This window comes from Pithys albifrons, chromosome 6, assembly GCF_047495875.1.
Source record: "Pithys albifrons albifrons isolate INPA30051 chromosome 6, PitAlb_v1, whole genome shotgun sequence".
NCBI lineage: Eukaryota > Metazoa > Chordata > Aves > Passeriformes > Thamnophilidae > Pithys > Pithys albifrons.
The window spans coordinates 41,193,855-41,308,381 of NC_092463.1; the positions used below are offsets into that span (position 1 = coordinate 41,193,855).

Below are 114,527 nucleotides of genomic sequence, written 5' to 3' on the forward strand. Positions count from 1 at the left end.
AAGGTGCTAATGTGCAGCTGCATGGATGGTAATCCCATCTGTCCAGTGCAAACTGCAGAAGAGGATCATGCTGAAATGTGCTTAAAACAAGCTTTAGCTGAGGCTGCTGCATGTTTCCACCAGGCATAGTGTTCTGGGGAGATAAGCAGTACCCAGCTCTGGGCAGCATTGTGGGAGATGTGCTGGGAAGGGCGTTTAGGCTGTGCTTGGTGTGGATGAGAGACCAGAAAGTGACAAGGGCAGGGGGGAGGATCTGAATCTGCTACGGCTGACCAGTAGCTCCTGGGAAAAAATTTAATGCACTTTTAACAAACAAAACTAAGGATTTCAAAACTAGTCAATTAATTTGTAATTTAGACATAGCATATCACTGGATCATTTTATCTGGAGGCCAGAATTAACAAAACAATGGCCTAACAACTGGCTTTGTTGTCTGGTCTGACTGATAGTGCTGGGGCTGGAGGAACAAGCGGGATCAAAAGGGATTTTGTGCCCTTGGAAATGCTGCATTTAACTAATGGCTTGGATTTAGCCTGCTACTCATTGCATAAAATAGATTGACATTTTTCAGCTTTTCAGGCCTTATTGTCAATTAACCGATAATGAGGAGTTGAGGAGAAATAATCCAAACGCCAGCAAATGCTGTTGGGGGTGGCGTTTGTACTTCGTCTACGTTTGAAAAAGTGCAGGTGCCGCGGCCTCTGGGTGCGAGCGGGGCCGATCTCTGCGCTCGGGGCCAGGCGGGTCGGGGAGGCCGCGGGAGGGGCTGGGGGCTCCGCTCACCTGGCAGCTGCTGGTGGCGCCCCCGCCCAGGGCGGGCTCTGGGGCCGCGGAGCAGGAGCCCGGCGCTGTGGGGGGGGGGGGGCGGTGTCCGGGGCTGCCCCGAGCCCGGCGGGGCTGCTCTGGCCCGAGGCGAGCTGTGCGCGGTATCGGGGCGCGGGGTCGCCGGCCCGGGGTCCCTTCCGGGGGCGGTGCCGCGGGCGGTGGCCCCAGCCGGGCTGCGGGGAAGCGCCCGCCCCTGCCGCCCCCGGCGCGGTAAGATGGCGGCCGCGGCTCAGGCGCTGAGCGGTACTGGGCTGCTGCTGGCCGCCGCCGCCCTCGCCCTGCTGGCCGTGGCCATCGGCACCGACTCCTGGTACGAGACGGACGCGCGGCGGCACCGCGAGCGCTGCCGCGGCTTCGGCCACAAGCGCAGCGACCCGCCCGGCTCCATGTCGGCGCCCAGCTCGCACCTGCCGCTCCGCGCCCGGCCCCCGCGGGCGCTGCTGCCCGGGCGGCCCCCGGCCCCCGCCCCGGCCGCCGCCGCCTCCGCCGCGCTGGACTCGCACTGCGGCCGCCGCTTCAACTCCACCGTCTCGGGGCTCTGGAGGCGCTGCCACCGCGCGGGCTACGAGCCGGACAGCGAGGAGCTCATCCGGAAAGGTGCGGGGCGTGGGGCGGCGGCGGCCCTGCCTCTGTCCGTGGTGCTGAGCGCGGCTGCCGGCGTGGACCCGCCGAGGTGCCCGCTCTGCGGGCGGGGCCGCCGCTGCCGCTGCGGGGGCAGGACGGGAGGATGGAGCCCCGGCGGGCCCCGTGGCTCCAGGTGTCCCTGGCGTGCGGGGTGCGGCGGGCATGGCCCTGACCCCATCCCGGGGTTCTGTGCGCCTCCCTCTCGGCTCAAAGTGCTGCAGTGCTGGGTGGGACCACGTCCTCGGTGAGTGCCTTGCGGGCCTACGGCAGGGCCTCACTCTCGAGCGTGGGCTCTGTGGGCATCCTCCTGATCCTGGCACTTCCTTCTGAATGAGTTCTGAGAAATGTGCAGTATTGGTTATAGCGCTGTGATTTTTGCAGCAAGGTGAAAGGGACCTGTTGTTCCTGTTCTATCATGGGGGAGTTCTCATTGCTGCAGTAGATTGCCAGGCTTTCATGGTGACGGATGTCACTCACTGCCCCTAGGGTGACAGAGGAGAAAGCTATGCATCTTCTTACTATTGTGGCATATGGTACAAAGCTAAGCAGGCCACAAAGTCTGAATAAAAATCATGCATTCAATGATACAAATAAATGCAGTGGACTGACCTATGAAGTCAACGGGTTAGCTATGGTTAATGGTAGATAACAGGACTTACTGTTCCAGCAGGTACATATTAACACAGAGAGAGTAGGAGCTGGGAGAAGTGCTTCCATTGAGGCACAGAATGGAAATGTTATCTTAAGAAAACAAGAGCAGTTCTTCAGCTTGGCTTCCAGCTGTGACACCAGTCCTGCACAGCAGAGGCTGGATAGACTGGCACTGTAAATCTCAGCTTGTCTTTGTCCCTTCTTTCCAGTGCACAGCAGTGACTCTTACTTCTTGCAACCGTAGTGCTGTGCGCTTAGCTTTCTCTATTTAATCTCCTAGAACCCTTTTTGTGCATTTTCGGTTTTGTTTCCATGTTGAACTCCTTTCACTAAAAGGGAACTCCTTAATTTCTATTAATTGTGGTTGCCATGTAAAATATTTATCTATTGTTTTGCTTCACATCAAGCAAAATGCTTTCCGCTCCCACTGAGATAGGCTAAAATGGGGTGAAGGGGTGGGAAGAATATTAGTTTAGTCCTCAGTACTTCTGTTTCTGAGGTATTTTTCCAACACTATAATAGCGAGACAGAGAGGTTAGAATTTGTATATTACATGCACAAGGGTGTTACAGGGTCTCATGTATAAAACTGTAAGAACTCTAAATCCAAAAGGTTTTCTTTTTCTTTTATTTCCTTTTTTTCAGCTGTTCTGAAAAAAGATCTTGCCTTTCCCTACAAGCCTTGCTTCCCTTAGATTCTTTTCTTATTATGTCTGCAGTTGCTACTGTATGTGAGATTTATGTGTCATCTTATACAGGGAAATTGTTAATAATAGTTCTTGTAGAATCAGATCTTTAAATAGATATGACTCTCTTATCCCTTCCTCTGACCTCCTTTACTAGCAGCCTTTCCTTATTCCCACCGTGTCTGTCTTTTCTCTGACAACTGTGATTAAGCAGCCTTTTCTGACTGATGGTCAGGTGTGGCTTTGCCTGAGCTGTTCTCTCAAGCATGATAATAAATCTGTGGCTTCCAAAAAGAAAAAAGAGGTGTTTTCTTCCCTGGTGTGAGGTGAAGATCTGTGCACCTCTGGAAGTCCTACTTCCTCTACGATTTGCATTAAGTTTTCAGCTAGCTCTTTGGTGGTGTGTGATGCCTTCTTATATTCATAGTATTCCTTAAGCTATAGATTTTTACAGGCTTTTAGTGACAGAGGAGTAAATTTTTTTCTCAGTCCTGTGGTAATTTTTGTTTGTGTTTGTTCTCTCCTTTTTTCTAGTCTCTCTGGAATAAGTTTTATTTCCTTTCTGTGTCCCTCTTGAATTCTGAATAAATTACTAGGTCCATAAATAACCTTATCCATTTAGATAATTGCATGGATTTCTAGTGCTGTATTTATCTACTGCTATTAATACAAAGCAATTCTGTGGAAACTTTTGTGCTTCAGCATTGTAGCTAATAATGCATGTGCATGCATCCACTTGCATATCTAAAATAGATACTTAAAAAAGTAAATTGCATTTACTTCATATATTTAAAAGGAAAAAGCGGGAGTCAAAAATGTAGCACAAAACTGAGAGGTGGGAAATGTCAAAATGTAAGACGGGAATGATGTGTGAGATTTTTCTTAAAAAGCAAAATCACCATTTTGGAACTGTGAAAAAATATCTAGTTTCATTTTAAAAATACAATTAAGAAGGCAAAAGAAGAAATAATGTACAAACCATAGGGGGAAAATGGAGATTAGCAATCAGTAAGAGACAGCAGCCAAAGAACTGAACCACTTGGTGGGGACATTACAGGGATCTGTGTGTGTGTAAGGAGGGACTCTGTGACTGTAAGAACTTGAGCAATACATTATCTTGTAGAGCCTGTGCTATGCCAATTGCACACTGAATAACTGATGCTACAACAAAAACCTTCTGCATGGAGAATTCTGAAGTAGTGAGGTCATGCAGAAATTTATTATATCCAGTTTAGGGGGCTTCTCTACCTATTAGTATGAGTAAAAAAGTGTTGCTAACAAAATGGTGACAGTAGGAAATTATTAATTAAGATCCATTTGAACAGGCTGTTTTGGATAACTTGGGGGGTCATTTGAACAACATGTGTTTTAACATCACTAAATTGAAGGAATTAAAAAAGAAAATGTTCATCACTCTTGATAAACTGGAAATTTTATTGCTTCTCTGAAGAGTCTCTGGTGTGGGATTGGTACATCTTTCATAGACCAGGCAGGAAAGATGATGTAGCTGAGAAAGTGAGGAAAACCTCTGCATACTTAGAGGAACACAACAGTTGTGGCAGTAATGAGGCCCATGAGAGAAAACTGCTCAGTCCTTGTGTCTATACTTCCCATTCTTTCCAACTGATGATAAATTGGAAGAGTTACAGGATTGACTGTGAGGTCTGTAGCGGATCTACTATAGTGGCATGTTTAATAAACTTGATCTGTTTGGTCACGGTGCTGGGTAAGTATGATCTGTTAGTAAGTGTGATCTGTGGAGTTATCGTGGTATTCTTAAATGAAAGTTGATTTATTTGATCTGGTGGCCCTTGGGTGACAATGTGGACAGAGTGAACCCGTAGCTGTGATGCTCCTCACAATCCTGGGAAGAAATGGTAGGAATATACCAGGGAGTTTAAGTGGCTACTTGGTCCTGGGGCATGAGGGAGGGGAGGGTCAGCCCTCACGTGGGAACAAATTGTTAAATGCTTGTGGCTGCCTGGGTTCAGGAGAGGATCTCTCCCAGCTGTGTGAGAGTCAAACTGCTCTAAGGCAGGACTGGACCAGATTGCAGAACTGAAAAGGAGAATCCCTCAATTTCCTCCCTATAACTGGCATCTAGGGAATGTAGAGAAGAAAATCACCTTTCAAAGTTGGAGAGACACAAAAACTAAACTGAGAGAAAGTCAGGGAGTGCTGAGCCCAGGATTACAAACTGCATGTATCACAGGAGCCCTGTGTCTGTGTTTCCAGGTTTCTGGCAGCTTAGGAACAAGGGGCCTGAGTATCTGGCTATTCTAGTCAGCATCCTCTGATCTTTCCCAGCCTTTTGTATTCAGTCGGGAGAAAGGACTAGTCCAGGGACATTCACATGTACTGTTTTGGGTTGTGTGAGTTCCAAGGGTTGTGGGAGGGGAAACCTGTCTGCAGTTGCAATCCAGAGGGGTAAAAACACCACATTGAGGACAAGGTGTTAGAAGCAATGTTGGCTGTGAGAAGGCATGGGCATGTGGCCTGGCCATGAAAGTGTCAGTGTAATGCTGCTGGATGCAGTGCATTGCACTTCGTGTTTATTTTTTAATCAAGAAAATTGCTCATGCAGCATGATTTTCACAGTGTTCTTTTAAGGCCCCTTAGAAATGCTGGGATCAGTCTGTCTGTCTAACCTTTTTCTTGTACGTGTGCTTTATGGTAAGCATCTGCCCCCCTTCTGTCCTGTGTTCCTTATTTACCGTGTGCCAAAAAAGACGATGCTCATTTACTTGTTTGCCACACAACTCTGCTCTATTCAAGCCCTTGCCTAAAGGCAAAGTTTTTAATTTTGGTAGGCTTTCTTATGCTTGTGCTTGTCTGACTGTGTTATAAACAAAAGGGAAATCACTTTGCTAGCAGGTTTCTGAAATGGAGGGCAGGATGCTGTCCTTATTGTATAGACTGCAATTTAAGGGTTCAGGTCAGAGGATTTGTTGGAGTACCTGTGAAATACCTTTGACTTCACAATAACTTTGAGACTGCAGACCTTATTTTGATTTTTACTTTTTCTTTTTTCTTGAGTACTTAGAGAACAAGGTGTTATATGATTTTAAATGCAGCCCTGTGGAGTACCTGGCCATATTTGAGTGCATGTTGTCTCTGCAAATGAGACCTAGAGATTCACTCAGAAAATCAGAAACATGAACTAGCGACTGCAGATGCAAAATCTGGCTACTGAAGATTGCCTGGGTGCATGTTGCAGTTTTCTGGGAGAAAGTGGGTGGGTATTCAGCTGAGAGATTCCCCCTACTGCTTCCCTGATCTCCTGACTCTCTTGCCTGCCTATTTCAGCTTTTCTAGCAGACCTGCAGAGAGAAGCCCTAGACTGTGTGAACTCCTGAGCTCTTTTGCAAACTTTCTGTTTTCATATAATTATATGTACTACCTACAATAAATTAGCATTTGGAATTACAGCGAAGAAAGATTAGGAGTATGGTTTTTAAACCAGAGGCAGAATGAATCAATATTTGAAAACTTCTAAATAACCAGGTTTATGTAGGAAGGTGGAGAGATTTTAGTTTTAGTTAAACTATTGGAATTATACAGAGCAAATATTTTTCTCAGTGATGTTTTGGCTGAGGAGTCCATAGCTTTGATCATAAGTGATGTATGTCTGTAGTCTTTGCTTTTTCTTTAATGAGCTATAAAAATAGTAATCTTTGCTTGTATAAAAAATACTGCTTCTTATATGCTACTTTTATAATCAGAATATGTAAGTGCATAGATCATACTTTTAATGAATCCGGTGCATTGTAGTCTGAAATCTGATGTCATTCGTTTGTTCCGTATACATATTTCTGTACAACACATGTAAATCATATCAATATTGAAATTTAATTCAGTCAGCAGTTACAGGTGAAATTTAATGAGATACTGTGATGTGCTGTTTATGGCCTAAATTCTTAGCTCAGATGTCTACAGCCTTTGCAAGTAAACTGGGATTCTCTGTCACTGGGTTGCCTTGCTGATCCTTTGCTCAGGTGGCTCTAGAGACTTGTCCTGAGATAAGCACAAAGGCCGAGGCTGCTCCACAGAGTGAGAGTGAATGGCTGAAGGTGAAGGGCAGCAGCTGCGTGTGTTGTGTCTCGCTTCCAGCGCTCTGTGGTGTCGGGGAAGCATCAGGGAGCCACAGCCGGGGAAGGGCGTGGTGGGAAGCACATGTGAGGATGGGGACCACTTGAAATGGGGAGGAATTCAGATCACTTTTCCCTCCCTTGGCCTGATAGCTGGAATTGCCTGGGCCTCTTGTAGTCTCATGAAACGGAGGCTTCTTCTTCGCAGGTCCTTGCAGAAATTGGGTCAGTACAGTCCCAGTAAACATCATTAAAGAACAAAATCGTGCTTCTTGTTGCTGTGGAAGCCGCACAAAGCCCATTGCTTCTCCTGGGTTTTCTAGTGTCTTTTGCAAAGCTGATCACTGAGTCTGCAGCTCCCTGCTAGTAATTGTTCACCAGCTAATTAATTAGCTACTGGTTCACATTGTTTTTGAATGGTTCTTCTGCCCCAGCATTCAAATAGCAGTAAGGACCCACTAACCATTGTTTAAGGGGAGCCTTTTGTACTATTTAGCTCTACTACCTTTCTGGCTATTCACTTCTACCCTACCATCCATGTTTATTCTCTATTTTTTAAACTAAGAATCTCTTTCAAGAAGACTGCACTTGTGGTTTCACATTTACATCTGGGGCACACTTTTCTTTAAGCTGTAATGGAAACAAGCCTACCGGGGTACTATTGTTCATTGAAAGTGAAGCAGAGAGTCAGTGACTATTGGAGTGAATCACAAAGATTCTCCCATGCAGTTCACTTCCCAGCATTCATTCAAAATTTTTGAAGTGGTTCAATTCTGTGTTCTTAGAGACAAAGCAGTCTTCTTGGTACTTGGTCATGTTCTTGTCTCCTCAGTCATCCCATAGCAGTTCCTCTAGGAAGATTCTGGAGTTGGTTTTGGTGACTATCCTTAATGTTTACCTTCAGCTGTTGCTTGGTGGAGGTTGCCTGGATCAGCATATCATTCTCTCTTTGCTGCAGTTTCTCTGTAGCAAGGCTCCCTCTGCTCCTAATCCCAAAGTCTTTGAAGTAAACAGCTCTTTTTTGGTTGCATTTGCTCTGTTACTGAACTAAGGCTTCCCCTGTGTGAGCTCTGCTGGGCCAGCCAACTCAACAGCAAGTGCAAGGCACAGGGCTTTCATGCTGTTTCACACCAACGTTTCTTTTACAGGAGTTATCCAGCGCTGCACTGCTGTGAAGTACCACTACACCTCCAGCTCTCTGCCTCGCAACTTACCCATCAACATCACAAACACCATCCGGCAGGACGAGTGGCATGCACTCCGTAAGTCACCCAAAGCAGGGTACAAGACTGTTTGCATTACTTAATGCCTTAATGCATTGCCAAGTGAGGGTTCTGAGTCACCCAGCTGTCACTGGGCTCTAGGCATAAATACACATTTATTAGTGAGGAAGTGCAAGCAGCCTGCAGTATAACTGAGAGTGGACATGAGGTTTGGAGGGCATTAAAGCTGTCAATTCAGGAATACAGGCATGTGTGTAGTGTTGCAAGGTGTAATCATATTCTGGATCTGGGGACAGACAGTTTTTAGCTGACTTACAGCAAAGGTGCTGCATTACTCTATAGAGCTTGTTGCATTTTTCTGTGTGCACACTGGTGACCTCGTGCAACCCATTGATGACCAAGTATTTTTGGGAACATCTCCATTTGTCTTTTAAACCTCTTGTTACCAGCACCTGGCCCACAAGCTGCCTTATGTCCAAGTCCTTCCCACACAGAAAACTGACCTGTAGCCTGTGACTGGGAGTAGTTTAATCAGTTTTTTCTGCTCCTGCTTTTCTGTTTGTTTTGTTTTTCTATTGCCTCACATAATTCAGCCTAGCCCCTCTCATGTGAGAGTCAGTTCCAAGAAAATCCTATTTCAGCTAGAGACTGAACTAGGAGGAGGCAAGAACAGCAATTTTACTATGGATGACAAAGTGCTGTTCATATCACTGGTACCTAAGCTTTCTCTTTTAGAGCTTGTTACTGGAGTTGTTCCCATAATACTGTGTTGATCTGCTGTCGGCTTCTGTCCTTCCACTATTTGCCTTTTCAGTTCACACTATCTGCCTTCTGTGTGCTAGTGCTTCAGTTCTCTTCAGTGTCCCTTGTCACTTCTTTTGTTTCTATTTTCAGTAGGCACTCATCCAACAAAATCTATCCCAAAGAAAGACATCACACCAAAAATAGCAAAAAAGCCCTTGCAGTACTAACATAGTGCTGAGTTCCTAATACACCTCTTCTGTCCCATGTTGGGAAGTATTTGGTTGGTGCTACTCTTGATCAGGACAGAAATGCTCTGCAGTTGCACAATCCTCAGCCTAATGGAGTCAAGTTAGCTGAATTCCCTTAGTTTAAGTGTAATGGGCAAACTATCTACCTCAAAGAAGCTACAGGAGGAGGAGTCCATGGATGAAATATAAACTTTAGAACCAGTAAATCTACGTCTGTCTGGATTCTCCCCGGCTGCCCTGTCTAGGTGCCACCATCTTCATGTCTTCTTTCTTGCTTTTCCTTTTTCTCTATCTTCAGATCTGCGGAGGATGACAGCTGGCTTCATTGGCATGGCAGTCTCCATTATCCTGTTTGGGTGGATCATTGGTGTGCTGGGCTGCTGCAAACAGCAGGAGCTTATGCAGTACGTGGCTGGGCTGCTCTTCCTAATGGGAGGTGAGAGCCTTTTGCTTCTGCTCCTCACAAGTTAACACATTCAATACTGCTGGCTTGGAAAAAAAGATCAGCCCACAGCAACCACACAAAGCAGCAAAATTATTTAGTGCAGCAAACTGTCAGCACAGTGCAGAGTTACCACTTCCAGCACTGGGCAGGACCTGTGATTGCATAGGTATTTACATGTTTCTGAGTAGGTCCCAATGTATGTATATGAACCTTCTGCTCTAGAAAGCTGGTGTGTAGCCACAGGGACCACGTGTACAATGAGTACAGTTCTTTATCATACTCCAAATGTACATGCAGCCTGTGGCTCCTGTCAGACAGCTCAGCTCAGTTTTCCTTAGGGGATCATAACAAACAAACAAACAAACAATTTGATGTAAAGCACCTTTCGGATACTCAAAGATGAAGTGTAATGATGAAGTCCAAATGCAGTCAAACCTGGGAGAACATTGGCCCAGTGATAAGGGCATGAGCTCAGTGCTTGCTGGGATGTTACATCTGTTTGTCCTGGCTGGGAGCAGACTTTCTGTGCGGCCAGAGGTTTTTCTGAACTTTGGTTGTTCAGCTGAAAAATTGTCAGTATTTCATCTTTATTTGAAAGGGACTCAGTAGCAACAACAAATGTACCAAAAGGATGAGCTACTGAGATGCTCCAAGGATGGGGAAAAAATTGCAAGCAGTAAATATGCAATTTTCAAGTATGAAAAATTGCAAATTACCTAAAAGCCAGAGCTGCTACCCTAGAGGCTGAGTGACAGCATCTATAATGGCTGCAAGCAAGGAACTTGTAGTTTAACAGCATCTCTATCATCTAAACATGCAGGTGTGACACTGGTTTGGTGCCGCTTTCGGGATGGGGTATGTAGGGAAATCTTCCTTTGCCATAAAGCCTTCTCAGGGACTGTGTTTGAGAAGCTTCACAAAAACCACCTTGCTGCCATAGTGTGATGCTGGAAAGGCTGGAAGTTATGCTTGTGCTGTCCTTGATCATCTTATATGCTGTTTAGCTGCAATTTCTTTTGGGAACATTTTGATTTCTTTATTGCATGGCAGGGAGTGAGTAAAGTATTTTAAGTGGAAGAGGTAGACTGGGTCCCCTTCAAGTGCTTCTGCACTTAGTGTGATGGGCATGCTGTCAGCAGTAAAAGCTGTCATTAGTATATAGACATAAATGCACAGCTGGAGAGAATAAAATGACCACCTCAAGTCTAGTGTACTAGTATATTCGATATACTAGAGTGCCTTGCATTATGTTTCTTAGGGTTTTTTCTCCTCTATTTAAGTGTTTAGTGAATGTGTAGCAGATGACAAAAGCCTAGACACTATGGGCCTAGGGTGCAGCTGGCAGAAGTCTGGGTGTCCCTATTAGAAACAAAGCAGTGCTGCACTTGCAGCCCTGGGATTCAGGATTTACCTTCCATAGGAAAAACTGCCCAAGTGCTGTTTGGAATGTGATGACATCAGTCATTGGAAATAGTCTCAGGAGAATCAAAGCATGATGAACTATACATGACAGTTCAAAATTGCAACAGAAGGAGCTAAGGCAATGTTGGTTATTTGTGAAGCAAGGTATCTTGCAGTCACACATATTTTCCCTTTTTTTTTCTATGCTATATAAGAAGAGTGACTAATAAGTAAGACTGCAGAAAAAAACCCCAAGGGTAATTCTTGATTTTGAAAATTCATGACTGAAAATATGTAGAGGAAAAAGGTCAGAGCATAAGTAACCAGTCTGAGGGCAGTGTAGAACCCTCTTGCTTTTCTCCTGCAGGTACATGCTGTATCATCTCACTCTGCACGTGTGTAGCTGGGATCAATTTTGAGTTATCTCGCTATCCTCGCTACGTCTATGGGCTGCCAGAGGACATCAGTCATGGCTATGGCTGGTCCATGTTCTGTGCCTGGGGAGGCCTGGGCCTCACCCTGCTGGCTGGGTTCCTCTGCACATTGGCCCCATCACTCAACACTTCCCGGGCATCCATACAAAAACCCAGACAAGAAAATGGGGCTGTGTGACCCCGGAGGGAGTGGGGAGAGACTCTGGAAAGCACAGCCTGGGCAGAGCTGTGGGTTAACACCAGGAAGAGGTGGCATGTAAGCGGATGGAGAGCAGTGCCATAGCTGTGGAAACACCAGCCCATGGGATGCTGCTACAGCCTCCAGTTGCAGACACGGACATTGCAAGTAACTCCAGGTTTGAATTATGGGCAACTTGATCATTGATGGTTTAAGGGGGTCAGCTCTTTCGATTTTTCTTCTGTTTGCAAGGGATTAAGTCCAAGGCTGTGTCTTTTTTTGTGCTGTTTTTTGAACTGTACCTCCATGGTCCTGTTATTGTCCAGTTGTAAGGGATGTTTACGCACCAACTCTATTGCTGCAGGTCTGTGTAATTCAGACCCAAATTAGGGCAAGGAGCTAAGTGAAGTTGGCTTGAACACTTTTGCAACAGGCGTGTCTAGTGTTGGCTCAGGCCATCCTTTCCCAAAAGAACCTTAATCTAAGCCGGGGTTTAGGCCAAAGAATTAGTCCATTCTTAGTATTAATTCATTTAAATCAGAAACCTGTGCTATTTTTTGCTGTGGTATCAGCTATTTACTACTAAAGCTATTTCCAAAAGGACCCAGCTGTAACTGAGCAGCAAGACTCCAAGAAAACTCTTACTGGCTTCAGGAAAGGAGGGGAAAGATTTTCTCATCTTACACAGGTAAGGTTACTCATTTGGCTAACTAGCATACCGTTGTTTTAATGGGAAGATGTATGCATCATGCAGTTTATAACTATTCTGCTAGAGGCCAGGGTATATTTCTCAAAATACGTTGTAGTTTGAGCTGCCAGGATCAACTTTCATTCCTAAACTAATTTGTGGGTGCAACTCCTGTTCTGTGAAAGGAGATGAATAGTTCTCCCCAAGCTCAAGTAACAGTACTGCTAAAATAGCAGATGTATGGCCCCTCCTCTAATATTAACATCCAAAGGAACCACAGTGTATTTTCCTCAGGAATGCGTGGCTTCTGCTCACTTCTCCACCCACCCCTTTCTAATGTCAAACGCCTCCTGAGCAGTGTGTCAAGAACATGCATGTTCTGCTGGAACAAGATCCCTCTCTAAAATGACACTAAAGGACCTTGATACCAGCACAAGTACTAGGGCTAACTCAGGAACATCAGCCAGAGTACTCTGGGGTGCATTCTTCTTTCATTCATCTATTCTTTTCTTCCCTCACATCCCTGCCCCTCTCCCAAGCGTCCAAAAACTGCACAGGTAAAGATGAGATGGCCAGCATTTGGAGATGTTTACATTGTATTTAAAATACAATACAGTGGCATGTAAGATACTTAATGCTAAAGTCAGTGTATTTATGAAAAGTGTAATTTTTAAATGGAAGTTGTAATTCTCAACTGGCATTAAAAGTACTGAAAGACTTGCTCAGTGGATGGAAACTTGAACTCTTTATGACGGATCACCAGACTGATTCACCAGAGAGCTCACATACATACCAGCAACGGTGTTAAAAGTTTCCAGAGTTATGTTCAAATAACAAAGTTAAAACATCATTCATGTGTGAATTGTGTTCACTTTTTCCTTGAAAAATGTTAGTTCAAAAGTTTCAAACTCTAACATAGCTGTAGAATGTTCACTGGCTGCACAGGTAGAACATGGGGATACTGTCTGAGCTGCAGCTCATCCATGTCAAAGTACACTTACTGCAGTAGAACCTGCTGGTCTTCATCCAGAAGTAGCAGAGCAGGATTTAATCCAGTTCTAGCAGGAGGAGGGTCCAAAAGCAGAAAAATGGGCACCATGGACACGAGGTTTACAACACCCCTTATACAAATGCAGAATCAGTGAGCAAGGGCAACAGCCTCAACACATCATGGATATGTTTTCAAAGGGAAAAAATGCTTTATTTTTTCCAGACAGAAAGTAAGTGATATAGTCCAGTCTAGTCCTGTCCTCTGCCAGGGCCACAACCTTGATTGGGCAGAGATCAGGCATAGTACTGCAGGTTGGCTTTTTTCTTTGCTTGAACCTCCAGGATTCCTTCCATGTAGTCCTCGTGGGTGAGCTCTGTAGCTCCACGGCGGAGAGCAATCATCCCCTGCCCAATGAGACAGTATTTAGAACAGGAATGTGAGCACCACATCAGTTCCATGTAATCACTCCATGCTAGCTTTCCCATTTCCCTCCCATCAGTGCTGGCTGCTGTAGAGGAATACTTACCGCTTCAACACACACAGCCTTGCACTGGGCTCCGTTGAAATCATCTGTGCAGCGAGCCAGTTCCTCATAGTTCACATCCGGGCTGATATGAGCAGAAAAGGGGAAAAAAGAAGTCTAAACATGTACCAAATAGAAAAAGCAGAGAGTTTCCTCAGCCCAACACTGAGCTCTCACCGAGTGATTGCCAACCACATCTCAGCCCTCAGTACCCCACCACTGTGAGTGACAAACATACCCCCAGGCAGCCATACCTGACATTCATTTTGCGTGAATGGATTTGCATAATTCTGGCTCTGGCCTCTTCATTAGGCATTGGGAACTCAATCTTCCGATCTAATCGTCCAGAGCGGAGCAAAGCTGGGTCCAAGATATCAACCCGGTTGGTTGCAGCAATCACCTAGGCAGAAGTAGGATCATCAGTGTGAGGCACCTGGAGGACAGGCCTTTCTCCCCAATGATCCACCAAGTTTCTTCCCTGAACATCGCTTTCTATTTCCTGCTAGAGCACCCTGGACCTCAGCAGCACTCCCTGCCAGATCCCAACCTTGACTTGTGTGTTGGGCTGGAAACCATCAAGTTGATTAAGCAGCTCCAGCATGGTCCTCTGCACCTCCCGGTCACCAGCCTTCTCACTATCAAACCTGAGGAGGAAACATGGGTAAAACTATGAGCATGAACCTGACCACCCTGTCCCTATGTTTTTAATTACATCAAAAGACACAATGTTGCAGTTCACACTCCTTGGCCAAGGTATTCTAAATTCTTCCTTGAAACTACAAGGAGTCCTACCATGATGAGGACTGAGACTAGAATAACTGTCAGCAGCACCTAAGTCTTATTAAGTCCTTCGAGCTGAATGGGGCTCATGTTGTTGAACATCTCCACGTGCCTGCAGCAGTGATCAGGAAAGAGTTTTATACAGCAAGAGACTATCAGATATCAAGTCTCATAAACTTCACTCACGAGCTCAAGGATTGTGGCAACTGCTATCTATGTGTGACTGTGTTTACACTCTTAGTAGGCCATGCTTTAAACAAGGTGAGGCTCACATACACAGACAAAGGGGGCTGTACCCAAGAGTTTTACAACATACACCTCACCTTTTAGTCCCAATGGCATCCAGTTCATCAATAAAGATGATGGAAGGAGCCTTTTCCTTTGCAAGAGCGAAAGCATCACGTACGAGCTTAGCTCCATCACCAATGAACATCTGCACAAGTTGTGGACCCGCAAGCTTCAGGAAGGTAGCCTGGGAAGAGAAAGAGAATCCAATGCCTCACTTCTCAATAGGGTCTGTTTGGAGTACTATAAGAAGCCCTTATTTAAAACAAGCAAGCAAGCAAACAGAAAAGAAAATCTCAGCCTTTGCAATACCCATTTTAATGACCCCTCTCTCCTTAGAGGTGTTCCTATTCTTTGTCAGGTACTATTCTAGAGCAGCACACACTTTCAAAGGTTCCTTCTACCTTGGTCTGGGCAGCACATGCTCGAGCCAAAAGTGTCTTCCCTGTTCCTGGAGGTCCGTACATAAGGACTCCTTTGGGTGGCTGTATACCCAAATTTTCAAATTTCTCCTTATGATTCATTGGCAGGACAATGGCCTCCACGAGCTATGGCAAAAGAAAAACATTAATACATCAACCCATTCTTCTCCACAGATCCAGGCTGCCTGCTTTTGAGCTGAAGTTCAAAAACTTAGTCTCTGTCACACCAAAAAATAAAGTATCACCTCTTGGATTTGTTTATCCAGCCCCCCGATGTCACTGTACTGCTCTGTGGGCCTCTCATCCACCTCCATGGCTTTCACCCGTGAATCATATTCAGTAGGCAGAGTCTCCAGGATCAAGTAAGAGTCTTTGTTCACCCCCTGTAAACACAAGTACTTTGCTTTTAACAGGTTCTTCATATAGCAATTAATAACATGCAATCAAAGATGATTTACTAGACCTCAAGGATGCAGGAATAACCAGCTTTGACACTGGTGCTCATCAAATCACCACAGCTTGACACAGTGGACAATGCCAGAGTTAACCTACCACACTTTAGAAGAGTGGTTCAAATTACTTACAATACAAAAGACTGGGTTTAGAAAACTTACTAGGTGATCTCTATATTTTCAGCACTTAATTTTATGTGAAAAGAACACATACCCTAAACTACTTTTCTACACTACGAACATGACTGAACCCATAATATCTTTCTATTAAAATTTTACTATAAGAAATTGGGGAAACATGGACAGATTTGTTTCCTTTCTAAAGGGCAAGACATACACAATTTTCTGGCCACCATCATATCTAACCACTGCAATGGCATCACTCACCACCAGGTCTCCAGGCTTCAACTTCTCAGCATCAACCAACCCAATAACAGGCAGGAAATATGTCTGTAGGAAAGAAATCAAAGTAAGCAAAACCAGATGTTTTTGCATCACTCTTCACACCTGGTTGGACACATGGGTCTTACCTGACGTGTGGAGGTCTTGATCACAGCACACTTGCCCTTTCTCTGGGAATCCAGGTCAATGTTTGCTCCGTCCTCCTCCTGGTCATTGGGGTCAACATCCAGCAGCTGAAAACCAGAGTGAAAGATTTCATGAAAATGTAACGAGGCTAGGAGGATGACCCCAGAATCAATGCTTCTAAATTACATGGAGTGGCAGAAATAAAACTTTCCATCATCTGTCAGCAGTAGACTCCTGAAAGCATTAAAGCCCTCCTGTAAAAATTAATTTCTTCCTTTCCTCATGAAACAGCAGACAACAGTGCATAGAAAGATGCTACAAAGTTCAGAAAAAACTAGTAGCCAATGGCAGTGATTTTTCCTCCCATAAAGCAGCTCACATTAAGTTCCTTAAGTTTTAAAACAGTAGTAGAAACCAATCCCGTTTTTAAACATCAAAACCTATCAGCACTTTTTTTCCTACCATCAAAATTACTGTTACAAAATGAATGTGTGATGTAGTAACAGAGCCACTGCCTTTCATTTCCTGTGTCACAAATTCCAGAGAGCATGTACAGAATTTCACATGCCCAAGTCTTCACTTATCAGGGCCATGTCACCCTATGATGGCTGTTACACACAGATGAACAGTAGCCAAAGCTTAAGAAATGACCCAGACACAAAGTGGGCAAGTGACCTGCACTTCCAAGTCACAAACAAAACCAACAGAAAAACCTGAAAGTCCTGGCTCTGGAAACATCAGTAGTTTGAGAATACTCCATGTCTTGAATCACTGCTGAGTTCCCCTGCCTCTCTTTCTGTCACTACATACTGCACACACATCTCACATCACTGCAGAGCAGTCCACCACTCTCACCTCAATAACATTGGAGACAAGGTATGGCAGGGTTTTGTTCACTTTGATCTTCTCACTGTTCTCTTTGATCTTGTCTTTCATGGCCTGAAGCTCATGGGTCACTCTCAGTACTTCACTCTTCATGATCTGGAATTGGTACACAGAATAAAGAAATAGGAATAGTAGCAGAAGATAAAATTAATATATTATTCCAAAAAATTAAAACAGTTTTAAAAACTAAAGTCTTAGGAAACAGTGAGTATAAAGGGAAATTAATATAAAAAGAGGAAAACTCAGCGAATTAGCCAAAATGAAGGCTACACAGTCCATTCTGGTCTCTAACTAATCAATAACCCCGAAGTAATTTCTTCCCAGTGTCACCTGGTAGCCATAGCCTAATCAATGCATCAGCTTACAGGGCTGCAAGGTGACCCAGATAAAGATATGACCCAGATAAGGCAACTGTGGTTTGGTTGTGGTTTTTTAATATATACAGATACACAGGTAACTACATATACACACATATGCATCCATATACACACACCTATTTTACAGTTAGGTTTTGCAGGGGGTTGGAACTAGATGATCTTTAAGGCCCCTTAGAATGCAAACCATTCCAAGATTCAGCCTGGAGAAGAGGAGGCTCCAGGGAGGCATCACGGTGGCCTTTTAGTATTTAAAAGGGTACTGTAAGAAAGATGGGGACAGACATTTTAGTAAGACCTGTTGCAATAGGACAAGGGGTAATATTTTAAACTTAAAGAGGGTAGATTTAAACTAGATATAAGGAAGTATTTTTTTTCCAGATGAAGTTAATTAAACACTGTAACAGGTTGCCCAGAGACATAGTGGATGCCCCCTTCCTGGAAACATTCATGGCCAGCTTGGGCAGGGCTCTGAGCAACCCCATCTTGTTGAAGGGGTCCCTGTTCATTGCAGGAGGGTTGGACTAGATGACCTTTAAGGTCCCTTCCAACCCAAACTATGATTCTACTAACTGTAAGGGGAAAAAACCCTAGAAGAAAAGAAGTTCTGTATTCACTATACAACAGTAAGTACATTTATACCCAAGACTAACATACTCAATACAGGTATTTGGTAGTGCTGTCTAGCTGATGCTGATGTATGTTTTCCTCCCTTTCCTGGTTAATCATACAGTTTGAAAACACAGAGTTTGTGATACCCACTGAAGTGACTGTAGCACCAGGAGGTCTTTGGAGAACTGGTCACACCTGAATTGATGCACATGGTTCCGTTTAATAGAGAGTTCCACTCTTCTCTATGATTTTAAAACCCTTGATGCTTAAGCATAATACTGTGCTGCAACATCTTTACAGGACAAAACTGTTACAAGAGCCAATAAAGAATTTGTTACATAAAAATCAAAAAAACTTAAAAATTTGTTTTAATAGAACACATTTTAGGAATATTCAAGGAAAACTGCACGAAGGGAGGCTGCCAATAAGCATTTTGCACTTATGCAGCTCTTACTATAAAATGAAGGATACTTTTGCTCCTTACTGTATTCTGCAATTTAAAAATGAGATGCACCTTTATCTTTACTATCTTTAAAGAATAAGAAAGTACATTAGTAAGTCACAATTACTTACGGAGCCTGAAGCAGTATAGGATGAAGTTGCTCCGCAGAATTTATAGAATATTTTACCTCAATACTGCTAACTTTGGGCAGCAGACAAACTTATACTGAAGTTTCAAGCGCTCTTTTATGCAAAATGGGTCTATTTTGACACAGGTCTATCTACTTGATACCTTCACGAACGAACAAGACCAGAGGATGGAGTGCATTCTCATCATGTTTGCAGTTAACACCAAATTGGTAGGCATAGTCTCTCTGCTCAAGGGCAGGGCTGTCACTCAAGCCTTGGGAGACTAGAAGAATAGGTACAGAGAAACCTTACAAAATTCACGGACAAATGCAAAGCCCAACATCTGGGAAGGAAGTGCACCTTGCAGTGGCACAAGCTGGTGACTGGCTAGGTAGAGACCAGCTCAGAGGAAATGGACCTTGGGGTGTTCATGGACAACAAAGTGAACAGCAGCCAGCCGCGTGCTCTGACAGCAAGGGTGGCAAGCAGCATCCTGGGCTGCACCAACAGGAGTGAAGGCAGTAGGTGCAGAAAAGCAATCAGTTCCCTTGACTCGACGCTTATTAGATCCCATCTAGAGCAGTCAGTCTAGAATGGCATCCCATACGGCAAAAACATTGATAAACTGGACTGAATTTGTAATAGACCCACCAAGATGGATGGGGCTGGAGCACAGTCCCTCTGAGAAACTGCTGAGGGCAGTGGGCTCGTTCAGCTGGAGAACTACTGGGGAAAGTATCAAGAAGACTGAACCAGACACTTCACAGACTACACAGTACATTGATGAGACAACAGACCACAATTGAAAAGAAGGGCTCAGCCTTTATGCAAAGCCAATCTTTATACTCACGAGGTCTGTCAAGCAGTGTCACTGAATATTCTGAGAAGTGGTGCGGTATTTGTCTTTAGAAGTGTTCAAGATCCAACCGCATAAAGCCCTGTGTAGCCTGGCATACGGCTGACTCTGCTTTAAAAACGAGCTAGGCCTGGAGATCTTCTCAAGTCCCTTCCAACCTGAATTACCCGATGATCCTACCTGTGTCTCTGGCCACAGAACACTTTCCCCTGCCTACGAGGCAGGGACGGCCGTCCAAGGCTGCGCAGCACAACCACCCCCTCAGCTTCCTTGGCTCCTTGCTCTTTCACTGTTTCTACCCTCGAGAATCGCTATTTCTCAATCTGCCGTTCTCGATCCAGTTAACCGCGTCTTACTTTTCGCTGCCTTTCCCGCTGCCCCCCCTGTCTGGGCTAAGTCCACCCCGAGCACGAGCAGCGCGGGGCTGCCAAGTGCGGAGGGCCGGGCCCGGCCCGGGCCGCTACCTTGATCTCGCTGTCGAGGAGGCGGGTGCGCTGCACGATCTCCTCCGTGGACATCTTCAGCACCTCCTCGCCGACGCCGTCCTGCGGGGGCACAACGGCAGCGTCACTCTCGGCCCGGCCTCACCCCAGCCCCGCCGCCCCGGTCCCAGCCGCGGCCCCCTCACCTCCGACTCATCCCACACCGACGCCATCTTCACGCGGGCCGCGGGCGCGGCGCGTTCGGGGCGGCAGATTCCGCACTTGCCCGCGCAGGGCGGGAGGCGGCGGCTTGGGCGGCTCGGGGGCCGCCGCGGCCCCTCCTGTCCCTCGGCGTTGCCGCCTCACGGACCGCGGCCCCCGCGGCCCCGCCGAACACGGCCGTGCCGAATCTGCCGGCGCGTCACGTTCCGCCCCTAAATCTGCTGAGTGATGGCGCCGTCCCCATCCGGGGCGGGGCCGGGGCGGTGCTGGAGGCAGGCGGGATAGGACGGGGCGGTGCTGCAGGGCAGGCGGGGCGGTGCTGGCGGCAGGCGGGGCGGGACCGAGGCGGTGCTGGCGGCAGGAGGGGCGGGGCGAGGGCGGTGCTAGAGGCAGGCGGGGCGCTTTCCCGGCGAAACCCTTTATTACAGCCGCGCCCGTACAGGGCAGCGAGGGGAGGGGAGGGGAGGGGAGGCGGGCCGGGCAGAACCCGAGGCGCACACGCGCAGCGGAGGCCGCGGGCGCAGGCACAGCCCGGCGGTCCCCGCGGGCCGTCAGACGTATCCAGGCTTCACCGACAGGCGGCGGCAGTTGGGGCAGCCGCGGGTCCCGTTGGTCTGGAGGCACCTGCAAAGGGAGGAGTCTGTTGGGGGCCGCTCCGCCGCCAGAGGCACCCCCAGCGCCGTTCCCACGGCTGTTCCACACCGCAGCTTTTCCATATGTTCCCTCCCGCCACGGGCAAAGGTTCGATGTCTCTCCCCTCCCTTCCACAGAAGCACTGCAGCACGTTTCTCTACAGCAGTACGTTTCTGTGCTGCTGGAGGTAAATCCAGAGCTCACTGAGCATCTCTCACTGCCCAGCAGTCTGATCCTAATTCTGGTGTTAATGTGAGGCTTTGTTTTAAAATCCTTAGTTTTCAGAACTAAGTGTTTTGCTACATTCATCTTTCTTCTGAAAATAAAATGATGGTACAGCTAACTTCTTTTGTAGCACAGTAACAGACTGAAAATCTTCTTGACCTCTGTATGCCACTAGCCAAGAAAGGGGAAACTCAGGAGGAAAATCCAAACTGCACCTGGGAGGGAAGAACTGATTCCCCAAGAGGAATCAAATAAGAATCTGTGAACTGGGCTGAACACCTACCAAGTGAGGACATCGGTGAACAACCACTTAGAGGACAGATGTGTGAGTGTGATGGATATTATGGCTAAATCTCACCCTTCAAGGCCATGATACTCACAGCAATGCAATGGGATCCTACAAGGCACAGGTAATCCAGACAAAGACCTGGGAAACAGCATGCATAGGGACTGTCCTACTGCGGGCATAAACAGCTTTTTCCTATGCCTAAAGCCATGATAAGAATCAGCTAATTACTTCAAGTGGAAGAAGTGAGAGCAAGGTAGTGCCTGGAGCTGGTTGTTCTTCTCCCCAATGGACTCTCCACACATGCCACAGTACAGCTCCATCTCCTCCACGCATTCATGGAACTTCACTACATGGTCACGCAATTCTCGCTGCTGCTCCTTTGTGCGATAGATCCTTTCACACAGGCAGTGGAGCTTCAGCAGGCCAAGCTGCACATGGACAGAAACATAAGCAAAGTGAATAACAAGGTGAAGACTGACCAGAAACAGAAGGAGCAGGAACCACTACAGCCCCATCAGCCAGCTGGAGAAACATCAGCAGAGAAAGCTGTCCAAGGGTTAGGATCAGTCATAAGGACATTTGATTGCTCAGCACTTCCTGCCAATAACCCTACTTCATCTCACAAAAGGTGACATCAGGTTTGAGGCACTCTGCATCTCTTTCATGAATGGTTTTCCTGAGCTACCCACAACATACAGCATATTTCATTTCTCTTTGCCTCCAGCCAGCACACAGTTCACTTGCTGCTCAGGGAAAAAATATTTTTTCAAGAAGAGATCCCTACTTCTCTAGCTTTCTGCTTGTTTCATATCTCATTCTTACTGCTTCCCATTCCCCTTTGCTTATCCCATTGTGACTCCTCACTCACTTTTCAGACTTGCACACTGATTATTATCTATGCAACAGCCTACAACCAAACAATGACAAAGCAAGTCCTAAGCACTGACTGGTTTATACAGACATGTTATTAAGCAATAGCAAGTCTAGAGACTTCATTGCTTGACTTCTTATGTTGCCTGATGGAAGACTATTAATAGTGCTGAAGAGAAGCTGTAGGATCCTACCTTGTTCCCTAGTCCCTCTGCCAGCTCCTGTGCCTTTTCAATGCTTTCCAGAGCCTGTGAATGGAGAGCATGGATGATCAGTTCTCAGTCTAATATATCAAAACCGGATTTGTATGAATGGCCTATGGGAATTATTAAAAGAGGTAAAAAGGTACAGAGTAAAATTTGAATAAACAAGCATCACTGCAACTCTGGAGATGCAGGATAGCTGCCTGGCACATTTCCCTCCCCTCCAAAAGTTAATCGATGAGAAAAGCTTAGTTTCGGAAAGACCACAAATAATTCAAGAGCTACGTTTCTGTTTCAGCCACACAGTGCAAATGTTGGGAGAGGCTGGTGTTTCCAAGATGAGACAATATAGACTTATTTAAACCCAGTGACGTGCTCATCAGAGCTGTGATGGAGCACAAGCAAAGTGACCCTCTTTCCCCATCCTGCCTTACAGGCTCAATAATCATTAAGCAACTCCAATTTCACTTGTACAAGAGGCAAGGAAAGGGATCAGCAGCACCAATACACCACACTCATCCATTTTTTCCCTGCTGTTCATATATCCATTTTACCTTACTTACACATGGTGTGATGTAGGAGTGTTCTGCTATCCAGTTTTTTTAAATCTGAAGGAAATATTTAGCATAGCAGCTGTCACACCAAATGAGTCCCTGCTTTCCTCTAGATGTCACAGTGTTCCTTGCTGTTCTGATCATTAGTCTCCTCTAGAACTATTGAGATCTGCTTTATATTTGTCCAAGAGGGAGAAGATGTCTCCCTTATGATGCAGTAGTTTTCAGGAGGAATATTGTAAAATTCCTACCCTATAATTTGGCATTACTGCCAGTCTAGGAGAAGAGGACTAGATGAAATGAAAAAAATGCACTGTGAATGCAGAGGAGATGGCATTAGACTTGTGGTGGCAGCAACTGCCTAGGATAAAGAACTTGTAGAAGAGAGAAACAGGAACTGAAGTGTAGAAGAGAGAACATAACTGACAACTGTGCCTAGGAAGAGTGAGTGCATACTGGAAACCCCTGAAATTAATGACTAAGAGTCAAAATGAAGCATGTGGGGGGTGGAGGGAAGAGATGTTGTCAAGTCCAAGAGACAGTTGGTCTTGGACAGGAATATGAGACTGCACAAGAATGAGGGCAAGCAAGCTGTGAGAGCAACCTGAGAGGATCTGCAACAGTACTGACTGCATGCAAATGAAATGGACTAACTGGCCAAGGAGACTGGGAAGATGGAGAAAGCTAGGACAAGAACAGGGACTCCACAAGTGGAAAGTTAGCAAATTGCTTTATTAGGTAACTGGGGTGAGTAACATGAGAAATGCTGAAGAACAGGCTTGGATGAGTATTCAAGGCTGTGACATCTAAAGAGGTCACATTTGGGCAATAGGCTTAAGGCCTCTGACCCAACCAAGGCAGACTTCCCTCTAATGCCTGTAAGAGAATACAAGATTCATCCATTCTTTTCTTCTTTGGGTTTTGGTGACATTAGGGTTCTGTGCAAAGCCGTCCCCATGCTCTCACAAGTGAGAGCAGCTTGTGATATCAGAGGGTGGATGTATGAGTTTGATGAGTGCTCTGAATATTATCTTCTGTAGAGGCCTACCTGCTGTGTCCTGTGCCATTCTTTTGACACTGAACAAACTCTTTAAGTCCATTGTTTCTTCTTCCATTGCAAACATAATGTTTACTCACTGAGATTGCATGGTGTGTCTTGCCCAGATTCCCTGTTGTGGGCAATTCAGATGCTGACTGCACCTTGAACTCGTCTTTTCAGACAGGCACATACTTGACATCTGGGATGCCTTGTTTGAGCTAAAATTCTTTGTGTCTCAATATGAGTGATAAGATTGAATTTTCATTGTATCTAGACCCAAACCAGCATCTTGATGTGACACTGTGCAGGTATTCCAGGTTGTTCAGCACTAGGTTCAGGGCTAACCTTTGAACATTTCATTCTGTGGCTGAACAATGTTCCTACGGTCCAATGTGCTGCACATAGTGCAATCTGGACTTTAATACACGTGTATACACTGCCTAAGCATTTTCAAAATAAGTAACTTCACCCCCTTGTTCTATATTGACTGGTTGTCTATTCCCAAATGACTTTCTGCTCTCATTTCTCTGTTTGACGTCAGAGTTTATAGGTTCAAAGTTTCTCCAGGAATTTGATGCCATGTTTTCCTACAAAGTACATGGTGGAGCTCAAGAGCTGTCTAAACATCATCACTAGCACATCAGTGAGCTCAGTCATATAACTAAAAAGTAGGCAGAAGAATCTATTTCAGACCATGAGTCTTCCTTCCCCCCAGTGCTGGTTGTTTATCAGTGTAGTGCTTAAAGTCAACATGATTGACTAATGAGGCAATTCTGTAATTTAGCAGTCTGTCTCAGAATGGATATTCCTATAATTAGTAATAAATTCCTGGCTGAGAGACACCATTCAGAGAAATGTAACTGTACAAGCAACAGCCCCTGTTGGTAGAACCAAGGGGTCCAGGTCTCTTCTGAACTGTACCCCCATCAAAGTGCAGAATGCATATTCTAGTCTTGTCTAACAAACTTTGGTAAGAACAAGTTTGTAACTGACCTTGTCCAGCTCCTTCTGAATCATCCAGCACTTAGTCACTCCTAGCAGCACCTGGATGAGGCCCAGGCGGTTTCCAATCTCTGTCATGATGCTCATGGAAGAATCATACCGAGGAAAGGCTGTCTGCAGAAACAGGGAAGAAAACACATGTTTTGCTATGGCCTGCTTTTCATACACTCTTGCTATTGCCTCTATTCTTCTTGGCAGGAAAGAGCTGTACCTGCACGTCTTTGCGACTGCGATGGATATCTGCAAAGCACAGCAGACATAGTGCTTGCAGTGGCCGGTCTCCATGCTGCAGGGCAATCTTCATGGACTCCTGAAAGACATTGTCTTTGGTCAGTAGAACAGCTTATTCCTGGTTCAAAACAGCAAGGTTAGGACTGTGCACTCTGGCCACTGAAAGAACAGCTTCAAAGAAGTGGCACAACCTTTAAAGGCATGGAAAGTCTTTTTCACATGTTCCTAACCAAGGGCCATTCATACACTCATAGTTTGAAGTCCCCAGGGAGGACTGAGGCTACTAAAGCCTCAGCTCTAAAACAGGGAGGCAGCAGGAACATCTAGAGGCAAGTGTGAATGCCATGGTATGTCTCTTCCTCCCAGTCCTTTAGGCAAGATGCCCTTGCAGAGAACTCCTCCAGCTCTGGGGCTGCCCACACCCTGTACCTCACAGCAGTCCATGGCATCAGCCAGGCGCCCCAGCTTCCTGTAGGCCACAGCCATGTGATACTGGCTCATTGCACGGTACTTCAAGCTCCAGCCCTTTCCATAATCATTCACCAGCTCAGCTGCTTTACATGGGAAGAACAAGGCTTTCTCATAGTCCTGTAAGGCAGACAAGCAGACAGACCGCAGTCACAGCAAGAATAAAGTGAAAAAAAAAGGAAGAAAAACCCCAACTTTATTAACAATGCAACATCTAGCAGATTTCTGTGCACCTTGAAACTCGTGCTGCTTCTCTCCCACAGGCTGTATTTCACTGGATATCAAACTCTGAAAAGTGGAATTGCCATATGCTGAAATCATATTATTCTCTGGGTTCAGGACACTTGGGTGATGACCCAGCAAATGAATTTTATGTAGTATGCCATCAGCTTTACTCTGCAGGAACCATCTATTCTCCTCTATAATCAAAGGCTGAAAACTTTCTCTGCTTTTAAATCTTCTCTGCTTTCAACATCTACTTGGAGCTTTCATGTTCTCCATACAGTGAGTTGGGATCTCCAAGAAGCTGGTTATCCATCATTGCAGGAAACAGGAACTAAGACTCACTAATGGCCTCACCAAATTCACAATAAGTAATAATACATTTCATTTTCAAGCATCTTTTTGCATTAAAATAATTTAGTAATAAATCTTATTTTGCAATAATTATGTAAAACTTATCTAAATATCTAAAACCATTCTCAAGTTATGTGAGACTGCAGAAGTGAAAAATTCCTCATTATTTTTTAATTTTCCACAACACACAAAGGAAATCTCAACTTTAAAAACTTTCTTTCTTCTCTCTTATTTCATACTTGAAAAGTATCCAGCACAATGTCATTTTCTTTACTTTTGGTATTATGAGGGAAGTTTACTTATAGTTTTTCACAATTCAGTTGCTAAGTTTTTCATTAGTGACAAAAATCAAGACTTTCTGAGAAAAAACCTATTTGTTGGTGTTTGTACTAGAAATTAGAACTGGCAAACCCCCCCTATGCTCAGTTCCTGCCTGGTTTTACCTACAGCTGCTTCCTGGCACTATCTGCCTACAATAGTGGTAGAAATAGAGAACCCCAAGTTCTGGCTGCCAGCCCTGTGTGCAGACAGCATCTTCTCTGATGTGGTATTCTTTGAAGCTGAGTTTGATCTTTTCAATGTACATATTCACAACTGCTTCTGCTGTGCTGCATAAACATGACATTGATCCTCCCATCCTTGCTGTGAACAAGAGTACTCCTGATGATTTTACAAAGGGATTTTAGCTTACAATGCTCTCTCAGTACTTCACTGCTCATAGAAAAGACATAAGCAGAAATTCTCACAATTTCCAATTCTTTCCTGAATCCATGAGACAGTCACTGGTCTGTCCCTTTGGATACTGCACCTTTATCTGGGTGTAGAAGTTCCCGAGGCTGCAGCAGACTCGACACTCCAGCATCTTGTCATCGTTGTTGTGTGCATAGCGCAAAGCTTTCTCAAAGCACTCCAAAGCCTTCTGGAAAATGCTGAGGCCCAAGAAGGCATTGCCCATGCTGAGGCTCACCTGGCCATTCAGCTGCAGGCTCACAGTGGTACCCTGCATGTTCAGGCATGTCTTACAGTAAGAGATTGTTTTCTGAAATTCACAGAGTTTCTCATTGCTGCGAGCCAGGTTTAGGTAGCTCTCTGTAAGGTAATCTGGGTCTTCCAGCTCCCGTGCTGTGTCAATCTGTACCACTGCAAACTTTAAGTAGAGAAAACAGTGTTTATACAAATGTGTAGTTTATTTAAATACAGCTGAAGCACCACAGAGTAGCACCCTGTACTGGAGAAGCAGCTCATCTCTAAGCAGGAAGTCCATCAGCACAGACTGAGAAACATCGTATGCACTCAGCAGTTATCTGGTGGATTAAATAGCCTCTGAACACTCTGAAGAAACCTCTCCCTCTCTTCATATAGTCTCTGGGGCAGGGAAGATGAACTCGGCTGGTGGTTAGTGGAAAAGAGCTGTGTAAATGGCCCTAAAGAGAAGCAGGAAACATCTGACACAATGCAGATCAGCTTCTTTCACTTGGTTTAATGTATTCCACTTTCTCTGAAATCTTAAGTTATTAAAGTACTCTATTAATGAAAGAAAGCAAGTAAACTACTTATTTCATATTTTTTTTCCTAATAAATTGCAGTCCTGACAGTTTTACTTCCATAACCTTCAGGATTCCTTGCATACTGTTCTCTTAAATTCGTTGCTCCCTGTTCTCTAAAAGTCTCCTTCTAGACTGCAAACTCTTCTAAGCAGTAACTTTTGTTTTCTGAACGAAGCACATTGCTGGCTTGAATTAGTCCCAGTAGCAAAGGTAAATATTTAGAATATTTAACAATTTTCATTAGAGATTATCAATTACATTTATGGATGACAATTACCAAGGGAATCAATGACTTCCTTTTTCTATATCTTCTCAGTTTCCTGAGAAAGCTGCTATGTGGATCCAGTGATGTGCCTTAGCTCATGCTTCCCTACACTCCCTTACCTTTGCACAAGATTTTCATTATTTGCTGATTGCCTCTTTTCTTGGTGTGAAGCAATTTTTCTCTCCAGAAGTGGTTGAGCATCACAATCGTGCTTAAATTACTATTTATTTCATGCCTTTAATTTTTACCCCTTTTCTCCTGTTATTTCCTCTCTCAATGGGTTATTGTCTAAGTTCTCCTTTCTCTATCTTTGGCCACTTGCTTTATAAAAATCTTTGGTTTGACTGAAGTAATTTTTCCTTCCTAATACTGGGCAGACCTAAATTCACCTACCCTGATCCCAACTTTCTTGTGTCATCTCAGGTAACAAATTGATGTTCAGCCATACTAAGCCCACTCCTTCGCCTTTTGGTTTTTTCCATGAACCCTTCAGGATCTCCTTCAGGCTACACCTTACCTTTTTTGCTTCTCCCCTAATCAGTCTATTGTTTCCGCCACCACTTAATTTCACACCACTTAGCACAATTGTCTTGAAATGTTTCCCAGGTGTATTAATATCCCTCTTTTCTTCTTCATCCCAAGTATTTGGTTTTAATGCAGGGCTTTGACATGGGTTTATTAGTAAGATATGCCTCCCTCCACTCTAATTCTAAACAGAGCTAACAAACACTTGAATGAGATGTAGACATCCCCTTCCCCTTTTATTCTAAATGCTGAATTATTACCCATCTGGTTAAGTGACAACCAAAAACATCAGGACAAGAATATCAAGGCCCTTTAGCGAGACCCTATTTCAAGCTGAGACAGTTTCTTAAGACTATTACAACATTCTCTTGCCTTGTGTCACAGATTTCTCAGTCACCCTCCCAAACAGACTGCTGCTCTCTATATCCATCCTGTTACTTCTCAGATCCATACATCAGCTTCTTTTTGTTGACTTAATTAAGCTGTTTATCCTCATGCCCTTGAAATGTAACTTCAGCTTCTTTTTACCACTCTTCCATCAAGCACCGTATCCCTCTTTCCTCTGTGTTCCTGACAACCAGGAGCTGCTCTCTGACCTCAACTGTCAGTAATCTCCTGGAATGTCTCTCAATTTCCCCACCAAAAAAGCATCCTCTTTTCCCTCCTAATCAGCCCCGCTGGAAACAAATAATTGTAATAAAAGGCCCCAATAAAAATCTATATTTGATACTAGACAGAAGCTGAACAAGATAACAGACACGTTTCCACAAAACGGTTGCTTATGCTACAGAATCCACTTGGAGATCACTTTTTACACTGACATACACAATACAAACAGCTGAAAGTGGAGCAAAACCCCTGTTTTCTTACCTTTTCCTGAAGCCTGATAATATGGTATGCCAGTATGTGGGAGATAAATCAAGAAAGATCTCCATGATTAACTGGAGAACCTAATAACCTGGGAATCCCAAGAGACCAGACCCAGTGAAAAGTAGTATTCTGTATATCTTGTGGGCTGGAGTTATTGGTCAGCATAGTGATTATGGCATCTCACAACATGCACTCAATAGCTGGTATTTTCTGTTACGTACAAAGTATGCCCCTGCCACCCAGCCCTGATTTCAGGTTCAAATATCCAGCCACGTTCCATAGTGGGTGTGGCACAATGGCATGAATTCATCTCCAGTTTGCCTTACCTTCAGCATGTCTTTGTATCTGCCCATCTCTGCATGAGCAGTGATGAGGCATCCCAAAACCCGAAACCTGCCAGCAGGATCCGCAGACTTCTCCAAAACCCTCATCCAGACTCGCAGGGCCTTTTCGGTCTGATTAGACTGGTAAAGATGGAGTCCTTTCTCTATCTGATGCTTTGTCTGGTCCTGACCCATCTCCCATGCGTTGAAAAGCCTCATACACAAACTTCTAAGGACAGCAAAAACGAAGTGCTTACAAGAGAACACAACATAAAATGCCCCACTACAGACAGGCAGGTTGTGTGCTCAGAAGGCCCGGAGCCATAAAAGCCCAACCATGTCAGGGGGCTGAAGCTGTGGTAGGCAATGGCAAGAAGAGGTTGCTCAGCACTGAAAGCAGAATCCCAAATCCACTAGGCAAAATCTTCCTTGCTAGGGCTCCATCAGTGCACTTGTCTGTCCGATCCCATAAACAAAGACAAAAAGCACAACAGGGAGAGAAAGAGAAAAATCTCAAACGACAGGAGTGAAACTCAATCTGAGCAGCCAGTGCTGGTCTCCTCCTCATTGGCTGCAGCTGCTTCTGCCAGTCCAGCTCACGTGGCTCCCAGGAATGCTAGTCAGGCTCCCCGACTCCCAAGGTCACAGTGTGCCAATTGCCCACCCCAGCCCACCAGTATGCAGATTATAAATACCCCAGGGAGAGACAATTGGCTGCAGGCACAGGGATGCCTCAGTTGTCTTTCTTCTCTCCCCGGCCATCCCCTTCGAGAAGCACTGCTGCTAGTGGGCTAGCCTGAGCAGTGGCAGACTCAGGTAGCACAGCAGCTTCAGGAAAAATACATGCCCTAAGAACTCAGGTGTGAACTAGATGATTGCACTTGCAACAATGTTCCTGATACTCTGCTAGGCACAAAATTCAGCCCCCCTTTTGAAGATGTCAGCTGTCAACACCGACTGTTTCTGTGGACATAGGTCAGTTCTTGTCACAGATTTGCTGCAAATACAGCAATGACTTCTCAGTTTCACAGACAATAAGCTAACCATCCTGAAAACCTTTATTCTTGACTGTTGCTCCCTGCCTTCAGATGCCTGTGGCAGTCCTCCAAGAGTTTCTAACAGAAGTTGTCAAAGGCACTGCTGAAATTCTGCATCCAGGAACTTGCTCATCTTTCACAATGAATGGACACTAAAGACAGAAAGCAATAAATTTCTGCACTTTCTGACTGCATGAGAGAATTGTTAGCCTAATTAGAGGATAGCTTTAACTCTCCTACCTTCTATTGAAAAAGTCAGACTGATTCTTCTAGGAGTCAAGTTTCATACCCTCATTGATGTACTGCATTTTTAATGGCCACAGCCTTGGTTGTCTATAGATTGCTAAGAAGATACATCAAATCTGGAGGTGGGAGGGTGAGAGGAGAATGCCTTAGGGATATCTAATATTTATTCAATACCGAAGTCCTAAGAGCCTGTTTTAGGATCCTTTTGCTAGGCAAAGAGAAGCAATTGCAATTTGGAGTTTTAACAACAGACCCACCAGGAAAAGCAGGCATGCCTCTCGCTGCCTCCCTGCTTCTATGTGAAACTGGTGGCAGTTCTGCCCCAAGCACAGGTAAATACCAGCAGAATCACAGGCCACCAATTGAACAATCCTGGCCTGTGTCAACACAAACCCAAGGGAGCCTTCCTGAGGTAATATCCCTAAGAAAAGCAGGACACAAAATAAGGAACCAGAGTCTACTCAGAGGCTTTACATCATGACAATTATGATCTTAAGAGATTACATCTGTACCTTTATCCAAAATTCCCTCAGAAAAATATTTTAAAAGAAAAGCATTTTAAATTGTAGAAGAGTTTTACTGCAATCGGACTGAATCTCTTTTGGGAGCTTATATATGCTGTATTTGCATTATTTAATTTAGCACTGTTTTTCAGAGAGGTAATGTGCTAGATGATGTTTCAGCATAGACTGTGTACTCTCAAACTCTGAAAGCAGAAATTGTAGAAAAATCAAAAGAAGCTGAAGAGTAACAGTGAGGCACAGCTGGTTAATGTGCAAAAATCACCTCAGCAGCACTGCTAAATTATCATCTAGGTGCTTTATAGATTTTAAGACTTCTGTAAAAGTCTGATCCAGAATTTTCAAAGTCTCTTCTCTCTAGGGGTGGGTGGTGGGATGGACACAAGATGCTGAAGATTAGTCCACATGGAAAGCATTGATAATGGTGAGGCCATTGGATTTCTAGACTTGGAGAAGTACAGAGACCAGGAAAACAACACTGGACCCTGCTACATAACAGAATCAAGCCAGGACTCAAGAAGGGGGAAAACAAAAATTGCATCTTCTTTGTTAGATCAGACTACTTTGCAAAATTAACCTTCCACAAGTGAGCTGCCTGTAACTCAAACTCATCGTGATGCTTTTGGACCACTCCTCAAAGCACTGTCTCCTTCCCCACACAGCACAGCCGAAGTGTAAAGAGGCTTTGCATCCTGACAAAACCCATCCAACAGGAAATGATCTGTCCTGCGCTTTGTTAATCACCCTGTACTTCCTTGCTTTTGAGTTCTCTTATGAAAGAGTCTCTTAGGAATCAACCCACAACTCACATGTTGAGATAAAAACTTATCCTTGCAAAATAAGGGCTGGATCCATCAAGTTCAAACCGGTCATTTTCAAAAAACCAGGAACATGCTCTGATATGGAACATACCACTCTTGAGTCCAGTGCAGCTACCTACATTAGGAAGGATAAAAGATGGACACTGCCTACCTGAGCTCCTTCAAAAAAAGTTATGGTACCAGTCTGTGGTTCAAGACAGCTCTAAGTCATACAAGATTCAGGTACAGCTGCTTCAGAAAATGATCCACAGTTTCTTCTCAGGAACTGCAAATAAATAAGCCTGAATGGTGCATGGAAACACCAAATTAAGGACTCTCACCTGTCACGCAGCAGAGCTATATGTGCAGTGTGGCTAATCATGCATTCACTTCCTCAGAGTGACCACACTGAGCTGCTTGTCCTCCTCCCCACTGCTCTTCACAACATGGCCCTGGTGACTCCTGGCTGTATGAAGACAGTGGAACATGGCTGGTAAAGTCAGGAAGATTGGAGACGGGAGTCAAAACAAGTAGTGAAAGGTGGAGGTGGATGTGAGAAGAAAAAAAAGTCTCCTAAACCATTCAGTATCAGGATTTCACCTACAACTTTGTGTATTTCCTACTGACGTTGATAAATATCTGATAATGCTGATTATTTTCAGGGATCAATACACTGGCTCTTATTTGTAGTTTAATGGTCTACTGATTAGTGATGGCCTTTAAAACTAAAGAAAAAGCCTGCAAAAATAAAAAAACCACCTACCCAGACGGATCTAGTGTCAGTTCTGTGAGATGCAAATGACAAAGCTCTGACTGTGTAAGATGAGCTTAGTGAACTTTTTGCACAAGCTGTTATCTTCCATTCTGCCTAAACCCCCCCCTTTTTCTGATCCAGTTGTTTCTCTCCATCCTTCATCTCAAGTCATGTCTGAACTGAAACCTCTCCAGCCTCTCTTCTCAACAGCTGCAAATTAACTGCAGGGATCCCAGCACTCTACATAACAGGTGGCTCAGCACCTCGCTTTGCAATTGGTGCGCTGCAGGGCAAGGAATGCAGCACTGAATCCTGATGCTTGAAAGTGCTCTCAGATTTACAATCATGTAGGAAGTAATGGCTGAAACAGAGTGTGGCAGATAACGGAGAAAAAAGACATGGAGGAGAAATATAGCTGCCCTGAAAATACTTGCAGTCTCTGAGACATGAGATAGCAGAAGGAAGGAGTAACATCACAGAATTTTAGGAGCTTTCAGAAATGTGACAAAATCATGGCCATTGTGGTACTTTCCTTCTGAAGGAGGCAATACTAACGTCAAACTCTTGGCAAGTTTCTAAATAAATTATGCTTTGGCAACACCAAATATTTTTTATTAATTTGAAATAAAATTAGTTGTAAATATATCCTAGTTCTAACCACAAAGCAGGTAGCTTTTGCTTATTACTAGTAAGTGATCCAAATCCATTTGGGGTTTTCCCTGTGTTGTATTTCCAGGACCAGGGGCACTGGTGGCTGCAGATACCTTTATGCTGAAAACCAGGACAGATTCAGCAAGCTTGGGCTTGTTCCTGGAAGGGGTAAGGAGGCAGTGGTGGGTGTGGGGCTCATGAGAGCAGTATCAGCTGGTGTCTAATCCCACACACCACCACGCACACATGCTGTTCCTGTACAGCTGAAGTCTGGTGTAAAGCCAAAGGCATTTAGCTCTTGAAACACTGTTAAGTACAGTGCACGGACAGGCAAGTGGCCACATGGCACCAATTCTCTGAGGCTGGATATGCCAAAACCTCACTCCCCAGTGTAGCATGTATTTGCATTATCCAAGATTCTCAGCTTTTCTGTTTCTAATATCTAAAGGGAACTTGACTGTCAAGTGATACAAAGTGGAGGTGTATCAACCAAAAAGTCTTTTCTGTTTCTACTCAAAGCAGCTCACCTACATGGCAGTTAAAATCCAGAGCTACACTGTACATCCAGAAGAAGCAGACTGGGCCATGAAAATTTCTGCGGCTCACAGGTAAGAAACCAGAAAACAGTTCTCTCTCCTCATCTTCTCACACTTGGACCCCAAAAGAACCTCAAGTTTAAGAGACAAATACAACACACAGGGACTCTTCTCAAACAGTTTAATAGCAAATAAACAAAGGAAGGTACCACACTTGGCATATACAAAATGACTTGTTGTTGGTGTGTCTGTGCAATTAAAACAGCTTTAAGTTGCCCTTTGGGACAAAAAGAAAAAAAACCCCACACACACGAAAGGAAGAGAATTCCTTTAACACATACTCGCTTGTTCCAAACTTGTAACAAATCTTTTCATTTTTAAATCCATTACACAAACTCTGTGATCAGATCAGAAAAGCAACATGCGCTCCTCTGCTTTTTAAACCATTAAAGTAAAATCCGTAATTCTCTACAGAGTACAACACAATTTCACACAAAAAGACATTTTGTTTTTCAAATCAAAACAAGAAAAAAAGGAACAGCTCAAACAAGGTAAAGAAAAGCATTTCTACAACTGAACCACGACTTTGAGTTGATTAAATCCCGTTACTGCAGAACAGACTCTACATTTGGTCATAGTGGCAATTTGTTTTCTCGTCACATTGTGAATCACTTTACATTGTTTTCTAGTAGAAAAGGCAAAAAACTGTACAAAACCCCTAGTGTTAAATACAATGTTTGTACCAATAAAAAAGCCCACAGGTTTGTCTCCAAAATGTAAATTTTCTTTTTAAATTATTCACAAAAAGCAGCCAAAAATCAGAAAGGCAGCTGCTGCTCCACTGTCTCAAATCCATTAAAACCACCACAGAACAATTAAAACAACCAAAGGAAGAAAAGGAAAGAAGAAGGGAAAGAAAAAACCAACATTTGGCATTTTGGTTTTCTTCAGATATTTCTCCACAGGTTTCCCCCAAGTTCCTTATGGAACCAAATGCGCATGTACAGAAACGTGTTGATAGTTACTCCATACACTGCAGGGTACCAGTGCCCCCCGGCACACAGCCCTGTGCATTCAGACTGTGTGACTAACAGCAGCAAGCCCACAACCCTACTTCCCAAATAAATGAGTTTCTACACTTTTTTCATCCAGCCTCACGTTTCACTCCCAGGTATATGTACCATATCCAAACATGTTCTGTTCTATATGCAGATTAAGGACTATCTACACAAGTCTGGTCAATACCTATTGAGAATGCAGTATCCTCAGCCAACTCAGGAGTAGGGTAGAAAAAAATCTTTACATCTTTGCATTATCCTGAACACTGGACAAAATTAAGATTTGTATCCAATCAAACTCTGTGTTTTCTCAGCAAAAACCCTTCTCCTGGGATTTCATTTCACATTATTTCTACTGTTAAGATACTTACACTAACTTGCTGCTGCTGACTGAAACTTCATCACAGCACACACTCCTCAGGTACCTTCATCTAGAAGCTACTTCCCAGTTTCTACCTGTGCAAATGGTATGTAGGGCAGGGGGAAGCCTGCTACCCAGAGAGCAGTAACCCCTTCTCATTTAGCCTGCAAGCCAGCAAAACTGCTCAGCTCATTACCCAATTAAAAACTAAACAAAAATTAAAAAATCTCCGCAGAGATTCCCCAGCTAAGGCCCTTCAGAAGAGAGCTGGGGATGGTACCCTGTTCAGGTAACAGCTTCAGAGGCTGTTGTATTGTGCTTGTCACTTGGGAAAAGAGCCAGCAGTTAAAGGATCAGGTTTATGAATGCTTTCTCTGGGATATTTAAAACAGTTTCATGAACTAACTTAGATTCTTCCAGAATCCTGCCACCAAGCTCTGACTGATGGTATTAAACTGGGGATGGACTTCACAGAAATGTGCCCTGACTTGTGCAAAATGCTCAGTGTTTCAAAGGAGCCTTAGCTTCAGATAGCTTTGGAAACAGAAATGCTGTGAAGTTCCCCCACCTTCCTGCTCCCAGCTATGCCCTTACACCAAAACTCCCAGGATGTGAACAGAGCAAACAAGCACCCTCAGAGCCTCTGACAGCACTGGAGATGGCACAAGGTCCAGGTGCTCTGTCAGGCAGACAGTCTAAGTGCACAGGTAGATGCCCTCAGGTGGCTTCTGATCAGATATTTGTCATACCAAACCCACCAATTTAAAGGATACCTTTGAAACCCATTAAATTGCTCAGTTTTTGCACAAACTATAGAAAACAGAGAGGTGAAGGTGATATATACGAGGGTGTGAAGAAACAGCAGGAAACATGCAAAACATTTCTGGGCACTATCTTAGTTTGAAAGATTAAAACGAAAACATCACATTTTGCTGAGAAGATTGTAGTTACAAAAAAATCAAGCATGCTGGAGCTTAACAAAATACAACATCAACTTTGATCAAATTTTCACTGCAGACTGATAATCACACAGGGAAGCGGGGAAAAATAATAATAATTAAAAAAAATCAGTAAATGCCAGGGCAAAAATGTAGCTACAATCAGAGGAAAATGTAGTTCAAGTGTTTTCTGTTGATGCCACTTCAAGTCACAAGTTTGAACTCATAAAAACACATGCTGTCTCCTCAAGCACAGAAACCAAATCAGCAAAATGTGACAAGGAAGTCTCCTGAAAGATTAAGTCACACCATATAACTGACTTTTTCTTCGAACTGTGTTTTTAAAACTAAGCACACAGAAAAAACTAAGCCTAGAAAGTGATTGGCTGTATGTTCACAGAAATACAAATACTCCACAAGGTATGCTAGCAAGGCTGCTCTGAAGACAATTACAAAGAATCAGATTCACAAAATCAAGTGGTTATCTTACGAAGGTCTAGAAAAATAGAAATTCTTTTATATTCAAATGCAGTTTAAATATTCCCCTTCAGCAGTCTTTCTAGCAAAACCAATTTGGCAGCACAAAAAAAAAAGAAAGAAACAAACGTAATAAAAATACACATCAGCATCAAAGGTCAACACAAGGTCAAAGGTGAGAGTTCAAGCATCAGAGAAGCTGAAGAGACAAGGATTTGGACGATGTACTTGAACGCCACATCGACATGCTTTAGGCACAACGATGAACAAACGGCAGGAATCTAGAAAAAAAAACAAACCAGAAAGAGGGAGACCCACTGAATTACACAGAGCAGTACATCCAAACACAGAGAGAGAGAACAAGAATGGGCACTGTACAATGAGATCTCCTGGGGAAGGGAGTTGACAGGGAAGGGCAGCACATGCCAACGATGGACAAGTAAAAGTCAAAGTACATGAAGGACACCAAGTAAACATCAAACTGCCAGAAACCAAATGGAAGCAGAGGCCTGGATTTCCCTCTCAACACCCAGTCTGTGGAGCATTCCACAACTTAGTGACACATTGATTAGCGTGCATTCATTCACCTTACCCTGTGCCCAGTGTCTCCACTACCTCTGTTTAGGAGAACAGAGCAAGCTCCCTCCTCAGGAAACTGATTAAAAAAATATGACTCCAGGGCTAACATTTGCCCACAGAGACTAGGACCATGAGAGACAAGACAGAGGACACAAGGATTCACAGGTGGTTTGACGGTTGAGACTTGCACTCTAACATGGGAAGTTCTTAGGCAGTACTAGCCCAACAAATCCATATTCTTTCTGTCAGCTACAGTCCCTGCTCCTTCCCTAAGAGCCCACAAAACTGGGGGTGGGTGATTCAGAAAAGGGGGGGGGGGGGGGGGGGGGAGGAAGAAAAGATTATACAAGACAAAAAGCCCACACATCAGACTTCCTTAAGACTTGACTGCAAGTTAAGACTTGTTCTAGCTGCACACTTTTCATACCACTAGACCTTCATAGGGATTTTTCATTCCCAACCTTTTGTGTAATAGCCCCCAGTTCCCTGACTTCGTGAGGAGGGGATTCTGGGCTCTGAGAAGCTCTACAGTCACTGTTGCCAGTTTGATGAAGAGAAAAAAATTAGTTTCCTGAAGTCTTCTTGAAGAGTTTATAAAAAAATAATTCTTATATTAAGTGATATAAATATCTCTGTTCCCTCTCCTCAGCTTATGAACTGCAAGTGACAAGGAATATTTTGGGCTGAGAGTGAATAGCAGAGGAGAGAGGAAGCAATTTGTTTTCTTTTCCTGCCTCTCCATCCCTCCACTTCCCCTTTAGCTTCTATTGGTGGCCTTAGTCTTCAGCACATCTCAAAGCTGCTGGTTAGAGACTTGAACAAGGTGAGATTTGCATATTATCTTACAGCATTTATAGCATATTTGAGAATAATAAGTGACAACACTTATTCTAGTTCCAAAGCAACAAGAAGCACACTGTCCACTAAACCGACAACACTCCTCTTATTAGAACTGCTGAGATTAATTTGCTCTTCGTGCTTTCCAGTAAAGGGAAAGGACTATGTAGAGAGTTTAAACCAACTCCAGCAAACAAAGTACAATGCAACTCTTGCAGTTTTTTCTGTATTTCGAGAAATACTCAAGATAGCTTGCAGATAGATGTATGGTGTACAGGCAAATTCATCATGAACTGAAGCATGAGAAACAACAATAAGCATGAAATCCAGTGACATCTATGCATGTACCATCAAAATCCTTTGTGTGATTTGTCTGGGGTTGGTTTATTTTTCTTGATAGAGACTTCATATATTTCACTCAGCAATGTTGAGGAGAAAGACTAAGTTTCATCAAAGTCCTACAGAAAGACCGATCTACAAGAACAGATCCATGAGATGCTGGACAAGAACTTTATGACTTCAAGAAAGTTATTCCAGTTTGTCCTTGCTTAATTTTCCCAACAGTGACAATTCTGCCTTTTGTGTTCTGTGGTAGGCATGCTCCGGGATATAAAACACCCGTAGGTTTAAATGTCTGCAACAAGAAGCTTTCAAAGGATTTTACATGCTCACAGTTGTACCCTTCATTTGCAATTTGCTTTATGCAAGTTGTTTTTAGATATTTCCAAATGAAATAGGAACAACTTCATTCTGCTTGGCTGTTCTTCCCTAACTCACAATCATTAACAAGAAGAAACAGTTCAGTTAGATTCAGCTTGCATGACAGAATTATCATGCTATGTGACTTTCAGAATTCAGGTGAAAAGCTTTTCCTTAATAGATGTATTTGACCCTGAAAATTTTTCTGAGGTGCCTATTTTCCAAATAGTAATGTCCACAATCAGGAAACTACCTCACCAACAAAATATAAATAGATATGTGCCATTATTGACTCAGATACTTTTGAAAAACTCTAATCCTCGTTCTGCTTAGGATTAAATTTTAATTACTATATATCAAAGACATTTTTTAATAATGCAAGCTTTGTACTACTGGAAGAAAAAACTAAACTACAAAGAGCTATCCTATTTTGGACTGTTGATTATCTAGGGGACTGAAAAAACTATGATTTCAATTACTGTAATACTGACACTAAATAGTATCAGAGTTAAGTTCATAATACTTTCACCTTCTTACAGCAGTAACACCAAATATCTCCTGAGGAAAAAAATAAACCTATGAAGCAGACCATTCCCACCTTGCAACTAAAAATATGTTAAGTACTTCATGGTGGCACACATAAAAAAAGAGTTCTATTTCATCAGAAGTCAGTCGAGTTTTTGTTATAGAAAATTCAGGTTCTTTGGTTTTGAGCATACAACATACTCTGTCTATGTGGCTACTTCAGCCAACCTTCTGTGGTTTATTTGAACTCAACCAATTTTTATCTTGCTATCCAAGAAAAACAGTATTTGACACTAATTTGATTTGCACTTGAATGAAAGCATGATATGAATTAATAATATAATAAAATTTGTAAGCCGCAAGTACCCAAAATCCCAGACTTTAGTGCCAATGAGTGAGGAAGAAAACTGGCTTAAGACTGAGAGGCAAGAGCAGCCTAAATCCCCACAATCAGCAGCAGCCACCAAACAGACACAGAAATGTTGACTTTATCAGATCAGTTCTGTTACCAGAAAAAAAATCTGGCCAAGTCACAAACTTGATACATTTATTAACTTTGGCAACATACACATTGATACACCAAGAAAGCGAAATCTGAAACAAATACACAAAAAAGGGCAACATCTTCAGCTGGTGAAAACTGATGCAGCTCTACTGAAGAGAGCTGAACTGCACTGATTCAAACCATCTGAGGATCACATCTTTTAAAATTTAACCTGCATAGATTTATTTTCCTTTTCTTTTTGGCAATACTTATAGTTATGCCAGTAAGGCACAAGAGCTAGCCCAAGTTAGGTGACTTAAGGTGATTATGTATGGAAGGAGTCACTGACCAAACTAAGCCCCAGTGTAGTCTGGAGAATCTCCTAAAGTCAAAAGAAGTCACACCTATTTGCCACAATGCCAGGATTGATCTGTCAGTTACAGCATTGAGGACACACTATAAGATGAAGTAGCTAAAATACCAACTTTGGGCAACTGAAATGACTAGTAAACAGGCCAGAGAATCAGGTTAAAAGAAAAAACAGGACAAAGGTCTTGGATAGTACAGTGGGGTAGGGTGCAAAGAAGGTAAGAGTGACTGTAGAGACCCCAGAGCACAGTGCTCTCCTCCACTGGTTCACAGCATTCATCTTCCTTATTTAGCAGTTGTTGGGCTGCAAATAGGCCACTGAAAATCAGTAGTTTCAATCATGCACATCATTATGTGTGTAAAACAATCACATTCAGGATTCTACAAAACCCTGGCCTTTTTTTCCAGTGAAATAATTTAGGTAATAAATATTCTCCACCCTGGAGCGGTATAAAACTTCTATAAAAATAGAAACAACATTCTTGGTTACAGCAGGTTGCACTTGGAGCAGCTGCTCCCAACTATGTTTTTTTTCCCGTTTTTTTCTTTTTTTTTTTTGAAAAGTATATTATTTATATATATATATAAAAATCCCATTATCACCCTGGAGGCCTTCACACTCCAACACTCTTTTCTCAGAAAACCAGGACACATCTTTCCCATGTGCAGAATTCAAGTGTACATGGTTCACTTCAGTGTATGTTTACGTTTCTAGAGAGTTTCAAATAATTAACATAGAAGAGTACCACATGCCAGCACAACTGGGAAATTTGGCAATCTGGCCTTTGAAACTTTGTCACCACAAAATTAGTTGAATAATACTAATAGATTTATCTGCCTCCATCAATATGGACAGACTGACATCAACTGTTTGATTTTCAGCCTAGGAATTGGAAAGGGTTCCCCTTGGATGTGACAGGTCAGGCCTTGTATTTTTGAGGTTTGAGATCCGAGGGGGCCCAGTTCCTGGAAATGCCCAACATTCATAGATCATGGCATACAAGTCCAGATTCTGACTGAGATCTCAAGTTTGATGGGTTTAGTGCTCCTCCTCCTGGTGGAGCAGAACACAAAGTCCTGAACCCCACCTCTGAACCATGCATTCATCATCTAGCAGCTGGCTCCCAGGCTGCAGTGTTAATTGGTGTCCTGAGAAACAGCCTCACAAACCCGGAATACAAAGAAAACAAGGAAAAGGAGAAAATATCAAGTAAATTGAACCTCTGTTATAGACATACAGAAATTGTAAACTTCATCTTGTGACAGAGGTGGTTATAAAATGGAACTCTACATGAATTTCTTAAAACAGCTCAGGCCAGAGTGTCAAAAGTCCTTTGAGCCCCCTTAAACTGGTGAATAACAGAGGCCTTTAGCAATGCATTAGCAATTTCACTAGTATGCAGAAAGTGTATGTTCACTTAAGGGGTGTGTTCAATTTTCCTTCAATATAGAAGATAACAGCTAGTACCAAAAGGCAGAAAAAGACTGAATGGCTCAATATTCTGGTTCCACAGCTCCTGTGTTAGCCTGTTCTGCACTGGTGCACACCACCTTAAAGGAAAACTGCAGTATAAAGATACACCAAATTACCAGACCAAGTCACTGCACAAATTATTTTGTTTGTTAAAAAAACCCCAAACCAACAAAACAAGAAAAAAAACAAACAAAAAAAACCCCAACAAAAAAAGAAGTTACTTCAATACACAATCAGCACTTACATAATGGTATCTCTGCAAAAAAGGACACTATTCCACAGGAATGGGGAATGTGATAAACTGTTAAGAGGAAAAATTGTCAAAAAATTCTCCAAGTCACCAGGGATCAAAAGCTTGTTTTGAGCTCCAGATGTATTCATCCAGACTAAGCTATATCTACTTTTCCACAAAATCTAGATCAAGTACATTGGGTAAGTTTTCTTACATACAGAGAAATTCACTGCATCTCATTAATATTCCACTATAAATGGACAGTGAAATTTTCTGGGCAGAGACATTATCTAGTAATTTTATAAAGTGCTGTGTACATTCACAATGCTATACAAACACTATTTTATATACAGGGGGGAAAAAAATCACTGCAGTTTTCCTCTGGCTTGTTAATGTGTTCACCCTTTTAGGTTGTCTCCTGCTTTAGAGACGATTTACTAAATCCCCACCACAGCATACAGTGAAGAAAATTTCCAAGAGCGGATGGGGCATGACAAAGGCTACGTGGAGTAGGTTCTTCTTCATCCAAGACTGTCCTCCTTCCCTATCTTTGTTTTCATCAGCTGTTCTGTGTTATTTCTGATTTCCCTTCTGCTTTCTACCCAAGGCAGCATGGTGTCAGTTTCTGCTGCTCCGTTTAACCTTCTCTCCCCACCCCCCAAGGAGCTGGCATTGGTCCTTCTCAACACACACTGGTTACAAACACAGCAAACTTCAAATAAGGGAGGAAAAAAAAACAAACCCCAAAACTAAACAAAAAACCTCAGTGATATGGCACCTAAACTCCAAAGTAAAACACTGGAAACAAAAGCACAAACTTGTCCTCCATCCGAAGCGGGATTCTCAGCAGAGGCTGCAGCAGTCTTCAAGGGAAGATGTGCCAGATAGAAGGCATGGATCAGCTTCCAGGACTGTAAAAACACAGCCTTAGGGCTTCGAATCACTTAAGTGCGCTCTTCTCCAACTTACCAGAAGATCCTTCTCACTCCAGTCCCGGAGGGGAGGGTGCTCAGTATGGCTTGCTGTCATTCTTAGAGCGCTTGAGCTGTACTTTCAGACGCTTCATGCCGATCTGAAAGCCGTTCATTGACTGAATGGCAGCCTGTGCAGAGACAGGATTGTCGTAACTTACAAAACCTGAAGAAAGGAAAACGCAATTACACCATGACAAAGGTGCCCAGAACAGCTACTCACAATTGCAAATGCAGGCACTCACACGGTCAGAGAGGCTTACATGAAATGCCACTTTCAGAAGCTCCTAACTGTTTTGGACTCTCCCTAGTAACTTCTTACTAAGGGTTCTCAAACAAAGCATTGTTTTCTTACATAAGGAACTTTGGCCAAAAGGTACACAAAGCTCAGGAAATTAAAATAACATATTCTAGTCCATCAACAAAAATAAGTACTGCTGTTTGTTTTACAAGAACTCAGATCTGGAAGAAAACAAAAACTGGAAAATGTTAATCTATATGCAAGAGCTCATTAAAGATACAAGACTGAAATCACTCTCATGGTATTATGGGAGCAGGTTTGTTTGGAGTGAAATAGCTGTCAAAGGAGTGTAACACTTGTACCACTATTATGTTTAAGTTTCTTTTGAATCATTCCTGGAAAAGATGATCCTCAAAATAAACTTCTCTAAGGTTTTGAAGGAGCCTATTTTAAATTATTCCAGTCAGTGGCTGGAGTGGAAATAACTCCCATTCCAGTCAGTTACCTGGAATCGGCTGCCAGGTGCTAACTGTCCATAATATGCAGGTGTTATAGCTGAAATAACTGTATATTTTTGTATTCTCACAAAACATCAGATTGTCCACATCTTTTGGATCAAATAAAAAAAAATTCAGGCTATTATGCAGACACAAAGCTACCAAAACAATAGAGAAAGGCTCACTTCTATTCAGTCACAAGAAATCTCCATCTATAAAAACAGTCACAAGAGCTTACAGCACTACAAAAATGCAATATGGTGGCCACAATAAGTACAGATTAAGATATTAATAGAAATAATTCATAATTATAATGAATAATGGCTGAAAAGACAGAAACAGGGAAGAACTATACCATGACTACAGTCTGCAAACACAAATCATAATCACAGAATTATTCAGAATTGAAAGGGATCCACAAGAAGTGCCAGGTCCAATTCTTAGGTGAACGGCCCACATGGAGTTTGAACCCATGACCCTGATGCTATTGGAGCACCATCTCTAACCCACTGAGCTAAACTTGGAATGAATCATCTAGGGCCAGAATAGTATAATGAGGCATAATACTAGGAAATTGGGAAAATTCAAAAAGTCACCATGAGAATCAGGAAAAAACAGGTTATTGCTGGAAGTACTTGGTTTATTTATTTTTAAGGAAGATAAAGATTCCCTCATTGACTTAAAAGCTAGTCTAGACAATATACTGTAAAGGAGACTACTAAAAAAAGCCACCTTTCTACAGATAACGGTTTTTAGAATGACAGAATATACCAAACTGGAAAGGATCCACAAGGATCATTGAAGTCCCTGCACAGGACAGCCGCAAGAATCACACCATGTGTCTCAGGGCATTGTTCAAACACTTATTGAACTGTCAGGCTTGGTACCACTTTCTTGGGGAGCCTCTTCCAGTGCTTAAGCACTCTCTGGGTAAAGAACCTTTTCCTACTATGCAACCTAAACCTCCCTGATACAGCCTCACGCCATTCCCTTAAGTCCTGTCATGAGTCATTAGAGAGAACAGATGAATGCCTGCCCCTCCACTTCCCCTTGTGAGGAAGCTGTAGATCCAACGTACCAAAACACTTGCTTAGATTGGTCTGCTTATCAATGAAAACCTTGGCAGAGACAACATTTCCAAATGGCATGAACATCTGCAGCAGATCCTGATCCCCAAACTCCTGGGGAAGATGGTAGATGAACAGATTGGCTCCCTCTGGACCTTCAAACAACAAGCAGGAATGTAAGTTCAGAAAAAGCACAGATAACACAGGCCCACTGCACAAAAAAGGGGTGAAGGAGTCACTCAAGACAAATTTTCTAGATAAAACAATGAAACTGCTGTTTATACTTCTGCAGAGCACTTGATTACAGAATAAATTCGCATGACTCTTTGTAGGAATTGATCATTGAAATAATTCTAGCTCTTCTTCACCATTTTTGTTTGTGATTTACACATTGTGCCAAAACTGGTTCAGAGATCTTTGCTGTAATGAAAGCTGAACAATAAGTTTGAATCCCAAATGTTGACTAAACCAGAAATGGCTACACAAAGCTTGCAGTCTCAAAGCACTTAAGTGAATCTCAATACAAAATACAAATAATTGCATTGCTTGTAATGACAGATTCTTTTCTAAACATCTTACATATTCCGCTGAAAACTTTCTCCTACAGTCTTCATTACTTTACACTACATATTAAATTGAACCTGAATCTGAAGATTGAAGAGATTGGCATAAGTATCTGTGGAAAAAGCTGAAGGACCAAGAAAACACCTTAACCAAACCACATCTGATTCTCTGACAGTAGGATATGTCAGGCTGCAGACTTGCACTCCTTCCCTCTGAGAAAACAGAGTATGATTGCGAAGTGTTTAAGACTAGAACAATCCTGTGAGAAACCTCCTGTACAAAAACTACTTTGGGCAGCCCTTTACAGAAAGATCTCACAGGTCTTCCTTCCTTACCTTCAGTAACCCCAGAATTCCAAAAAAAATGAAAGATCTGCAGATAAGGTAGCTGCAAAAGGGCTAAACTTGCCTTTTTGAAACCCCCTCTGAAGTTCTTCGTACAAATTTCTGCCTACCTTCTTTTTGGCTTCCTGCTGCACCAATACTCTGCTGTGTTAAGAGACTCTGGTTATAGAGTGTGGGCAGTGCAGCAGCAGCATATTGCTGGATTCCAGAATAAGCCTGTGTGAGGGCTTCCATTGTGCTACCTGTCCCATTTGAAAGACCACCACTGCCAAGTCCTCCATTTAAGGCTGCCATTCCTGTATAAGAAAGAGAAAATAAAAGATGAGTGAGTGCTTCCGCTGAGCCAGATGAATAGCCTTTCAAATACTCTGCACTATTACAAAAAGCAGGGGGCAGAAAAAATAACCCCACAGAACACTAGCACAGGCTGAGGAATGATAATCAGCTATGCCCCCAACCCACCACAACACATAACTCACCTGCTAAAGAGCTAACGTTAAGTCCTGCGGTAGCCCCTGCCAGCGTCTGCAATGCTCCAAGAGAAGCCATTGGATTAACAGAGGAGCTGCTACTGGAGCTAGGTGAGGAACCTGCTATTAAAATAAAATAATTAAACTTCAAGCAGTATTCTTTGGTCCTGATAATTCAGCTTCTTTGTTATTTCTGTAGAAAAGGCTAGGAAGGAACAGATGAAGGCGACACAGAATAATTCTTGTAAAAAATAATCCCATTTGACAGATGAGAACACCATTTGAAAAACCCCCAAACTTATCCCCAATAAAATAGTAGCAGTGAAGGAAAAAACAATTAGAGAGCAAAGTAAAAGACAGAATGGATGTCTTCCCTACTTTAAAAGGTTGTAATTTTAAATAAATTCTGTTAAACCACTATAAGAAGTTGGACACAGTTAATTTAGTTTAGCTGCCCTGATCCCAAAATTTCTTTAGGCAATGTAAGAAATGTAGTGAAGATACCAAGAAAATTTAAGACTTTGGTTTATTTTTATCTTTATTCTGTGTACATAGGAATTGTTATACAAAGTCATCACCCCTTTTATGGTGATGACTGAAGGCAGATAAGTAACAGCAGAGCAGAAATACAGGGCAATTACAAAGGAATGGTTCTTATGCATAGCCTATAGACAGCGCAGCCATTTGTGAATCTAGGACTTTTTCAGTGAAAGGCAATGTCTTTCTAAAAAAAGCCACAGTTTTCATTTACCAATTTCAGTGCCTTTTGAACACCTAATTGTTGGACTGTACTATGTTCTAAGGCACGTCTTCTGCAATTTAATCATGTACTATGGCAAAGAAGTATCTTTTTTTATTTTTGAACTGTCAGCTGACAACTTGGCCTGATATCCAGCAATTCTTTTCTTGAAATATCTAATGACTGTTCTTTCCCTATTCACCTTCATCACAACACTAATATATTTGGAGGCTTTAATCATGTCCTTCTCCCGTGTCAGTCCTCCATTTTTCAGGTTGTTGCTCCTAATCTGGAAGGAGTTCCACAGTTCTAGTCATCATTTCTGTTCTTCTGGGGTTTTGTGTTATATTTTAGATCAGCAAACAGTCCACAGCAGTGGGCATGGAAAACCAGTATCACTTTATACATGTCCTTTACTCCATCCCTAATTCTTAACATTGTTTCTGTGCAGTTTTTGGTGCATGTTTGGGGACTTTTTCTTGCTACTAAGGCTATGTTTTCTAAAATCTATCTATTGAGTTCTATCTAGTCAAAAAGATTACTTATGAAAGTAGCTCAAACTAGTTTAGAAAGTTTTCAGAAAATTTGAATATGTAATAAAGAACATCTAGGAAAGACAGTGAAACTTGGACATCAAGTAACAACTTGGGGAGGCAGGTAAACTGAGGGAACAGTAAGTCTGTCCTAATTCAGTCATCTAGCATCCAAGACATGAGCCAAGGAGAACTTAAATTCAGGCAATTAATCTGATTCAACTCTATCAGTCAGGTTGACTTAAAACAGAAATACTATGATATCTCTGAAAACAATTCTGCTGGAGACACCCTAAGGCCAGCAAAATCATCTAGGCTTTGCTGGACCTTTGATGGTTGCCTTCAGAAGGAGGAGGAATGGAAATATACCTCAGCATTTGCAACCAGTCTGTTTTGCTCTGGAGCAGACAATTCTTACTGGTGTCAGTCAGAAAGATGACAGACAAGACATTCCAATCCAGAGATACTTCTATAATATTTTCTGGAATGTTCCTTTCACAAGCTAGCAGTTTAGGTGAGTTTATCTAAGGCATGGTCTCTGCAAAATTAATTACAGCAGGCTACAGCAGAAGACCATTCAGTTCCAAAGAGCAGTCGATCTTCGGCAAGGTTCAAAGTTTTGCTTCATCCTATTCTACATCAAAATACACAATACTGCTTGGAACTACCTAAACAAAAGTGTCTGAAATGGTTAGAAAGACAGGACAACAACAATACTTAATACCACTGAGTTCAACAATTCTGATATTGAGCCTATCCATAGTCCACAGACTGCACTGTGTGGACTGCCAAGTTGCCCAGGCACAAACAGTATTACTGTAGATGAAAGAAAATCAAAAAGGTTTTTTGCATAAGGACTGCCTGGATTTTTCCACCAATTATGCAATTTGAGGAGAGATGTCCAAATAAGCATTAGGTAAACATTTGGATGAAAGATGGAGAGAAGTCGAGGTGGTCATCTCATCTGCACTTAGGTTTAAGAGGTTATCACAGTAGATGTAGCCTTATGTCCCACAGACAAGGCAGGTGTTTACAATACATGGTACTGAACTGCTGTATGTTGAGTTTCCACGAGGTCTAGTTGTCATTCAGGAAGGATAAATATTTTCTGTGTGGATTCCAACAGCCTTCTATGTGAACATATACAGAATGAATGCACATACAAATATTAATCATAAGAGAACTTCAAGTTTGCTTTTGTAAGAGATAACAGTAGCTCAGACTAAAGAGTTAAATAAAGCTTTATAATTACAGGAAATATGAGATTGACTGTGTGTGTATATATTGAGGCTTCCCCTCACCCCAATTTAAGTACAGTTTTAAAAGGTGAAGTATATTCATATCTCTAAGGAAAAGCACTGACACTGTTTAAGAGTTTGATGTCAGAGACTACTTATAGACCATATATCCTCTAATACTTTTTCTTTTGAACAAAGCTCATCTCAACTCTTTAAAATTATACTTGAAATTAAGTTTAAAGAGCAATAAATACTACCTGCTTCATGTTACAAACCTGTGAAGAGTGAACTGATACATCTGTATAGAACATTAACCCAAATGTCCTGTCATGATAACTTAATTGTTGACACACAATCATTTATTCATATGACAGTGATCAGGTTATTTGGATTCAGCACAGAAATACTTAGAAATGAGCTGCTCCCCTCTCCCTAACACCTCCATCAGCATGATCAAAAACAGAACACAGTCCTGAACTGTTTCTTATCAAGGGAAAACGAACTTGCAGAGTTCTGTGTAACAGCCAAAATTCACAGAGGGGAAACCAATTCTAAAGAGTCATACAACAGTAACATAACTTAAGTTGAAAGGGACCTCTGTGGATCATCCAGTCTAACAGTCTGCTCAGATTTGGTCTAACTTCTGAGTTGGGTCACCCTTTTTAGGGTCCTTTCCAACTGCACCCTCAGTCTCTTAAATGATGGAGATTCCACAGCCCCTCTGGCACCTCTGGTTCCTGAGCTTAATCATTCTTGCCATTAATTTTCTTTTTCTATCTAGTCAGAATTTTCCCTGTTGCAGCTTGTGTCCATTGCCCTTGTCCTTTACTGCACACTTCTGAGAAGAGGCTGTCTCTGCCTTTTCTAGCGCATCTGACATTTGAACTTCACAACCTGGCAGCCCCTTTCTCTACCTCAACAAAACAGACACCAAACTTGTTCCAGTCATTAGACAAGACAGCCAATGAGGAAATCTTAAGTTCTAAACACCACTCACAACAAATTGTAACCTGGCAATTTCAGCTCTGCACTGCATGAGGAAATATAGGATAAATTGCCAGATAAATTCGGCTTCATGCTTTCTTTACGATAAAGAAGCATTAGTGGGTTATAAATGCAGCTCTTCTGTAGTCTCAACTATTTGTTATTTTTTGTTGGTTTGTTTGTTTTTTTAATTATAAAATAAAATACATAGCCGGGAGTCAAGACAAATTTTAAAATTTTAATACTTTAAGTATGCAGACCACAAAATTTTTATGTAAAAAAATGTCCAGAAACAGAATACTCTGAACTAAATTCTTTCTTGGGAATTTCTCTTAAGTAGAAAACTGGGAGTTAATTTACGGATTTGCACAAACATGTGACAAAGTTTTCTAAACAGCTTTTCCTTGTAATCTCTTGGTCCAGCTCCTTGGTTCTACACAATTCAAAAAGGATTTAAAACCCCCTTCGACTCCCTTTGGTCTCTCACAATCACAGATGATGTCAACTTTATAGGCTGGATGACACAGATGGTGGAAAATTGACACCCTGGAAATACAGGGTCTCCCATTCCATGTCAGGATTTAGTAATAACTCAAAATAGGATAGAAAATAACTGAGTAGAATACTGATCCTCATTTGTGGTAAAAACGGGGCATGTCTGCTCTAAGCATAACTGATTTTTTTTTCTTGCTTGTTGCTTATAAGGAGCACGTTTTAACACTACAGTAGCAAAAGAACACTACTTGAACATTTTAGTATGTCTGCTTAATGTACATAATCCAAAGTTTAAAAGCCCAAACAAAACACAAAAAAGCCACAGAAGAGGAAGATATTGACTTATTTTTATGTGCAGCTCATACACTAAGTTCTTTCTAGACAACTACTTTTCAGTAAATGTGCTAGGTGTCTGTTTATTCCACTTCTATGAGGATGTTGATATAGTATCCTTTTCTTCATTTATGGAATATAAACTGTACTGTTCTAGTGCACAGAATGCATTACTTCATGCTTAAGGCATTTTCTGTTTCCATGTTGAGAGGAATGGAGTACATCTGCCACAGTGCCTGCCTAAGACCATAGATAAACCAAGTACGTGATGAGATTGTAAAAACATAATGGGAAGGAGGTCACCTACCCTTCTGCTTCACTATGACCTCAAAAATTCTTTTTACTCTAAATTAATCTGACCATTTGGAAGAAGGAACACAGCAGCCAAAAAAGTCTTTGCTGATGGCAAAGATATCTACCCTAAACAGAGGGCAGTGAATCTACTAGTAGAACTGTTTATGCATTAAAGAATCAACATGAAAGTGACAAAAAGGGATAGACAAAAGAGATGAGAGCTATCCCGAAACTGCTAAGGCAACCCATGTCATAACACACTACAGCACAGGCAGTCTCTTACCTGAGCTCGTGAGCACACTCAGGGGACTGCTGGAGGAAGTGAGGGCAGCGGTACCACTCGGTGTGTTCTGAGCTGCACTGGCTGCAGCTGCTAACGCAGCCAGGTTCTGTAACTGCATTGCATTCAGTCCTGCAACACATTGAAGAATGCAGAGTTTCTCCTGTAATAGTCACCATCAACCAAGCCTAACAGATCCAGCAAACTCAGGACATTACAAGGGAGTAACAGGAAGGTGCTTAAAAGCAAAAGGCTTAATACTAGTTACTGATCTTTCCTACATTGCGATTCCTTGCTTTTCTACATCATGATCCCTTTGCCCAGATAGATGTGATTTGGTAAAAGGCCAGGTATTCATTATCCCAGATGTAGACTACAGAGTACAGAAATTTTGAAGGTGTGTTCTCTCCAGTCACAAAAGCATAGCAGTTTTAAATGAGAGTTAAGTCAGGATCTGACAGCTCATGTGCAAGTTGGACAACTTGTCTTGACACCAGGCCAATACCCTCCTCCACTCTCGTGTCCCTCTACTCCCTTTGAATGGGAAGAACAGTAACTTCAAAATTCTTTCAAGAAGACCTCACACCACAGTGGCCACAAAGTCACACCTTTAACACACCACCAGCTGAGCATCAGCATGTTTTGTTTGCTCACCCTGTCAGTGAAGAAACAACACTCAATTGTGAGATAACTGTTAAGTGGCAACTCCAGATCACAAGATTAACCAATATATGAGTAGGCTAGTTAGCTGGTCACAGTGGTAAGGAAGACAGGAAACATCATGTTGTGGGTAGGCAGCAAGGAATACCGCAGGGGGAGGAAGGTACCTTTGTGTTCGTGAACTTTTACAGGTCAATTTACTCATTTCACTCATGTTCATTTTGAGTCACCATTTTTTAGTGAAATCATTTGGTCAGTACTGGCATCAAATTTTGCCCTATTTACCTGCCACAGGATTATCATTGCAATAGATGCCTTCCTGAACTCTTTATTTTAGCCAACCTTTAGTAGACTTGCTCCGTTCTTCCAATTCTGTCTCTCTTCCCTTTTTCCTTATTTTCCATTTTTTGTCTCTACCTTTGCTTATTTTAACAATTCCAAATATTCCCTAATATTTCTTCCCAATACAATTAAAACCAAAATTAAACTAATTGCGATTAATTTAACAACATCAAAATATCATAGGCAGAGGTGGCAACTCATCTTTTGAACACAGTAAGAGCTTGGTGGCAAAGCACATATCTCAAATTATTAAAAGCTTGGTTTTGTAATCTAAGCATGTAAACAGACAACATAAAAACATCAGTGACAATGCAGTATAAACTAATTATTTTCTAAAATACTTCCACTACCTTTAGTACAGTTTGTTTGGCTTTTAAACTATTTTTGAATTGTCTTCTCTTTGTGACAGGGTCTGTTTCCCTACCCAAGTTTAGTACCCAAAACAAAGTGATTCTGCCTTTATTTAGATTCAAGGTGCCATTGTAACATAAAAGAATGAAGTCAAAATAAAAAATTTTATTCTTTGCCTTTATTGTGCTACAGAGCGTTAAAAGTGCAAGTATTGGAGCTAATGAAGAAGAGAGCAGCTTGCTTCCTTACTGAAGCAGTCTGTTATGTGCATACTGCACCTGTCCTCTTGTCATCACACTGTTTTCCCATCTGCTTTCAAACAGGGTAGAGATTAAATTTTGTCTACAAAGTCTGATATAGTTCAGGATCTAATTACCTATTTAATTTCTCTTTCTATGAATTTCGAGAAAGGAGCTGAAGTATTAACAGGACTTTGAAATGACAACTTTTTCTGTAAGGAATCACAGACCTGGAATAATTTGTTCAAAACACCATGCAATATGCTATTTATATATCAGATTTCTCAATTTTTAAGTTTTTGTTTTGTTTTTTTCTTTTAAATAGAGAAGAGAGAATTACCCTAGAAACTTCAGGGGCAATCTCAGCTAGTTAGGTCCTTTCCTCTGACCCAGTCCTTATTGCTGTACTTTCTCCTTTATTACACCTTGCTTTTTAACAGACACAAGAGAGGGTAAAAGAGTATCACATGCATAACAAAATCCATTATAGATCACCACCACACAGGACACTAATGAAACTGATTCTAAAAAAAATTGCTTTTTGCAGGTGTCTTAGATCTAAGAGCTCTGAAGAGGTCTAACATGAAAGAAGTCAATATAGGAAGCTGACATTAGAATCAACTTCAAGTATAAAATCAAAGCTCTTACAATTAAAAACATAACACTGCAAAGCTTGTAATTGTTACTGATTGGTGCACCAACACAAGTCAGACGTACAAAGACCCTTATAGATCAACCTCTGCACAGACAGAGTGCCTGATATTGGGACCTACTATAAACTCCAGGAGGCAATTTTAAAGTTTGAAGTGTTCAGTATTAAATCAAAAACTATCGGTTTTTTTATGCTGCAGAAGAATTTAGAGAATGTGGTGAATGGATTTACTAACAGGTGTTTTACTATTCCCAATCCTGGGAAGACAGAAGGGACAATCAACTTATAGCCCCAGTACTGCTATACTTAGTGAATATTCTGGCTTGCAGTTCACAGCAAGGAATTTGGCTCACACCTATTAAACTGGTATTTCCCTAAAAGCATTGGCATAATTAATTGTAATTCAAATGAATGAATGAAAGAACCTGAATAAAGAACTAGCTCACATTCCTAACCACATTGTATTGTCAACTTAAATGATTTGTTCTCAAATACATCGCAAATAGAAAAACTAAGAATCTGTTATCACTGAAACATATGCCTTAGTGCCTATTTCAAAACACACTTCTTCACACACGTACCAGTGTGGATGAAAAAAAACATAGAGACCACTCTTTTTGTTATCCATAAGGGAAGGTAATTTTAAATGCCAGAGGTTAGAGAGATACCACCACTTACCTTGGGGGCAATAGTTTACTAAGATTAAGAAAAAACATCCACACTTGTAGCAGACGAGTCTTCATTCCAAAGGAGTGGGTAAACTCAGGACAACTTAAGTCCAATTACACTAATGTATCTACAGTCTTTTAGCTACTTTCTCTACCCCTGTCCTCTTTTGTTTGGCACCAAATTTGTCTTCTGGTGGAAAAACTCACCTCCCATTGGGTGGAGGCTGCTCAATGTGTTCAGGTTCCCAGATGAAGCAGCTGCTGTCTGCTGAAGGAGCTGCAAATAAAGCTAGACATTACACCAAAAAACAAAACAAGAGTGAGAGTGAGGGCTGGCTCTGCTTCTGGGAGAAACTGCATCACACCACAGCCAGAGCGCCGTCACAAATGAATTCCTGCTGCCCATGCACCACATCACAGCAAAGCGTTAAGAGAACTCCCCTTGCGCAACACAGCCAGAGCACCACCACAGTGAAAATCCATGTAGCCCATGCATCCCATGGCAGCCAAAGCAACAGCACAATGCTTTCCTCACTCAACATCATCAATGGTGAGGGAAAATTGTAGCTAATACACCGAGACAAAAACAGCAGAACCAGTAGTGTGAGAAAGAATTCCTGCTCAAAGCACCTAGGCAGGATTGCCACCCCTAAGGATATGCTACCTCATGGCAGACTTTACAGCTGACACTGCCAGCATGGGACAAATGGCAATGCCATATCAAAACAAAAAAAACCCCAACAAAATCATGAGAGAGAACCTCTTCTGCTTTCCTTATGCACACTGACATGAGAGACATTTTTCATGCCTCAGCTCAGAAGCTAGAGATTTCCAATTCCTTTCTCCATTAACCAGTTATTATAAAAAAATTCCAATCTATCACAACTAAAGCGGTAGTAAGAGAATTGCCCCATTTCAGCTACACAGCACACCAATAATGAAATGAATTTTTCTTTTTCTGCTCTTCAGATCTCATTTTACATGAATACAGTTCTCAGAGCTACTCTGGCAACCCATGTAAGAGTCAGAGCACATCAGTCTATGAAAAGTTCATCCTTTAAGGACCCAGCAAAATCAGAGACAAACAGCTAATCTACCAGTCTGTTGCATCACTTCTGCTAAAGAGAGTAGTTTCTCTCTACTTTCTGTATGTTTTTTTTGTTTATTTTTTGGGGTTTTGTTGTTTGGATTTTTCTACTCTGCTTTCACTCTGATCAGCTTTTCTACCTGGACAGTACTGAGTACTGCTCCAGGTTTCCTTGGAAGAGGATGAGAGAAATAAAGGCTGAAAAAGGAAAAGTTATAAAAGACCACAAGAACTATTTCATCAGACAGATGTGAAAAGGGCACTTATATGGGTAAACTTCAAGGTTATAACATATAAAGAAAAAGCAAAGTCATTCTACAGAATGCAGGAGAAAAACCCCAAGGTTTCAGTAATTAGGGCTACTGTGACTGGGGTTGAAATCCTCCCTTAAATGTATCCTGTCTAGATGTTAGAGCATAGCAATCTCAGCCCTCTCATCCACAAAATGGGCTCCCCTCTCTATCAGGAGCCTTCTAAAAATGAATACATTAAAAACTGCAAGACAGTCAGACACGGCAGTTCCTGAAGAGATGAAAAGAACCCAAATCAGGAACTCACTGCTAAGTACTGGGGTCCAAGTGTGTTGAGACCAGCCAGATTTCCCCATATTGAGGCAGCACTGATCTGTTGCATTTGTTGCTGGAGTTGCTGAGCAATTCGTTTCTGCTCTTTGTCCTTCTGTGTGTCTGCAAATTTTACCACAATGGGAGAAGAGCAACCCTGCAAACAGCAATTCAAACAATTACATACTTGCTATCCCCAGCAGTCATAAAAATACTGCATTAAGACCCAGTCATTGGCAGCATTTCTCTCCCCTCCATACACACATGTATATATTTTCAAAAAGTACATTTCATTAGAGGCTTAAAATCTTGTTTGCTTTTAATTCTATTTTGCATTTTATAATTTTCTCTGCAGGTGAAATTTCCATCTCAAACTCTTAAAATAGAAGCAGAACAAACACAAAGGTCCAGGAGCAGTATTTGTGAAGAAACACTCACTGCCCTTATCCTTCTCTATGCCCACTGGTCTCTTAAACTCCATAGTGACTGCCTGACAAATTACATCTGCTCCTGACCCCCACTAACATGGTTTACCTCCATGGTTTGTGCTTGGTGCATTGCTTTGATTGCTGTTTGTGCCATGGCTCTTGTTGTAAAAGTCACAAATGCACAACCTGGGGAAAGAATAAAAAGTAACCAAATTTTTCACTACATCCCCAATTACCAGGATGAATACAGAAATGAAAGTTTCTACTGGGGAGGGAGAGGGTATAGTTGGGAATCATAGAAAAAGCTGAAACACCAAATTAAGCTGCAAAAGGCAGTATCCTTGAACTGCCAAGAATGCTTCCTGCTTACCTCTGCTCAGACCATCTGGGCCCCGTAATATCCTGCATTCTTCAATCTGCCCAAAGGGGGAGAACATCACTCGGATATCATTTTCATTGCACTTCTTGGAAATCATTCCAATAAACAACTTCCTATCTTCTACTGCTAAGAAATCAAAAAATAAAGAGTATTACCAGCAAATATGTGCTTACTAGATCTTATTTTGTCAAGTCTTTTCTATTACCCTGTATTTAGGGTAGAAGCTTATCGCAACCAGATTCCCAATAATGGACTGTGTTTTTTCTCCTCTTCATCCTTGGCCTCTTCTATCTTCAGACTATCAACACATCTAACCACATACAAACAAGCAAGTGAACTGCAAAAAGCTGCTTTCTAGCCTCTTCAGCATACCAATCACTTAAATTTAGATGTATCTATTTCTTCATGCTCCCCTCTCAACAGTGCAAGCAATGGCAGTTGCTAAAACAGAACAGTTTTACTTCTGTTAGTGATATGTTCACTCTGATCTGCATCAAAGCACAAAAATAACACCCCAAATCGAACCATTCACTGTGTGGTGCTGCATCTTGTCTCTGAATGCTGATGCTATTAGGTATATTAGAGTTGAAGAATACCTATTAGTGTCCAGATTATTTTAAAAAAAATGGGTCAGAAAGACATTTCTCTAACTTTTCAGTTAGCAGTTACTAATGTCAGTTAAAAGTCATTTGAGGGAGTGGGATAAATTTGAATTCAGAGGAGAATTTTATACCTCTTGATTTACTTATTATGGAGGCCAATCACTGCTGAAGCACTTGTAGAGGATAAAGCATTTTATGCACAGTATCACTTGAAAATATAAAACAGTTTAGGAATACAACACTCATCACAATATAAAATACAGTATGATGAAGGCTATAGCACAATTTGAAGCTGCAAAAAAGTCTTCTATTCAGTGCCACGGTGAGGGGAAATAAGTTTACTGGTTGAGTCTGCTATGATGCTAGAAAGGAAAACTCCAGACTACTCCAGCTGACATCACTTTAATGGACTATTAAATCTTAATGTTTTACTCAGTTCTCTGCTCCTAGAGCAGAAAGCTGCTTTCCAATATTTTTCACAGCCCATTTTAGGTCAAGAGATCCAGAATCCCTTTCATTAATGGCAAGTTTAAATCCTCTCTTAACCAATGCTTTATTTATTGTTGTCACTTATGCTTCTTACTAAAACTCATATAATTATGCAATAGTCTCAGAATTATCACCCTAAAATACATTAAATACCATTTTCCTTTCCATTATTTTCCCAGGATATTTGTGTGTGTGTGTGTCTGTGTTCAAAGCAAGAGCTGTTTTAGTTTAGAGAACTTATTCTGTTCTCCTCCCAACAATACTTCAAAAGAATTGCTCCTTTCTAGATATATTTACACAGAAACTTATTCTGTATACACATGGAGGAATCTGCAGATGGAATTATTCCTACTATATGTTACCCATACATTCCATCTTCTCTTTTCAATTATCCTAAGATGTAAGCTTTCTGAAACAAGGATTCTCTTCATCATGATGCAACACTAATCTTATAGAAACTACTGCAAAATAAGAAAATCAAATTCAGCTAAGCCTAGAAAGGCTGAAGCTACAAAATGCTAACCACTTTCTTTTTTTATGTTGCAGCAATATATATAGATACACATATATTTGAACATGCACGTATGTATGTAAACTCAAAATGGAAATGTATCCATAAATGATCATCAATGGTGGATGCTAAATTCTTAATCCACTGGAAATGTCCAGTGTGCAGAAATAGTCAGTTTTGTTTCTCTACTGAACTATTGTTAATTCTCAACCTTTTGTGTATATTACAAGAAGTAGTTTTGACTCCCTAGCTGCAACAGGCCTTGCTTCAAATTGGACAAGAACCTGAAAAAGCACTTCTAGATTTCATAGAATAATAGGATCATTTGGGTGGAAACAACCTTAAAGATCATCTCGTTCCAAGTCCCTGACACAGGCAGGGACACCTTCCACTAGACCAGGCAGCTCAAAGCCCCATGCATCCACATCTTCATCACTTCCAGGCATGGGGCATCCACAGCTACTCTGGGCAACCTGTTCCAGTGTCTCATATCCTCACAGTAAATAACTTCTGCCTAATATTTAATTTAAATATCTTTCAGTTTAATACTGTTATCCCTTGTGCTATCGCTACACTCCCGGATAAACAATCCCTCCCTGTCTTTCTTGTAGGCCTCCTTTAGGTACTGTAAGGTCTCCCGGGAGCCTTCTCTTCTGCAGGCTGAACAACCTCAGCTCTGTCAGTCTGTCCTCATAGGGGAGGTGCTCCAGACCCCTGATCGTCTTCATGGCTGTCCCCTGGACATGCTTGATCAGGTCCATGACTTATGCTGAGGTTCCCAGGGCTGAATGCAGTACTACAGGTGGGGTCTCAGTGGAGTAGAGTGGGAGAATCACCCTCCTTGACCTGTTAGCCCTTCTACTGATGCAGCCCAGAATATGGCTGGCTTTCTGGGCTGCAACTGCATGTTGCCAGTTTATGTTCAGTGTTTCATCTATAAATATCCCCAAGTCCTCCTCTTCAGGGCTGCTCTCAATCCACTCCTCACTCAGTCTGTACCCATGTTTGCAGGACCTTGCACTTGGCCTGGCTGAACTTCATGAGGTAGGCACAGGCCCACCCCTCCAGCCTGTCAAGGCTCCTCTGGATGGCATCCCTTCCCTCCGGAGTATCAACCACAGCACTCAGCTTGACATCATCCATGACCTTGCTGAGGGTGCACTCAATCCCACTGTCCATGTACCCAACAAAGATTTAAACCACCTTAGTACAAAGAACTCACTGGATGTTTCCCTAATTGACAACATGGTTCTACCACAAGCAGCAGCAGTGGGAGATACTCTGAGTCATGGAATTTTAGAGACATCATTCACACTACCTACTATATCCAAAACACACCTTTCTCTTTTAATTTTTTTCTTTTAAAAAAATGAGGCTTCCAATTCAAGACTTCATCAAAAGCTGTTCAACAAAAGGAAAACCCTCAAGCTTCCCAATTAGCATAAATAATGGCACCAAACTTAGACTTTAGTAAAGCTTACCATTACTCTTTTCACTGTCAGCTGGTTTCATCTGGATAGGATGGTGCATCTAAAAGGTAAAAAAGATTATTTCATCCTAGATACATCCACTTCATATTATATGAAATACATCCCATAAGAATTGCAGAAGAAAATACAGCCTACATTGCCTCTAGAGAGGTGCATATGTAACATTACATAAATTCCTAGAAAGAAAGGCTTTTCTAATTATATGCCATCATTACTCCTCAGAGAGTATTATAAAAGTCATGCCCACCCACTTCACTACCATATTATTCTCTTAAATGCTCCAAAATTCCCTTAAGATCTGTTATCACATAGATCTCATAACATTGATCTTTTGAATAGTTCCTTTAAAACATTATTTGAGGGAAAGACAACACATGTTTGTACTTCAGTGGTGCCAAAGCTCAGAACAACAAGATGAGTCATGAAGAAAGCAAGGCTTTGCACTTACCCCTGGGAGGATCTTCATGTTGTGAAGAGCATTCTGTGCTTCTAGTGCAGCTTTACGGGTATAAAATGTAACAAAACAGCACCCTGCAATTAAAACAAAATGCTATCCAAGAAAGAACACTAAATCTTGACATGGCTGTATAGAAATAGCAAATCCCACTCCCATCCTTCCAATGCAAAATGCATTCCATTACAATGCTGTGGAGCAACAGAGTATTCTTTTGATGTTCTGCTCCATATTCCTCACGCATCCTCATCACTACTCAGCTTTAAATAAAAATATGATTTTCCTCAGCTCAGCTAATGACTGGATTCAAGTGTAATTAGACAAATACACTTAAGGACTATAAAGCCCAGGCTTGCATGCACATCTGGTCACACAGAGCTCCAACACACAGGGATCTCTGAATAAGCAAACAGCTAAGGCTGCAACTCTGCGAAGCTGGCTGAAACCCCAAGCGTCACATGAGAAGTACCGAAGTTCTCACCTTTGCTTTGAGGAGGGTTTTGGCTCCTGTCCCTCAAGACATTGATTTCATAGACAGCACCATACTGTTCAAAAAGTTCTCTTAGATCCTTCTCACACCAGCTCCGCGGGACTTGACCCACAAACATCTTGATAGCATCTAGATCAGGCTGGTCTGGGTGATCCAGTGTGCCATTCATTTTCTTTGACCTATGAAAAACATGAAGGAATTTTTGGTTTATGTCTTCCACAGATTCTAGACAAAAGCGTGCTTAGAGCAAGATAAAAAAATATGTCTACACATACATAAATGTAAACGATTAAAATATACACATAAAGAGAGACTTTTGCACATGCCCAGTACTGCACACAGGAGAATATTCACACTCATTGGCAATCTGTGTACTTGGAAATCAAACACACTCTACACAGCTGTTTAAAACTCTGTTCCTAGAACGTGGTCAACATCTGGGATTCAAGATAGAAAGCTGCTGAGATAATTGAAAAATGTCACTAGTTCAACCATGTAAAATTTTATAGATAAAGAAACTGGAACAGAAAGGAACCTACACTCAAGCCTACTCGCAAACTACTGAAGTTATCAGTAACCACTGAAAATGGTTATAAATGATTTTAAATGTTAGCAGCTGTAACTGTTTCCCAAGGTGAAGATCCATCTTGAAAGAGAGAAACAGATACAAATGACCAGATGAAAAGTTTCTTCAAAGGTGTACAAGGCAACACCTCTTCATGAAACTAGGGAGCTTTCAGCAAAAATTAGCAAAAAACCAGGCTTAGATTGTACACAAACAGGTTGGGATTGGACAAGCCAGTTAGTTACAAACTGAATGAGGTTGAGTAATGGCAGGATGTCAACAAAGAAAAAGGTCACTTCTTAGACTACCACACAGAAGTTTTCAGTATGGGAATCTTCAATAGGTTTCAAGGCATTATATCTAGCCATACCAACAGTTTACAACCTATTAATAAAGCTAGTGTTACACTCCACCCAGCTAGTTGACAGTCATACACTGCTCTCTGTATTGACTCTTCACTATTTGTTAAGTGCAATATGAGGTCTTGTTATCTCTCGGTAGTCAGAGCCTGGCATACCAGAGGACCTGTCTCTGTGGAATTCTGAATGTAACAACACCCTATTGTAGCCATAGTGATTAATAGGCTAAAATAGCTGACCAATCCCTGCATAATCTAGAAAGGACATGGGGAGTGGAACAGTAACTATACTATGATTCCCCCTGCCCCCAAACTCTTTGTTGAAGAATACAGGTACCCTTCTTCCAGAGTAGTCAGCTCACTACATCTCTGCTTTTTGACTTTGAAGATAGTTTGAACGGCTTATTAACTGCACACAACAGTAAACAGTATTCTTCTGTTAATCTGAAATCATATTCCCCCTGAATAAAATTTGAAAAAAATCCAAACCAGGTAATGTTTACTTAATTTTTCCCCTCAATATGCTGCTGTTCAGAGCCTAAGTAAAAACTGATGCCAGGGAAAGCTCATAATTTTATAGCTGTATGAACAGACCTCAGGAACAAAGCTTCTTACTAGAAGGGAAGGGCATCATCATAAATCCTTTCACTCCTCTCTACTTTTCTGCTCAGTGTCAGCACCTCTCCAAAGAGCCACAGTACCTTTTACAGAGATGTAAGCTACCTCTTTTTACTCCAATTGAAAACAACTGGAAATAATTTACCCTTTTCCAATAATAAATTTCAGCCCTGCCTTCTATGCCACAAGCAGCTTCAAGAGCACAGTGTGGCTCCTGTTAACTGGGCAACTCCAACTATGACTTCAATAGTATTCAAGGATTATTCCACTCCCAGTTAACAGGTTTAGTCTGGAGTCATTAATAGGGAAGACTAGATACTGTTCTCTCCAACAACTGATTTAAATAATCAATTTTACAATATCAGCACCCGTAGCACACTATAAATGATACTGCCAAACAGCTTATTTCTCTTTAGCTCTTATGCCTACAATTATCAGACCATTTTTCCCCTCAGGAATCAACACCAGTTGTCAATGACCACTCGGGTTTCTTCAAGAAAACAAACTGCGGGCTCTCCTATCTCTCCTTCCTGTCGCCCTTGCCCCAAGGGGAGCTCATTAGACAGCAAAGGCTTTAGAGACAACAATTCCAAATATCATTTTAGTTATAACTTAGGCATGAAGACAAAATACTTACACAGGGCTTGCATTCAAGGAGCAATGATCCACCATCATCTCTGGAAGGAAATCCAACTTGAACGCAGCCATCGCCTCAGTCTATGACAAACTACTAACACTAAATCAGTGTATTGCCTAACTCCCAAACAACACCACTTCCAAAAGTCCTGCAGGTCTTAACACTCAGCCACACAAAAAACACTCAAATTACAGAAACAGAAGCTCAGGGAGACCAGCAATAGACACCACAGAAACAGGCTGGACTGGGAAAGGGACATGGAATCCCAGATTAAAAAGGGGATGTGACCATGTGAAGGGAGGCTCAGCTTAATACACAATGAAAATGCTGATGCACTAGGCTTGTTTTGTGCAATTTTCCCTGTCGAAGCAGTACTGAGTGCACTGTCAGATAAACAGAGTGTCAGATCCATGAAGATAGCAATGGCTAACAGAGCAGAAAGAATACCAACTCCAGCCTTTCCATCCCCAGCTAACTCCTTGTCTCCCAAAATGGCAGTCCAGGGCCTTGAGGTTCAGACAGACACTTCCCATATCAGCGAGATTAAGCTGTGAAATCAAGAGGCTCCTTCACCACAAACATTTTCAATAGCTGATCTTAACTCTTTTCATCTTGTGCTCTACTACTGACACATTTAAAATCTGTGGCAAAAAATGCCAACTGTTTCTCTAAACCTGCCCAAAAAAATCAAGATATGATTACTCAAAAATTCTTTACCACCCACAGAACATCAAAACTGACTCCATTTATTGGAGTAAAACATACATTGTTCTGGAAACAATACTTTGTCCATCTCTAAATTCTGAGATATACAGAGCCTATAGATGATAAAATAACAGAATGATTTGTTTAAAACTCCTTTGTAATCTTTGATAACACTGATCAAAACAACTCAGCTGCTTGATCATTAAAATAAGAATAACATGTCAATCAAGGCACTGTGAGGTGTATTTATACATGCAATACAGACTTGTTAAGTCTCCAATACCCAAACTAATGGGGAGATAATGTGGATTAAAAGGGATGCACTGTGAGATGCAGAAATATTTGATTGTGGAGACTGAGTGCTGCAGAGGCAGCTGGGTGTGTCAGCGCACCCCAGGAGGAATGATTAATTAGAGTCCAACATGAATCCAGATAAGCCTTACATACAGTCGATATAACCACAAAATAACCCCTTAGGATTGCATGCTGGAGCAGCGGTGACCATGTCTTTCTTGTCTGCTAATGATGCAACATGAATTTGCGCTCCTTTTGACTGGCCAGTCAAAATATACAGCTATATTTATGCTTGCACAGCTACAGCGTGTCAATTATTTTTTCATAAATAACATTTCCAACCTCTGAAAAAACAAGAACATTGCTGATCTTTTGCCTACAATGAGGTTAATGAAAAGGTCAACAAAAACCGTTAGGTCTTATAATACAAAGAGGCACACGTGTTACTGTAAAATAAGAGAGGACAGGAATTTCTCACACATCAGATATTCAACAGTAACTACTTCACACATGCACTTACTATATGGTAAACGCAAGAAGGCTTATTCTTCAATGAAAAAGGTGTAAACTACCTGCTAAGCACCATTTTTAAGAGCATGTAAATAGGCACTAGGGAGCACAGGTCAATTTTTTAGCTTTCAGTAAATTACACTGTTCAATCTACCTTTAGATCACATTACAGGCTTCCCACTTGAAAAATGCCATGTTGTATAAAACACATCATATTCAAATGCTACACGGAGCCCAGAGCCCACTTCATGCATTCCTCTAAAATGAGCCTGAAGAGAAAAACACTTCATTTGTATATGATTAAAACAGCAGATGATAGGGTGGGGTTCTTGCCACTGATCACATAATCTACAGATCAACACTGTAAATTCGGGCCCTACCCCTGAAGATCAGAATTCATTCCTTCTGGTCTTCCAGTCATCTTTAGCTTTTTTCTGCAGCCAGTAAAGTGCCCCACCAGCCATGCTCACTGTAGGTTCAAGGAACGATAATGCTGGCAAACTCTAGAAAATGGGTTTCAAAAAAGTTACTAAGATTGATTAGTTTATTGAAGAAAAGCACTGTATCATTATGATTTGAACTTGTGCCCACCGCTTCCCACATCTCTCTGCTCCTCAAAATCAAAGTTCAATCTGCTTGTTCAATTAAGACAAAACTACAAAATGACAGACACAATTTGATGGAAAGGAAGAATCAATATCAGAATGCTGATTAAATATCTGTAGGTATGTTAGCCAAGACTCTCTGCCTCAGGGTGCTAGACTTCTGAAGCAATGATGGCAACTTCAATGACGAAACATTTAGTGTACAAACAGGTTTGTTTTAACATTATTTAGTTGAAGCCTTTGAGCTAGTGAAATTAAAAGACTTACAGACTTCACTTGTGAAAATGTCAGAAAAAAGTGGAAAAAGATTTTATTTCACTACTGCACAGAAAAAAGAATTAAATAAGGCTGCAGTGTTTCTTTAAAATTAAAGAAACCCGAAAGTCATCCTAATCATTGCACACAAAGAAAGAAAAATAAGAGCTAAACACACTAATTTTTTGCTCAGATGTCAAATTCCTGCTGGCTTCCAGATCCATTCTTTGACTGTTTCTATTCAAAGGATAACGGAAACAATGTCTGAAATTCCAAGCTCTATGGACTGTGGCTACACAAACGTGGCGCTCATCTGACACTACAAACACTAAAAAACATCTATGTATTACATGTAAGGTCTGTCTTTTTTACACTTCTGAAGGCCTAGATGATGCTGCAGAACATATCACTGTACCCGTATGTGCTCCTCAGAGATTGCGAAGTACAAATGCTGAGAGTTTGCTTTTTAAGTTTATATAATTACATGACATCCTGGGGCACAAAATCAAAAATCCATCACAAACCAAAAATCCTGAATCATATTTTCTTTCCTAAGAAAGCCTAGTTCTAATGAACAGTTAATTCTGATAGCTGAGGATAACACTGTCTTTTATTTTATGCTGTCTGAACCTCAGCATACACAAATCTAAAGCTGAGGGACTACCGGGATTGTGAGAGCAAACGATGGGAAAGGATGCAGCCTATGGAGAAATCAGACACTGTGAAGCTTTGAAGGAGACAGGTCCTAGAATAAACTTCCCCTTGTATTATCTGAGCACATTCAGATTCCTACAGTGCTGCTGAATTGCAGTTTTAAACGGATAACCCCCAGGTTATATGCATCAAAATGCACTAACTACTTGTCAATATTTTGTTGTTTCATTTTTGATCATGTAAGAGCGTGGCCAGACTGTTTTCTGCCTATATTGAAATCCGAACTGTCTCCCCATGCCTCGCTGGGTACAAAAAGCCCCTTCCTAGTTGCCAAAACTGTGGTTTCTTCCTCTGCCAATCTCTTTGACCATTATGCACCGTGGGTACACAAACCTGACACATTCAGAATGTTGAATTTACCATCAAAATACATGCAGTTTTTGGGCTGTCCTCAATTCAGATTAAATTAATTGAAAATATTTTTATTTATATGAACTTTTGTAGAAGTTTCCAGATGAAGAAAAGGGGTAGGAGGGAAAGACAATTGCCTTTATCTTGGAAATACTGCAGTTTCATGGCACTCTCTCTTATTCGTTTATCTGAGAGCAGATAAATGAGACACAGACCTAGATGAATTCTGACAAATTTTTACAAATCTGTAATGACAAATAACAGCAAATTATATAAAATCTCTTCTCTGAGGACACCCCCTTCTTGCGGGGGAGAAGCTTGCGTGCCCTCATGAGGTTGAGAGCTACGCTGGAGGTGGTTTGTGCCGCCGGTAGGGTCTCCCATGCCAGACAGGTCTCAGCTGAAGGGTCAGACAAAGTGTGTCCACGGGCAGGACGGGCTTGCTAGCCGTCTGGTAACCATCCTAGGAGAAGGACAACTCCAACCCCAAACCCGGGCAGATGGAGCTCATTTAGCCCTGTAAGGCCATCCATCTAAGAGAAGGATACTCTAACCAAACCTACGTCCTGAGGTATTCGCTGTCACCGTCCAAGCTCGCTAGGCCGTGGCAGATGAACCTCAGGAGTAAAGGGTGGGGCCAGTTCTGCGCACGCTGTGCCTCACCTAAAAAATCCATTGCGCAGGCTTGAAGGGTTCACCCACATTGCAAAGCCCTGTAGCGACAGGCGAGGGTCGAAAATGGCAAGTGATAGGAAGCAGCTGGAAGCCGCAGACCCAACCCTGCATGCAGGCGGTTCAGGCTATGGGTCATTAGAGACTTGACCCCGGAGATGACAGTCTCTTGCGGCAGCATCCTGAATGACCAAGCAGCCTTTTCTAGGGACAGGACTGCTTGCTCCACATGGAGAGGGGCCTAGCAGAGGTGGCCTAAACAAAGCTCATCTCCACACCCGGTTGGATAACCACGGCCAACCGGCATCTTCCATGTGGTCAAACAAAAACAAAGAGATTTCAAAGGCATACGCCTGCCTGCAAAGGTGTGCTAAAATTAACACTCGCATGTTGGAACATCAGAACCATGCTTGATACTGGGGATAGTGCACATCCTGAGCGTCGTTCTGCTCTAATTGCCCACGAACTGTCACGGCTCAACATTGACATTGCTGCTCTCAGTGAAGTTTGTCTTGATGAGGAAGGCAGCCTTAAAGAACATGGTGCTGGCTACACACTCTACTGGTCAGGCAAACCCAAAACCGAAAGACACCTTTCAGGAGTTGGCTTCAGGATTAAAACTCCATTGCCTCCAAACTTGAAAATCTGCCGACAGGTCATTCCGATCGCATTATGTCCTTACGCCTCCCTCTACACAACAAGCAACATGTTGTCCTTTTTAGCGTATATACCCCAACTCTCCAAGCTGACCCAGCAGAAAAAGACAAATTCTACACAGACCTGCGCTGCCTCACCCAAAATGTTCCTGCAGATGATAAGATCATAATCCTTGGTGACTTCAACGCCAGAGTAGGTAAGAATTCTGAAGCCTGGAAAGGAGTCCTGGGCAAGCATGGCATTGGAAACTGCAACGACAACGCACGCCTCCTGCTAGAGTTTTGCGCAGAATGGCAGCTCACCATCACCAACACTATCTTTCAACAGAAAGACAGCCTGAAGACAACCTGGATGCATCCTTGATCCAAGCATTGGCACCTCATTGACTATATCTTAGTACAACAGAGAAATGTCAGTGATGTCCGTCATACTCGAGTGATGCCGAGTGCAGAATGTCAAACAGACCACCGCCTTGTGCGCTGCAAACTTAACCTCCACTTCAAGCCCAAACCTAAGAGAGGCAGCATTCCAAGGAGGAGGCTCCAAGTCAGCAATCTTCAAACAGCCACAGTGAGAGACAGCTTCCAGGGAAACCTTCAAACTAGACTTAAAGATAATCCCATAGATCCCTCTCCTGAAGTGCTTTGGCAACATATTAAAAGTTGCATCCTGCAGTCCTCTGAAGAGTCCCTAGGGTTCTCCTCCAAGAAAAACAAAGACTGGTTTGATGAGAACAATCAAGAGACCCAGGAATTGCTGAAGAAGAAGAGAACTGCTCACCAAGCACACCCTGCTCAGCCATCTTGCCATATAAAAAAAGCAGCCTTTCGTCTTGCATGCAGTAAGCTCCAACAGAAACTTCGAGACATCCAGAACAAATGGTGGCTCGACCTAGCAGAAAAGACACAACTATGCGCAGATTTGGGTGACCAAAGACGATTCTATGAGGCCCTGAAAGCAGTGTACGGACCCACACACCAGGTTCAAAGCCCCCTATGCAGTGCAGATGGTCAACTGCTTCTAACAGATAAAAGCTCCATCCTGAACCAATGGTCTGAGCACTTTCAGACTCTCTTCAGTGCCAACCGTGTAGTCCAAGGCTCAGCAATTCAGCACATTACACAACAACCCGTGAAACATGAATTGGATGCAGCCCCTACTATGGGAGAGATACTCAAGGCCATACAACAGGTGAAAACTGGCAAGGCAGCTGGGGTTGATGGAATTCCACCTGAAATCTGGAAGCATGGAGGTCAAGCACTCCATGCCAAATTCCACGAGCTTGTTGTGCATTGCTGGGAACAAGGGGAACTACCACCAGATCTCCATGATGCAGTCATCATCACCCTGTACAAGAAGAAAGGAGAAAAATCAGACTGCTCAAATTACCGAGGTATTACTTTGCTCTCCATTGCTGGTAAAATCCTTGCAAGAATACTTCTGAACAGACTAGTACCCACTATTGCAGAAGATCTTCTACCTGAAAGCCAGTGTGGTTTCAGAGCCAATAGGAGCACCACAGACATGGTGTTTGTTCTCAGACAACTGCAAGAGAAGTGTAGGGAACAGAACAAAGGTCTCTATGTAACCTTCGTTGACCTCACCAAAGCTTTCAACACTGTGAGCAGAAAAGGCATGTGACAGATCCTGGAATGTTTAGGATGTCCCCCCAAGTTCCTCAAAATGATCATCCTGCTACATGAGGATCAGCGTGGACAAGTCAGATATGGCGATGCACTCTCTGAGCCCTTTCCAATAACCAGTGGTGTGAAACAAGGTTGCGTTCTTGCAGCAACTCTATTCACAATCTCCTTCAGCATGATGATCCAAAGAGCCACAGCAGACCTCGATGAAGAAAACGGCATCTACATCCGATATCGTACCGATGGAAGCCTATTCAACCTAAGGCGACTGAAGGCCCACACCAAGACCCTGAATGACCTTGTCCGCGAGCTGCTTTTTGCTGATGATGCTGCCCTCGTTGCTCACACAGAAGCAGCTCTGCAGCGCTTAACATCCTGCTTTGCAGAGGCTGCTGAGCTTTTTGGGCTGGAAGTCAGCCTGAAGAAGACGGAAGTTTTCTACCAACCTGCACCTCAAGAAGTCTTCCATCATTCTCACATCACCATAAGCAATTCAGAGCTTAAGTCAGTCCAGCAGTTCACCTATCTGGGAAGTATCATTTCCTCAGACGGTAAGATTGACAAAGAGATAGACAACAGGCTAGCAAAGGCATACAGAGCCTTTGGAAAACTCCATAAAAGAGTCTGGTCCAATAAACACCTGAAGAAAAGTACAAAGATTAGTGTCTACAGAGCCATTGTACTGTCTACTCTTTTATATGGGTCTGAATCCTGGGTCATCTACCGCCACCACCTGCGGCTTCTCGAACGCTTCCATCAGCGCTGCCTCTGTTCAATCCTAAACATCCACTGGTCTGATTACGTGACCAATGTGTCTGTTCTTGAACAGGCAGGGGTCAGCAGTATTGAGGCCATGCTGATGAGAACGCAGCTGCGCTGGGCAGGGCACATCTCCAGGATGGAGGATCACCGCCTTCCGAAGATTGTGCTCTATGGTGAACTTGCCACCGGCTGCCGCAAGAGAGGAGCCCCAAAGAAGAGATACAAGGACTCCCTGAAACAACACCTCAGCCTTGGCCATATTGACTGCCACCAATGGTCCACTCTGGCCTCCAATCGGGATTCATGGAGACACACCATTCACGACGCTGCTGCTTCCTTTGAGAATGCACGGAGAGTCAGTCTTGAGGAGAAAAGACAACGCAGAAAGAACCGTTCCTTGCCAATGTCACCTAGGGAGATGTTCCGCTGTGCCTTTTGTGACCGGACCTGCCTATCCCGTATCGGCCTTTTTAGCCATCAGCACGCTTGCAGCAAGCGTGGGTAGTGCCCTTCTCAAATCTTCATTCGCGAAGCCTGGCCATGATGATATAAAATCTATTTTGTAAAATTAGGAAATTATTTTTCTAGAAAAAGAAGATAAATCTTTGCACTGAATTGAACAAATTTTTTATTCAAATTGATTCCAAACAGTGGAATTTATAAAAAGATAGACAAGAAACATATACAGGTATATTTTCTTTTAAATTGTCTGTGGGCTTCATCAGATACATTCACTTCTTTTGGAACCTCTACTTCTGCTCTTCTTGCTTTGCAACATTTACTTCAAACAGAATCTACTGCCCCACAATTAACAAAGCAGTTGGGGTTTCCTATGTTCACATGAGTAAGGCAGACTGACAAAGGCAAATGGAAACTGTTAAGAGGGAACACCTGTAATTAAATTCATAGATAAATATTTAGTGGTGGGGACTTCTGTAATCCTGTCAAACCTTGACAAGGTTTGAACACAACTGGATGCTTCCAGGGATATAATTTTCCACTTCTATTTACTGCACATACATATAAATCCCAACTGTATTTTTACAACAGATAACCCATGGACCATCTGACTGAAAATACTGCACATAAGAACTAACATTAGGATAGGTAACATTAGGAAGAAAAACTAAGTAACCTCATCTTTAAACATAGACTAATCAACAATTATTAAGACTGTAGACTTATTTGCCTAATGCCCGTAGTACCAGGCACTAAGAGAAGGAAACCAAAAACCAGACTATGTCCACTGTGGCAGTTCTCAAGGTCCTTAGTCCTAACTTTTTAAATCAACACATCCAGTGCAAAATCTTCATGTGAAAATAGGTATGTAAGACACTTTGTATTAAACACACAAAAGTTACTGCTTCTCAGTAGCCATTCAGATCACAACTACATTGACCATAACATTACCTGTCTAAGTGTGTTGGATGAAGGGTTTCTGAACTCAGCTGGTCAGGAAAGACCTATTGCTTGAAAATGATTTTTCAGAGAGAAATCAAGGGATTGAAAGCTGTGGTAGAAAAGAATGGTCTGTTCCAAGCTCTGTAGCAACCCAATGCAAAAACCCAAGCACTTCCCTTAGCTCGTCCATTTCCAGATGTCACATAGACAAACTCAGAGGCTGTGATGCTTTCCTGGGACACGGAGAATACTGTTTGCTATACAATAATTCCATGAACTAGGGGTAACCCTTAACACAAGTATGCTAATACATACCAAAAGCAGAACTAAAAAGCTATTTCTGTGGATGTTTTTTACCTTCTTACAATAAAGCCAATAAGTCTCAAGATCCTTCCTGCTTAGCTGTGCACCCCATAGCCAACAATGCCCTCTGCTTTGGGCAGGGACACCTTTCACTAGACCAGGTTGCTCAGAGCCCCGGGCCTCGAACACTTCCAGGGATGGGGCATCCACAACTTCTCTGGGCAATCTGTTCCAGTGTCTCACCACCCTCACAGTAAAGAATTTCTTCCTAGCTTCTAATCTAAACTTACTCTCTTTCAGTTTGAGGCCATTCCCCCTTGTGCAGTCACTACATGTTCTTGGAAATAGTCTCTCCATCTTTCTTGTAGGCTCCTTTCTGGTACTGGAGTACTGGTGGTATTATCACCATGATGACAAACAGTTCTGCTTTTACTGCTGTACATTTATTATTTGTCTGTATAGTTTAGGTGTACCTCTTGCTTTTACTTCAAACAATAAGCAATGAAGTGAATGCACATAAAAATTGTAAAAGGTTGTGTGACTATTACCTTCCTAGGCAATTCGTAGCTCCAAACCAATTTTCAAATAACAGCTAAGGAAACAAAACCTTAATGACTATCAATAGCATTTCCCCTCTGAGGAGGAAAGTAGATGAACTTCACACACAAGAGTAGAAGATTCTTGAAACTCCTTGTCAGTATAGTGCAGATGCAGTAAACTCACATGAACAAATTGGACAAGTACTTAGAAGAGACCCATCAGAGGCTCCCAGACAAACCTCTCCTGAGCTAAAACCAGGGAGGGCTGAGAGACCACCCAGTCAGTTTTGTGGTGAAAACAAACACTACAAGTTATCAGCCTCTGCAAACGGTGAAGATAGATCTGGAACATGCTGAAGTTTGCCTTTGCATTTGTGTTGGGACAAAATAGAAAATGCTACGTAAAACAAAAAGGAAGAGTTGTCCTGTTAAAGCTACTCAAGAACTGAACTATAAACACTAATTAAAAGTGCTCAGCTATTATCCACACTATATTCAATTGCTTTAGTAACACTAAACTGTCCCCAACACCGCTGCGCCTCCACCCCCAAAACCACACAACAGACAAAACCCAAACCCCTGACCTCTGGACTTCAGAAATATGACAGCGCAGATAGGAACCATTGTGTACACTTTTCCTCCTTTTTAAAAGGCCTTGCCATTGCTTTCAGTAGGACACCATGTAACTGATGAAGAAATACAATCTATGTCATGCTTAATATCTGGCTCACTCCTGAGGACAACTTACACCAAATGGCAGACAGTACCTCTGCAATATGAGAGCTTATCTACCAGGAAACAGGTTACAACATCTGTTCAAATCTGAGAAACTAAAAACAAAACAGAACAAACAAACAAAACACAAACACCCCAAAACCCAAAAACAAACAAGGAAAAAAAAAACCAGCAAAAAACCAAACCAAACCAAACAAATCCCAAATCATCACCAAACTGCAACTAGGTCCTGTTCTGCCAGTAACTGCTACTAACAGGACACCTAAGAAGAAAACAGAAGCAGCCCAATTATCAGTCTTAAGACCCTCTTACAGTGTATTAATGAAATTCACAGTGGTCTGCAAATTTCTTCAGTTTTCCTCTCATCTCCTCTTGATATATTGTCTCTTCTCCTGCTTGTCTGAGAGGGGATGAAGGAGTGGTGCTGTGAATAACCTGACAGGGCTGGGGGTAGTGGAATTTTGTGATGTGAGCAACCCACAGCTCTGCAGACAATGATCTGCTTCTCTAGGGTGGAACAGCTGCATGATGCTGCCCTGAGTTTTACTTTCTCAGTGCCCAGCTGTCGGCCAACACAGAAGCACGAGGCTGCTCACCCAGTGCAGCTGGGTCTGCTACTTCAGTGAGGATCCTACAAAGGCTTGCACAGGCATTAACAAAAACAGACAAAATTAACAGACTGGCTATGAGACCACCTCCTGACAGGGACCTAACACATCCCATATCCAACACTAAAATTTCTCATTATCCTATTGTCAAGGAGGAATATGCAAGCTGACAGCCTTCAAAGCATTATTTTGAGGTGTAACACAACTATTATTTCAAGCACCTGTATCTATTAAATTTTTTTTTATGCAAAGACAGAACCTTCAAAGAACTTCAAATATGTCAGTCTGCAATAGTGCTATTAACGGAGTGAGGACAGCTTCAGCTGGTATACATGGACTTTTTCCAAAGACAGCCACTTTCTGCCCACTCTGCTGTCAAGGTGAGTACACTAGCATAGTAGTCTACATTAGCACAATCAATCAATAAATATACCCATATAAGTAAAAACCTTCAAATTCAGCCAGTTTCCTAGAAACTCCATCTTCCCTTTGATGTTTGCTTAGTTCCTTTTTTACCTGTTCCCCAACGATATATTACACACTTCCATTAATCTTCATAGAAATATAAGACAAGGTAGCTGCATTGGTTTTTCCCCCTTATACTATTTTCTTTTGCTAGCTTTGATTTTGTAATTTAGGTTCCCAATTATGACCTTCAGGATAGTGATATGAAATTTATATTTAATTTCTGTTTCTCACAGATAAATTTTGTTTCTTTCTCTTGCATATTTCCTTGCTTTTTTCAGACTAGGGAAATGGAGAGTGTGGACTTAAAACACACGACACAGTAAGATTTGCTGTGATGAAAGAAAACAACTAAGATCGGGCTGAGAAGATACTGCATGAAAGTTAGTGGATGTGAAGCAAAGAAGCAGACAAACAAACTGCCAAAAGACTAAATCTTGAGTCTGGAGCAATGAACACAGGGCATTAACAATTAACCTCTTGGAGCAACTGTACCTGTAGATAACAGATAACAACAAGCCTTAATGCAAGTTCCCTAGAACAATTAATTTTCACAAATCACAGACTAGGAGTAAACACCATGTTTAACCCTCTTTTAAAGACATTTTACAGTTAATAATTGATATCAGGAAGATGCATTGATGTATCCAGGGCAATTGCTTTTAAAGCAAACCTGTATACGTTTTGTCCCCTCATTCTAGTACATTAAAAACAACAATAACAAAAAAAACAATTTATCCTTACCTGTAGGTTGTGGTTTGCACTGTTTCAGGGATTTTTGTAAATATATGTGAAATGTCTAATTTCAGGTACTACTTAAGGCCTACAGAAAGGTATGCAAAAGAAAATTTCAATCTAAAACTGTGGGTTTTTTTAAAACATGTTCCAACATTCCACTAGACATAGTTTGAGAAGCATATTGAGTTTTTACAATCACAGCGCTAGAACGCAACTGAGCTCATACTCTGCAAGAGACAAACTATGGAAAGCAAAAGTACCAAAGAGATCTGAAAGACGTGTATTCACTTTGGCACTGTAGACAGAAAAAACTTCTTGAGAAAGTAGGAAAAGCAGCTTGGTCACAATAACAGTAAGAGGAAATAAAGGCAGCTGTATGACACAGAACAGCAGATAAGGCAGGAAATAAGTGCGAGAAGTCAGGACATGTATTTTACCCTGTGGAAGGCCAGAGAAGAACTAAAAGGAGACAGGATGGAACACTGACGGAAGTGGCAAGATTATAGAGTTTCCCCTTGCACTCATTCTTTTTGTTTATTGACTGCATTCAGACCCTGAGACACACAGAAACACAGATGGCAAATCACACTTGAACTACCACTTAAATCTACAGTAGAAAAGAATAAGAATATAATGCTTGCAAGGAATCCTGCCCTGAAGGCTGGGTACAGATCTCACTTACAGTGTCTTTTTCCTCTTTCTCTCAAATGTTGCTTCTGAGCTTACAGAAAGACATTTTATTTTCTAAGACTGGCCAGAAGTTTACCTTCAGCTATTTCATCTTTTTGTGCAACAAACAACCCTGCAAGCAATTCTATAGAATAGAAAACTTTAGATTATCTTTGAACTTTTTCACTTTGTAAATACAAAACACAACACCTAGAAATATGTTTTTCAGATAAGCCTGTATTTTGCTGTCCTTTCCTGGATTATAGGAATCTGCAGCTCTGTACTTAGTAAAAAAGATGCATTGGAAAAAAACATTCTGCCATTTTGCAATATTTAACAGATTTTTAAGGACTCAAGTACACATTTTAATATAGTTTTCTGCCATTGAATGACAGCTAGAAGTTATTCCTCTGGTAAGCAGCTGGAAATGTATTAGGTCTTGGAAAGCTCTGAAGCCAAAGGTGCTTGTCTTCAAGCCAAATGTGCCATAAAGCATTACAACGGGCAAAGCAACTACATTTACACAGAGAACTGCTGTGTGGTTGCATATTGGAACCAAGAGGGACCACAGAACCTGCTAAACAATTCCAGGACAATACCGCATGCAAAGATTGTTATATTAACCTACAGGAGAACCTCAGTGAATCAAAAATACCTTAAGTTTTTTACAAGCAACACATATTGTGCACACGTAAAGAAAAGCCTTAAAATAAGAACTGACCAGAGTTACTTTTTTTCCCTAAGACATATAATGTGGTATCTTGACTCAAAGGTACAAACGGCATATTATTACTCTCCTTCCTTCAATGTCATGGAATAGCAGTCAGATCGGTTTAAATTTTTTTCTGATAGGGTCTTTTCTTCTTCTCTTACGTTTCAAGAGACCTCTTGGACTAAAAGGAACAAGTTCTTTACAGCCACTGGAACAGGCACACAAGCATTTTGGGGAGTCCTTTAATCTCAAATTGTTTCTACTAACAGTACCAGATACAAACAAGAATCAGTTAGTATTATACTACAAAAAGGTCACTATTTCTCTCATTTCGTTTTATCCAAAGGAAAGCTGTTTGTTGCACATTACCTAAAGAAAGTTCAAATGCAGCCCAGACAAGGGCTCTCCAGGACAATCAATCATAGAATGAACTGGGTTGGAAAAGATCTCCAAGATCATCAAGTCCAACCTTTGATCCAACACCACTGTGATTACTGGATCATGGCATTAAGTGCCACATCCAGTCTCACTATGCAGTCAAAATAGTAATCACTGCAATAATAACCACTATGCAGAACACCAACTTGGAACAAAGTCAGTCAGGGCTCTTGGCATGAAGCTGCAAAGGCACAGCTCCAGTATTGTCCATGAGAAGAGTGGAGGTGGGAATGGGATGTGGTATCCCTGGGAAGGCATGCAAAGATGTGGAGATATGGTTTAGTGGCAGTTAAGTTAATGGCTGGACTATGATCTTTAGGGTCTTTTCCAGCCTTAAAGATTCCATGACTATCATTTGACAATCTATAGGCTTTTCCTGCCTGTTTTTATCGCCACGCAAAAGATGTACATTTTGTAAGGGGCTCAGATCTGTAGAAATTTTATTTGAACACAGACATGTTTCAGGTGAAAACAGGTAAGGTGCTATTCTTCTTCATACATGTCTACAAGTGTGTCTCAATGGAGTTTTCATTAGAGCTTACCTTCAGGAAAACAACAGCTTGACCCAGAGGAGGGGCAGGACAGCAAGAACAATACAAACCCTACAGTGCTCTCTATTCACAGTACAAAGGCATTTTTGTCCTCCAGCAGAGTACCAGCATGGTAAATGTGGATATGACAACAGTCAATACAAAGGTAAGAGCTCCTCAGTCTTGAAACTATCTATGTTCATAAGGCACTGGTAGGACAATATTATCTGCTTTGCCAAAGTATGGTATATAAATGTCCAAACACAAGAAAAAATCTGGAATCTCCGAGTAAGCTCTCTATTCAAAAACTTGTCTGGTTCAAGAGAGCAGCTACCTGAAGACCGGGGAACAAATCAAGTGCTATTTCAAAGACTGATTGATTCCTTATCTCAAAGTAAAGCTGACAACTCCTCAATTTTATTCTCTGTACCAGACCAGGAGCAGAACATCGTCAGTTTTATTCTGATACATATCTGTAGAGTTAAAAAGTATTTCATACTGAGACATATAGAAACAATTTTATACACCATTATCAGATGTAAAAGAAAAGACTTCATCTTTCATTTGAATACCTTTCTAAATTCACATTTAGGCAGATGAATTCAACTTCAACATGATTTTGCTGGAAATCATGTATCTTGCAGCAAACGGAAGTGATTTACTTTCATCAACCAGAAACCTGGTGATTACTTTGCTATTTAAATAATCTGACTATTTTGCTATTTAAGTAATTCAAATCTATTGATTCTGGACCTGAGTTTTGCCATTGGCAGAATCCTGTGAGTTTGAGAAACTAGGCCTAATCAGATTAGTCTGTCTCAAAAGATGCAAACTCTTCAGACAAACCCCACAAACATAATGACCAGTATTCTCTTTTTCCAATTTTCTGTATGGTCCTAATGGAGTTGCAAAGGAGCAGGAAGGGCAAAGCACAAAGCAACAGTCATGTAGGAAAGAAGTCGAGTGTTTAGCAACACACACAACGCCTGGAGACAAATGCCCTCAAACCGGTACTTCCAGAGGTCAATCACCAGTTCTCTAAACAACATCACTAAAAAATGAAGGTGTTCCTGGATTTCTTAAACCCATTTTAGATTTTTCTACCCCCATGAGTAACATATGGAAAGGCAGGACATCCTGCACTTTAAAGACAAATTTATTTTTCTTTCTGATACAGACACAACTAAATCCTTTCCAAGGTATTTATGCAAACTGTAGCAAATGTATAGTAGAATGTAATAAAAAATGTAGCATGATAATGTTACTTAACACAGCAGTTACAGGTCAATTCCTCAGAAGTGAACCGAAACTCTGGAAGTACACAGTTACAAACAGCCTGAGCTATTCTTCTGATACTTCTCTGACCACACAGTAGTCATTCCAACTTCCCAAACCAGAGAAACAATGTGATCACGGAGAGCTATCTGTTGGGTTGTCAAGCTGACTTGGTGTACCATGCAAACTACATGAGAAGGAAGCATAACCAAGGACAGAGGACTGGAAACTGAGTAAGAAAGAAAGGGGCAATTGTCTCAGCTGTTGCTTGAAACTACAGCCTTACTGGACTTACAGCATTAAGAAAATTGCACTAGAAGAATCCTTGTATTTGGCTTCAAGCATTTTCACACTAGACTTAAGTTCCTGTTTGGCTGCACATAATCAAATTTGACTTAGCCTGGAAGGAGTTGTTCCACTAATACTCACCTTTAGGGTTTCATGTACTACAGAATACTGCAGATTTGCTCTGGTCAAGAAATTACTATGAGGACGGGTATTTCTACTTTGTAGTTTCTAAAGCTATTAAACTACAGATGGAGTTAAAGATGCCTATTGAGCTGCTGCTAACAGTACTAGACCATTAACACTCCCAACCCCCCTTAACAGTACAAAGGCAGGAAACTGCAGAGTTTAAGGTTCAGGGAACACTGCTCACTGCAGTGGAAAATGACTGCTTTCATCACTGAATGTAAAAACAACTTCTCTTTAAACCTTTGAAAGGAAGATCCATTACACAACTGAGGGATACAAACTGTAGTTGGTTCATACCTGCAGCTACGCACCTCCCTCTGGGTGTTCCAGTCTTCAATCTAAAACATAAGAAAAAAACAGGCATTGAGGACTCTATAGCTAAAATCAGATAAAAACAATCACTACAACATGAATTCCATCTTGTAAAGCACTAAGGACTGTGAAAGTAAAACATATTTTTAATAACAGAAGTCATCATGAGGTGCTAATTACCCTCATTAGACTTAAAACTGAAGCTGTGTATTTCAGAAATACAGAGTAAAAGAAAGGGTGCAAAAGAAAGGGCTGAAAAACCGCAACATGTCTGCAAACAGAAGTCTTAGAGCTCCCTAATAACATTCACTGAACTTATCCCACCTGTCTGGCTTTCTGACTGTCATTACAGAGGCAGTTACCAACAGCAGCAATCACAAATCTAAACTCCTATATTACATTATTTTGACAGCTGCAGCACTAACAGATGACCCTGAACCCGCAGATGGGAACTCTGATGTAAGACTGCATAAATGAAAATGTATGAAAAGGCATCAAATTAGGGAACACAAAGAATTAACAACTCAAGGAAAAGATGTTATTTCTACATCTTAAGCAAATCATCAACCACGAACCATACAAATTTCCTTACTAGTGTTACAAATATATTTGTAAATCTAATTGTGGAAGTAGTTATGCTAAGGTTTACGGGGTTTAACTGGACCTGTGGTGGGGTAACTTGAAACAGTAGTGGGGGCCCAGAAACTATTGGGAATTTGCTAGGAACAGCAGGACAATAATTAAAGGGATTAGTGAAGTAAATAGAACCTGAGGAAGAAAACAAACTGTTGCTTAAAGATAAGATTAGAATCAACATATGTAAAAGGTTTGGTGATGGGGGCCTAATTAACCAGAATCCTGTGTTAGACGAGCGTGGTAGATTTTTAACCCTTGGAGACCGACATCAATTGTATACATATAACCTATGTAACTGATTTAGAAACGAGACCGTGTGTCTTTGTGCACGTACAACGCTGTAGAAAAGGTATAAAAGCTGTCTTCAAGAATGGCTCGTTGGAATCCTGGCTTAGGACAATAGTCCCCAGGTTTCCCGGGCCCAGCAAATAAAGCACCGCATAAACTGATACTCTGTCGGTTTGTGTTTCTGTGAACGGGCAACACTAGCACCTGATAAATAAGGGGTGCTACTCCATGAATCACAGCTCTCTTTTGGAAACTCCGCAACTGACCCACAACACAAGCTAGCATATATTTAACCACAAAATTCCGATATTTTTCACTGTGGAGTTGCCTTTTTTTGTAAATAATTTCTTCTGTTTCCTTCTGGGTTATTTTGCAGAACAACATTTATGCCATTTTAGCAGTACTTCACCTAAAATGCAAATCCATTAACTTATCTATAGGTACAAAACCAAAACCTGCATCCATCTGCAAGGGGAAGAATTACACAACACTATCTGTGCTCCCACATTTTCACTACTTTGCAGGCTCCTTTATAATATTTGTTCTATATTTTTTACTAAGTGGGAATAAGTAATCCATATCCTCTTCTAACTTGCCTTGTAATATACTTGTCTCATGTAACATACATGTCATCATGTCTCATGCCCTCTTCTCCAAAGGGACATATCTTGAGAATTTTCTATTGCTATTTTGTAGTAATTTTCAATTGTTCTAATTTCTTCCTATTTATTTAATTAAATCAATTGATTTAATTACGTATTATAGTCTTTAAAGGAATAAAGAATCCTAAACACAGGAACAAAATTAATTTTCTTATAATAGTTGTTAAGAACAATAAAATCAATCCATAAATCCTCACAAACAAAACTCAGTTATTTGAAATGTATATTTTCAAAATTAGGAATATTACTGAAAACTGAATTTTGTTCAGGGAATGCTTTACATACTTATTTTTGTTCTGTTTCACAAAAGGATTCTGGATTATGAAGCTCCAGCTAGTGATTCAGGCAAATATGGTATCTGAGTGTCCTAGTTCAGCAGACGTGAACAGTCTTTATCACTGTGTGTGTGAGACTAAAGCTGTGTATTCTCCACCTTCTACATTATTTCTCATGAACTGTTAACAATGGACCATTTGCAGCAGCTGCCCAGGGCACACCTGACCCCTCAGGCTGTGAGCTGGGTGTTAAAGCAGACTGTGAGATAAGAGCTGTGATAACTTCCCTCCAGGGGGTTGTTAGCACCTTCACACTCAGCCTGAGGGGTCATGTCTGCTAATGGGCCAGCAACAATTCCAAGAATACCCCATGACTCACAGAGTTAGATCACCCATCCTGGAACTCTCCACCCTGGGGGAGGGACTGGGCATTCCCACCTGAACCTGAGCGTATATAATCTTGGGATTGGGAGACTTCTGGGACCATTTGTTGATCCAGAGGAGGACCAGCACTTTGACAGGACTGTGACCGTCATCTATACCAACAGGTTTTTCACTTCCTTTTACTCTGGACTCAGGGAAACCACGGCAGGGGGTGGTGCTCAGCACAGAGGCTAATGAACACCATTCTGTTTGTGCCCTGGGGTGCTGGGTTATACTTCTGGTTTTGTGGGTTAAAACCAATTTCTCTTTGTATGATTGCATTTATTGTAGTATTTTTACTGAATTGTAACTCTGACTTATAATCTCTTTTGTGTTGGGTTCACCTCCCCTGCCGGGTTATCTTTAAACCAGCACACTGAGGACACCTCCTTCCACCTCAGCTACATTCCTTTGCTTTGTGGAAGTTTAATTAAGAAATATTTGTTTATGGCTCCGAAAAAAATGGTCTCAGATTCCTGCTAACAGACCTGCCTTCAAAATACATATTTTTTTGTTGTTTCTTTTAAACCAAATTTTTGCCAGATATTTAAGCCCTATAAAACATGTCTTATATACTGTTTTACTCTTTTGATAATCAGATGTCAGAAAAAATTAAATATACATTTTTTTTGATCTTGTAAATGCTTAAGAATGTCTATATAAACAACTTCCCTTCACACATGTAACTATGTAATTCTCTAGAGAATTAATTAAAAAACTTCAAAGGAACCAAAAGTGCAGCTAACATAGCCAGAGGAACCCATAAGTCTTGGACACCTTTGGGAAAAACACACACCTCATTGAATCAAAGGCAAAATCCAAGACAATAAAAGCTTCAAAAACCAAGCAGCAAATCTGACAATCACCTGTAGAAAGCCTGAGAAAATGCTCTTAAATCATAAACTGTTTTTGTATAGTTCATTTAACTGCAGTTCTATTGGTTAATGGACCTTTGACCCTGCCTTTTCCTCAGTTTTCACCCAATCCTGCCAAACCTGGGGACTGCCCCCAGGATTGGACGTTACCTCGTGGTTTTTTGAATAAACAGAGGATTCTCTGCCTTGCAACTGCCTGGTACTCCTTGTCTCTGCCTCTCTTCTCTGCCCCCATGGAACAAAGGTGACAGCAGGGAAACTCTTTTCTCTTTCCCTCCACACGGCACAGAAGAGACCCTTTTGCTTTTAAAACTTATAGTATACAATGTGTCCAGCACAGTCATTTTTATAATTAACTGATGTGGCAGAAAGCTCTTGTGAGCCAGATCCTCCCCAGCACAGCATTGGATGCTCACAGCCAACTGTTTTCATGGTCGCATGAGTGTAGGTTCTTAGTGGAGTCAGCAAAACAATTAATAGGCATAAATTGAGACATCACAGCTTTTGCAAAGATTTTTCCTGAAGTTGCCGCCCAACTGAAGTGCTGCATCTGAGTACAGATGTCATTTTCAACTACTATACAAAGCCAGGAGGAACTGCCACACCACCTGGCAACTCCATATAAAACCCCCAAGGTTTAACACAGAGATTTAACACTTAGCCCTGCCAGATCTATCAGTGACGAAATATACTCTCACCGATGAACAGTTGCAACTTCTGATACACAATATAATATAAACAGAACTACAGTTGGCAATGAAAACAAGTAGCTCTAGCACTGAGTACTAGACAAAGGATATGAGCCCAATAAATTCAGTGATTCTGCTTCAATACTAAGTGGTAAAACTTCAGTCTCACCAGCACCTAGGACCATTTAAGAGAATACCAAATCATTTAATGGATTCTGATCAATGAAATTGCTTACAGTCACCACTTGTCTAGACCAGTTAGTTCCTGATTTCTCATTATAGTTCCCGATTTCTCATTATAGTTCCCACGAACTAATGTTTATGGGATGTCATGGTTACCATTGGCAATGAAAGAGTCTAACAGATAAAACAGACCACATAGTTCAACCTCAGATACATCCTGGTGTCAACAGTCTCTCATATAAATCAGCATTCAGTCTGGACTCACTACAGATTTGCCGATTTTTAAGTACCAATATGACCAGTAACAAAAATTTGAAAATATAAAAAGAACTACTTATTTGTAGGAAGTAAAGGAGGGAAATAATGATGCATCAGAGAGCGACAGAGCAAGTGCAGTACACAGAGGCCGAGATAAATCAGATGTAGTTTCAACCACTCTACAGCTTAGGCCACAAGCCACAGAAAGCGCGTCACTTTCTAGTAACACTTATTTATGAGACAACAAGACAACAGAGATAGTGAGGAGAAACTCCTGTAGTGTATAGGAACCTCACCAGGGAAGCAGCCCTACTTTCTTATCTGAGAAATGCCCTTCTCCTGCAATCTTTACACCACCCAAACTTCACAGAACCAGAAGCTATATGCTCACTGCAAGGTCATAGCTCCCAGTCAATATGCCTGCTCACTTCATTTTTGCAGACAGAGCTGTGGAATGCCAATAGGCACACAGGTTAGCACAGGCAATCTGTGCAGTCACCAAGCAGACCAGCTGAATTACTCATGACAGTATGCTCCACTATAACAACATCATTTTTTTCAATTTAAGATATAACAGGAAGGATAGAATGAAGAATAGAAGAGGTGCACATTTTGGAACCACTGAGGATTAAGACAGAAAGAAAAGAGAGCAAAACATTTAAAATGCTATGCTTCAATTTCCTCCAACCAGGACATCACAAAGTACTTAAGATTTGTGACGCTGATCATATTGGCAGTGTCTGTTCCATGCCCAGTCAGCAATTACAGCCCAAACATTCTCAAGACCGAACATTAAGCCTTACAACCCATAATGAATGTGCCAAGAGACACACTTTAAGAATGCAGAACAATCCCATGATCCACTGTTGAAAACACTGGACTGGCACTTAGAAGATATCAGTTCTGTTATCAACTATGGGGTTGAATAACGTTCAACAAGTTTTTCGGTACTAAAAGCTTCCACTTGTACAATACTATCATCTTACTTTTTGGAAAAGGTATTTTGAGAACCAATGACAGAATGTACTCAGTAAGGGTCAGAGTGTCATCACACTTTACACCTGCATCTCAGCTGAAAACCTAGTTAACAAAGTCACCGAAGAATGTCCACAAAACATCTGTCTGTTGATAAAACCCAAAGAATCTCACCAACAAAAGAGTCAAGCTTGCTATCTCCACTCAGATTAGGGCATTAAGGGACTCCCAAAATATATCATTAGTTGTAAATACAGAAGGTATAAACAAAAACAACATTTAATTTTTGAATGAAGACTCAAAATATTTATTGCTGTTTTGCTTTATGCACAGTGTACACACAACAGGAAGACCTATCAAATGTAGCAGAGTTTTATATCTTCTTTTGAGTAAAAGATTGAGGTTTAGTGAACAGAAACAATATTCTTGGTTTAACCACTAAGCCTACTCCTACAAGCAACTGAACTTTAGCTGAACTTTAACACATCCATCTCAGCCACAAGACTCAAATACTAACAATTTTACTTACCCATCATTCAAGGGCAAAGCAAAGAATCTTAAAAGGAAAATCGTCCCTGTGCAATGTTTAGACAGACACAGTTTGCATAGCTCTGAGTTAAAAATTCAAGGTACTTACACATCTTTCTTCTGATTTCACAAAAGGGAATAAATTCGAACGCAGAGAATAAAGGTATATTGCAGGTGTCCCCACAAAGATCCTCAAATGCAATCACTGTTCTGTACTATGACACCTAGAATACCAAAAGGGCACACAGTGCACATGGCCATGTCCAACATCTACTGCCAGCTTCAAAACGAAAATAATTTTGATGTGACCCAATTTGGAAAGATCAGATTTAAACCGGATGCAAAATTCTGAGTAGACCTGAAAATCTGTATTTGCAAAATGTTCAAGTAAAATAATTTATATTTTATTCCAAAGAAGCACAACTAAGAAAGACTGATTTACCTTAAGCTTGTATGTGCATCTTGCTTGGCTTATATTAGACAAATACTTGCCATGAACTCTGCCATGCAGAATCTGCCACTGCCATGCCTGCAAACCAGAGTAAAAATATGCTCAATTATTTTCATCTTTATTTTGTAACAGGTACACGGTCAAACCCTTTGCAGAAGTAAACGGATATAAGTTCCAAATTACACTCATTTACATCTGCAAAGAATTGAACTCACTGCTCTATTATAAGGAATGAATACTGATTCAAATCACTTTCAGTAGTAAATAATTTTCATTAACACCTGAAGAGACTTAATAATGAGTGTCTACAGCTGAAGCTTTAAAAAAATATTTCATATTATTTCTTTTCCTTCATCAGAGGCAAATGCTGGCATTGCTGTGGAAACATCAACTTAGGAATGTCCCAACTTTTATCCAAACCTCCAAATTTAATAAAATCTAACCATTTCACTGCAAAGCAGTTCTTACTGAGCTTCTTCTCTAGCTCTGAATGTTTCTACTTTGTCATCATCTGCAGCATCATTTGTATATACCTCAGATTCTTTTTTTGAAACATTTCCCACCCCCTTCAGTATCTTTATATAGTATCTGAAGCAAACTATAAATAATATAGAAAAACTCCAAAAAACCTGCATTAATTTACAATCTACTGAAAACACATGAATGCATAAACATATGCAGCACCTTGAAGCATCACTTTTGTCTGAGTATCATTCACAAATGTCACGTCACACTTCAGATGAACTTTCCCCTGTCTGAAGAAGCTTTCATTCTTAGTTGGGAACATCTAAAGACAATAAAACAGACCAACAGAATACTAGTCCCACTGGGATCAGCAGCCTCTTACTCCACAAACTACCCTCATGGCCCATTTTGAGACCCTGAAACATCCTCTCCAGACTGCCTGTCTCCGGTAACTGATGCTCACTGACTCCTGTGCTGGCACAGCCTCACTTGCTCCTTTCTCTTCCCAAGGCCTCGGAAACCCTCCCTGCTGGATCCACAACCTGATCTTAACACTTCACCTTGGTGGGGGGAGAAAGATCAAGAGCGTCAATGCCCTTTGCCATGAACCAGAGAGTCAGTACTTGCTTCAAGTCTTACGCATGTATTTTCAGATGTTCTTCACTTACCCACTTATCCATAAATTCTTTCCATTCACTTTTCCTGGAAGGCACAGGATAACATTAGCTGGTTTCCACTGCTAGCAGAAGGAGACTCCAGAAACTTTATGGCAAAAACAAGTGCTATAAATATATTTTTGGCTGCATGAGGACTCAAAATAAGACAAAATCCTCATATCTTGCTGGATTCTCATGGTTTCATCTTGCACCTACATTCTGGAGGTACTTTATACTCTCCCTGAATCAAAACCTTACATGTAACAGTCTGTGTGGCACAACATTTTCTCCCTGTCCTCACATCAAAAAAGCTCACCAATTTCTTCCCAAGTGAACTGCAAGCTTCTCTGTACAGCAGTATCAAATACAGTGTTTTGATCAAATACTGCATTCATACGTTAAGGCAACATTTAGTACTTCACTGTAGAGAACCAAATAACATGTGCCACAGCAGGTACCACATGCAAACAATTCTTAATTTTTGGAGGTTATATAACAGAGAGGACTGGGTACAGCCCTCTATAAATGTTTGATAGAAACGAGAAGGAAATATAAAGAAACGGATCAAGATATTCCTACTGTAGATCCAGTTTAAGCTGATGGTCTTGCCAAAAGAAGAGTACACAACTCTTTCTCTCATCAGCTATCCATCTCCACCTCTCCATAACAAGCCTGAGAAAGGAAATGGGCAAGGTGTGATTAAGACTACCAACAACAACATGACAATAAAAGTTTTAACCCAGACACGGTCCCAAATTCAATTAATTGCACAACCACGCAGATGCTCATGGTGGCACAAAGGAAAGGAAAAACAGAAAGATGGCACAAGACTTTCAAAGCAATATTGCAGATGCTCATTTAAATTACTCATGGAACCAGATAATCAGATTTAGGTGCCAAATTTCCCATCATTCATTCTCTATTGATTCTTTTTAAAGACTTCAAGTGATAAAAAAGGCTTCCACTGCTCTTGTTAAAAACCCACTATACTTGTAAGAAACATATACATGTTTTTTCTTATAATCACCTTTACTGTCCCAATTTTTTGTCAGTGGACTGCATCTGATATTTGAAGACATGGCACTCATTATCTGTGATTAAACTGTATGATTCTGCTTTTTAAAATCACAGGTAAATATTTTCTAACTTTCACTTATTCTTCCTGGAGTTTAATTGCTGTACTTGTTTTTCAACTGCAGTTATAAGCTACCTTAATTTCGAATGAACACTGGACTTAATTCCAAACTCCCGTAATCTTCCCACATGTCCACCCTTAAAATAACTTCATTATTAAACCACATGACCAGGACATTAAAAAAAAAAGAATTATTTTTGTAAAAAACAAAATAGGGCAAGAAGAAAAAAAAATTAGGCCTACCAGTGGACTTTCAGTACCTTCAAAGGACATCACACCAAAGTTAGTTTTTCATTTGTCTCCAATCCTGATTAAACCTTTTCTGCAAACAGGGTAACACAGCCAATCTAGAATGGATTACCTTAAACTTGAAAGTATATATGGCAAATAAGATGTCCTGTCTTGCCAGCTTAGGTAAACTCTGAGCAGTGTCACTTCCTTATATATTGTCTTTACCAAGATTCTTACAAAATGACAAGATTTAAATTCCCTAGTGCCATTCTACACCTATCTTTCATCTACTCAATGTCCTTGGTATACATGTATTTATTCAGTGTTCTACCCACTTACCATGACATCTTTCAGAGAATGGACACAGTATTTTTTAAATATACAACAGAGTACTTCTAAGAGGCTTTGAAACTGCCTAATCATATTCCTGCTACAAGACTACAAGGAAAAGGTAAACATGCTACCAAAAACCACTTGAAAGTAGAGGAATCACAAAACCCCAGCCACTGGCATCAAAGAGTAGCAAGAATTACCTTTAACTACTAACTCATAAATTAAAGAATGCCAACTAGGGAATCAGGAAGTGGAAAAGTGGGAAGAAGAGCAGGCAGAGGGCCAAATCCTGGCAGAGGAGGCCAGAATTAGAAAAAATATCAGGATGCTTAAGGCTACAAGCTTAACATCCCAGAAGCTGCCTATTCACAATGAACTCCACAGGTTTTCCAGATGAAGATGGAACAATTACTGCAGTGCATCCCCACTAAACAAAGAATGATCAGAAAACAGCCACACAACAAACCTGAGTTCAAACAGCTCGGGAAGCTGACCCTCTGTTACACATCAGTCACAGGTCCCTGCCTGCAGACATCAATGTGATTCAGACATTGCCAGGCAGCTGAGATCCACCTATTTACCACTAAAATTTGCTTCTTCCAATTCAAGACACTAGTTTTCTCAGGAGGAAATACATTGAAGACACTGCAGTGCTAAAAAAAAGAAAAATAATTCAGACCGAGTTTATGGAACATGGTCCTCATTTAGCAAAATGCTGCCTTCTATTTCACAACTGAAACAATGTTTTCCGCGCTCAAATTCCACAACCAAAAGGCCTGATGTCTATTTGCACAGATATTCAAAAGGTAGGAGAATTTGTAAGTGGACAGTATTTAAAACACAGAAAAACTACCCTATAAAGTATTTCCCTCTTTCTCCCTTTCAAAATAATTACTGCCAATGTCAGTAGTGTACCCAGTTGGTGCCACTGCTTTGAACACCTTTCTGCTACGTCAAAGCATGTTGTATCGCCAGCCCACACAGTGACAGCAGCAAACAGACTTGCTGCACTATTTGATCATGTGATCTTGGAAAAGCAATCGTGAATACTCATCATACCAACGTGTGCAGGGCGTTGATACAAAGTTTCATGCAAGCGCAGGGCCAGGGAAGTCTTAGCTACAAGTTTCCAGTTCTTCCTAACAAGGTATTTCCCACAAGCCCCATCCCTGAGCACCAACTCTGGATTCCTAACTAGGCACACCAGGGTCTAGCTCCTCATTAATCCACATTGCCCATAACAAGTAAAGACACCACTCAGATCTTCCAGGGCAGACAGTGACAACAGACCTTTTATGGAAAGATACAGGCCCTGGCTAATCACACCCCAAAGCAGGAAGGGAGATTAAAATCCTCATCCCAGAGGACAGCAGCTCTTTTGGAGGTTAAATCTGTACTGTTCTGATGCCACTGCCACTCACTACATACTGTCCCTGCAAGACAACTTCCCTCCCTGCTCCGCTCCCTGTCCCTAGACTCTTAAATTTGGATGAATTGCATTTTACAAAAAAACCTTCCACAAACCGATCACCTTTCACTTGTAATGCCAGTCTTCCCCAGAGACGCAGAGACAGACAAATAGACAGAAGTAACAGAGGCTAAGCCCTGGCTCTCAATTCTGCTCAGCAAATGCCCACCAGGCCAGCCACGCTGCCTCATTATCCAGTGTGCCGCTGCTGGACAAATATAGAAAGCAGAAAGGGGAACAAGCGTTTCAGCAGAAGAGATTCTGCTCAGCTCTCAGAGGGAGGAGGCAGGGAGCTGCTTTACCCATACATGGTCTCTGCAAGAGACTATTTCTAAGACAAGTTCCTTTACACATGCACACCCTCATTCACTGTCACACTGCGCAAGAAGGAAAAGAATTAAAGTGTACAAACTTCAAGGAGTTGCTGTTTTGCAATGAGTTCCATGTACATTTTGCTTTATTCACCCACAGAATCTGGGCAGCAACTCGGAAACAAGACACAAATCTCCATTCCAGGGAATCCCCACATCCAACAGCATTTCAAGAATTACTAAACTGGCAAGGTCTTCTTTGTTGCTTTTGGACACACATCCACATATTAAGTTCTTGGTTTGACCTTCTTCACCACCAGTCCAAACTGAACTATGGCAATCTTTTTAAACTCTTCTCCCTTCTCAAGTATTGTCCTAAACCAGCAAGCATGACCTTTCTTATTGGTTGATACTAATTACCATGGTGACTGCCATATCATGTCTGCTTTCCCAGCAGTCCTTTTTGCTAGTGTTTAAACACAAACTGAATTTTTTTCTATACATTCTTTTTAAAAACAGAAGAAATTCACTTCTGTGCAGCATCCCGGGACTTCTCTCTCCACCCATCCCATCCCAGCCCATCCCATCCCATCCCAGCCCATCCCATCCCCATGGAAAGTGCAACATAAATGTAATTAAAACCCCAAATCCCCAGGTACTAGAAAAAAGAAATAAGTGGCACAGTCTATGACTTGTTTTTTAGTGTATATGACAGTCCGCAAACTCCAAAGCAGTTTCATTTATATAAAGAACTAGATTTTTTCATGAGACATTTATTACCCTTATGCTGCTGCCTATTTCTTCTATTTAATGAATTCCACATTTATGTGGCTCTACAAACCTACCTTACAGAGGTTACCAGAAAAGTTCTCTCATACAAATAACTGGAAGCTGCACTTTTCAACCATAACAGGAACGCAGAAGCCAATTCAGAACTCAGACAAGTACACTAGTCAGGTAGTTCTGTTAACGTAATTTCCAAGTAGATATAAAAGTGCTGGTATTTAAACCAACAATTTTGATATTTTTTCAAATTTCTCATCAGTGAGATAATGTTGTAGGCTCCCTACAAATTTAGGAAGACACCAGAATACTCTGAATTAGCTCTACAGCTACACATAGCCTAAGTTATTTTCCCCACAAAATTGCTCCCCAGGAAATGCTTATTAAACTTAGTCTTGAATTAAATGAAAAAATACTTTTAAACACAAAGAAACTGCAAAGCAAATTTTGCATCAGAGAATAAGTGTCAAAGCAGCTTCCATGCTCTGCAATACAGACAGTACCACCTACAGCCAGTCTCTGAGAGTGATCGAATTCTGGCCATGAATGCACAATTCAAAATGTAACATGGCTGGCTTTACTCCATAAATATCAGAATTTCCTCACTTAAATTTTCCTAAGTCACCAAAGCATATAAACATGGATTTCTGAACAGTCAAAGCTGCTTTGGAGAAGAAAATATACAACCCTTTTTTTCCTCCCAAAGATTTTGCACATTGATAAATTTTAATGATATCACTTTTAATGTCACTTAGGACTGTGCAAGGAATCTTTACTCTTTCACTCATGAATCATGTTCCACATTGTACAGTCATAAAACAGTGACAGGCAAAACAAGAAAATAAACCCAAAGAAATACAATTCTTCACTAAGCTGACCTGTCATCCAGATGTATGTTTTTTAATTTAGAAGTTTAAATGGAGAACAGGATTTTTTCAAGGCAAATAACAAGGAAGCACAGGTAAGTTGGCAAAAAGATTTTAAGATGATGCTTTGCTTAGGAATATGAAACTTAAGTAAGAGAAGAATTAATTTTACACTGTGTTGTGCCTACAGGCATATGTGACATTCAAAATATATCTGCTCTTCCTGAAAGACCAATATTTCATTGCTTCTGAAGAATCATTTATCAAAGTTCTACCTTTTAAGATGTCACAGAGATAATAAGATGCACAGTGTCCATCCTGCAATCTCTCTGTATAGTAAGAAAGATGCTTTTGGTTTTGTACATAAACTTGGACATCGTGTGCCAACTACCCCATTCATATTACAAGCTTCATAAATAACCAACTCCTCGGCTTTGGAAAAAACAGATATGACTATTCCCTCTCCAGTAGTCTTAAAAGATTTGTGGAGAGTGTGCGTATGTTGCAGTATCTTTTGAACTGCACAGTTTGAGGCAAAAATAGCAGAGAATATTCATGGGTTCAATCAAAGCCTGAATTCTAAATGATGTCTGAAGAACAACAGTTTTACTTTGACATGTGAAATACTGAAATCCAGTGGATAACAACGATATTATTTTTATGAAAGGTACAATACAAAAGTGCTTGCAGACAGAAGTGAAAGTTACCAGAAAGAACAGTTTTGATGGTGGGGAAAAAAAAACAGAAGCCAACATCCTGAAAACCTCAAATTAATTTAAAGTAAAAATACTGTAAGATAGTCACCCGAGTTATTACATGAATCAGGTGAGAATTCAGCTCTGAGAGAGTACAGAGTGTGCAAGCATAAAAATGACACTGTCTGTGAAGGAAAGCCTGCCAGACACCAGACCAGCATGACACCAGACACTCAACATTCATCCTCCTATCCACGTGCTCATTCAAGATCTCCTTGAGCTGTGCTGCTGGAAAGGACAAAGAACCCAAGGTGCCCACTCATTTGCATGGATTTCAGCAACACTCCAGCCAGTTATTCCAAGTTATATTTACAAATATTGTAGTCAAGCCAACACAGAAATTCCAGAGATGTAATTTTAAGCCCAGTTTATGTAATCTTAAATCTACCTGAAAGTTTACCACTGCAAGCCAAGACATTAAATCAGCTACAAATCTACTCTAAATCAGTACAGACTCATTATCAAAACTTGCAGTTTGTCAGTTTGCCACTAATCACAGAATCAGCTGGGTTGGAAATGACCTCCGAGATCAATGAGTCCGACCTATGACCCAACACCCTCCGGTCAACTAGACCATGGCACTAAGTGCCACATCCAGTCTCTAACACTTTGCCACTAACAGAGCAGCCAACAAGCCAGTACATTTTTTCTAAAATAAAAACAAAACCAGGCCATGATATACTAAGTATAATAAATATGAAAAGGTAACATGCATACATGGGACAGGCCAGACAGCCTGTGGACAAGGATTCCACTTCGGGGAAAAAGTTTTCACTTACCTATATCTTTGTGACAAAATGCATCATCTAAACTGAAATTCTTCACTAAGATTTGAAAACTACTGAAGATTTCCACTCATCTATTTCGTTGCTCACTGTTTATCCTCAATTCAGTTAGCAGCAATGCCTTTTCTTTCAAAATGCACAGACCTAAGATAGCTGCAAGTTTTAAGCTAGTCAAGATGCCAGAAAAAAGACTTCCTTGCCCTGGGATGATGACTGCTGCACTGCATTGCTGTCAGACAAATAAGCCTGCTCTGTCTGTCATAGTTCAGACTCGTGAGATACTCCTACAGCAAAGCATTTGCAGACTTACTGGCACTGCAGCTTTAAAATAGTTTACATATTCCCCCCTTGCTCTATCTAAACTTCCTGCTTTGATCTAATGTATATTTTAGCTTTATGTGCTTGAATTTTGTATCAGGTGCAAAAAAGACCATATTCAATTGACGCTTGGGAAAGCTCCTCTTGAAAATGTGTACGCTAAAGCTCTCTCTTTTCACTGTTATGTTCCAAACTCAAAGTGTCTTGGCACCTTTCTAAAATAGGTATAGACAGCAACAGCAAAAAAATGGTATCTCACATTTTTTCATTTAACACAAGCATCTTTAATGACTGGAGAAAGGGCAATAAACCTACAGGTTACTATTTTTCAGTCAAGATAATCTCTCTCCTGCCAAGAAGTCTTGTAACAGGATCACAACCCAAGATTCTGTGCTGTGATACTGCAAGAGAAATACCCATTAGAGGCCCTGGATAACTCCGCTCAATTTACAACTCCCATTCTAATAAACCCTGAAGTACTTTAGTCTGCTTTGATTTACACTTTTTCTCTCCTTCCTGCCAAATACCTGATCAATGGATAAAACTGATACTTGCTTGCCAGAAGGCAGTTGCCAGGGCAGTGAACAACTCTGCTTCTTGAAGGACAAGAAGCAATACTGAACATGCCCAGGTTGAAACAAAACATTTAAGACATTTGTGGCAAGACTGAAAAATAAGAATGAAGAAACATAGATCTGAGTCTGCTGGACTATTGCTGCTGCTTCAGTAACCAAACTCACATCATGACTTGGAAAACTGGACTGTTTCTTGGACATACTGCTGAAAAACAGTCTCCAGTTCAACAGCCTGAACAATGGGTTCTTAAATCCCAGAGTAAGAGACATTTCAAAAACTATGAGAATTTGTATCACTTCCCACCTAGTCTAAAAAAAAAAGACACTAAAGAAAAAATTAGAGTGGGCACTCTGAACAGACTTGTGCAGACGACTCTGATAGTCCTTCGACACATTTCAGAAAAATATTCAAGGAATAGTTAAGGAGCAACCTGCTCAACAAAGTTTCTTACTAAGTTCAGACACCAGATTACAGGAAGAATATTACTGAACTCAGTATGAATCTAAATATTTTAAGAACCACATAAACCTCTACCATTTATGAAACTCAACTAAGTCAGCATATTGTTAGAAATAATTTCAGAAGAAAATTTACACAATATTATAAATATTTCTCTTATATTGATACTTATTCCAAAGCACTGTACTTTGCTTCAACTAATGATTCTTCAGTTATGTAAATGTCACTTGCAAGTTATGGATTTATTATTAATGAGAAAGACAATTATTGCCACCTTTCTTGCTTTCCTGTTTAGAGAAAGAGTGCCAGGGAGCAGGTTTTCAGAATCCCTACTCATAGCAGAAGAAATAAATGTCAAAGACACCTTGCCCTCAGCATGTAAAGAAAATCTTACAAGTGCATTTTGAAGGACTAGCAAAAACGTGGACACAGTGATACTCAGTAACACCAGGGAGTTCTTTACTCCATCTCCCATTGTGAAAGATGGGTAAATTCTCACAACCATCTACTTTCAAAACAAAACTACCTAACGCAAAAAGTATCATGTTTTAACGTTCATGATTTTAGGACAATCGCTTTTCAATCATCTACTTTTCTACAGATGATGTGTTCCTACTTTCTTTTGCATGCCAACAGAATCTCCCAGGCCTGCATCATCTGTTCTGATTCACATACTCCCCCCACCAAAAAAAAAAACCAAACACGAAACAAAACAAAAAACCAAAACAGCATGTAACTGGGCAGGCAGGATCTGGCACTGATTTTTCAGTAATGTAACACTGGAGACTTTGATAGAGAGAGGAAAAACAGACCCTCCAAGAGTCATCATTCAGAAAGGGTGAACACACTCCACAAAACAGCAAACACTTTCCCAGAATAAGCACCAGCAATAACTCTGAATGTGAGCACAAGCTGAAAGAGAACCATAAGCACCTTAAAAAAACCTGTGCTTTACATCACTGTGTTTTAAAATCCCTATCTGGGAATTGTACTGCTGTATATATCTGCACCCATGTCCCTAAGCAGATGTAACAATCACGTTTCTGCCCTGGGGCCTCGTCACGAGCAGGAATGCCACGGAACATACTAAGCTGCCGGCTGCAATCTGTACCCACCGAACATTTCCTATCTCAGTCTAAAGACACGTGTATTCATTCTAAACACCCGCTGCAGCAGAACTGCTTCCAGCAACGCTGCTTCTTAAATATTTGGATCCAGACACAACTTGAGGAAGACAGAGTATCTCCCATTATACACAGCTCCCAAAAACATAGCTGAGGGGAATGGAAAAAAGAACAAAAACGTGATGGGTTTATTATGGCTACGCAATGCCAGGTCAGTGCAGTAAAATCTATCTGATCAACTAACCTACAGGAAAACAACAGAGAAGAGAGCAAAAGAGACCAGGAGATAATGTATCAATTTTTGTAGTCCCTGGTACAAAAAGTAGGACTGGAATGACAGATATACACAAAAAATAAAATAAAAGCAGAAATTCAACACACTCACAAAGTCCAAGCTCGTGTGAGCAATAAGCAAAGCACACTTCAAGATATAAATCCCCACCAAATACTTTTCTAAATCAAGCCAAGTCCTGGTGAAACACACCCAACGACCACACTCAGGCAGTACACACAAGAATGCCGCAACATTCGAAAAATGTTCCCCGACAACTTCTGGCAGAAGAGAACGCCTGTGCCTTAAAAGGTGAAAATTGGTCCCAATTCCTCAGGCGTGAAGGTTACACACTTCATTAGAACGTTGCCCCTCAAATTCCTACTCATAAACAGTGCTATAAGAATCGCATGCTGTTATCAACCTTTACTACTTCTTCATCCGTTTATCATCTATTTTTATGCTCCGTCTCCCCTCGTTTTTATATTCCTCTTCCTACTTCATTCCAGCAGTGTCTGTCACGCCTTCTCACACTTGAGACGCTAATTCCTCACGCTGCGCTGAACTCCGATTTCGCTGCTCGCGCTCCTCGCACACCCGACTCACCTCCACCCTCGGGCGCACCAGCTCACGTTTCACCGCTCAGAGCAAAGACTCCACCGCGCCGACAACACGAAACCGCACCCTGAGTTTCTACGATAAGCAGCACCCAGGGCGGCCGAGCCCGGGGGAACCGCTCCGGGGTCCGCCCGGCCCCGTCGCAGCGCCTCCGGCTCCGATGGCGCCGCCGCCGCGGGCCGTGCTCGTCCCGCAGCGCCCCCTCCGCCGCCCGCGGGCTGTCAGCGCTCGGGTCGCACCCAGAGCCTCCGGCCCCGGGCCCCGCAGCGGGGCGGCCCCGCCTTGGGATGGCGCACACGGGGCGGCGGCCGCGGCCCGGCACGAGCGGCCTCGCGGCGGGAGCCCCGGGGGACGGGAGGAGAAGGGGAAAGGAGCCGTTACCTGCGCGAAGCGGACCGCACTTCCCGCCGGCTTGGCTCGGTCCCGCGCCGTTCCTGCCGTGCCCGGCCCGAGCTCCTCCCGGCGGCGCCGCCCTCACCTGCCCCGGGATCCGCCCGCGCCCGCTCCGCTCCCCGCGCCGCCTCAGGCCGGCTCCGCAAGATGGCGGCGCTTCCGGGAGAAACCACGGCGGGCGCGAGATGGGGGGGCCGGGGTGGCGCTCGCGCCCTCCCCGCGCCCCGCCCCCGCCCCGGCGCGCGCGCCTCCGCTGCCCTCTCTCGGTGCGCGCGCCCGTGGCGCTGTGCGGCGCTCGGCCCGGCCCGGCCCGGCGCGGCCCCGCCGCACATGGGGGTGACGGAGGCGCTGGGGGCCGGCGCGGCGCGCCTGCTCTTCTACCCCTCGTTGCTCTACACGGCGGCGCGGGCGCGCCTGCCCGGGTCTCGTCGGCCATGGTTCCACCGCATCGACGAGGCCGTGCTGCTCGGGGCGCTGCCATTGCGAGGGCGCTGCCGCAGGGTAAGGCGGCCGGGCCTGGCCGGGCCTGCAGGGCCGAAGGTGCTTGACCGTGACTGTGCCTGTGCCTGTGTCCATAGATGGTGGCGGAGGAGAACGTGCGCGCCGTGGTCACCCTCACCGAGAACTACGAGACGCGCTTCTTCTGCTGCTCTCCGCAGGTGAGCCCGGGCATTGCCCGTGCCCCTCCACACTGGCCGGTCCCGGCTCGCGCAAGGCTTCAGCCGCCTCCTGCCGCGATCCCGGCGGCGACCGCCAAGCCCAGTGACAGCAAAGACGTGACTTCTTCCACCCAAGCCGACAAACCAGTAAAGCGTGAGAATGCAGTTGCAGTGGCGGGGAGGGACGGGGAGCATTGAATCCATCAACACTATGCAGGAATGCCTTTTGTTTTGGAAAGAGATCCCAACTCCCCTCTTTTCTTTTAGCTGAACCACATCTTTTCAGCTTCCTTTACTCCTTTCGGCTGGTCAAAACTAAAGTTTTCATGCATCTGATTTAAAGGATTGACATTCAAACTCTGTTTACAGCCGTGCTGAATTCCTCAACTGTTTGGAGTTCTATCAGGAAAAAAACCCAAACAAAATTAACTGCCCAAATCTACTATGTCCGTTTCAGGAATGGAAGGCAATGGGAGTGGAGCAACTGTGCCTCAGCACTGTGGATCTAACTGGAGTCCCCACCTTGGAAAACCTCCACAAGGGCGTTGACTTCATCCTGAAACACCGAGCCTGCGGTAACACTGTCTATGTGCACTGCAAGGCAGGACGCTCCCGCAGTGCCACCATGGTTGCAGCATATTTAATTCAAGTAAGAAGGAGTTTGTGCTAAACGGGGTTTATTTTCATACTGTTTGGGCAAATCCACTCACCCTTTATTGTCTGCTCTCGCACAAGAAACCTGAGCATGTACAGGGTCAATAATATTCCAGGATTTTACAGAGTTACAACACCTATTTTAAGACACGTCAAACTTCCCTTGCTTTTTTGAATGCAAGTTCAAATTTTGCATGAGTCTGCTGTTCTTAATCCTTAATATGGAGGAGCAGATTGAGGTGGGAATAACTAGTCACTTGTGAGGGTAGGTTCACCGAGCAGATAAACATCCATTTTTCTTGTTCACATTTTCTCCTTGGTTCACTGAAATGGTGAGCCTTTTCAATAACTACAAGCCAGGATCAAGAGAACTGACCTTGGTTTTCTGAGTTCTGCTACTGACCCAACTGGGTAAGCCAGCACTAAGAACAAAATCCTACCTGTGGATTCTTCTGTTGGTGTTATTAAGTGCTCTCTGGAAAATTTTCCGTTAGTGCTGAAGGGAAAATTTTCTCACTAAGTGCTGAAGTGTGACATGAGTACCAGTAAAGTTTTTTCAAAATTTAAAAATGCAAGCTTCACTTTTGCTCTGATCTGGTGGGGAACTACTCACAAAATGAAGGAAGAGTGAGCAAGACAGAAAGTGGAGGGGCCTGGCAGCAACCACCTCTCTTTAACTGAGGGACTCATCTCATAAATCACTGCATGACATTCAGGCCTCTCTAAGAGGAACATGAACTAAACAGAGGGGGCAAAACACCAAGTTTTCTAGCATCTCTAATGTTGCCTGTAGCCTCCAGGAAGGCTCCATTTAGTGGTGCAAGGAAGGAATGGATTTTCACTTGCTGGGTTTCTTCCTTTTCAGCTGCATCACTGGACCCCTCAGGAAGCAATTCAGACCATTTCCAAGATTCGTCCCCACATCCTCATACGAAACAAGCAAGTCCAGGTCCTGGAGAAGTTCCACAGGAACATGATCGCTGGGACAGCTGCATGTCAGTAAGAACTATCAAAATCCCCATCTCAGCTGCTTTAAAAAAAGTTTTTATGATCTAATGAAGGCTTAAGCGTTGTTCTTGACCATCAATAAAGAAGCTTTCCCATAAATGACAGTAAAGGGGAAATGGGGCTCTTTCATTAAAGTTTTCTTATGGCTAATATCTTAGTTCTCTTTGAGCCCCATAGTTCTTTTCTACACATCAGTGCTCAGCTGAACTGAAATCCACAGAAAGTTAAAATATTTATGTTTGAAACAAAGGTTAAAAATACTTTGTCTCAGCAGAGACTTTATTCAGATTCTTACCCAAAGGGTTACAGTGCCAGCAGAGGGGTAGGAGGAAGTGATCATAATTCTTTCACCAATACTATGTTATGATTACAGGTGGGGATTCCCTGTACAGTAAAGGAAGTTAATGCTCTAAAAATGATCTCCTTCCTTATGCTAGGTGATAACAGAAGAGTAAGCAAGTATCCACTTGGAGAAGTGCTGAATGCAACCTACTTAAAAGGTCCTGGGGTCAGCTCTGGAATCTTTCTGCCAGGCCCTCCTTCTGCCGTAGGACATAGGAATGTTTAATTGGGGACATCCTTGGGGGACACAGTGCACATCTAACTCTGTGACTGACAAAATGGCAGCAGCACATGGTCTCCTAGGCAGTTAAAACTAGAAGCCTGAGCCAAGGAAGATGTCGTCCATATGCCATAGGATTTGTTATTGGTGGTTTCGTTCCAGGCTAAAATAGCCATTTGCTGAAGTTTGGGCCTCAAACAAGCAGTTTATCATCAGGGAATCAAAGTAATGGCATTTAGTCCAACTGAAATCTAAGATACAGGAATTCAATAATGTTCAATAGTGCTATGTAAAAGAAAAGGCCCACAATCAGAAAGACTACTTCCTTTGCACAGGTACAGAGAATGGGGCCTTTACTGGATGTTGTGAGCTTGTGATAATTGGGACTGGTGCTGAGGGTGGTAGGTGTCTCCGAGCTGTACAGCAGGACACTGTTGCTGCCCTTTCTATCACGGCCTGGTTCCTGCTTAGGCCAGGACAAACTGCAGGTTAGTGAGCAGCACTTTGATGCCACTCGTGACTGTTACAACAGAGGTGGCTGGGTTAAGTTTAAAAGTATTTGCATCACCCTTTTTATAGCGGTCACGAAAGACATAGATGCTGCCATTGCAGCTGGCAATTTTCCAGAGGGATGGTACTGAGCTCCAGGCATCTGGGAGGCATAGCCGAGTGAAGCTATCCAGTAGGGGATTATAGCATAGCAGGGAATCCCCCTCAGCAACAATGAACACCACATCCTTGTGCACAGCAGCATGCATGCGCCCTGCAAAAGGCAGTACATATGGCTTCACGTGGCATTTCTCTGAGTTGGTATCGTAGCACTGAATTAGCCGAGAGGGCTTGGTGAAGAAGTCTAAGTCATTTTCCTCACCACCCAGCAGGTAAATGACACCGTTAAGGTTTACACCTGCAGCTCCAGAGACTGCCACTTCCAACTGGCTGGTCTCTGTCCAGACATTGTCTCGTACTCTGTAATATATGACAGCATTAGAGAGAGTGTCCTGTAGAGTTTTCCCCCCCAGAGAATATATTGCATCCTTGCTTGGCACGGAGACAAGGGTGTGTTGGAGCCGGTCACGGGGCAGAGGGGCACACCATTCCCAGTCTATAGTCGCGTTGTTGCATTTCCACATGCGTCGTGGAATGGAGCCACCAACAACGTATAGGTCACTACCATGCTTGCAGGCTGCGGTGATCTGGTGACACAAACTGTTCTGGCCACTCACACTTATGGAGTCATCATCAGCACAATGCAGAGAGACAGCAAGTGAATGTGTACGTGATGACTCCTTTCCAATCAGGTAGATGTGAACATTTTCTCCAATCACCTGAGAGAAAGGAGAAGTGTGTCAGCAGAAGTAGATCTGTTTACACAAACATCATTGGATTTTTCAGCTTAGGACCCACCTGTGGGTCTGGGGTGTAAAACCTGCTTCCCAAGTCCTGCCACCCTATGGCATTCATGTCTCAGAGCCTCAAGGCCTTTTCAAGATACCAGTCACATCTGACACAGCAAAATAGCCACAGATGTCACTAGAATCCAAGTGTTTATGGTTTAGGTAAGGGCCAGTTACATCACTGATGGAGTGCAGTTATTACAAGGGGAATGGCAAACAGATTTCTGAATGGTCTCTTCGGTAATTGAGAATCAGGTGAAATAAGGTATTTGTGGCATTGTTCCTATCACCAGTGAAATCAGCCTTAGGTTAATTAAAATAAGCTGTCAGTGAGGTTACTATTTATGACAATTAAAGTATTCCTCTCACAAGCACCATGAATTTCAATGGCATTTATGTTTTGCAACTTTAAAGTCACACCTGTGAGCAGAATACCCTGCCCTGGGAAGTGTGAAACCAGCAAGTACTACACTAACCCCAGAACAGAAGGTCTTTTTAATACCTTAAGACTCGATCGAAGAGTCTCTGAAAAGCCGGCTCGCTCCTCCTTGTTGAAGTTGATCCAGGTTTCTATAGCAACTGTTGGATTTTGAGAACATGGAACGCCATCTACAGTACAGGGACAGAAAAGCACTTATGATACCTACACAAATGTGTGTGTACTCAGGAACATCCTTTTCCTGCGACTGCCTTCCCCTACTCCCACCACAAACCCTACTTTCTAGAGTGGAAGAATAGACACAGATATTTATAGGTTTTGGCAGACATGGTCAGCACCACCAGCCAGACAACTACATAAAATCAGTTTGGGTCAAGTTCACAAGACAGAGCTGCCAGATCTTAAGGACTTTGGATGAGTTTCAACAAAGGAACCTATCTCCAAGAGAAAGAAGGCAGGAAAGAGAACTCACATGACAAATATTTTTTTATATAATCATTAAGGCAAAAAGATTCTCTTATTCAGAATCTCAGCACCTGCCTTTCTTTCTGGCTGGTCCTAGAAACCCATCCAGCAAAAGTCATCTGCAGAATGTTTCTGAGCTCTGTCAGACAGCTGACCCTCATGACTGAACATCTGGTGTTGCTGCTATCCTCTTAACATTTGGAAATCCCCAATGAGCTACTAAAGCTTTTCTTAGCCATGTGACATGGAAACACTCAACAAACTGCATCAGATTTCAATCTATCTTAAGACATAACTGGAAATTTTGGTTAAGCGACATACTATTCCATCACCATCATCATCATCATCATCATCATCATCATCATCATCATCATCATCACATTGAAATTTTAAGTATTTCCCATTTATTAGTAAAAGGGATTTCCATAAGCTAACCATCACATGTAGTGCTTAATTGGAAAAAACGGATTTTGAAATTGATCCTGGAGTGCAACAAAAGGTAAAGTTAATAAGTTACTATTTTAAAGTTACTATTTTATTAAATAAATTTCAATCCTTTCTACCAATAGCTTCTTCTATTTAATTCTTTCTCTATTTAATTCTTCTTTAACTAAACAAAGATGCAGGAAATACAAAATAAAAGGACCTTCCCTACCAGCAGAAGGAGTGTATTTCAGATTTTAATCCATTTTATGAGCTAAGTTGGAGCATAAATATTGAGTAATGTGATTCTATACACGGAAATAGATTATGCATGGAAAAAAGTTTTATTGAGCAATATTTTAATTTAGGACCACAAACACTGAAGTCCATAGTCCTTAAACTATGATTACTATGTGGAATCCCTAGAAACTTAAAGGTGATTGACCTCTAGAGTTTTATGTCATGATTTTAGAGGGATCTTTTTAATAAACTCATGACTTACTTTAAAAATTTTAGCAGATAGTTATCAAAATTACTGAAATTTTATTACATTTTTGAGCTATCAGTGCATATAGTCAGTAACTTTTTTATTGAAAATTTCTTTAAATGCAATAGACAATATAATACAGTATCTGCAAAGACTCTCATATGCATAGCATCAAGTCCAAAACCTATTATAAGTCTTATGAACAGATTTGCCAGTATTCCAAAGAAGCCTGTCATGGTAGGTTTGTTGTTGTAACAGCACACAAAACACATGACACACAAAGTAAAATTATTTACTCATTTACAAAGAGTAATTAAAGCAAGGAAGGGGCACATATGAAGTATGAGCCACTTCTACACTCCTGCTTCCTCTAGCAGTGATACATAAATGCATAAAAATGGAATTGTGACTGCAGCATCCTGGAGGGGTATCCAAGTACTGGCTGTACCTAGGAGGGCAGCAGATGACCTTTACAGATTGGTGGCAGCTGGACTAATAAACACTTGTTTATGTGTTGACACATCCTTAACAACACTGAGACATTGCATCCATTACTGTGGAAGGTTATTACCTTTATAAGAAGGGTAATTTCTCTCTTACCTAACACATTTCAATGCCTCTATTTCAGACAGCTGAGTGCACAGCCTAAATAATCCTAACAATTATATACAATTGTAAATAACACCAACATAGTCTAAGGATATGTGTTCTGCTCAAGCCTTCTTACAAACGTTGAGTTATTGCATTACTATGTTAAATGATTATGAACTAAAGGGGAAAAAAGACTCTCATAATGTGTTTATTTCTGGTAAGGCTTCTTTGTTTTACTTTTAATGCAAACAAAAATACAGAAAATTTTTGGAAGTTATGTTTATAAAACCTGTCATACTTCTAACCTGTTGGCTCAGGAACTGATGGGAATTACCAGCATCATCTTTGTCCCTTTTCTACAGCTTAGATGTTTCATGTCCAGTATCAATTAACAGTTTGGTTTTTTTTTCTGATTAAGTTATCCAGAATGTTTTGCTTTGCTTTGCTGCTAAGTTTCTGCGTAGACTGTGATTATGAAAGCTTGGATCTTTCCATCTGTTTTGTTTCATCCATGATAGACTCTCTGAAAGTCTTTGGCTAGTTTCAAGAACTCCTTACCTGTAAGGATGTCTGTCAGTAGGCGGACAGGCAGGTGCAGGAACTCCTCTGTGTCTTGCAGTTGGGACAAATGTGACTTTGCACAGTGTTTTGCAGCTGTGTAGAGCTCCATGTCACTGTGTTGATCTGCCAACCACATGACCTGCAGACAGTTTCTAACCTGCACTGTACGGGCCAGAAAACGGGAGCACTCTTCAAAAAGGGCAGTCAGCTGGTACATGTCTGCCACTTCGTAGGTTTCCTGCAACTCCTCTGCCCTCAGCTTTACAGTTCCATGGTAAATATAGTCCACAAGGAGCTGAAAGACACTCTCGCTAACATCCTGCAGCTCAATCACCCGGTTGTGGGCCTCCTTTAGGTTGGAAGTGAACATAGAACGAAAAAAGCAGCTCTGAGCTGAGAGAACCAAACGGTGCAGCTGGAATTCTTTGCCTTCCACTGATATTGTAACATCAGCGAAGAGCTCGTCCTCCAAGCATAATTTCATAATACCCTGGGCCACACGGCCTGAGTGAGAGCGGTCAGTGAAGGTGTAGTTCACAAAGTAGTTTTCCTCTGCAGACGAGCCTCCAGTCTCTTCTGACGAGTCCATGGTGCTGCACAGATCAGTCCTCCAGCAATCTGTAAAATCACAATAATTATATGACTTTAACTCTCTACTAACAAGATTATGCCGCACTTCAGAGTACAGGGAAAACCCAAACATATTGGTAAGAGTCCAGCATATTTTAGATTGAACATAAATAGCACAGCCAGAAACTTCTGCTTGAGCTTCAGAATCTCAAACAACAAATGAGAAGTTGGCATAATTAAAATTATAATGTATACCAAACTTCCAGTACAGTGAACATCACATCCCAGCAGAACTGGGAGACGTGCGTATCTTTTTGCCACTCATTTCACTGACACAAAGAAATGCATCAATAGTTATTCAAGTGGAAAGTCCAGCAACTGCCCTAGGAAAACTGTAGAGCCAAAAAAATGTGGCAGCAGCATAGCTGGACTAGATATAAAAAAGGATTACAGTATTGTAATAATAAAGAGCATGGACAGCAGCTCATATCATCAGGATAATTAACATCCAAAACAGTGTTATCAAGTAAGGTGAACTTGTTTTTACCAAAAATATGTCTAAGAAGTCTGCCAGACGTACCTACTAGTCCTTCAAGCTAAGCAAATGAGATAACGAATGAGACAACTAATGGTTATACTCTGCTTTTTAATGTGCCAGTCATCTTCAGCACACAAAACATGTTAGATGTTGTAAGTCATTGTTTCCCAAGCAGAAAGAGCAACAAAATTTAAAGAAAACACCTTTTAGTAGATACTACAGATGTTTACAGGGTTCCAGGTATTTTTTCAGTCAAAAAAGCTTCTGAAACAAAGGACTGCTAAAGGAAGGAGCTCTTTTTTAACAGGGCTCTTGACAGCATTAAAAACAAATAGTTGCCTACTTTCATTCACTTTAACCTTATTTTTACAACTGAACTACCAGCCATGGTGGCTCATATCACGAATTTCTTCAGTCAATACTGAACATGATTTCCAGTTCAATGTTTCCTGAAGATGTGACTTCACCAGGAGACTCATAGTTACTTTTCCATGGTTTAATTTGTCCAACATGCATTTTCTTACAATAGCTCTGCTTGATACAGAAAGGTTTCTAAGTTCTTTACTCAAATTCAGTTCACGGGAAGTAGTATCTACATCCTTGGACAAGGCTGGACAAGTCTGTCCCATCTCTAGTGATGGCCTATCTTAAAATGCCCTTATCGTGATTTTACAGTAGTTCTGATCTGTCTGAAAAATATCTATACATCAGTCTGTAAGAGACTGAGGAACTGCAATTAACACAGAACACATCGGTACTATTTTTTCCAGCTTTACCAAACATGAGCCTATCCTGCAACTTTGCTTCCACTTTAGTTAAAGCTCTTTATCCTTATAGTCAAAGGCGCTCAGAAGATGCAGCCCAGAATGCCGAAGAGACTATGGAGAGCACCAGCATACTGAAGGATGAACTACTCTGCCCTCTTGGCACGACAGAACCAGCTTCCCACACTGCCCTGCAGAATTCCCAGAGGATGGTGCCAAGTCACAAAAGAAATGCCAGCAGCAGCTGAAGACTGCTGCAGATCTCACATCCTGCTTTGTAACACAAAGCTCCTCGTTTCATCCATGGCGTCTCTGCTATAATAAAGAGGTGTGGAGGACAGTTAAGTGTCCCATAAAGCTGCATCTCACAGTCCATGCTCTCCATAAGGCAGACAATTGGTGACAGTGGTGCAGCCAACACCTGGCACGCCTCCTTCATAGAATCAATTAAGTTGGAAAAGTCCTCTGAGATCATCGAGTCTAAGCTAGGACCAAACACCACCATATCAACGAGACCATGGCACCAAGTGCCACGTCCAGCCCTTCCTTAAACACCTCCAGGGATAGTGACTCCACCAGCTCCCTGGACAGTCCATTCCAATGTCTACTAATCCTTTTTCTGAATAAATTCTTCCTAATGACCAAGCTAAATCTCCCCTGGTGCAGTTTATGCCTATGTCCTCTAGTTACTCGGGAAAAGAGGCCGACCCCCACCTGGCTACAACCTTTTAGGTAGTTGTAGAGAGTGATATGGTCACCCCGAGCCTCCTTCTCTCCAGGATAAGCAACCCCAGCTCACTCAGCCGCTCCTCTCAGGACTTCTGCTCCAGCTTCCTTCCTTCCTTGCTTCTATCAGGGTCGCGGATGCCACGGCAGCGCCCGGGATGGGGGAACTCAGAGGCACGACCGACACCGACCTCACGGTCCGGGGCGGGGAGCAGGAAGGCAGGAAGGCAGGAGCGCTAATCCTCGGCGAAGCGCAGCCTCCCACCAGGGCCATGCTGCCGCCGTGCAAAGCGCTGGCTCAGCCCGAGGGGCTGCCGGCGCCCGGCGCCCCCCGCCCCTGCACAGCGCCCGCTGTCCCCGGGCCCAGCCCAGCCGCACGGCACCCACCTGCGGCGCCTCCCTTCATGCCACCGCCCCGGGCTGCCCCAGGGCTCCTCCCACCCCTCACCCTGCGCCAGGCGCTGCCGGGTACTCGCCGCTTCCGCCACCGACCCGGAGCCGGAGCCGTCCCCGGGAAGCTCTTCTGGCGCTTCCGCCCCGGGGGCAGCGCGGCGGTGTTTTCCGCTTCCGCCTCGTGCCCTTGGCGTCCGTGTCCCGGCGCGATGTTGGCGGCGGCGGCGCGGGGCCTGGCGCAGACTGCGCTGCGAGGTGAGGCCACCGGGGGCTCGGGGCCGTGCCGAGGGCCGGGCCGGGCCGGGCGGTCGGTGAGACGTGTCCGTTTCTCTCCGCAGCTGGCGCGACCTCGGCGGCGGCGCGGGCGCGGCTGGCGGGGAGCTCCGCCGCGGAGACTCGCCGTGAGTGCGGGGCCGGGCTGCTGGCGGGGGGAGCCCGGGGCGGGCGGGTGTGCCCCTGTCAGTCACCGGGGCCGTGGGAGGGCACTGACTGCCCCAGGGACGCTCCTGGGCGATGGAACCACTTCAGTGAGCGTGTCGGGAACGGGTTGGGGTCTGTCACGCGTAAACCCGAATTTCGCGGAGAAAATGGGGTACTGTGCTTGCTCGGGATTCCCGTCTGCATCCTTTCTCCTGGGCCCGCCTGTTCTTTCCGTGCAAAGTTGTGTCTGGACAACAGCTTCATAGCCCCTCATTGCCCTGAATCTTAAGAGTTTGTAATCATAGCAACAGTGAAAACAACGCAAACAACAACGTGGTTTTTCGATTTTGATCATGGTGAAGTTGCTTAGATGCTGGCAGAACCAACAAAACCAGAAAACAAGATTCTTTCTAGGCCCAAGTTGAATGGCATGAGCAATATCTAAGTTCAGATTGTTTTGTCATTTCTGCCTCCTTCTTTTTCATCTTGTTATTTGCTTCTGCTGCCATCTTGTTGGACTGTTCCTGCTATGTTGAGAGTCCACAAAAAAAATGCATAGTCTAGCACTGAAGCCAATGTAATTCCTTACCAAAGTGTCTAGGTCCGTGTTCTTTGTAGCACAAGTATGTTGCTGTAGTCTGGTCTGTGACAGACAGCTAGACTGGTAAGAGATTTTTAAGTCAGGGATTGGAGTTGCCACTCTTTTTTCTGTAGCTTTCTGTGTTTCCTGCCGTAATCTTGAAAACTTTATTTTTCTCCTTAGCTACTGTCAGACCAAAAAATGAAGTAGAACAGAAGCAGCTATGTGCTTTTGGGGAGTACGTGGCTGAGATTCTGCCCAAGTACATTCAGCAAGTACAGGTAGGTGCTGTTCAGAAATTGTTCTTCTTGTGTGGCAGGACCCAGTGAACACATCATTTGTTTGTTAGCTGTTTTCAAAAGTTATTCTGGAGAAGAAAAATTGTCAGAATTGCAAGAAAATTACTGCTGTTATTAAACACCTTGATCTGATGTAATTTTGTGTCTTCTGTATGTCTTTGAGTGTTCTGCTGGAATTTGCGTAATGTTCAGTCCTGTTGGTGTCTGTACTCATGCCCTTTCCACCCAGTGTTCTGTTTTCATCAGGTGACCTGTTTCAATGAGCTGGAGCTTTTGATCCATCCAGATGGGATTGTTCCAGTTCTGACCTTCCTTCGTGATCACACCAATGCCCAGTTCAAATCCTTGGCTGACTTGACTGCTGTTGATGTCCCATCTCGGCAGTATCGCTTTGAGGTAAGAACTGCTCACAGGTGCAGAACTTGGAGGGTTTCACAAGTGCTGGTGGCTGCGGGTGCTGGTTGTAGCTCTGATTGCATTTTTTGGTTTCTGACAGTGAAAAGAAAACCCACTCTGAAACAATGGGGTTTGTTTAATCTGTTGACCATGGAAGCAATAGTAGAACACATACTGCATGAGTTCTTAGTCTAGCTTTCCTTTCCTGGCTCTGCTAAAATTCTCTCTCTTTTTTCTTTTATTTTTCTTTTAATTTTTTTCTTTGATTTCTTTTGGCTTTCCCAAAATGTCTTTAGACTTTCTGGTCAGTTGTGAATTGGTCCTCATCCTTCTTCCTTGCAGGCCCATCAGTTGCTGTTGGCACAACTGAACATGTTTTTTTTTAAATCTCATCAATCATCTTAACAAGTTTCCTCCTAAAAAAACACAAACCTAGAAACAAAGCAAAAAAACCCTTTCTTTTAAAAACATTTCCTTAACATCAAGGCTGAACAGGAGATGAGGCAGATTTTCAGAATGCTCTCAGAAGATTTTGGGCACTGGACTTTTATCTCATGCTTTTGAATATTTCACTATATAACTTTTCAGCTGCAGAAAAACTGCAACTGCAAATAGAACAAAATCCAGCTTTGGTGAAACTACAGACATATTGTCTTCTCACCTACTCTGAGAAAGCTTTGTCCACAGTATTGTTGCAAAGATGTTACTGTAGTTTCGCTTAGAAAGATCTGTAAAAAACAGTGGCAGAAATACCAAGGGCTCACATGCTGTAAGAGATTGACTATGGTTTAGGCAGCCTTATGGACAAAGAGATGTATGTCTTCCCTTGTCTAGTCTATGCAGACTGCCTTTTATACAGAAGTGAATTAGTAGATTTTTAGTTCTAGCAAGTAAGAAGGATGTTGAAAAGTAGCTGATTTGTTTTCCCCTTTGGTTTACCTTATGGTATTAAATCATTTAGCAACTGGTGCTCAGAAGGCAAGGTGCAGCAGGTGTGCCTTCTCTGTATTAGCTAATTGGAGGCTTATTGTTTTCAGATACAGCTCCTTACTTTGCAAATAATATCTTTGAGTTTTAATAACGTGACTCATGATTATGAAAAAATCCTGAGAGTTTCTTTAACTCAAAAGCCTCCAGTTTCTGAAGAAGTTGAGGATCTGTTACTTCAATGTTTTTCTTTCAAAACTCAAGGTATTAGAGTCATAGAAATGAAATAATAGGAATATCATCATGGCTCGGCTTCGCGAATGAAGATTTGGGCAGGGCTCTCCCCACGTGGGTGTGCCCTTCCAGCCTGTGCAGTGGATTTTTTAGGTGAGGCACAGCGTGTGCAGAACTGGCCCCACCCTTTAACTCCTCAGGTTCATCTTCCTTGGCCGAGTGAGCTTGGACGGTGACAGTGGAGTCCTCAGGACTGGAACCTACAGCACCTGCCTATTCCCAGGAGGTCTCTCCTCCAAGTACTAACCAGGCCTGACCCTGCTCAGCTTCTGAGATCTGATGGGATTGGGCATCAGGGTGGCATTTAACTGCCATAATAGAAATATAAACCTTAATGAATTCACTTTTTCCAATCACTGAGGCAATATCAAACAAGGCTACAAAATTTCTTTAAAAGTTCTGAGATAATTTTTTTTCAGTCTGCTTGTATTATGTATTACCTCTTCAGAGATTATAGTAGTCCTTATAAGCAGCCTTTTAATTTGTACTTCATCAGCAGAAAAATTATACATTTTCCCTGGTATCCAACTTCTTTGCTGAAAATTAAGTGTATTTCTTCTTTGTTTTCTCCCACTGAAAGTAATTGCAATAGTAATTGATAGCCTTTTTTTTTTGAGACAGACTATGGTCAAGTGTTTCTGTTCCTTCAGTATTCTATCTTTTAAGATTTAGTTTCCCTGTTTACTTCAGCTCTTCTTCATCAGTCATATTAACCTCATGTAATTTTTGTGTTTGTGTGGCTTTGCTTAGCCAGTGCTGTACTGCAAAGAGATGCATAAATTCTGTACGAGACCTGTGCTGCCTTTTATTCTGCTTCAGATTGTATACAATCTCCTCTCCCTGCGGTTCAACAGTCGGATCCGTGTGAAGACATATACGGATGAACTGACGCCTGTTGACTCGGCAGTGTCTGTGCACAAGGCAGCAAACTGGTATGAGAGAGAGGTTAGTGCTGATGTGCTTGGGATCAGAGTCCGTGAAGGGAGCCTGTATTTTCCTGATTAAACTGATTTCCCAGGCCTCTCAGGAAGAAAGAAGTATTTCCCTGGCTGCCTTTTCACAGTAGAAGATAAAAGGCTGTTTGATTTGCTTTTAAATAAATTCCTGCATCATTTTTGCTTGCACTGTATGAAGCCAGAAATGTTACTGAAATTTTGTGGACATAATACATGCAGGGTTTTCATCGTATTTTTTTCAAATATAATTCAGCTTACTTGGCTCCCTTTCATTTAGGTTTGGGACATGTATGGTGTTTTCTTTGCCAACCACCCTGACCTAAGGCGAATCCTCACGGACTACGGGTTTGAGGGCCATCCATTCCGGAAGGACTTCCCACTCTCTGGTTACGTAGAGGTAGGAGATACAGTTGTGTCTAAAGTTGTCAGCTATCTTGAATATTCTTAGATATCTGAGTTTAAGTACAAAGATGTGACCGCTTTACAGTCACTTGTCTGAAAGGCAGTAAGGATGTTTCACTTGTACATATTCTAGAGGAGTTGTACAGATCTCCTTCATGGAAATTGGAAGTATCACATGGAGTCTTACCCGTAATAAGGCAGCTTAAGGGGAAAGACATTGAGCAAATGTTATGTGCCACATACCAAAGGTATTTGTCAGGCAGAGAAAGTACCTGAAATGCTTTTAGCATGCTTTCTAGAAAATTAAAGTTACCACTTCAAAACTGAACATTTCTAGAGGGATAAAGGACTGAACCATTTTTAATTCAGTTAGAACTTCACTTTGTTGAGTTTTTATAGGCCTAGATTATAAAACTGCAGTTAAACTGACTCTTGCCATTTATCATTTACCTCTATATGCCAAACCACATGTGAAATGAATGTGTTTGGCATATGTCTAGTTCCTTACAGAAACAGACAATATTTTGTGCAGTTTTAAGACTCAGTTGAGTCTTAGGAGGGAATGGTGGGGTTCTGCAAGCAGCAGACTTGCAGAAGTAAGGACCAGACAGCATCTCCTGAACTGGGGTTTGAAGATCTGGACTGGCACAGTGAGGACATAGCAAGCCAATCAGAAGAGTCTGGTGCTCACCTGCATTTCCTCCTGTTTGTCTTTTTTTTTTCCATGTTAAGTGTTGTGCTAAAAATTAGAACAACTAAAATTAAACTAATGCCATATTATAAAGGTTCATGAGTGTAGTCCCCAGCTTTTCCAGTGCCAGGATGGACCACCTCATTTCAGTGACACAGAAGAAATTCCTTTGTGATATGACAACTAAAAGTATGATTCCACATGAACTTCATGTGGACTCTTAGACTGAGCATTCCTGTTTCAGGGTGGTTAGTCGTGACACCTGAGGTGCATGGTAGCAAAGAGGAGGGATTTCCTGGAGAGTCCAGATATCTTGATAGCAAGTGGAGCACTCTTGTTTAGCAATGAGGACAACTGAAGTTGTGACAAATGCCTATGGGCTATCCATGGCAAAAGAGGTAGGATTGTCTGCATCAGAGCTGGTCTGGGTCATAGCAGGTGCTAATAGCAGAAATGCTGTTGGGACTCGGTGAAAATGACTGACCTGTATCCTTTGCACTGTTCTAGGTTCGGTATGATGATGAAGTGAAAAGGGTAGTGGCAGAGCCTGTGGAGCTAGCTCAGGAATTTCGCAAGTTTGATCTGAATAGTCCGTGGGAGGCATTTCCTGCCTATCGTGCAGCTCCAGAACCTCTGAAAATAGAAGCAGGAGCCAAGAAAGAAGATGCAAAATAGCAGCAGAATGGAGTGGATGCACAGGACCATTCTTTCTGTTCTAGCATTGTATTTATAATAATAAAAGTTGATAATGAGATTCTTGCCTGTTGTGATCTCATGAATGATGTTTTCAGCCTAGATGAAAACCAGGAGGTGAGGGAATGCTCATTGACTATCCTGATAATCCAACTACTAGATGTGTACCTGGTGCTTTGAGTTGTAAAACACTGGATTTGCTTTGTGGTTTGCAAATTGAATGGAATGCAGGCATGCCCTGTGGCCAGTGTTTTGTATACACTGCTTCTGCTAGCAGTCCCTGCAGGCATAAGTCAACCTGAGCACTCACTGGCAGACTGTACTGAAGCAACTGTGGAGCTTAAACAGTGGGACAGCAGTATCTTAGCTCCAGGATGGGTGTGGGGAAAATGGTAATAATAGGGCAAGCAGGCAAAGCTTTTGTAAATGTTCTAATACAGTTCTTATTAAAACAACTAATATACCTGGGATTCAGACCAAAACAATTATGGAAATCTCTGTATTGTTTCCATGGGAATTAGGTCGGTGCCTTTTCTCCCAGCAGGAGTTGCAGGTATGCTCTGATGTGACACTGCCTCATGCTGGCTTTTTCTTCACAATCAAGCAGTCTTTACTTTCTCCAGTGTCTTCAGATTGTGTTGTTTTCTGCAACCAAAAATATCTCCCTCCCTTGTCTCATAGACAAGAGTCTATGCCTTTTTGTCACTATTTCAATTATTTTGAGCTCTATGATAACATTACCACTTTCTTTGCTGTTGTGGAATATCTTAGTGTGCTCCAAAAAAGCTGGAAGAATAATGTAGTTCCAATCCACCCAGCACCTGTTTGAATGGGATTACATGACAGTAGTAGTCAATTCATAATATCCCTTGTCTTTGGTCCAGAAAATGCATAATGCAGTTCTGCATCAGAGAACTGCCTGGCTTCATTAAGATCTGAAAACTATTGTATAGAAGATTTCATAAAATAATTCACAAGCTGTTTGTAGAGATTCCTACTCAAGCTTTTAAATTGTAAAAGCACTAATTAAAAGAGAGGTTTGGAGTAGGTTAGAGTATGGGAGGAGGAAAGGATAGGACAAGAGTAAATTAAAAAGAACTACTCGCTATGACTAGAATGTGATCAGTTTTCAAGAATAAAGAGCTGAACGATAAGGTAAGAATTGGTTTTCATGTTTGTTTTGTTTCCACCCCTTCCTTGTATGCATGGGCTGCTTAAATTCTTTTTTTTTCTTCTTTTTTAAACTTTATTTTGGGCTGCTGTGACCAGCAGTGCTTGGGATGTGCCTCAAGGGTGTTTTCTGACTAAAATTAATAGTATTTGCCACTCACCGTAAATGCTATAGCTCTATGTGGGAATTGGAATGGAACACAGGATGGTAGAAGTTTGGGATTTTACACAGTTTTTAGATCCACTTTGGGTCTGCCATCAATTGAGCTCATTAAATAGGAAATGCACTTTTAGTTCTTCCTACAAGATGTTCCACAG

At 42.1% G+C, this 114,527-nt stretch overlaps 7 protein-coding genes across 24 annotated transcripts; 3 read left to right on the forward strand and 4 right to left on the reverse strand.

Annotated features, from left to right (window-relative positions):
- The first annotated feature begins 995 nt into the window (after positions 1–995).
- On the forward strand, positions 996–13,078 carry LOC139673248 (transmembrane protein 178B-like). The gene is made up of 4 exons (XM_071558573.1): positions 996–1,422; positions 8,022–8,135; positions 9,387–9,524; positions 11,302–13,078. The coding sequence occupies exons 1-4, from the start codon at positions 1,041–1,043 to the stop codon at positions 11,544–11,546; spliced, it is 879 nt and encodes a 292-aa protein (XP_071414674.1). The 5' UTR covers positions 996–1,040; the 3' UTR covers positions 11,547–13,078.
- A 331-nt stretch (positions 13,079–13,409) lies between these two features.
- Positions 13,410–20,388, reverse strand: PSMC3 (proteasome 26S subunit, ATPase 3). Its single transcript, XM_071558568.1, has 12 exons — positions 20,141–20,388; positions 19,977–20,057; positions 17,071–17,196; positions 16,218–16,322; positions 16,075–16,137; positions 15,481–15,618; positions 15,218–15,361; positions 14,852–15,000; positions 14,296–14,392; positions 14,003–14,148; positions 13,752–13,833; positions 13,410–13,629 (listed from the first exon to the last, which is right to left on the reverse strand). Exons 1-12 carry the CDS (start codon positions 20,165–20,167, stop codon positions 13,519–13,521), a joined length of 1,269 nt encoding a protein of 422 aa, XP_071414669.1. The 5' UTR covers positions 20,168–20,388; the 3' UTR covers positions 13,410–13,518.
- Positions 20,389–20,622: 234 nt separating this feature from the next.
- Positions 20,623–29,995, reverse strand: RAPSN (receptor associated protein of the synapse). 3 transcript variants are annotated; one of them, XM_071558569.1, is made up of 8 exons: positions 29,780–29,995; positions 27,055–27,393; positions 25,632–25,790; positions 25,183–25,281; positions 24,963–25,085; positions 22,368–22,421; positions 21,532–21,731; positions 20,623–20,780 (listed from the first exon to the last, which is right to left on the reverse strand). In XM_071558569.1, the coding sequence occupies exons 1-8, from the start codon at positions 29,993–29,995 to the stop codon at positions 20,708–20,710; spliced, it is 1,263 nt and encodes a 420-aa protein (XP_071414670.1). In that variant the 3' UTR covers positions 20,623–20,707. The 3 variants fall into 3 exon arrangements, with proteins under 3 accessions (XP_071414670.1, XP_071414671.1, XP_071414672.1); XM_071558570.1 differs by having other exon boundaries at positions 27,055–27,246; positions 29,780–29,971; XM_071558571.1 differs by lacking the exons at positions 22,368–22,421; positions 24,963–25,085 and having other exon boundaries at positions 29,780–29,971.
- A 4,492-nt stretch (positions 29,996–34,487) lies between these two features.
- Positions 34,488–97,294, reverse strand: CELF1 (CUGBP Elav-like family member 1). Of its 13 annotated transcripts, none has more exons than XM_071558585.1 (16): positions 97,133–97,224; positions 85,589–85,675; positions 79,340–79,380; positions 60,801–60,988; positions 60,314–60,396; positions 59,857–59,905; positions 56,765–56,896; positions 56,501–56,580; positions 55,962–56,123; positions 54,524–54,593; positions 51,408–51,536; positions 46,518–46,628; positions 46,149–46,334; positions 45,142–45,285; positions 43,324–43,491; positions 34,488–37,436 (listed from the first exon to the last, which is right to left on the reverse strand). In XM_071558585.1, exons 4-15 carry the CDS (start codon positions 60,976–60,978, stop codon positions 43,364–43,366), a joined length of 1,452 nt encoding a protein of 483 aa, XP_071414686.1. In that variant the 5' UTR covers positions 60,979–60,988; positions 79,340–79,380; positions 85,589–85,675; positions 97,133–97,224; the 3' UTR covers positions 34,488–37,436; positions 43,324–43,363. The 13 variants fall into 13 exon arrangements, with proteins under 13 accessions (XP_071414686.1, XP_071414685.1, XP_071414684.1 ...); XM_071558584.1 differs by having other exon boundaries at positions 56,765–56,899; XM_071558583.1 differs by having other exon boundaries at positions 46,518–46,631; positions 56,765–56,899.
- An 86-nt stretch (positions 97,295–97,380) lies between these two features.
- Positions 97,381–99,617, forward strand: PTPMT1 (protein tyrosine phosphatase mitochondrial 1). Its single transcript, XM_071558593.1, has 4 exons — positions 97,381–97,645; positions 97,723–97,803; positions 98,261–98,452; positions 99,323–99,617. The coding sequence occupies exons 1-4, from the start codon at positions 97,475–97,477 to the stop codon at positions 99,458–99,460; spliced, it is 582 nt and encodes a 193-aa protein (XP_071414694.1). The 5' UTR covers positions 97,381–97,474; the 3' UTR covers positions 99,461–99,617.
- KBTBD4 (kelch repeat and BTB domain containing 4) lies at positions 98,479–107,495 on the reverse strand. Of its 4 annotated transcripts, none has more exons than XM_071558591.1 (4): positions 107,437–107,495; positions 104,388–105,008; positions 101,927–102,033; positions 98,479–101,355 (listed from the first exon to the last, which is right to left on the reverse strand). In XM_071558591.1, the coding sequence occupies exons 2-4, from the start codon at positions 104,977–104,979 to the stop codon at positions 100,495–100,497; spliced, it is 1,560 nt and encodes a 519-aa protein (XP_071414692.1). In that variant the 5' UTR covers positions 104,980–105,008; positions 107,437–107,495; the 3' UTR covers positions 98,479–100,494. The 4 variants fall into 4 exon arrangements, with proteins under 4 accessions (XP_071414692.1, XP_071414689.1, XP_071414690.1 ...); XM_071558588.1 differs by having other exon boundaries at positions 107,376–107,458; XM_071558589.1 differs by lacking the exon at positions 107,437–107,495 and adding an exon at positions 106,988–107,428.
- Positions 107,479–113,100, forward strand: NDUFS3 (NADH:ubiquinone oxidoreductase core subunit S3). The gene is made up of 7 exons (XM_071558592.1): positions 107,479–107,636; positions 107,720–107,782; positions 108,565–108,662; positions 108,927–109,076; positions 111,117–111,242; positions 111,531–111,650; positions 112,854–113,100. Exons 1-7 carry the CDS (start codon positions 107,591–107,593, stop codon positions 113,019–113,021), a joined length of 771 nt encoding a protein of 256 aa, XP_071414693.1. The 5' UTR covers positions 107,479–107,590; the 3' UTR covers positions 113,022–113,100.
- Positions 113,101–114,527: the final 1,427 nt, after the last annotated feature.

Coding starts and splice junctions, on each gene's coding strand:
- PSMC3 (XM_071558568.1), bottom strand. CDS start 20,167: ATGGCGTCGGTGTGGGATGAGTCGGAG. Junction 20,058..20,140: donor CGGTGTGGGATGAGTCGGAG/GTGAGGGGGCCG, acceptor GTGCCCCCGCAG/GACGGCGTCGGCGAGGAGGT. Junction 14,149..14,295: donor AGCCCAACACACAAGTCAAG/GTTGGGATCTGG, acceptor ACTTCTGCCTAG/GTGATTGCTGCAACCAACCG.
- RAPSN (XM_071558569.1), bottom strand. CDS start 29,995: ATGAGGCTTTTCAACGCATGGGAGATGGGTCAGGACCAGACAAAGCAT. Junction 27,394..29,779: donor GATACAAAGACATGCTGAAG/GTAAGGCAAACT, acceptor CTCTACTTAAAG/TTTGCAGTGGTACAGATTGA. Junction 21,732..22,367: donor CAGAGGGACTAGGGAACAAG/GTAGGATCCTAC, acceptor GTCCATGTGCAG/CTTGGCCTGCTGAAGCTCCA.
- KBTBD4 (XM_071558588.1), bottom strand. Junction 102,034..104,387: donor ACTGACAGACATCCTTACAG/GTAAGGAGTTCT, acceptor CCTGTACTGTAG/ATGGCGTTCCATGTTCTCAA. Junction 101,356..101,926: donor CTCTTCGATCGAGTCTTAAG/GTATTAAAAAGA, acceptor CCTTTCTCTCAG/GTGATTGGAGAAAATGTTCA.
- NDUFS3 (XM_071558592.1), top strand. CDS start 107,591: ATGTTGGCGGCGGCGGCGCGGGGCCTGGCGCAGACTGCGCTGCGAG. Junction 108,663..108,926: donor AGTACATTCAGCAAGTACAG/GTAGGTGCTGTT, acceptor TGTTTTCATCAG/GTGACCTGTTTCAATGAGCT. Junction 109,077..111,116: donor CTCGGCAGTATCGCTTTGAG/GTAAGAACTGCT, acceptor ATTCTGCTTCAG/ATTGTATACAATCTCCTCTC.
- PTPMT1 (XM_071558593.1), top strand. CDS start 97,475: ATGGGGGTGACGGAGGCGCTGGGGGCCGGCGCGGCGCGCCTGCTCTTC. Junction 97,646..97,722: donor TGCGAGGGCGCTGCCGCAGG/GTAAGGCGGCCG, acceptor CTGTGTCCATAG/ATGGTGGCGGAGGAGAACGT. Junction 97,804..98,260: donor TCTTCTGCTGCTCTCCGCAG/GTGAGCCCGGGC, acceptor TGTCCGTTTCAG/GAATGGAAGGCAATGGGAGT.
- LOC139673248 (XM_071558573.1), top strand. CDS start 1,041: ATGGCGGCCGCGGCTCAGGCGCTGAGCGGTACTGGGCTGCTGCTGGCC. Junction 1,423..8,021: donor CGAGGAGCTCATCCGGAAAG/GTGCGGGGCGTG, acceptor TTTCTTTTACAG/GAGTTATCCAGCGCTGCACT. Junction 8,136..9,386: donor GGACGAGTGGCATGCACTCC/GTAAGTCACCCA, acceptor CTCTATCTTCAG/ATCTGCGGAGGATGACAGCT.
- CELF1 (XM_071558586.1), bottom strand. CDS start 60,978: ATGAATGGCACACTGGATCACCCAGACCAGCCTGATCTAGATGCTATC. Junction 54,606..55,961: donor TTGGACCCCAGTACTTAGCA/GTGAGTTCCTGA, acceptor TGTAATGTCTAG/CTTTATTTGCAGCTCCTTCA. Junction 43,492..45,141: donor CAATCTAAGCAAGTGTTTTG/GTACGTTGGATC, acceptor TCCTTTCTTCAG/GTTTTGTAAGTTACGACAAT.